Here is a 144,179-nt window from a genome sequence, read left to right on the forward strand (position 1 = left end):
TCATCAGCATTCAAAAAATTCAAAATAAATACAATATTATATAGGATCCAGACTCCCTGTGAATTTCCTATGTTTAAGCAGCTTGTTTCTTTTATATTACTTTTACTCTCTCTTTAAAGACTTTACTTATTTTTTAAACAATTTATTTTTTTTCTATGACTATACCTTTTCTGTTTTTTATTCTTAATCCTATGCTCATTGTAAAACACACTGCAACCTACTTAGAGGTTTTTTCCTGTCTAGACCTCCTTTACTGCATATCTTTTAGCTTTTATTGTCTTATTGATTGTTAGCTTATGAAAATAAGCAATTGTTCTAAAACACAACATTGTTAAAATACCATCTTGAGTATGTAGACCACCAAACAAAAATCACAAGGGCTAATGATTGATTTGCATCATCAATGAATAAGCATGTTGACCTAAATGTAACACTAAACAGGAGAGCACAAGGTTTTAGTTCATCTTTGACTATAGACAGGTCAGTTATTAATGCCCCAGTTTCATTAATGTTGCTCTGTACAATACCTGTTGGAAGGGAATGGCCATTGTGAGATTTTGCCAGATGCCACACCAAGAAAGGAACTGTATCTTCTGGGCCACACTGGAACTGTCCAACAGACTGGTTACATCTGTTTAAGACTATTGCTTTTAAAAGCAAGGGAAACCAGTTCCAATGCCCTATTCATTGAATGTCCTGAAAACTGGTGAAAGACCTGGATAAATCCAGACCCCCGCCCCCCAGCAGGAAGAGAAGAATTAAAAATCTAGGATTAGCCGGTTCAGTGGCTGTGTTTCAGGAACTAGCTGAAGATAAAGTTAGATTGTAATCTTGAGAAACAGGGAGTCCCCCCCCCCCCCCCCCCCCCCCCCCGTGATTATCATTGTACTGTTTTAGGAACTAGCTGATTATGACCTTGGGAGTGGTCCTGAGAGGCAGGGAGTTGTCCCCTTGTGACCTTCACTGGATTTTCGGAATTTTCTACGACCCTTTTGGATTAGGTTTCTTCCCTTAAAAACTCCTTCTCCTGCTCCTGGTCACTCGGGGTCGAACTCTTCCCCTGAGTCGGTTATGAGTCTCGGCCCCAGTGCACTGGTTCCTGTCTCATCTCATCAATTAAAGCTTCCTGTGATTGCAGCAAGGACAGTCTCTCGTGAGTTACTGGGGTGGGGGGGGTCGTGTTATCCAGAGACTTGAGTGAGAGTCTCCCCAGCACTGGGGGTCTTTCACTGGGTTCTACACATTTGAAAGTGTTAGGGAGTTGGTTTCAGAGAGATTTTTCAGAGTCTACCTCTAATTCAAAGGCATGCTTTATGAAGCAGCTTTCAAAGTTGAAAGAATTCTGCTAACTTTCCAAAATGAGAAATACTGTAATTTTAAAATGCCCATTGAGTTATCATTTCATCTCACATATGGAAGTAAGAGTCTATTATCCTGCAAGCACATTGATTTACTAGAATAGCTTTGTGGGGGGTTGTTTATTTGCTGTTTTGATTTTCATCTTTCTCTTCTAGTGTCTAGTTGGTGACATGAAATTAAAAGTGAGATCTTTTTTTAAAATTATTTATTTATTATGTATACAATATTCTGTGTGTGTGTGTGTGTGTGTGTGTGTGTGTGTGTGTGTGTCTGTCTGCAGGCCAGAAGAGGCCACCAAACCTCATTACAGATTGTTGTGGGCCACCATGTGGTTGCTGGGAATTGAACTCAGGACCTTTGCAAGAGCAGGCAACACTCTTAACCACTGAGCCATCTCTCCAGCCCCCTAAAAGTGAGATCTTGAGTGTAGCATCAATCACTTGAAATTTAGTTCCCTCATCTTATTTCAACCTTTCATGGAACAAAAGTTAGAAACGGAGGTTTTTAGTCCCTTCTAAATTTTATTTAGGTCTTGGTCCTTGAAAGTGCATGTAGGCTGTACAGCATGCTTATTTCTTCAGTTAACTATTGTCAAGGACCATGAATGGACTGATCAATGGAGATGAAGTGTTACTTTTAAAACTGGCAGCCTTGTGTTGGTATCAAATGGATGTAGTAGGGGGAATGTCTTAGTTACTTTCCTATTGCTGTGAAGACACATCATGACTAAGGCAACCTATAAAAGAAAGTTTTTAATCAGGGCCTTGCTTTTGATTTCAGAGAATAAATAAAGTCCATAACCATCATGATAGGGAGCATGGCGGTAGGCAGGTCAGCATGATGCTGGAGAAGTAGCTGAAACTTACTTATTGGGGGGTGGGGAAGGGAGAAAGAGGGAGAGAGACAGAGAGACAGAGAGAGACAGAAACAGAGAGAGACAGAGAGACAGAGAGAGAGACAGAAACAGAGAGAGACAGAGAGAGAGACAGAAACAGAGAGAGACAGAGAGAGAGAGAGACAGAGAGAGAGAGAGAGAGAGAGAGAGAGAGAGAGAGAGCCCTTGCTGAAAACAGGTGTTTTGAGAACCTGCTCCCAGTAACAAGCCTTCTCCAATCCAACAAGGCCACACCCTCTAATCTTTTCCAAATAGTTCCACCAACTAGAAAACAAGCATTCAAATGTATGAGCATATGGGAGCTATTCTTGTTTAAATCGCCAGAGGGAGAGAACCACAGTGAGGGGATCTCTGCTCTCAGAATGCTCCTCTAGATAGACCACTTCTCCAAAGACTGCTGCATCCGTTTGTTATGCATATGGCTTTATTTGCAGTGATACACTCAACCTGAAAACAGTATTGTCTGTGACAAAGTCTTAGCTCTCAGGCAAGGCACTGGCACTATAATCAATGTCCAGTCCTAGCTGCTGGTCCTGTGTAGCATTATGAATCTACCAGGAAACATTCCCTCCTCTGTGAATGAACAGACTTATTTGTTTATTCAGCTGATGTCTGTGCAATTTCTGTTGTGCCAGGAATTGAGGCAGCCAATAAAGACAGCTGGTGACATGTGGGATGTCATTGTCTATGCAAATAGCTGTCACAGCACTCTTCTGAGCCCCACACTTTGAAACAGCAGATAGAGCTTTGCTTTGTGAACTATGAAGTTACCATACAAATTCAAGAGGTTCTGACAGTCAAAGGCACTGAGTTAAGGCTAAGAGATGAAACTGCACGCATTTATTAGGTTGAATATGAGAAGAAAATAAAAGATAAGGGAAGTCAGCCCTTGATTATTCTCAGACTGGTTAAAGTTTATGATTATCAATGCCCTTTGATTCTCCTTCCCCTTCCAGCCACGACTATTGAATATTTCTCTGCTCATTAACACCTGTCTAGGAGTGGGAAGGTGAAATGCTAATCAGGCAATTTAGCTAATTGTTAGCTGCTGCTAGGATGCAGTTTTTATTTTTATTTTTTTCTTCCCAGTTCAGATAGGGAAATGCTGAAATCTTTTTCTAAAATGTTAGCAGTGGATTACTCAACTTTATGCTACCTTCTCATTCTTTCATTGATGAGATAAATTAAAATATTTTGTGTTCAGTGAGGTATTAGAATAAAACCCAGAGACATTATGCTTCTCAATGTTCTATTTTAATGTTATATTACATACTTCTTATTGACTAATATTTAGAAAATATCAGATGCCTACAACATGACTAGCTTAGAATAGTGGTCAGGATTTAATAATTTCAGTTTTAAATGCAGCCCCATATAAATGCACTTGCTAAGAGGATTTGGAGCAACCAGAAACCAACTCAGAAGATTACTTAAGTCTGTCCTCCACTCTGCCTGTGGTAGACATTACATGACCCTCCCCTAACCAAATAAGGGAGAGGGGAATGTTCTGGGGATTAGGGGCACTAAGAATAAATCTGAGCTATCTCGGATAAGATTACTTTCAACTCTTTATTTCATGTTTTCTGACACAGACCCCTGTAATTAACTCAGAGACAGTGCGGGGGCTTAGACAGTATTTTCTAGATACTTTGGTGTCTTTTTCTTCTTTTGTTTATTTCCTTGTTTATTTATTTATTTATTTATTGCCTGTCTCTTTAGGGCTGGAGAGCCAGTGTGTGTGGTGTGTGTGTTCCTGTAGAGTGCCAAAAAAAAAAAAAGTGTTGAACAGTCCTAGGGAGATGAGGCTATTTTTGTTTGAAGCTGATACTTCTAGCTGAGCCACAAGTACTGCTTGGAAAGGGCTGAGGTTGTTTCCAGGGGGAGAACTCTGCAGAGAAGAGGCAAAGTTCAACAGGACCACGGAAAGCAGCTGAAAACAGCCAGGAAAAACAAGAGCCCTCGCCTTCGCCCTCTCCCAGAGTTCTCTAATCCTCCGGAATTCTGCAAAGTACCACTTGACTGGAACTTTTTCACCTGATTGATTTCTACCTCCACCATGACTGAGATCACCACAGAAGGTACTGTAGCTTGGGGCCATTATGCAAATTGACAGCCACTGGGACTCCCCCATGCTTCTGTTTAAAAGGTTGTCTTTAGGTAGTCTTCTTGTGTGAGACTACACCGGATCTGGGAAAGGAATTTGTGAGCGGAGAGGTTGCCAGATAATGTATGTTGGGCTAGTAAGAAGAGGTTTCTCTGGAGTTTTGCATGTGGAAAGTCTTCTCTTCTGTGCTCGAGGCCCCTCTGCATTCTCAGTTATCACTCACACCTCTATAAATAACCTCAGGTCTGAACATAATGGCTGAGTTCTTATCAAGCAAAAATTATAAGGCCTGTGAGGATGGAGATAATTAAAATCAAAATATTAGGTGTGGGGCTTCAATTTGGAAATATGATTCAGAGCACTTTTGCTTTATAGTATTTAAAACTCAGATTCTTAATTTTTTTCCATTTCCAGCTAGAGCACACACAGATTACTTAATTGTTTTCCATTTCTAGCTAGAGCACACACAGATTACTTTGTGTGCATCTCAGATAAAAGTGTTCTGAAGGTTTCAATCCATTCTGCTTTTGATAGGTGCTCATAGACAAAGTTAGAAATCTCAAAAGTCAGCTCAGCCCAACTTTAAAAACAAAGCCTTTAATTCTTAGAATTCTAGTTATTTCACAAACTCTGTTCTTTTTTCTCTACAAATAGTGAATTCTATATTTATATTAAAATAAGTATTTCAATCCTTATAATAAAGTTATACATAGACCACAAGTATGAATGTAATTTTTATCATATAATCATGCTAGTAAAACAATTTAGATCAACACACACACACGCTAATAAAGAAATCCTTTAAATATAGCATAATATGGTCTAGTTGAGGTAAAACATTGAATGGTAGGCCTTCAATTTTCTCTGACAGCTGTAAAAAAAAAAAAAAAAACAAGGCAGGTGACACTGTTGGGCCCTAAAGCCCCACCAAGGAGGAGGTCGCCCAAGAGACACTCACAGCATGGTTGATGCAATAGCAAGAGGAATTTTTATTCTGCCACGACAGAGGTCCCTCAGCCTCGAGAGGAGAAGGACACTTGCTTTGTCTATTACAAGCTCTTTTAAAGGAAAAAAAAAAAAAACACAAAATCAGGGAGGGGGTAGTACAGAATCAAAGGGAAAGTCCAAAAATCATTTGTCAACTATTTTGATTAGTTCATACAATAGTCAGCTAACTCTACTTGAACAATGTTATGGCAGTTACAAGGAGGAACACCTGCAGGAAGTTTCATCCCAGTTCCAGGGTCCGGGTCTATTGAAGAAAGACTACAATGGGGATGGAAAGTACTCAAAGCTCCCGTGCACGCGTGGTTGGTTACCAGGGTCCTGGTTCCCAGGAAGGGGGGTGCAGTAGTGCTAAGGTGCCTCAAAGTCTTCCAACACTTTTGACAATTCCCAAGATAAATGCCATTTTCTTTTTAACCAGCTGTAAAATAGAAATCCGTGAATTTTGTCTCTTGGGTGAGTGGAAATCTATGTATCAAAAGTAATTTTCTCTGCAGATTTAGGTAATATCTGTGATTTCATAAAAGTACTCTTCTTTTATCACCTATAGAGATTATCTGGCACCCCAAAGAAATAGCAATCATTACTGAGGGGTCTCCACTTACAGGTTTTTTGTTGTTGCTCTTGTTGTTTAGAATTATATGCATATTTCCTTTCTGAGACCTCATGTAGTTCAACGAGGTAGCATCTCAGTTTCTATTTCACAAAAAGGAAACTGTTACTCAGAGATTCCATGACTTGCTTGTTACCAAACCAAGGTCTGGTATCAGACCCTTGATGCCTGCTTGTGTTTTTTCTTTTCCGTTAAAGGGTATCAGATTTACTGTTTGCCAGTTTTAGTTTAGAATATGTTAGCTGAATATAAATAGTAATTTTTTCTGTTCTTGAACATTCTGTGTCATTTATGTTGGTCTTTAAGAGATTGCTCTATATAATGTCTTGCTTATTCCTGCACAAGTGATTAGGAAACCACAGAGCATCCCTAACAGCTTCTACCCAGAGCTTGCGCTGTTCCTGATTCCACACATCAGCTGACCAATGATGTTCCCTGATTATAGAACACACTCTATACACATTTGCATTTGATCCCTATCACTTTCCATAAGAGAATAGTTGTTTTGAAAGAGAGTTATTATTTGTAACTGTACGGAGTTTAAAGACATTGTGAAGCACCTCTGGTAAAAGCAGCTGAGCAAGCTGAATATGAGCACAGAGTGTAATTTCTAGATAGCTTTCTGGAGAGTGCTCATTTCCCATGGTCTGGTCTTCACAGCTGACAGGGTCTGTATCATTTGGTCATCAGTGATGTACCTTTTTCTTTTCCAAAATGATGTTTATTTCTCAGGAGAAACTTAGACTGCCTTCATACCATAGTCATGCTTTATGGTTTTCCAAAGGATTTTATGCTTTTCATTTTACCTCATGATTCCACTCTTTGTTTCTTATCTACAACAACTTATTTGTTTATTTATATTTAACTAAGAAAACACTTTGTAAAAGTCTTGTTTCCGGTTGTTCTCTCAAACGTGATTTGTCTTTTCTTTCATGTACTATATTTCCCTTACAACTGTTCATGGGCTAATGACTGAGGTATAAGCACTGCCTTAGTAGTTCCATATATTTATCCTTTACCCTTTCTACTCACTGAATATGAAAAGCATGCATTCTGTAGATCAACATCAAATAAGACCTAGGGTAGTTCCTTGGAAGTTTGCTGTCACATTAATTCTATGTCTCTTCTTAATTAAGGAAGTTCACAGATTGGTGCATGCCGTATCCAACTCTAGTGCATGCCACGTTTACCACCCTTACAAAATCTTGCACATGTATTTTTTTTCTATTGATGTTACAAGTTGGGGAAGTTCATCCGATGGAAGAAAAGAGATCATGCACCATATACAACAGTGTTTCAGCACTAGATGAAATAGAACTCAAAAGTTGAACCCCAAAGGATTTCAGAAAAACATTCTTTTTTTCTAGCCACAATTGTTATCTTCTTTTTTAATTGTTGCTGCCTTAGTGTTAGAGCTATCCTAGTCAGCAACTACAACTTCACTGCTACGAGCAGTAGTTCTGTACCACAAGAAACACTGCCTGAGGAAGTGCTGTTTCCCTCTTTCAGGGCTACTGTTGGACCCTAGAGTCCAATCACTGAGGAGGAGTCACCCCAAGAGACCATCTCTCATACCACCGCTGATGTAAAAGCATGAGGATTTTATTAATTCTGTCATGACAGGGTCTTTCAGCATTAGAGGCCAGAAAGACCCAGAATAGCTGGTACAGGTTACTTTTAAAGCAATAAGCCACAAAAGGAAGGAGGGTGTCTAGGGTTGTTCTTTAACTATTATGATTGGCTTATTCAAAAGGGCTTTTACCAATAACTGGCTGGAGAGTGGTTGCCAGATCAGATGAGGTAAGGGAAAGCATCTGAGGGTCACTTTGCCCCTTTCCCAGGGCCTGAGTCAAAACATCAGTAACTGAGACAACACCTAAGGGTTACCTTGCCCCTATTCAGGGAGATGGAAGGTTCCCAACGTCTCAGTTCTTGCCTGTGTAGCTGTTAGGGCCTTGGTTCCCAATGGGGAGGGGAGGACTACCGCCGAGACTGAGAGGGCTCAGTATTGTCCTCAGAATTGTCTTAAAGTTTTACACTACAAAGGAAACTCATCTAAATCTCTGTTCCTCTAAAGAACTCAAGATTCAAAGGTTAAAGTAGAAACCTGCCCCCCAGAAAGGCTGGATAGCAAGCAACTCACCTAGCTCACTTCTTCCTGTCTCCCAAGCAGCTCTAGTACTGCTCCTTGCCCCTCCTTAAAAACCCTTCTCCACCTGGCTCCTCCCTACAACTTCTTGACAGCTAGTTGCTGACTCAGCCTCCAGACTGCACGTGAATTTTATTGAATCAAACAGGTATTTGCATCATTAAACAAATGTTCCAGAACATAAAAGTAGCACATCTTAAAATAATATTCTGCAACACGAGATAAAAAAAATAATTACAATGGCAATGATGATATCATTATCTCTTTTCTTTGTTTTCTGAGACAGGGTTTCTCAGTGTAGCCTTGGCTGTCCTGGCACTAGCTCTCTAGACTAGACTGGCCTTGAACTCATAGAGATTTACTTGTTTCTGCCTCCCGAGTTCTGAGATTAAAGACGTGGGACACCACTGGCTGGAACTATTACTATTATCAACATAGCTCAATATGTTCTGAAGAATTAAGATATCAGACCGGTCAAATGCTCATTTAACCCTCCCAGCATCCAGAGGGAGTAGTATTTATTGCTATTTATAAAGTATGATGCTAAAGTTTATGGGGTTAATAAATGTGCTTGGATGGAGTAGGTTCTAGCTTGGATTCAGGCTGAAGTGGATCTGCCCACTCAGTGTGTCAGACACAGAGCCAGTTTGACAGTGGGTGCTCATTGGGAGCTTACATTAGGAACACAGTATCACTGAGCAGGTGAGATGATGCCCAGACTGGAGCAGAATCAACCAGTACTCAAGTTAGAGACTTGAAACAGTACTCCCTCAACTTGCAGGAACCCAGAGATTCCCAGGCAAGTCGCTGCCCCCCTGTGTGATCCACATGAGTTCGTTTTAAGATGACTACTGAAAATCTAGTACTTTCAGAGAGATAGTGGGAAACTTAGAGATATCTGATCAAGCTGTATAAATAGAAATTGGATTTTTGTCCCTCATCCTACACTTAAAGACAACAGAAAAACAGAAAGATAAATGTCTAAAAGACAGGAAAAAGCTGATAGTAGGACAACCAGAGCTACACAGTGAAACAGTGAAACTCTGTCTCAAAAACAAAAAATAAAAAAATAAAAGAAAAAGAAAAGTAAATAAGAAAGAAAAAAAGAAAGGAAAAAAGAAAGAAAAAGACTAGGAAGATAGGAAGAAGGAGAAAAAAGAAGAATAAAAAAAACAGCCTCAACTATAGCATAAGTAGAAGAATGAGGATGACTTATAATTGAGGCCAATATGTACCCCCATAGTACAAACAAATAGAAAGTGATATTAAGGCGAGCAATACATTAAAACAAGGAGCAACCTATTACTACAGATGGCCTTACTGAACTATGAATCAGGCAATCTAAAAAAAACCTGCTGATGAAATTATTGGCTATTTGACAAACTAGCTATTAGATGAATCCAGGGAACTGCCCTTCTGTGCCAAATGAGATGAGCACAGAGGGGTTATGATTTTAAGCTATTATTATTTGGAGATACAGTATAAATTATATGTGAATAATGTGATATGGTATTTGTAGTTCCAAACAATATCCCATGAGGCAAAGTACTCAAGATCTGCATGTGTTAAAATAGAATTTGTGTCGAGTGATCTATCGAAAGGAATTTATCTTGAATGTTCAAATTCTGTGAACACTTGGTTATTTATAAAATAAAGAATTTATAAGAAGAGTTAATATGTTTAATAATGTAATTTTTTAATAAATCTTTACTTTCTCTTCTAAGAAAACAGAAGCGGACGAGGTTCAACAAACTGAAACTACTTTGTTGGAACAGTGAAGGGCCCAAACTTCTCCAAAGGGATGAATGTTGAATGCATTTAGATGGGCTGGGGGACATCTATTTATACATAGCTAGCTACCAGGAAATTGCAGCTATTTTCGGTGACTTGACCAACAGCAGGAGAGGCTGTTTGTGATACCCAGGTGTATTGTTTCTGTAGCTGGAGTAGACTGCAGAGCTAAGCTATTCCTTTATTTTAATGATGAAAGCTTGACTCATAGCTTAGACTTGTTCCTAACTAGCTCGTATACCTTAAATTGACCCATATTTTTAAATCTACATTCTTTTACAGGCTCTCATACCTTTACTTTGTAATGCCCATGCTGCTTGCTCTGCATCCAGAGACTCTGCCCCTTTTCTTATGACTAGGACCTATTATTGCTCAATAAAGCTTGGTTCAATTTCTAATGGCTTAAGGCCATTTACCCAACATCCCTTAAAATGGGAGGTCAGTGAATACACTGGCCACCAAATTTAAAGTCAAAATTACTCTTTTGATTGATTATTCTGTTGTTGTTATTCGAAACCAAATATTACTGTATTAGACACAGGGCTTGAAAAACACTTTGTTTTTTTCTCTTTTTTTTTTCTTTTTGGTTTTTTGAGACAGGGTTTCTCCATAGCTTTGGAGCCTGTCCTGGCAACTAGCTCTTGTAGACTAAGTTAGCATTAAACTCACAGAAATCTGCCTGCCTCTACCTCCCAAGTGCTTGGATTAAAAGTCTGCAGCACCACCAACAGCAGAAGAGGAAATAATAATTTAACTATATCCATTATTATATGATTATCTGGTGGCTAGCATCATCTCATTTATCAAAATCATAAGTGTGATTAATTACAGACATTAATTAGCAAAAGTTATCTTTTAATGTGTTTTGTGGAACAACCTGAGCAACAGTGTGATATAAGAAAATCTTCCTAAAAGGTGCCATACAGTGGACCCTTCTAAAACCAAAACCAACCAAACAGAAAAAATCATAAGTAGGAAGCTCTTGAATGGAAATCTTTTAACCGTAACGAAACAAAAAAAGGACAGTAATCATATATGATGGGTCTCAAACCTGGCACAAACGTTTCACTGAGATGTCCATTAACATATCAAAGCAGACCTAGCAACCAAATTCTCCCTGTATTCCTTAATCTCTGCCTGTGACAGGGCCTTGCTGGCTGGCATTTCCTGCCCCCTATGCAAAACTTTTCCTGCACAGAGACTGGGCTGCCCTTCCCTATATAATGCAACCATTTTGTTCCTTTGGCCTTTTGTCTGTTCTCTACACGCCTGGCTTCTTGGTTTTGAGTTCCCCTTCTGTCCCCTCTCTCCTTACACACGGCTCAGTGTCATGTCCACTCTGGACTCTCCTAGATGTCCTTGCCTCTGGCTATGTTCTCCCTTTTATCTACAGTAAACTTTCTCTTCCATCATAACTAGGAGTAGTCATGGTCTTTCATTTTTATTTCCTTTTTATTCATTCACCATAAACCCAATCTAGCTAACTAGTTGGCAAATTTTGTTTAAGCTTTTTTTAACCGAACAAAACACCTATTATACAAATTGCAAAATCTTTGGTAAAAGTAAGCAGAACACCTGTCTTTGTAGCACATCTAAAGCTGGGCCCAATAAGAAGGGTATCTAACTGTTAACAGGAATACCTTCCCTTGTAAGCTTACAGTTTCTTTGGAAACTATGCTGTCAGCTTAACTACTTCTTGTTTGGTTTTGATCATTATTGTGGTCATAGTTTCAAAATTATGCCCCCTTTACAATGAATTGAGGCTATTTTGGTTGGTACTGAAATAAAGGTCTTAGACATCCTTAGAGACTTGAAGTGTCCAATGTTGTTAATATCAATGCTTAATCAGTTAAAAGTATTTAATATTACAAAAACATAAGGCAGCAGATAAGCAAGTTTAAAATAGTCTGTCAGGGGTTCTCAACCTTACTAATGCTATAACCCTTTAAGTTCCCCATGTTGCGTGACCCCAACCATAGAATTATTTTGTTGCTACTTCATAACTGTAATCGTGCTTCTGCTAGGATTTGTAATGTAAATATGCAGAATATTCACGGGCTGCGAACCTCTGGGCTATGTTGCCTCGTGGGTTAGATATGTCAATTTGAAAGGAGGATGCTTAGATGGATATCATTTTTCAGTTGCTTTAGTGTTGTTCATAACTCTACTTAGAGTTTAAAGGTAGCATTAAAGAATTATCATTTTCTTTTTTCAGGGGGATAAATGAATAAAAAATGCATATTGCCTGATGTAACACATTTTAAAAGAACATTTTAGAGAAAAACCTTTATCTGGCTACTATACACTGATATCACAGAAACAATCTGAAGTTTGAATTTGGGCCCTGACTTCAAGTACTAGGAGGATCCATCAAAGCTGAGTTGATTTTGCTCTTCCTGGTTGCAGCTTGCTTTGGTTGCTATAATTGACATTCAGTTTCTGATAGGAAGGGCTTCGTTGCATCGCCCCAAGTGAGGGTTAAGCAGAGATAGGTGAAGTCACTGGTCCAGAAAGATAGCAATTTCCATCTTCAAAGGAAACTAAGATGAGTTTCTTGGCAAGTGCTTGATGAATGAATTCCTGTCCCCAGGATCTGAGCTGTTCTTGGTAAACATGAAACATCTCATTTCTGTGCCTGAGGTCAAGCTTCCAAAGACACAGAGCTTAGAGTTTTGAAAGACTCTTTGGTATGTAAATGACCTGTTTCCTCATAAACCGCAGAGCCCATTCACAATGTACTTTAAATATTACATTTACATCCATAGAGACTATAAATACCAAGGCTGTTAAATACTGACTTATTATCCGTTGTTACAGGCTCTGGTGAAGATACAATCTTTTAATTCATGAGAACAATGACAATTTGCATCTGGCAAACTGCTCTTTGTGGGAGAAATATGCTTTTATTCAGACAGCACTAGGCTTGAACCCCCCCCCCCCCCCCTTGATAAATCTGGCTTGGGTGCTTCTACACAGCAGCCTTTCCCTCTCTCTGGCATTTATTAATATAATGTGGAGAAAAATCCAAGAAAGGGCAAATATCTTCATATTTGAAACTTCATTTAACTAATGTCAAGGGTTTAGGTAAATTTATGGACAGTACTTTTTTTTTTTTTTTTGCCAAGTCTTCCCGGAAGTTATTGTTGCCTTAAAAATAAAAGCATCTTGTCCTTAGGGAGCATTTTGTTGGAGGTTAGACATATGATATGATGTGGAGGGGAGAGTCACATATAGAGTAGAACGTTGGCATTCATCATTATGGCTAATACTTTTGAAAGGATTCTTACTTAGCAAACACAATTGGCTGGGGCAACAGGAGTACATTACATCATCTGTAAGTGACTGGAGCTGGTGAACTGCCAATCTTGTGAATTTTTAGAACTACAAAGTGTTCAATGATACAACAAAACTTTAGACTCCACCGCATTATTAACGTGGATCCAACATTATAAAGTAGTATTTCATATCGCAGACTCATTTGCATACCAAATCTTAGTATCTTTTATTTTTCCCGGCTGAAAGCCAGGCAATGACTTAGTAACAGGGACAGAACTATGATTAATAAAAGGTCTTTGCTAATACACAACAACCTGAAATGAAAGCAAAAACTAGCAAAGCTAATGTTGAAAATGACAAAATGAGACTGGACAGCTTTGGAAACTTATGATCCAAATTTGGAAGAACTAATGTTGTGATTGTGTTGAATAATGTAGCTGTTCTAAAGTCAGGACACACATATCATAGTTCCGTGACACTTAGGGGCCGAGTAAAGGATGGTCTCTTCTGGACATTCATCATTTGCCTTGCTAAGAATGTTGCTAGAATGGTGAAATAGTTGACTGACCAAAGAGTAAATAAATCAAGAGCAGCTTTGATCCAAACAGAAGTGGGGGGAAAAGAGGCTGAAGTCAGATGAAACTCAGCCGCTGTGGGATGAAATGCTGAGATACATAAGGTCTAGAGTTAACCTGGCTAAGAGACCAATGAAGTACTATGTAATTGCTGCCATTCTGGGGGTCTCAGATTCCTCATTTATTTTCACTAGTTCTTTATTATGATCTCCATTTCCTCATTTTTGTCCATCTGAGTCTTCTGTCATTTTTCATACCTGTATTGTCATTAAAGCTATGTACAGGAACTACTTTAAGCTTAGTGGGTAAGTGTGCAGCTCCATCCATACCCAGTTCATGAAGAGATAATAAAATGAACTTACACCTTCAGACATAGAACCCCTAAATTAGTTTCTTTAACAGAACACTGAACTGCTGAAAATCAACTAACAAAAGACAATGGTTGATGTTGTAATGTTAGGACAACTCCTGCTTCGAGCCAGTACTTTTGTTTAAATGTTCCCTAAAGACAGTGGACCCTGTATTGAAAATGGCAATATGATTTCCCGGAGGCTTAGGAAAGACAATTATAGAATGAAGAGCCAGCGATCAGGGAAGGCTCAGGAAATGTGAGCAGAGAGTAGAATAAATTAATAGACTAAATCAATCAGTGTAGAACTTTTAGAAACTGTCTTTGTTCTGGCTGTGGATTATACTTGACGTAATACTTCTGACACTTATCAGAAATTCAGCTAAGTCTCGAACCAAGTATATTGTGTTAATCATTTCTGGGTTGTTTTGCTATGTTAGCAAAGTAACTCATATTGAGCTACTTGGTTTCTCTCCAGTCCCTCCAGATGGTTAATGCCTTGTAGTATTATCCAAACACTCACCCTGTAGAGTTTTTTGCTCTTGAGTGAGATGGATTCTCTATGCCCCAGTGCTTTAGAACATAGTATTTTAATGCCCTATCACTCTGTCATTTGCTTATACGTAGATAAGAACAAAGCTCCTGACATTGGAAAGACATTTAATCACCCAGACACTTATTTGTGTACTTCAATTACATTTGATAGTTCCTATTTTAAATCTGGAGAGAAATTGTTACATTCCAAAGGATGCATATGAATGGCTTCTAAGATCGTGTAAAATGTTAAAGTCCCCACAGGAAATACAGGAGAGATGATAAGCTAAAAAATGTGAAGTAGAATCCCCAATTTCTCATCATTCAAGTTAAAAAAATATACAACAATGTATACATTTGCACACGTGAAAGAATTAGGAAATGAATCAATATATAACTTGTTGTCAGACTTGACGATTAAAAACATCCAAAAAACAAAGAAAATTAGCCTACAAACCACAATCCCAGAGAATTTAGACAACAATGGGGATGCTAAAAGAGACTTACATAGATCAAATTCTACATGGGAAGTAGAGAAAGATCTGAGTAAATTGGGAGCATGGGGACCTTAAGGGAGGGTGGAAGGGCAGAGGGGAGAGGCAGGGAAGGGAGGAGAGAAAAATGTAGAGCTCAATAAAAATCAATTTAGAAAAAAAGAAAAATCCAAAAAACAAGATAAAACCCAAGTACTCAGATCAGGACCAGGGCCTGTACAAAAGGGAAGAATCTTACTTAAAACTTGATGTTTTTAGATGGAAAGATATAAATATAAATAAAAGAAATCAAAAAAGATTTAATGTCATCCCCAAATCCTAGACATTCTAAGAAAATACATTTAATTATGAGCTGAAATTTCTCATTGAATTACTATCGCGGTCACGAGTTTTATTTACAGCTAAAGGAGATACACTTTCTTTGACAGCTGAAGTAAGAGCATCTGTCCTAAGATATTCTGTCAAAGTTTCAGGATAAATACTGAGTCATAAACTTCACCATGAATTTGATTCCACAAAAATCCTTTTAAAGCAGTGATTCTCAACCTTTCAAATGTTGTGACCATTTAAAATAATTTCTTATGTGTGGTGCCCCCAAACCATAAAATTATTTTTCTGTTGTTACATCATAACTGTAATTTTGTTACTGTTGTGAATCATAATGCAAATATTTGTGGTTTCAGAAAGTCATAGGCAAGCCCTGTGAAAGGGTCATTCCATTTACAGATTGAGAACCACTGTTTTAAAGGAATGCGAAAGTACAGTATAGCCGTTAAGAAGAACATAATGTAAATATAGTTGCTAATAGCTTTCAGGAAACTTGGATCAAACTACTTAACTATGAAAACTGCAAGTTTTACTTCTTTCATTTTGTTTTTAGGTCATTCCAAAAGATTGGAATGTTGGGAATCTTACATAATATTATCAAAATCAAAGTTATTTTGCCAAGTACAAACATCTAATTCAAAGAATAGACAATTATTTGAAGTAGAATAAAGTTTTTCTTGAAATATAAATTATTTGTTGCCTTGATCTGCTATTGAAAATTCTATAGGAAGAAAAAACAGAAAATGCTAATCTTAAAGAAAGAAAGACAGGCAAAGAGATTCCCAGGCTAAAGGGAATGACACATTTTTTTTCCCTTGTGAAAAATCAGTGAAAGGTGATGACTTACCTTGTGTGCCCTTGAGCTAATGAGTGGAGTAGTGATAGCATAATTTGGAGAGACGCACATGTGGAAACAACTCTGTTGGGTAAACTGGAAGACAGCTCTATACAGGATTGTCAGCTATAGCTTTCTAGATGGTGACTAACACAACTGAGGGTGGATTACCTTTGGTTATGGTCTCCTATTGTACCCCGCTCAACTCTGAGAAGGTCTGGTGTTTCCTTGATCCATTGAAATGCAATCACTATAAGGATTGCATAGCAAAGCATGAAATTTATCTAAGTTAGACTTTAGGTGGCACCTTGTTAAAACTTATAATGGACTAACACTCAAGGATAAAAGAATTACAAAATGGTGGTGATTGTTGATAAGTATTTCCCACTTGGTTGTGAAGAAAAAGAAAAAGAACCTTTTTTTTTTTTTTTTTTGTCCCCTTTTGGTGCTTGTAGCACATTCTAAAGACATTTTCGATGCCGGCAGGTGAGAGCAAAGGTTACATACATCAGTGGATTTATCATTAGAAAGTCTTGATCTGTCACAGTTTGTGTTTGGTCCAAAGACAGCTTTGAAGAAATAGAGTTTATTCTTGGTTTCACATTACTACGATGGGCTATTTGGAGGCCACTACACTGCCTATTGGGAAAGGCAGGGAGGAGCAGTGGTTTATGTTGATGATCACGGGGTTTCTGACATCTCTGAGTCTTCCGTGATGCCTTCAAAAGCTTATGTCCTTTTTAATACTTCACTGGGACTGTGCACAACTGCTGTAGCCACATAAGGCAAGTAGGTTATGCTCAAGTTATCATTTCAAATGCTCAGCAGTTCATCTCTTACTATTAAGGATAGCTGCTGATGGCTCTGTAGAGGAATTCTGGAACACTGGGAGATGGGTTAGGAGCGCCAGATCATTCAGCTTAGTGCTGTGTAAAAACAATATCCTGACAACATGTAACAAATTGTCCAGTAAGCACCCTTAACAGGTGTCACTTACTATATTACTTTCAAACCATGGTGACCTTCATTTTCCAAAGTTTTGCCATAGTATTTTCTCATTTCTAGTGAGCTGTGTACACTGTGAAACCTCTAAAATGACTCAATGCTGATAGGAAAGCGTGTGTTCAGATTTCTTGCACTTTCCCACAGTAGGTCACTGTAGAGAGAGTAGCATGTCTAGCGAAGCCTAGAAACTAGACAGAGGATTCCTTTCAGCTTCTTTCTTCCTTCTTCTTTTGACCTCTTCTCACTAACTACAGTTGTTATGATTTATGGCTCCAGTGACCCTTGGTGACTCCCAAGGCTGGTGGGACGGGACTATGCTGTGGGTAAGGGACAGACAGACATAAGTCATGCAGAAAGAACTTGGGTATGGAGAGTTCATTTTGTGGGTGTTGAGAGGGTGGGGGGAAAGGGATGGGGGGCAGAGAGAGAGAAAAAGAAATAGAGGGTCAGAGAGAGACAGGGAAGAGGAGAGACAAGATGGGAGGAGGGAGGCAGCGAGATGCCTCTTCAGAAGAAGGGAGGGAGGAAGAGGGCCAAGAAGAGCTTGCCTTGTCAGGAAGGGGGAGAGATTGAGAGTGCAGAGCTTGTCTCTTAAAGGGACAGGCTACTCAGGTAATAATGCAGTCTAACATAATTATAATCACAACAGCAGTGATTTCTTTGGGAATGACAGGAAAAATATTTTTCTGTGGGCTTTGCCTGCTCAGTGAACTAAATGTTCATTATAAAATGAAGGAAACATAATTATTTTTTCCTTTCACATCTACATTAAAATCTTAAAGATAATAAAGGGTGCCTCTCATAAGTTCAGAGCTGAAAGAAATATTACTAGTATAGCTATATTTATTTCTTAATTTAAATTAAATATATTTTAAAGTTATGTACAGCCTGCAACACCCATATTAATTGTATAAAAAAGAAGTATTTAAATGCATGTATAACTGCTATTTCAGTCAATCTAAGAGTGTGTATCTCATTGTTTATCATTTTGGCACGGTGAAAATATTCAAAATCCTATTTTAATTAGTTTCTGAATGATAGAGACACTGAATTTTACATTAATCAAGTATGGTTATATATTACTCACTAAGCAATGTTGAGGCTGACATCCACACAGCCAGTAGCTCTGTCACAAAGCTATTTCTAGCACCTCTGAAATTGTATCCTTAGGTGTCTGAACACACATTGGCTCTCACCTTGGTGACACTTAGAAACCCGGGCTCTCTTTCTTTAATCCTCTCTTCATTCAAGGCTGGAAGTCGGAGTCAAATCCTTTGTGTGGAGCCGTAGTTAGTGTCACTCTCCTTGCTGATCAGCGTTCTACTGTATAAAGTTCATAATCCACCCATTGAGTGTGCATTTCAGGTGGCTATAACAGTTATCATGAACAATACTATTCTCTCCTTTTATATTTTTAGTTTCCCTGGATTCTTTCGTCAATATATATTTCTTTCATGGCAGTATGTCCTGAGATAAAAAGGTGCATTCAGCAGAAAAAAAATGACACTTTGCTCAATCAAGTCAGGTAGCCTGCCTACTGTCATTTAAATCTTATTGAAAAACACCAAAAATGGGGTGATTTAAGTGCTATCCACAAGAAGGCAGGGGAAAAAATAACCTAGTTCCATGGTATATACAAAAGTAGATGTTTGGAGAATCATGAAGAGAACAATATAATCTGAAGAAATTCTCAGAGAAAAAGAATCCTTTCTCATAACAATTTATCACAGAGACTTTGTAGACAGCAACGCAGTAATTGAAATGTAGAAGAAGGCAGAAAATAATAGCATTCAACAAACATTTAATGGTAGCCATGTTTATTATGGCCCAGCATTGTCCATGAAGTTGGGTTACTAACAGTGAAGGAAAATTCAGGGCCTTCCTGCTGCTTTTGGAACACACCCGTCTAAGGGTGAGAACATTCATTCTCACTGGCTTCTGCACCTGCTACCCTTCCTCGCCGATGACTGCAGCCACACATTCCCATGCTGTATTTCTTTGTCTTCACCTCTTATTCTTGATTTACCCACTAATTTTGAACAAGACTCATCGCTACTTACTTTGATTACGATATGGCCTTTGTTCACAGTCAAGGAACACTTACTCCGTTCACCACCACTCCTCTTGCTTTACGTCTCTGCTTCCAATTGCCAACCATTCAGAAGCTTTAGTCTGTGTTTTGGGTCACTTTTTAGTTTTAAATTTCGAAACAATTATCCTGTTTCTATGTTAAAGTAGGTTTCTTTGGGGCAAAATGGCCAACTGTGACTCATTGAGGAAGGGAGGCAAAAATGAGACATTATTATAAATTCAAATCACTTTTAAAAATATAAAAATAAATCAGACTGTGAAAAAACAGTGATGTGCCTAAAGATGAGAGTTTTTTGTGGTGGGACATTTAACTTATATTAAATTTTAAGAATGTGTGTATAACTTATGGTATAATAAAGCCATAAAGATATCACAAGTGAACTGTAATCTTCTTGATTAGAGATTCAAAGCATAACATCCAGGACAGCAATACCAGCAGCAATTACAGGAAGTAGGAACTTCATAGAAAAGTAAATTTATTTGACTCCAAATCAGCTGGTTCTAGGTGTGTGGATAAAGCCAAATGCAGTTGGAAGACATTTCAATAATAACTATATTAGTCCTGAATACACACAGAATAGTTTCCTTGTCATTACCGCCTTTAAAATAAGATAGCAAACATTTGCCTTGCATTTATACTTCATTAGGCAAAAGCAACTGATATATAATGAATTATATGGATGACATTTGCATGCTGAATGCCAACATTATGCCCTGTGCATCATCGATTTTGCTATACACAAAGTAGCTGGACAGGGTGGTTCTGGAACCAATTCCTACTGATAAGGAGAGGTAAGTATATTTTCAGTAAGCATTAAAATATTGCTTGTAGTATAGAAGCTTAAAATTCACATACAAAATTAATGAAAATGTTTACAATGAGTTATCATTATTTACAATAATGATTCTTTTCTTGAGTAGTGGGAATCTGAAGATAATCAATATGAGGTGTTAAATCAAAGATTGTCCCACAAGAGGACTAAGCAATACAACTGGAATCAGGGGCTGTCACTGCCTTTTTTATTGGACTTCGGGACCCTACTCTTCATACTGGGTTTCGTTGCCAGCCTAAATACATGGAAAAGTGCTTAGACTTACTGCAACTTGATATGCCATGTTTTGGTGGTACTCATTAGAAATCTCCCCTTTCCTAATCAGAAACAGAAGAGGAGTGGATTGAGAGTTGGGGGACAGAGGGTTGGGGTTGGCAGAGAGCCTGAGGGGAGAGAAGGGAGGAAAACTGCTACAGGGATGTAAAACAAACAAACAAATAACTAAAAACAAACAAACAAACAATGAAACAACAAAAACAAAGATTGCTATAATTATATTTTTTGGAAAAGGGGAAGGTACATGAAACCTGGTCTCAGCTACTTGTCTCCAGACCCCAAGTGGGCACACAAACACCCGAGCCCAGAAATACCATTGAAATGCTCCATAGCTGGAGTTTGTGCTGGCAGTATTGCCTAGGAAGCTACCTTTTTTAAAAAAAGGCATTTTTTTTTTTTTTCCTGTTACCAGTGAATTAGGAAAACCTCCCTTAAGGGAGCTGCAGCACGCTGCCAGCTGAAAAATAAAATGAGGCTAAACTTTGTTTTTCTGAGTCTAGATTCTTTTCAAGCTTTTTTAGGTTTTACGTGGATTTAGTCCACCACGTTAGCATGTCAAATGTAGTGGGAGAGAGTCGCTTGTTGGTTTCTGGCTGCCCAGCTAGCTTAGAACTGAAATAATCACACAAAAACTGTATTAATTAAATCACTGCTTTACCCATTAGCTCTAGCTTCTTATTGGATAACTCTTTCGTATTAATTTAACCCATTTCTATTAATCTGTGTATTTCCACGAGGCAGTGGCTTACAGGCGAAATTTTGGCATGTCTGACTCTGGCGCCGGCTCCATGGCATTTCTCTGACTCCACCCTTCTTTCTCCCAGCATTCAGCCTAGCTTTCCCCACCTAGTTCTGTTCTTCCCTGCCATAGGCTCAAAGCAGTTCTTTATTCATTAACCAATAAAAGCAACACACAGACAGAAGGACCTCCCACACCACTCATTCAGCCACCAAAGACTTTGGTAGAGCAAGAGATCAGGAACAAAAGGGAATAAGAAACTCTAGAAAGTTCTCTCTGTATGCTTTAGACTTATTAGTAGTGGTAAGAAACTAATACACTACTTAAATTTCATTCAAGTAAACCTGTATAGGTAAAATATGTGGTATATGAATCTTCCTTCAGCTAGCATGCTGAGAAAATGGACACTTAAGAGCAGTCCTCTTTTCAAGACTATAGGGTTCATCATTGGATAGTTAATGATAAAGTCTCGATGAATTAGGTTGATTCAGCAGAAATGTAGGCCTATTCTTTTTCTTCCAAGACATGGGATTATTCAGTAAATTACTTTGCATGGCAAAAATCAGTGAAAACAGCTCTCTCTCTCTCTCTTTCTCTCTCTCTCTCTCTCTCTCTCTCTCTCTCTGTGTGTGTGTGTGTGTGTGTGTATGCATTTATGTGTGTATGTGCTCTACTGACAAGCAGGCATTTGAACATGTAGAAAAAGCAGGTTGTAGCTTGTACATATTTATCTTTCTTTGTTAGCCTGAAATCCATTTGCTTTAATGAGATTTTCTGAAGTACATACTAAACCTTGTTCTATAACAAGTGATGTACAATATGTAACATGTCCTTTTCACCACAATGAGGAGATTACAAAGTGAACTCTTTTAGAAGGCTCCTAGTTCTCATACCAGGACACTTTGTTCTTCTTTTGAGTGAATATTCATCTCCTGCAGCTTCCACATATCAGGAGCTATGCACATTTTCCTTTTTGAGAAAAGTCTATCAATTGAAAGCTGACTCTGTTGCAGTTAAAAAAAATCAGGTCACAGATGAATTTCATGGAGCCCACAGTCATGTCAGCAAAATGCGATCTGTTTGAGGCAGGTGAGGGATGTGTGATCCCTCTGCTTGTTGTTCAACCCAAAATAAATATGCCTGTCTTTTATTTTCAAACTCCAAAACACTTACCCTTGTAGGATTTTCAAGTTATTCTTGTACAAATTTCCTACAGATTTTCACCTTTTAAGATAAATTCCTGTCTAGGTATCTTCTAAGTAAGAATAGAGAGATAGAAATAAAAAGATGATAAACTATGACACATGATTAATTGCAATTGTTAATGTAATAAGAATTAGAAAAATAAAACATTATAGTTAAATAAAAATAAAGCTGGATTTGAGGGAAAGAAAAATATCCTATTAATTTGATGTGAAAACATTGGATGTTTGTGGAAGAATGCTGAAAAAGGATTGTTGGTGGAAATTAAAAGTATAATATATAATATAAAAACACAAACAGATCAGAAAATGCACATGAAGAAAAATTATATACACAAATATATAAAATTTACTCTGCAAAACATTTATGTATATATAATGTAATATGAATATATTTCCTAAAAGTTGTATCAATACACAAAATGTCCTTCAGGCACATTGTGCTTTTCAAGGCCTGCTATAATAGTGTTTCTGGACTTTAGTAGAGACATATTGTCCTAGATGTTATTCATTATATTTTTAAGCTGTCTTCTAGGCATCTAGATTGAAAATTATTATATTCTATGTTTTAATATTTTGTCTTGAATTTGTTAAGTGGGTATTCTGTTCCTTGGTTTTTGTTGCTCTTTCATGATCTTAGGATCATGTGCTGGCTGTTGATTTTCTGATGAGAGTATTTCTGTGTTCTTCCAGGTGTGTCTGTGTGGGTTCCTGGTAGAACTTTTTTCTTGGTGTTGGGGATCTTAAGAAAGGAACGGGGATGGGCTAGATGTGTTGGCAACAATGAGAGAAGGTCCAAAGGAGGGAGGAAATCTGGGTCTGCTGCCAGTATTTGTAGATTCCCCAGGGAATGGAGAAGAGAAAAGACAGATTCCCTACAGGTCTTCTGTTACAGGTTTGGAGATGAACCTGGAAAACTGTAATTGGAGGACAGGAACTAGCATGAAGATTGCCTACTTCATTCCCTAGCCTGAAAGGGCAGTGGATTTCCAGGGAGTGTCTAGTATGTTGGCAGCTGAGCCAAATGGATGGGTAAGAAGAAAGGACATGGGATATGCTTAGTTTCCTGGGAGTAGGGGGTAGACTGGAAAGAGAGACCAGATCAGCTGGTCTGCTACAAATTTTGCCATAAAATTGGAGAATTGGGACTGGAAGATGAGAGGAAAGGGAAGGTAACCTACCTGTTTCCTTGGCTGGTGTGAGCCACAGGTTTCTAGGAGGAGATTCCACCTTAAAAGTTTCAGCAAACTTTAAGTAAATAAGCATTTGGCAGAACAGATTATTGGTTTCTTAATAACGCTGATGAGTGAGTAACATGGGAAATGATTATGCTTGTGTCTCGTTTTGCAAGATTGATGACAAATTTTGCAGTCCTGATAATCGAGAACCATAAATACTTTCAAATACATCCTTAAATGTATTTATTCACTAAGCAATTACTGAATATTTTAGGTAATTTGCATTGGAATAAGATCTGCTTTTGGTGTAAAATTATATGTCTGTTTTGTTTACAGAAAATTTAATATAACTCTAAATCACAAGTTTATTTTCAAATAATGATATTAGTTTTCCATATGCTCTACACCTTGGTACATGAAGAATGATGGAAATAAATGTTGTCCTTATTTTATAGTATTGAATCACATTATGTTCCATTTTCCATCAAATCCAGTGCATCTTGTTTTCCTTTATATTTTATCAAATTTTATATTTCTGTGATAAAGTGAAATCATATGATAAGTGAAACACTAGACAAGTAGAATTAGAACAGGTTCAAGTCATTTCAAGCAACTTCATGTTAAAATACAAAGTTGTTGAGTGTTATAAAATCTTATATCTAGAAAACACTCTTGTCTTTTATTGCTCCCACCCTATAAAGAAATATACTTAAAGTGTAAGAAATATCGATAAAAAAGAATACATTTCTTATGGCTAAATATTTCCAATCCAAGAGATCTTTTTTTTGGGGGGTGGGGGTTTCATGTCAGTATTTTTGATTGATTTTATTATTATTATTATTTTTTTATTAAAAAATATCCGCCTCCTCCCCGCCTCCCTTTTCCCTTCCCCTCCCCCCACTCCCCATGCCCCACTCCCCTCCGCCTCCATCTCCAGACCAAAGAGCAGTCAGGGTTCCCTGCCCTGTGGGCAGTCCAAGGTCCTCCCCGCTTCATCCAGGTATAGGAAGGTGAGTATCCAAACAGGCTAGGCTCTCACAAAGCCAGTGGATTTTTCATGGAGTAGGATCAAAACCCCGTGCCATTGTCCTTGGCTTCTCAACAGCCCTCATTATCCACCATATTCAGAGAGTAAGGTTTTATCCCATGCTTTTTCAGTCCCAGTCCAGCTGGCCTTCGTGAGCTCCCAATAGATCAGCCCCACTGTCTCAGTGGGTGGGTGCCCCCATCGCGGTCTTGACTTCCATGCTCATGTTCTCTCTCCTTCTGTTCCTCATTTGGACCTTGAGAGCTCAGTCCATTGCTCCAATATGGGTCTCTGTCTCTATCTCCATCCATTGCCAGATGAAGGTTCTATGGTGATATGCAAGATATTCATTAGTATGGTTATAGGATCGGGCCATTTCAGGCTCTCTCTCCTCAGCTGCCCAAGGACCTAGTTGGGACCCCTGAGAACCCCTCTAAAATCAAGGCTCTTGCCAACCCTAAAATGGCTCCCTTAATTAAGATATGTACTTCCCTACTCCCATATCCATCCTTCCATTATCTCAATCATCCCATGCCTCCAAGCTTTCCCCATCTTCCCCTTCTCACTTGTCTCTCTTCATCTCCCCTTTCTCCTATCCCACCCCACCCCCCAGTTCCCAATTTTTGCCCAGCAATCTTGTCTACTTCCAATATCCAGGAGGGTAACTATATGTTTTTCTTTGGGTTCCCCTTCTTATTTAGCTTCTCTAGGATCGCGAACAGAGCAGGGACATTCCCCAATCCAAGAGATCTTAAAGACTGCTTTCAAAGCTACTTGTGTTCAAGATGTCTTCACCCAGATCTCTCCAGTCAACCTTCAGTACTATTTTTATTTATGAGCTTCAAAATAATAGGATGCAATTTTATTTGTGGCCTCACCTATAATAAAAAGTTATAATAATAGTTTATATGGTATTTGATTAAATCACCAGCACTTGCTGAACCACATTAAGACAATATAAGAATTAATTTCTTTGCTTTTTTATTAAACATTCAGAGCTGGAAAAAATGATGGGTTTTGCAAGTTATAGTTAAATAATCAGTTCACCCATATATAATCAATAATGCAAAATTATTTGATTTTTATTTGCCCACTACTACAAATTATAATGTTACTCTGATTAAAGCTGAGTCACTGTAGTTTCACTGTTCTCCCCTTCCATGTTTCTGGTTGTTGTATATCTTTTGTTCTACCTAGTTTAGTTTAATCCTCTTGGTTACTCTAATGTTGTTAGCATTTTCACATAGAGTTTTTTTAATCTATGGTGAAACTTTTAGATATACTTAATTTGAATTTCATTCACATTTTAATTTCATTGCCTTATTTTTCAGCAATTATAAAATATTCAATAAATTAGTCCTTCCTTTCCATTCTGAAAACTAATACCTGTGACTAAGAGTAGAGTTTTCTCAAAGTTATTTTAGTTTAGAATGTCCTTTACTGTCTTTCTATTGCTATCCAGCAGCACAATAGCCAGCTTTTAAACTTATGTTAGCACCCACACATCTTCCAACTTTCTTTCAAAGAGAGGGAATACGGATATGGCTCTTCTACTTCGGAGTCACTCAAATCTGCATGCATTTTCAGGTTTTCATCCATTTCCTTGATGTATTTAAGTTTTAGATATCTTACATTAGTGCTCTTGTAAACTTAATACAATTTTTTCATTTTTTCAAATGTTATTAAAGCATTATGGGATGGACTCACTTAACTGTGTTTGAAGAGAAATCCTATGCTTTGCTTGAAAGGAGGAGATACTTGGCATTCTTGTCCCAAATAACAATCTTATGAAGGATGACTAATAATATCTGAGAGAGAGAAGTTAGAGTTGAACCTTAAGGTCAGAAAAGCAAAACAACCAGCCACTAGCTCTTACCCCTTCCTCAGTCCAAAATGGTGATCCTGCCTCCAAGAATCTCAGAATGAGACTGAGATTTAGTGCTATCTCCTCCCATTTTATATTCCTGTCAAGGGCTGGAATTAGAGGCAAGCACCACACAAGTGAACCCTAGCATGACTAGAATGATATTCTTCCTGTCTCCCATGAAAGAAATAAACTCTTTGTATATATTTTTGCTAAGCTTGCTACTCTTGTGATATTTCTGAGGTTAATCAAAGTTATTCAAAATTGTGTGTTTCAAAGATCATGTTTGGGTACTTCATGGGAACTAAGTTGTGTTAAGGAAGATGGATAATATTGCTCATATATCATTGTCTGTTAGTCCTCTGTGATAAATAGATTGGAGAAAGTAAAGGGAGCATGCCATTCATGAAACGTTTGAATCACATACGGCAATGTTGTCTCCTGATCTGGTGGACAAACGCAAAGTGAAACTCACCCAGTGGATGCTATTCATTGACACCTAGTTCTGATAATCTAATAGTGTGTACATTTTAACAGCCTCAGTATTTTCTCATGTAAGACTACTCTTGTTCCATAATGCAAACTAATAAGTAGAGATACATATTTTTCCAAAGTTATATAATTTATTAATCATTTTCATCATTAGCATATGAATTTCAATGCTCAAAGCACAGATTTTTTAATATCTCATTTTTATTTTTTGCAGAATACTGAACTGGGACTCACACTAATTAAAAGTCTGACAATCAATAATGATAATGACAAAAGTATTCTGAGAATACATACTGTGCTCATTAACTTGCAAGTTATCTCATTTAATCCCTGCAAAAATCTATAAGGATAATTCTTGTTTTCTATTATTTAAATAAAAATAATAAATTATTTTTAAATTAAATTAAATTTATCAATGATGAAAATCTGCACATTTTAATATTATGTTTAGCCAAACCTTCTTTATCAGTTTCACCATTTTCATTTTCAGTTAATAAAAGTTATCATTTATTGGCCCTAACCTCTTGGAGTAAAAACTATTTTTATGCTCATGAATGATTTTCTTGCATGTATGTCTTTGTGCCACATTCATGCCTAGTGCTTTCAAAGGGTGTCAGATCTTTCAGAAATGGAATTACAGACAGTTTGAGCTGCCATGTGGGTGCTGGGAATGAATGCAGGGTAGCCTGGAAGAGCAGCCAATGTTCTTAATCACTGAACCATCTCTCCATACACAAAGCTAATTTAAAAGCATAGGCCTAACAACTAAGGCATACTGAAACTGGAGAAAATAGCTTTCTCTGGGGAAGAATACATCATTTGATTATCTAATAACCAAAGGTCAGCCATTAAAAATACACACACACACACACATATATGTGTGTGTATGTATATATTTACATGCATATTTACACACACATGTATGCATGTAACGACAATTCATGAAAAAGAAGCCATAAATTGGAAAGAGAGCAATGAGGTGTTTGTAGGTAAGAAAGAGAAGGGAGAAATTTAATAATTATATCATAAATTCAAAATTTAAAGCAAAAGGTATAAGCCTGAATATATCATTAATTAACTCATACATCAAACAACAGGCTATAAAACCATGGCACAACCTTACCCTTAGAGTAGGCAAGAAATAGGCTTTAAATTTCTCTTAATGGAAATCTCAACAAGTTATAAAGTAGAACTGAAGATATTGGAATTTAAAAAATAAACATTATATTGTAACTTGCCCTATTTTTATATGAATACATCTACTTTAAGAAGTCTTTCTGAAACAGGACCTTCAATATATTTGTAACTGAGACACAATCCTCATGTAGAGACTGTAGGCTTTGCAGAGACCTCACATCTACACAGTAGAGTCACATGTGGTAAGCACAGCTTCCAGGAGTCTTGTTAGTAGTATAATTTCTTTATACAGAAAATAAATATGTATATGATCACAGTTTTCAAATTATTATCCTTGGGGTTCCTTCAGAGTTTCTGCATGAGCTTGCTTCAACATTCACATACAATTTTAGCTGGTATCCATATAGCAATGTTGTCCCTATTGTAAATCCTTGTTAGTATATAAGTCATATTTTCTTTGTATTTCCTGACTGGTATATTTAGAATATTTAAAGGCTGTATCTTATAACAGATGCAGAAATACATTGTGAAACAATGTATGAAAATGAATCAATAATTCAAATCCCATAATCCAACAGTACTGTAATTGAGTTTATTTTGTTTTTAAGAACAACTTTTGACATTTAAAAAAGATTTGCCACCTTTTCAAATTCCTTTTTAAAAGACCTCTAAGACCCTTTGATGCTAGGCAACCACTGAAGCACAGGAGCTCGCTCTACCATGTGGAGACTCCCAGTAGTGCCAAAGTGCCAAGAGATAATGCTGATGATGGGGTAATTTTCTATGTAAAACGATTGTGTGCCACATAAAATAGATTCTTCTATGGTAATAGATATATTTGAAGATTTACTAAAAGCAAAATTGCCAGCTAGTTTAATATATAATTTAAAAATATAATAAAGGGTATTTGTTTAAGCAATTACAAGTTTTATCGATTGGGGATATCTTGGTAGTAGAGCACGCCTAGCATGCATGAGGTTCAATCCCCCAATATCCCTGCTCCCACAAAATGTATAAGTTTCCATAGCTAGACAAAGCTGTATTTTGCAAGTAAATACATATAAACAATAACTTATGAGTGTCTTAATGTATTGCAAGTAATAAATTGATGCTTTAATACATCACAATAGGACAAACTCTTATTTAATAAATTTCATGGACTTCATAGTACATATAAAGAAAATACATGATATTTTCATAAATAACACTATCTTATAAAATATTACATTATATATAAACTATTTTATATGCATCTATATACATGAAAATAGCTATAAACACAGATGTAGAATGACATTTAAAAGGAGACTGACATAGGGTAATTTTAAGTAATGAGAAAGAATGGGTATCAGATAAAGGGACACATGAATTATTAAAGACGGCACGAAGAAAATTGTTTTTCTAGTTTCAACTGTGTTATAGTTTTTCTTATTTTGCAATGATATTAAGTAAGTTCATAATAATGTAGTTAATCTTGAGAGTGTAAAACCCTAAGAAAGGCTGTGTGGTAATGGCACACACCTTTAATCTCAATACTCGGGAGTCAGAGGCAGGAGAGTCTGAGTTCGATACCAGCCTGTCTACAAGAGCTAGTTCCAGGCTCGGCTCCAAAGCTACAGAGAAACCTTGTCTTTTTAAAAACAAAAAACAAACAAATAAAAACCTTAAGAAAAAGTTTATGGATTCAAAACTGCTGTTCTTACTGTCTGGACATTTGCTGTTATGCAAAGAGCTCAGGGCTGGATTTGTGTTTGATAGTTTGCTTAATTCAGCTGTATAATGTTTTATTTGTAAATATATAAAATAAAAATATTGTCTAGAAGAGTAGACATATACCATCCAAGAAAATGAATTTCCTAGAATGAAAAATATAGAATCTTAAAAAATGAACATTTACTTGTACAAGCATAACTATGAACTAACAAATGATACTATAAGGAAACAAAACAGGAAAATATGACAATGAAGGAAAAGCCCCATTGCATTCAGAAAAAAATGGTACTTGGTCAGACAGGTGCTGGAAATTATGATAAATTGATGTATGTTCATGAATGTATTACAGCATTAAAGTAAAATATTTTTATCAGACTTCAATAAAACTATATCCAATGCTTGGCTATGTTGGAAGTAATAAAGCTTATATTTAAGACATTGAATAATTTGTCTATATATATGTCTGTGTATTTTCATGTGTATGTTTTTGTGTGTGTAAGTGCTTGCGTTTCCATGTGTATTTTTATGTGAATGTATATGTATGTGTGTGTGTCTGTGTAGGTGCATGCACACATGTGTGCATGTGTACACATGTGTGTATGTATTTGCCTGTGTGTGAATTGATGCTTTGCATGTTTATGTGTGTTTGAGTATGTATGTGTATATGTGTGAACATTCATGCATGTGTGTGTGTAGACATGTGCATATGACATCAAATGGGTGGAGACCAGAGGACAACCTCAGGTGTTTGTCCTCACCTGTTACTTTGTTTTTAGGAAATAACTAACTGTTATCTTACCATGTTATCTGGTTAGTTAGTTTTCATGCCCCAGTTTCTACCTCATCTTTCCTGTTAGGGCACTATAGGATTACAGAAGTTGCACTATTTGTGTCTTACTTTTACATGTAATGTGGATAATCAGAATTGAGATCATCAAGTTTGATTCAAAGCACTTTATCCACTCAGTCATCTCCCTAGCTTGATTAAAAATTTTTGTAACTATCAAGTCTTCAATCCTATCAAAGACCTAAGAAGGAAAATAATATTACCTGAGTAAACAGGAAGTGTGAGCAAGTGACTTTCAAAAACCTAAAAGAAATGACAGAAACAGCTGGCTGCCTGGATAGTCACCCAAGGTCTCTCTGCATTGTTAGAGCATCCAACTTTGCCTATTGGTCTATAATAACTGACAGACCATTTTCAGAAACAAGAACATTTGAAAGATTGTCTTACCCTGCCTTTGCAAAGTTTTCCATTCACTTTTCTTTGTGTCCTGTTTGTCTGGATTAGACCCAGTGTTTACTGTCAACAGTTGAGGCAATATCAGTTTCTTGCTCAACAGGCCAGTTTTGCAAAAAAATAAAAAAATAAAAATAAACTCTATATGGAATCTCCTCAGTGCCCATTATCCTCTTAGAAATAGATCAGAGTTGCCATGAGCAGATGTACCTCACTTCAAAGAATTGTAGTTATAAAAATATTTAAATGTCATATTCTCTTTGTCTTTGAAGTATTTGAGGATTACCAATCTATTTGGAATATATTCTAAACAGAAGCATAAACATATATATAGTATAAGAAATCTTATATTAATATCAATATATTAAAGCATCTTAAATAAAAGTAGGAACATTATATAACATAACAAAAATAATTTTGAATTTGTATCAATATATAGAATATCTTTTTTTATTAAGAAAAGAAGAAAAAAAACATAAACAAAAAACAAGTTTTCACCTCCTCCCAGCCTCCCAATTCCCTCCCCCTCCTCCCACCCTTCTCCCCCTCCCCCCACTCCTATCCCCCTCCCTCTCCAGTCCACAGAGCAGTCCGGGTTCCCTGCCCTGTGGTAAGTCCTAGGTCCTTCCCCCTCCGTCCATATCTAGGAAGGTGAACATCCAAACTGGCTAGGCTTCCACAAAGCCAGCACATTAAGTAGGATCAAAACCCCGTGCCATTGTCCTTGCCGTCTCATCAGCCCTCATTGTTCGCCATGTTCAGAGAGTCCGGTTTTATCCCATGCTTTTTCGGTCACAGTCCAGCTGGCCTTGGTGAGCTCCCAGTAGATCAGCTCCACTGTCTCAGTGGGTGGGTGCACGCCTTGTGGTCCCGACTTCTTTGCTCATGTTCTCCCTCCTTCTGCTCCTCATTGGGACCTTGGGAGTTCAGTCCAGTGCTCATGTGTGGGTCTCTGTCTCTATCTCTATCCATCACCAGATGAAGGTTCTATGATGAACCTAAAGAAGCTAAGTAAGAAGGTGAACCCAAGGAAAAACATATAGTTATCCTCTTGGCTAAGGGAAGTAGACCAAATTGCCGGGGAGAAAATTAGGATCTTGGGGGTGGGGTGGGATGGGGGTAAGGGGAGATGGGGAGAGAAAAGGTAAAAGGGAAGGAGGGGGGACTTGGGGAATCAGGAGAATTGGGATAAAGGAAAGGTGGATAGGGGAGCACGGAACCACAATTCTTAGTTAAGGGAGCCACTTTAGGGTGGGCAAGAGATTTGACCCTAGAGGGGCTCCCAAGTGCCCAAGATGAGGTTCCCAGTTAGTTCCTTGGGCAGCTGAGGATTGGGAACCTGAAATGACCCTATCCTAGAGCAATACTGACGAATATCTTGAATATATAGAATATCTTAAACAGGAGTAGAACATATATGCAGTATAACAAAATAACTTTAAATATCTATTAATATATCCAATGTAAATTATATTTTGAGATTAATAGATTTTTTGATTAAAGTAGATTCAATAATCTACCCCTTTTTTCATTATAATAATCAACCCTTTCTCCACTATTTCTATATCACATCCCCTTTCTCTTTTAGAAAGAGCTTGACTATGTTCAATAACAATATACAACCAACCCACTTCAATGAAAAAAAAATACTAACAAATAATATTTTGAAAATTTGAGCATAGGTCTCTATACTATTTCCTGCTAATTGGAAATATTGGTAATCTTATGGGACCCTGAGAAAATTTAGAATTATGATCAAGTCCCATTTGGGGTATTTTGTGTGACTGGTACATCTCAGCCAGCAGCCTTAAATCTATTGTGGATGTTGAATCACCTGAGCCATCATTCCCATCAGGGACCCGTCAGGGAATCTTTCTCAATCAAACAATATTAACCTGGAAGGAATCCACAGCTTCTCATCTTCTATTGAAACAAAACAGAACCTCTTTACCAAAGCCACATATCCTTAGACCCAAATTTTGAAGTCAAAATATCGTTAAAATGTATATGTTGGTTTAATTTAGCAGTCCCTACAATCAAATGTCTCTTAGCAATAGCTCATAACCAGTAAAAAACTGAAAAATAAAGCCCAATAACATAATTCAAACTCTGTTTATTTTCCATCTTTATGTGGCATATTATAATCTTTTATTACTCAATTCCTTTTTCAAGGACCTACATCAATTTATTATCTTTAAATTATTCTTTCAACCTATGACTGTTTCTATCCTTTTTCCTTTGTCTCCCAAGCCTACACATATTTTTAATTACACTGTGACCTACTTAGATGTTTCTTTTGTCTGAATCTGTCCTTATCATGTATCTGTATTGGTTTTTGACTGCATGAGATGAAATCTTAAAACTGCTATGTTAGCCATCTGTACTACTCTGCTTTGTGAATGGTCGTAGCACATGGCAGTTGACTTCTCTTGCTTGGTTCTCTGAGTATCTACTCCCATGGGCAACGCACCAGTGAGAGTCATGATCACTGCCACAACAGTGGGAAGCAGTACTAAGTAGTGCACATCCTGCCACCTACAAACCCCATTCAAGTGTTCCATAGCAGGACCTCTGAAAACAGCCATCTGTGTTGCCAGCCCAGAGACAGGAATTCATCTCTTAAAGGAGCCGTGTATCTGTTCGGAGCCAGCAACCAGAGCCCACCTAGGAAAATGCGGCTACCAAGAACCCGTTTTTAACTCTGTTTTTGAGTGTCTAGTGTCTTCTTTTTTAAAAAAAAATATTTCTCCGGTTTTATGTGGAAATTTTTTCCCTACATTGGGTGTCATGTAAAGAGGGAAAGATCTCTGTGATTAAGACAAGTTTATTAAACATGTACAAAATATGAAGTGCGTTCATGACACAAAACAAGGTTGCAAAACTGCTGTTGTTTCAGCTGCTGAGTTTCCAAGGGCGATCTGGGAGGTCTGGGAAAGATTATCAAGCCACTAATGCCAGTGAACCTTCCACAGTCAAGAGAGAGACCCATGACCCTTCCCCTTTTGATTTTATCAGGTCATGTATCTCCAGAAAAGAAGATGCTCATTGGGCTAAGCTGCCCCCACACAATTCGCTATTGGACTGGATTCCCACAAGTATTTTTCCATTTTATTGAAATTATATTCTTTTCTCATACACTACATTTAAATTGCAGTGTCCTTTCTTTCTATTTATTCCAATTCCTATCCACCTCTTCTCCCATCCAGAATCATTCTATATCTCATTTACAAAGAACAGGCTTCTAAGAGATTACATTAAAACAGAACAAAATGAAGTGTAACAAGATCAAGCAAAACCCATCATATTGAAGTTGAACAATGAAAATCAACAGAAGGAAAAAGGCTTAAGAAATGACAAGAGAATCAGAGACCCAATTATTCACAAACCCAGGAATTCCATGTCTTGGAAATTTTTATTCACCGAAAATTAGGTAGCAGTCAATTTTTTCCCACACTGATGGACTGCAGACTTCAAGTGCCTAATTTGCTATAGTGCACTTTGGCTAGCTTTTCTGTTTGTTGGAGATAAGGAAGTCATTTCCTGTCCGTGCCACTAGAATTGAAAGCTGAAAGATTTACTCAGTGGTAGTACCCTTCAGAAATAAAAATAGGAGGCTTAACACTTTTAAAAGATTTGATTAGGATTTGGTTTTTCAAGGTAATAATTTCTGGATAATCCAACTTTCATAGAATGTTTCAATACAAACATTGAAGGAAATTTCTAGTTTCAGTTTTTACAAAAGGTTTAATATCGGTTAAAGAGAACAGTGTCACTCAAGATAATGTAAGAATCTTCAAATCTGTTTAAAAATTGGGGGAGATCGGGGTGCAGGTCCATTTTCCCATTCTTATGACATAGGAACATGCTTAGAATATAGTCAATGCTCAAGATGGATTTGATAATGTATGTACAAATGAAAAAGCCATGAATTTAAAAGGATACAATGAACCCAAAATGAATAAATTAATCAACTGAATTCACAATATATTAATCAATGTGATAAAATAACCAAATGTCATTGTAAAATCATTGAAAGTTTTTATGACCATAAAAACACTAAGTAAACAGGTACCCAGAAACGAAAACATTGGGAAGGGAGGGACTATAACCCAGGTCATTACTTATGGTCTTAAAGTTCAATTAAATATAAGTTCCACAATGACTTATCTTAGAAAGACAAAGTCAAGAGTTTACATTCTTGCTCATCACCTTGAAAATAAAAAATCAGGTTGTCCCTTTCTTCTTACAATTGTGTGCCTATGATTCTAGTTCTGGTTATGTTTATAATTCATTAGTACAGCATCACACAGAAGCATAAAGGCCTTCTTTTCCATAATGTTTTCCTAACTTCTTTTGTGCTGATTATATTAGAAGGCTACCATATGGAGTGAGTCCAAGAAAATAGTATTCTGGATGTGACTGGGTTTTGATATCTTCTTGATCTATCCAATTACTACACATTATTCTTAGAAGAATACATATCAGAGTATTAATAACTGGATTTAAATAAAAAGTGACTTCAAGAAAAACAACCCATCCAAAAATCAAAATTTGATTTAGAATTGTTGCATATTTTGTAAGTCTATATTGAGTAATTACTTTGAATATAGGCACTGTTCTTTGGCAAGAACAATAGCATAAAATCATTGTTATACGTGAGGAGCACAAACATGAGGTTGTTTTGCCTTGGATACCATTCTGAGCTATTGTCCTATGCTGTAGCTGTCATTCCAAAGCCATATGGAAATCTGATTTAATTTGAATGCTGAACCTTCCAAAGACTGACTCACTAACGGTACAAGGAAAGAGAAGTTCATTGAAAGCAACGTGATTTCTATTCCAATCAGACTCTTTGTGGCCTGTGATGCATTCATCCTCTTTTGTTTGGCAGTGCTATGATAAATGATAACTCATGGTGTCGGCAGAGTTAAAAAAATTAAAGGGAAAGTTCAAACCAAAACTCTTAACTTAAAAAAAAATCTTAAAAAAAGACTCAAATATAACTTGTCCTCTTGAGTGTGTAAGCCTCGAGGAAGCAGGAACAGAGGTCTGCTATGGCCTATGGACGGCTAGTATTCAGCAGACATTTTTGATTATTCTTTACCTCTAGAGTTTCTATAAGCTTTATCAGGGTCAACTATTATGCTGCTTAGAAAATATTGATTAATCATGGGCCCATATTGCTCAAAATTTCCCGTGGTAGACATTTTATTACTTAAAATTTAAGAAATTGTTTCTCTGCTGCATAGCTAGGAAAATATAAAACATTTAACATCTCATTTTTATTAAAAATTAGTATTTAAATTTCACTATAAATTATTTTAAGTTTGATCATGACACACCTCAAATATCTTTTCTTGGGCAGGCTTGAACATTTGATTTAAATAAACTGTTAGGTATGTTTTACAAAGAGAGGGAGACAAAAAGGGAAGGAGTTAGATGAATGGAGCACATTTTAAAAATTTAAAATATTCTACATTTGAAACTTTCCAAATAACATCAGTTATTCAACTAAATGCAATATAAATAATGAATTATTAGAATCTTTTCAAAATTGTAGGAAGAACTATAAATACAATACTTTCTTTAATTAAATTTGTGCTGAATTAAGATAGAATCTTACTTTCTAGAGCTAAACATAGAACACAAAACTGTGTGTCATAGTCATTCTTGTACTTATAATCATCTCCCAACACTATGTTTCCTATCTATGAAGAGTACATGTTGAATACTGTACTTCCTCACCCCTGTTGTTCTACATATAACTAGAGTTATATATTCTTTAATACAAAATTCAGAAAATTTCCCTAACCGCATGCCTCCACCAAGAGAAAACTTAAGAAATTGAATAATTGAGGAGAATTATCAGCACTTGTGTCTTTTCAAAGTATACACTATCTTTTTTAGTATGCACAATGCTTCTTGCCTTACTTATCAATGCCACTGAGAGCACTCACTCCTCATTCATTCCACATTGTCACCAACTAAGTTCTTCCCCTCTACAAACCCAGCTCAAGTACCTGTGTAGAAGAGTATTTCCTCATCTCTAATTCCTTGCTCCTTTTGGAGGTCTTATTATTCATTAATGATCTTTCTTTACAGGCTAGTATCTTCATTTACTGTGATTATTCATCCTGTGTGGTCATATACAAACAGTACTCTTGGAACGACGGCTCACCTCTAGTGAAGTGCACATTTTGATTAACTGCCAAACAAAAAGCATCACCAAATATTCACTATGAGGTGCCACACAGGACTTAGTACACATCAATAATATTTACTTGGTATTTATTGGACTACTGGAGAAAGTGTGTGTGTGTGTGTGTGTGTGTGTGTGTTTGTGTGTGTGTACAGGCAGAGAGATACAGTCATTTAGAAAACCCAGAAGACAGCTTCTACTTTCTCAGGCAATTACAACAGAATATGGTACAGCTGAGATCAGTGAGGAACCATTTCCTGGAAACATGTGGAGCAGACACTGAACTCCTCCCCAAGGCTATATCCAAGGGTTCCTGAAAGAGCTGAGATTTGAATTAGCAAAGGTCTATTATTCTTTATGTAGATAACATTCAAAAATGTTTAAAGGCATGAGAAAACTACAGCTTTATTTTTATTGCAATTCAGCAACATAATATTAGAAAGATTTTGATAGGCATACCGAGACCATAACCAATCTTCATAACATTCTTTAATTAAAATGGGGAAATACGTTTGTGTTCTGAATAAACACATTTCAAAAAAAAAAAACCTCTGGGATGTAATACCTGTTTATAATGAAGAATAGCACTAAATTGTAAAAAGAATTAACAGAACAGAACGGCAGTGCTGGGCTTTTATAATTGGTTGTGAATGCATTAAATCCCACTATGAGGTCTATATGAAAGAAAACAAACACATCTTTCCCATTAGACATTCCAAACATAGTTGGAGAAATTCGGTTTTAAATAGTCTATATCTACTAGCCTTATTTTAATGGTAGCTGTGAATGAGTTGAGCATTAGTTGTATATTTTACAATGTAAAGTCTGTTTAAAGAAATGAACCTTTAGGCCCCCAGGGCTTACATTCACAGCTATATAAGCCTAATTATCACTGGAAAGATGAAGAGGCCCAATCTCAATATTTCTGGATTCTAAGAACAGAGCAGTGTGATGAATGGATGGAGCAAAATGAATTTTCCCCTTAGAGAGACATTTTCAACAGCCATGTTTATATGGATGAATTTTTATTACAACTATCAATTAATAAATTGAAGTGGATTAGATTTGTAATAGATAGGAAGAGAGTTAAAACCTATTGCACCTGACACATCCCTGAATAGCTGATTCATTATAGTCACCCTATGGGGTAGACTTATTACTTTGGTTTTATCGATGAACATCAAGGTGCAGCTGTTACTAAGAAGCAAAGGTAAGACTTAAACTTAGCTTTGTCCCATCTGAACACTTTCATTCACCATACCATATGCCTGCCCTGTGTCTGATTAATAGTCAGAGAAATGCTAGCTTGAATTATTATTTCCCAATTGGAAAGCCATTTATATAATTTTTAGAGTGTCTACTGTGTCACTTACTCTTTTAGATTCAAGAGCAGGGAAGTGCCAAACAGTCAATATTTTGAGCTTGGGGAAATCACATGGCCTAAATGTCTGGTGTTTATCTTTATTACTTTAGCTTGCAAGCATAGACATTGGGCAAAAAATTATTCAAACTAGAGTGGTTATGGCTCCTTTCAATAAAACCTGACCCGGTAGAAGAGGAAAGATGAATTATCCCTGAGTTTCTTTGGGTCTTTTGGACTGCAGATTACCCACAGAGGAATGCAAGATTTCCAGGTTTAGAGATTTGAGAATTCTGAATATATGATTGGGAGAAATGAATGATGAGTGACAGGATTGCCTAACACATATGCCCCCAATTCTTTATACGGTTCTTTGTTTTATATTTTGTTCGATTTCAGTCTTGTTAGAGTACAGAGCTTCAAAGGCCAAGGCATTATTTGAATAATCTATTAATTACATGACTGAATATTTATTATACTTAAAATCATAGAGAATGAATTTCTTGTGTAGATGTTCTGAGCATCACTGTTTTCTTTGAAGGTTGTTTGCTCTCACTTTTAGCTTTTTGTGGTCATTGTGTGGCGGTGTCCCTAATTTACAGAAACTAACCAGGTTTTAGAGACTAATGAAGTTACATCCTTTGGGTCCCCAAATAACTATAATCCTAGCTCTCAATTTACTACTCCAACTCTGATATGTGTTATGGAACCATGGCACTTTACTATATGTGTGTGGATGCATGTGTGCTTTTGTGCTTTTGTGTGTTTATCTGTATACAAGTCAGAGGACAATTGCAGTTGGCTCTCTCCTTCCACCACATGGGTCTGGGGTTTTGAACTTAGGTGGACAGGTTTGGTGGCAAGTATTTTTAACCCATCGAACCACATTACCAGAGTTCTATCAGGCTACCTTAGACAAAAAAAAAAAAAAAGAATCATTTGATTATTTTGCGAATTGGAATTCTTCAAGATTTATTTCTTAACTGAGTAAACTTGATCTTTTACTATTAAAGACAAGTTATCTAAATAATACTAAAAAGTATTAAAATCTTTTTGTTAACTTCATGGTGTAAAGTGTCATTGGTAAAGGATTTCTGTATTATAAATTCTGAGACCAATTCATTTACTGCATTTTCATAGGGTCCATCCGCAAATATTACAGCAAAGGCTTCATTGCGTTTTATGATGGATTGTGGTATGGGAACTTCTTTCAAGATAGGGTCTTTATAGAGGCAATCAATTTAAAATAAGATAAGTGTGAATAAATCCAATATGGTTAATGTCCTGAGAAAGGATTCTCATCACATAGCTGTCATGGGGAACTCTATCGGCAACTCAGTTGCGTATGTGCAGTGAAGTCCTGTTGTAGCTCACTCAATTGGTGCTGTTTTGTTATGGCAGTCTTAGCGGACTGATACAGTCTTTACTTTCTGCCAAAAGACTGATCAGCCACTACCCATGATTAAGTTTTGATGGACTGTCTTTAAAGGGTGTTTAGGTTTTTTTGTTTGTTTGTTTTTTGTTTTTTTAATCTTTTTACTTTTTGGTTTTTCAAGACACAGGGTTTCTCTTTGTAACAGTCATGGCTCTCCCGGAATTTGCTCTTTAGACCAAGCTGGCCTCAAACTCACACAGCTCTGCCTGCTTCTGCTTCACGAGTGCCGGGAGTAAAGGTGTGTGCCACCACTGCTGGACGAGGGTGCTTCATTTATTTCACACATCCCACATACTCTTGTGGAGTCATTGTATCTTCTGAAATGAAGAGTAAATACACAGGGCATTAAGTACATTTCTAGATATCTGACGGGTGTGATTTTAATTTCCCTGGAGCAGGAAAGATGTATTAACCTAAACAATATAATTGTGATCAATTTGGAGGTTAGAATATTAACTGTTACGATTTGCTCTTGAAAAGTACCTGAGCAAACATACTTTTCTTCATCTGGATACTTTTATGATCTGTAGGCTATTATAAGGAAGGCATACTCAAACAACAGTGTGATGTGGAGAAAAATCCATTCTATCTTTAAAGAGACTCCTTTAAAATTAAAGCAATAAATTTCATATCCAAATTTGAGTATTTAATGTTTATATTTTGTTATGAAATCAAAGGGAAAACTATTTTAATGCTCCCCACTCCAGATTTCTAATCTAACGATCTGTCTGTCTGTCTGTCTGTCTGTCGGTCTGTCTGTCTGTCTGTCTATCATTTATCTCTCCAAACTATCAAAAGACTCTGGTTGCCAAATACTTTCCAGAGCATAAACCTAGACCTGTATTTTTCTGGGTATGACTGCTTAATACTTTCTTCAAACACATGCTGTAAGGCAACCCAGATTTCTAAAGCTTGTTTTTCTGGAGTTAGCTATGGCTTTGTAATAATAAAACAGTTTAATGCTTGAATAGGCTTAATCAAACAAAGCTTATAAAAATTCACATCTCATAGAGACAACTGGTCTGAGTAATTTAAATGTCAGAAGTATGAGTTTGCCATTCTTTTCCTTCATCAAAACCTATTCAATGCTATTTGAAATGATATAAGATGTCACCGTGCCACACAGTTTGTACCAGAGTCACAAACTGACCATGAATTGAATCTGGGGAGCTTATCTTTCTCCCAGTCTCTAACAATAAAAGAATTCCTATCGCTAGTCTACCTGATAGAAAATAAATGCTACTGTTTATAAAAGACATGTACCTATCTTTTCTTTTAGTTTTACATCATTGTTGTGCAAACATGTATATTTCCTAGAGTACTCAAGAAAATAACTGCCTAGACAAAGCTGAAATTCTACAAAGAATGCGGGGGACAGACGAAAAAAGTTAATCATTTCTCAGTGGACTTATACCATTGCTTTTTATTAAAAATTTGTTCTACATCAACAGCTATAATTGCTCTATGAAATGCTTATTTTTAATTGAGAAGGAGTTACATATTTTCCTCACATAGAACTTCTGAGCAATTTTAGGTCTATTTGAATAAACAGAAGATAGCGATGTTGGAGACTAAGTATCATGCAACACTTTCAAAGCTCAAATGATGAGAGGATCTTAGAAAATTGTTTAAGCAGTGTTTCAGTTTCCTGCCACAAGGAAACTACACGCCCTTCTCCAAATGTGTGCAGCTTTTGCAGTGTGCTTCCCACTGTGACAGCTCCTAGAGGAAGCTCATACGGAGCAGTATCTATTCTTACCCAGTTGTTTGCTTTATTGAAATATGGGCGTGTGCATCTTCCTTGTCTTTCAGAGATGCATAATGGAATTCCAAGCTGATTCAGAGTTCCCTGAAAGGCAGAGGAAGCTCTTTTCTCTGTAGATGAAATAATTATAACATACACGTGCGCGCACACACACAGAGACATACATTCACAGGAAATCTCTTTAATTAGTGTTACATTTGCTTCATTGAATCAAGAACAAACTCTAGACTGAGGCTATGCTTTTAGAAATAATTTGATGAAGGTTTAGGTTCCAGTTTAACTGAATATGTGAAGAATATGCTATTGCAATGGTACTCAATAACAGACATATTTCCCTCAAAAATATGTACTTCATCTGTTACTTAAAAATTTTATAGTTTTGCTTTCATTCCCAAGAGGGAAATAGAATTAGTTGTAGACTAACAGTAGGAAGTGTCATTTATGCTACTCATAGTAAATTTTATATTATAAATAATTAAAGATGCATAAAAAAGTTTTGCTATAATTGTTTTTCAAAAGCCCCTGAGAAAATCAACTTTGTCATGCCATTACCAAAGAGTTACACACTCTAACCTTTTCCCAAATATATATAATATGGAAAAATTCAACTTTAAATTGCCATGCTTTTCTGAGAGCTTATGGAAATTCCCTTATAATCAGGAAGCATGGCTATGCATTTATTTATATTTGAATATATAAAGAAAATTCTTTCTCATTTCAACTCCAGAAAGCAAATGCTTACAAGTACTTTTTGCATTTCCTTAAGTTTCTGAAAATTATACAGCAATCGGTAGAAGTCACCATGTCACCTTTTCCTACAAATACAATTTGAGATCGAAGTTTCAGGAAGACTGCTGGTGAACAATAAATTAATAAGAAAAAGAGTGTAATGTTACACATGCTTTGAGGGGCAGCATCCTCACCCTGGATGTAAAGAACACCTGTTATGATATCTCAATATTATGTGACTCCACTGGCCTAAAGGCGGCAAGGTATGCTAAATTCCTTAGCAAGAGTGTCTTCCTATGAAAATACCTTTAGGAAAAATAAAGTAAAAACACACATGAGGATAAAAAGGAACACAGAAAGCTAATGGCCTTGAAATCTTTAGCTTGGATTTATTTCTAAATGAAATCAAATTACTTAAGGATTTTTTTAAAATTTTGTTTTGTTGCTGTGGGTTTGCAATTCAACAACAATGGACAATTTAGTGAGATAACTGCTGGGATTCTGTGCAGCAACTCATTTGTGCAAATTTGGCTAAGAGAAAAAGGTGTCAAAAGAAAGTGCTAGAAAATTAATTCATCAAGGAAAATGATTATGCATTTATACTATTCAAACGAATTTGATAACAATAACAACAAATCTGCTACTGACCCTTAAGTGAAATCCATGGCATTTAGAAAACTTTTTGTAGATTCCCAAAGATCTGACATACACTGCAATACTCACCTTTTCGTCTGAGACTTCAGGATTCATAGCTCAACTGCCTAAAATGAACTTGATTTGCATGTGTTGGTATCTGATAGGTCATATTCATTAATTTCCAATTCCCTAGTGTGTCATTACATTTAGTGTTGACTAACAGTTTGATTTTGAGCCTCACTGGCAAAGGGGTACCGTCATCATTTCTCATATTTTAATATGTAAGATAGAGTTCTATTCAAATCTATGCTTATTACTCTTAAAATATTTTAGTAGTTTTAACAACATTTAAAAAAATCAAAGTGAAGGATTCATCTTATGTACCGAACTGTGTCTTTCCCCCGATTTAATCAGAGTTTCAAGTCCTAATCTCCAACTGCTGTTATTAGAATGAGGGAATCGGATGGTTGGGAGGTAGCCAGGTTTAGAAAAAGTAATTAGGATGGAAAATTGAAGAGTGTAACTATTGTTTTTGCAGTAACAGATACTTAGAGGTATTGTTCTTCTCTGTTATTTGAAGATGCATTGGGAAGTCAGAGAGCTGCCAGTAAGGCATGGAATCCTTACTGTAGTCCTACCATGCCATCAACACACCAACCTCCAGAAGAAAGGGAAAATGTAGTGTGCAAGTCTGTGGTTCTAATCACTTCATCCAGAGTCGACTAAGACACTGAACCCTCACAGTTTTGTAAATTCATCATTAATGCATTCATTTTTTAGTGCACATACTCTGCCCCATCTGGTTTTAGGAAACTCTTCTACCCATAACCCCTTTGAAGGCTGAAAAACATTAATGGCACCTGAGTTATCAGTTCTCACTGTTGCTTTGGAAATAAATGCTACTGCTTAATAATAATGTATGCTTCATAGCCAATGACTTTGTCCATATTAGTTTTAAAATCTTATTAGATTAGCTCAAGTTCAAACAAAAGGACTTGCATATCATTGATGAACAATTTATCACCGATCTACATAGCCTTACAGTCCCCAACTAGCTTATATCACAACCAGACTTAGATTGACCACCTAAAATTCTCAGCTCTTACAAGACAGAGCAGAATAGACATTTTCTTTTCATTTTTATCCGTAGCCTATCTTTCATTTCAACATTTTCTCATATCAGAAAAATGTCTCATTTGTTGCTTCATGTAAGAAGATATCATGAACAGCATATCCTCCTAGATGTAGAAATGTTGAGGTTAATATGGCATTTTAATAATTTCTTTGATCAACCATTACAGTACTGGTTTTATCTAAGTATGTATTTAAGGCTTGTTGTATAAAAAGCATTGCACCTTCTAATATGAAATTTCAGTTATCATGTTCCTAATAGATCATAACTTTACCTTTCTCATTATATTTGTCTATGAGCACTTTAATATTCCAGATTAAAATTACATTCATTTTAAAAGATTATAAGACACAAAACACAAGGAACTGAGCTTTATGGTCCAAAACACTGAATTATATACTCATCATTGATTTTTAAGAAAAACTAAACTTCCAATAATGAGCTACCACTAAAATGAAAATAAGAATCTCAAAAGATAGGGAAAACTGGGTTTCAACTGCTAAAACAGAGGAATACCTACCATATTCCAGAATAAGCACACTGAATAATTACACTGATGAATATGCTCAAATGCGGGTTACAAACATCCTCCTCACAGGTCGAAGAATCGTCCTGCTTTTTTAGGGACAGCTGCCATTTCATTCCAAGCTCACTTGCTACGATGAATGGGTCTCTTTTCTAAAGTACATCTTCCACTCATAACTTGACTAGGTCCCTTATCCTGAAACAGCCACCTTGGGATCAGAGATTTTAGGTTATATTCTGGGGTACCCACACTTTCAGACCAAAGTAACACAGCTGAGACTGTCTCTCCCTTGATCAGATGTCAAGTGAGATGTTTCTAAGTGTTTCTAGAAGCATCTCAAATACAGATATTGATTTTGCAACCCTCCAGAAAAATTCTTTTCACTTTAGTACCATGACATTTCAGCCACTTGAGAAACAAAACTGAAATCAAATATTTCCTTTGAAATGTAAAAGTCATTTATGTAAAAGTTTTTGGGATTCAGAATGTTCTGACTGATGAGTTATCATGGTACAACCAGATGAAGAAGAACCTTATATCCCTAACAGAGGCAAGCAGAAACAGCAAAATAAAACTAGAGTCATCAGTATACACGCCTGTGTCTAGAAAGGTCAGGCACGTGTCTGAATCTAGAATAACTTGATCCATTGGTTGATCTCCAGATCCTGAGTATCCATCTTTTTTGAGTATATCTCTACGGTGGACTTGAGAGCCATTACAGGTTCTACTCACAACTTTGAAGCAGAAAAGTAATGTCTTATGACTCTTTCACAGAAAAAAAAAATGAGTCATGGGATGTTTATACCACCTCTCATAGTCATGAACTACTATCTGAGTGGACAAACTTGGTTTTAAAGTTTGTTCTCACAGTTGGTGATGCAGAACTGGCCTTCATTTTCCCATCAGCATTAGAGGAAAAAACACTCACCCAATAGAAGAAATGTAGGGATATTGAGGAATTGGGATCATACTCTCTTTGTTTTGTTTTTTAGAGAAAGAAAGAGAGAGAAATAACATGAAGTTGTGTAAATAGGGAGAGAGTTCTGGAGGCTCTGAAAGTAGTTTAGAGAAGGCCAAGAGTATGATCAAAATATATTTATGAAATAAGATTAAATATAACTACCTATGTATTTCTACCTCACTAGATAGTTACCAAAATGTCTTCTATAATTTCTTTATAATTATCATCCCCTCCTAAAAGTCATAGAAAATGGTATTAATGTAAATATGAGACTTTAATTGAATTTGGAAGAGAATCAGGTTCTAGTTTGTTATAAAAGTAATTCTCTCTCCAAAAAGGATTAGTGATTTTGTATTTTACTCTAATATCTAGACTTTGTGTTTTAAAAATACTTGTTTTCTTATGTGTCAGAAATTATTAATATATTGATGAGGATATATAACTATTTTAACATAGGTCATTATTGACTGTTTCCATAAATTGAATTTCTCATTAGTGTCTTTTAGTTTTTATATACTTACAGAAAATTATAATTAACTCATGCCAATTCTCTATATGATAAATATACATTCTACAAATGCTACTTACATTGTTAAAAGACAGATATTTATAACCTTTTCAACTGTACCTGTAAAATGACTCTTTCAAGAGATTCTTCTAAAAAAATTCTTACTTAAGTTTTATAGTCAAACAGAGAAAACTCATTCTAATAGGAGATTGTGAATTATGGTTTCAGTTTATTTTAGGAAGGCATATAATACCTCTCTCCATTGATCTCCAAATTTTAAAGAAATATATTGTGTTTCATAAATCACATCTCATGCAGAAATGCAAAGTTCATAATGCTTTTATATAATGAAAAATGTAGTGCTTTGCTGATACCAATCTGTAACCTGGGCGTATCTCCCTGAGATTCTTGCCAAGCTTTCTATTACTGGTCCTGCACAGGAACAAAAAGGGGCAAGTGCAACTGGCAGTCTCTTCAAGTGGTCAATAAGGCATAGAGAGGTTAAGTGACTCCCACCAGAAGGTTTCTGATTTATTTTCCCATGTGCAGTTTGATTGCAGCCATTTTTGGGACCCATGTATAAGGTACTTCATATTCTGTTTTACCACACAGAGCCACATTGGTTCTGCAGTTAGACTTGCTTCTTTTGAACAAGATTCCTTATAGCAATCAAAATAATCCAAACAGCTACAATTTTAAAGTAGGCAAGAACAACAGCCTGACTTCTCTGCTCCAAGTCTGAAGTGCCAAGTTTCCGGACATGAAGCCCGTGACAAGCTGCTCGGTCACATTTACCTCTCATTCTTTCCAGAACGTCAATAACTTGCTCATGACATCTTTAAAGTGCTTCTCAAACATGAACTAATCTCAGATTACACAAGCCGATCTTTGAATTTATCTTGACCAGCTGTCAAGGAGGGCAATTTTGTGTCCACTCTATTTTCTGCCTCTTGGCTTTGTGTAGCTCCTGTAGCAAATCTGAATAGAAAATGAAAAGTACAGTTTAGGGTGCTTTCTGACAAAGGTGAGTAACTTGTTTTTGGCCAGATAACCATCTGAGGACTGTCAGATTGTTGTTTTCTAGTTGGACACGTGGCATAAATTTCCATAACACTTTGAGCTTTGCTTAATTTTTATATGGAAAATTTGATAATGTGAATGTGAAAAATTAAAAAGGATAATGAAATTAGTAAAGTAGTGTTCACTTTATCATTTTAATCTGTTTGAAAATTCTACCATAGCTTTATTATCAGAATTAGAAAGTGAATTAAAGTTCAGAACTTCTACTAATTCTTAAAAACTGTGAAAAATTCATATTTCCATTGTGAACTCACGTTGCTTTTTGGACTTGTATTTCCTTCTTTGTTCTTATTAAAAAGGAAAATTTATGTTTTATTTAAATTTTCTACATTTTAAACATGTGATGTGAAGAATCTAGAAATTGGAGCCAAATCTCTTTAAACTTACACATGCTTTGGGAAGAAGCCACGCAGGTTGCTGCAGCATTGTCTGCAGCTGCTCTTCTCGCACTCCCCGACTTGCTCAAGTGCGGCTGAAGTGCAGAAGCAGTTCTGTGGGAGTCACAGAAAGCTTTCCAGAGGTTAAAATACTGGAGATTAGCAACATATCAACTTTCAGGTAGGCTTCTCCTAAACACTCATAATTCATTTACTCTCCTGAAAATCATTATTCTGAAGGTTTGATTCACTTGTGGCCTCACTTGTGTCTTAAATCTCATTTCAAAGCACTCCAATCATTCATCCATTTCAGAACTACCATTAGGAGTGATGGGAATTTGGCACAAAAATCAATGAGAGGATATGATGTGAATTCTTTCAAATTTTTTCTTCTTTGAGTACACTTCAAATACAGCTTATGAAATCTGTTTTTAAAGGTAGTAGTCCATCTTGCTATCATTTCCACTAAATTGAGTTCATGAACTTGAAGCATGTAACTCCATAGTTTCCCCTATTTAAAAGGAAGTCTGGCAATATGATTGCTAATATATATCAAAAGCCATTTTGAAAATCTTATTTAAATCATCTCACCAAGGGTGCCCTTGATTAACATTTTAACCTTTTGAAAATCTAAAACGTAATTGACCATTTTGTCATAAAAAATTCCTTACTCCTTGTGCAATTGTGCCCTATTTGAGCAATATACTGCTATGCATTTTTGACCATACTTTGGTCATATTTTTGACCAACACTTAAAAATATTTTATGAACTAAAATTGTACCATAATCATCACTGCGTACACATCTGTTTCAAGAGCCCATACTTTATTTTCTAGTATAAAAAATTATTATACTGAAGTATTTATACCACTTATTCTATATTGATTAGCTAAAACCAAATGAAAGTATGATTATAACTTCTTACAAACAAATAACCATATTTACACAAAGAGAAAATTAGAAAAAAAAAGAACATTTTAACATTGAATGGTGAGGTTTAAAATGATACATTTGACTTTTGCTTATAACTTTGCTATCTTATATATTTTGTGTATTGTGATATGAGTTATAAATTCTTAAAATCAAGTTAATTGATATTCTAAGATCTCCCAACATTACTTTTAGTTCTGCGTACTTACCAGAAATATAGTGATGTCATTGAGGACAAGTTAGTCAATTAAGCAGGATATCAATAAAAATTTCATCCATTTGAATTACTTTATCACTAATTTTTATTCTCTCCTTAAGAGGACTTTTTTCACTTGCTTTCTAAACTTCAAGGGAACGCAAATCAAAGGTCATAGTAATAAAAGCATCTTAGCCCCCAAACTCACAGTTGCTTCTAATAGTGAGAATGGAAAATGGCAGTGAAGATGAAGACCGCTGACCACTTAAGCCCCCAGATTTCAGGATAAAATGCTGAAAGTGGGGTAATGTGATGATGGGCTGTGGATTATTATCTTGCATTACACAATATGTTCTGCTATAGAAAATAGCATCAAGAGTTTAATAGTCTGTGTTACTTACTTTCTTATATTTGTTTTCTGGGTGCGTGACTAGGAAATGCATCTACAACTACAACTGTGATAGACAACAAAAATGGGTCTCTGCCCAAGTCCCCTGGAAAGGTGCTGAAGAGGACTGTCACCGAAGACATCGTGACCACCTTCAGCTCCCCTGCAGCCTGGCTTCTGGTCATCGCTCTGATAATCACATGGTCAGCTGTGGCAATTGTCATGTTTGACTTAGTGGATTACAAAAACTTTTCAGGTAAGAAGCATTGCATTTGGACTTTAAATCAAGGGAAAAAAGGTTCTACTAATGTGTGGCATCGTTTCTCTCCAGCCCAATGTAGTATGAAAATTTAAACACATGCTGATGTCTGGGCATCACTGGAGTCAGTTTTTTCTATTCCCTTTCTTGGTCTATTGTGTTCACTGATTAGAAAATGCAATCAATGTCCTCATCTTTAAAGCTTCTTGGAGGCTAAATGCTGCAGCTTCATAAAAAAACGATGATTAAAAAGCCTGGTTGTGATTTGTCTTTGAAGCTGATTTAATCAACTATTAAGGAAGAATAACTTAGGGGTTTAACACTTGACAAAATAAAGACTATATTAAATAACTTTGGATTAGCAAGATCTTGGGAAATATTTCTAAGGCTCACTGACACGTGCTCTCAAGTTTCTTTTCAGATGTACTCTCTCCTCCTACTAAGGTGCCTATTTTCAGTCTCCGAAAGTGAAGAAGGTAAAGAGGATTTTATCAGAGTTGCCCATAATGAGTAACTACATCTTCATTGTCCACATGTCCCGTATGTGTTTGGAGCAGAGCAGGAATAATACAAGTGATAAAAGATAGATTTTTATTGTGGACATTCAGTCTTATGATTCTTTGTTCATCTCTTTGTTCGCAGGTATCTTATATTTTGAAATTGTATATATCTACCTCCACATCTGACACGGATCTTAAATTCTCTGATGATTCGTATTTCCTGGTAGAGAGAAATTATTTGTATATATTCCATGAGTATATATTTCAGGAGTAGGTGAATGGATTTATGCCCATTACTGTTTACCACTAGCGAAGATATTTCAGGATCATCTTAATGTGCTCTTCATACACATTCTCTCCTCCCTGCTTTCTCTTTGATTCCATTGTCAGTAGGGCCTTTAGCATCTGGACACAGACAATTGGCGTCACTGTGTTCATGATTTCTCACCTCATGAAATTTTAGTCATTCAGTAATTACTTAGCAAGAACCTACTCTTTGTACCTGACAATTGATATGCTAGGAAAGACAAAACTGCAATATAAATAATATAACATCATAGATGTCTATTATCTGAGTTTATGGAAACAGAGGCATTACTGACATGATTTCTGTCAGGTATATCTATGGTAGTTGGACTATGTTTGGCATCATTTACCAGAGATATAAAACCAAAGTACCAGCCACACAGAGCCATAGGTTTCTGCTCTAATAGGTAATGCATTTATTGTATTTTTTCCTATTTTTAAAGAAAATGAAGTTGTATTCTCTGTAATTTAAAATGACAGATTTTACGTGAAAAATACTGGTTATAATATTCCAGAAAACTGACTTTCACTAAGTCTAAATGGACTGTAGCATTTTATATATCTTTTCCATTCAAACATAATTTCATTTACTTTAACCTCAAAACCAAATATGACCATAAAACATACATAACTCATTTTATAGAATATATTTTGAAGAGCTTTAGTTCAATCTAATATCTATAAGTTAATTTCATAAGCAGACACAAAAATTTATTCCATAAAATACAAAGCTACCTTAAATTAAGTTTTCAGACTAGATAACACAAATGTTGGAAATATTTTCTATGGAGCTACAGTCATCAAGTGTTATGAATGGTTACCTGTTATAGGTTTCCTTATCTGATGGTTAATGAATGCTTCAGTAAGTCTTCAATATGAAGCACAGCTGCTCTATGAAGTTTCTTTCTTATGATGCCTACATTTGTTAAAGACAAAACCAGCCATTCCCACAAGAAGACCCTGAGAATCCTTCACAGCCTATGCTTTCTCTGTAAACACAAATGACTTTTAAATGTGAGCTTTTATATCAGTGACACCTTATCTATATTATATTTCACACTTACTTCTATTTTCAGAGAACTTAGGAAATTTTATACCATCCTCATCAGTCCCTACCCATTCGTAAATCCCTAAAGACATCTTCATTATGTGAACATCTGAAAAAGCCATGTTTTCACTGTTGCCTAAGCACAGCAGAGACCTTGTATGAAATTCAAGCCCTTATCTTAGCTCTTCATTTTGATCTTGTAATTTAGTGCACGTATCCAATTTCTCAACCATATTTATTTCTTACCTGCTCGACCTAGGCAAACACAAACTTTTCTTTCTTGCTGTCCATGTACAATGAAGTTTTCCCAGCTCCCAACTCGTGTAGAACTATCATGATGGCTAATAGTTAAGAATGAGGATTCTGGTGCCTCATTTATTTGCTTTCATAGAACATGCTACTTGATAACTCTTTGATAATGGGAAAAGATAACCACTCTTGGCCTCAGTTTTTACAGCTATAAAGTGGGGATTGTGAAAATATCTAAATTATAGGGTTATATGAAATAGTTCTTCAAAAGAAGGTAGAAAGAACCAATTTGTCATAAATATTCCATTCTATGAGTGGAGATTTTTTTCACTTTTATCTCGAAAATGTTTATTCATGCTTCATGACATATTCCTTCTTTTATGATGGACCCTGTAATGTGATAAGAATAACATACTATATTTCCTTTCTTCTGGTACTATATGGATCCATTTGTCTAAATGAATTAGTACAATGTACTAGAAATATCAGTTGACGTGAATGTATCATCCAGAAACCTAAACTTTTTCAAGAAAAAGATTGTTTTGTTCCTGTGTGAATGTCAATCACATAGGAGGTCTTTTGAAGCATATTACTTAAGGAAATACATAATTCTGATGTTTTGAGATTGAAACTACATTTTACATGATGAAGAAATGTACATATATAATTTTATTTCATTTAGTTGAAACTTTTGAGCCTGACCTTGGGAATTAGGGCATTAACAAAGTTAGAGAATTCCACTGCCTTTAGAAAAGACAGTTATTCATGAGTAACAAATTGCTTCAAAAGTAAAAGCCTTAATAAAGTCATACAAATTTATTGTCTGTGGGTCAGAAATTTGGAAGCGGTTTATATAGGTGACTGTGTCCTAAGTTCTATCCTGAGACTGCAGTAAAAATATTGGCAGAGAAGGCACTTGATGAAAGATTGATGTGAATGGTGCTATTTGCAATATGCCTCACGCATTAGACTGCTGGCAATGGTGTCTCCGCATCAAGGTAGACGGTGCTACAGAGACAGCAAAGAGCAGAGCAGGAGTCACAGTCTCCTTGTGTTCTAGTTTTAGAAATATGATTTTTCATTTCTGCAAAATTCTTTTAGTTTCATAGGATGACTTTACTGTGTGTTTTTCCTAGGTGTCTGGACTGTCCATCCTCTGGACCTGGCCCTCCAGTCAGTATCAGCTGTGGGCTCCCTCTTATGCCATGGGTCTTAGGTTAGACCAGTCATTGGTTAGCCACTCCCACAATTTCTTTGTCACCTTCACCCCAGCACATCCTGTAGGTAGGGCAAATTATAGGTCAAAGGTTATGTGCCTGGGTTGCTGTCCCTGTCCCTCCACTGGAAGTCTTGCCTGGTTCTAAGGTATGGGCTGTTCAGGCCACATATCCCCTATTGCTGGAAGTCTTTGCTGGGGTCACTTTCATAGATTCCTGGGAGTTTCCATTATACTAGGTTTCTACCTCTCCCAGAAATGCTCCCCCTAATTCCAATTGTCTCTCCCTCCATTCTCAATCTGATCCCTCCTGTTCCTCTTCCACCTGCCCCCACTCTACCAACAATATCTATTCTATTTCACTTTTGCAGTGAGATCCCAGGGCCTATCTTGTTACTTAGCGTCTCTGGATCTGAGGCATGGTTGTGCTTTACTTTACAGCTAATAGTCACTTATAAGTGATTACCTACCATGTTTGTCTTTTTGTTCAATCCATTTGCAAATTTCATTATGTCTATTTTTAAATAGCTAAGAAATACTCCATTGTGTCCATTCTTTGGGTGAGGGATATCTAAGTTGTTTCCAGGTTCTAGCTATTACAAATAATGTAGCTATGAACATAGTTGAAAGAGTGTCTTTGTGGTGTGATTGGGCATATTTTGGGTATATGCCCAAGAGTGGTATAGGTGGGTCTTGGGATAGATTGATTTATAATTATCTGTGAAACTGCCGTAATGTTTTCCAAAGTGGCTGTACAAGTTTGCATTCCCATCATAAATGAAGAAGTGTTCCCTTTGCTCCACATCCTCTCCAACATTCCATCTTCTACCTGTCAAAATGGCTAAGATCATTCACCCAGTTCTTAAAAGTCTTTTACTGATTGATCACAAGAAAAAAATTACTTCAATAAGATATTTAAAGAATAAAAACTACCTTATAATTTCAGTAATGCTTTTAATTGATATAATTTAAACATTTATGAGCAAGTCGTATGTATGTATCCATGATGAGTCTTTGTACTACCCTAATACACTTTGAATATGTAATTATTAATATTTTCTGAACATGACTAGCAGCAGAAGGAAGCATATTGCTGTTTATATTAAAGGCCGGATGTCAGTGACTGTATCAAGTTACTCTCGGGATTTTTAAGTATTGATAAATACTGTGAGACCATTAGAATGGGTTCAAAGAGAAAGAAAAATTTATTTCCATTAAATAGATACTGTGCTGACTTAAGGGGAAGAATTTTCAACCAGCAACTTTCCTAACTTCTCATTTTCAGAATTTGATCCAATTTGCCCATGGAACACAAGCAAATAACCTTTACACTAATATGAGTAGGAAGTTCCTTTTCCTTATCTGAGATAAAGTATCTCACTTTCTTTTCTTCAAAATGTATTATTTTGATTATTCACTATAATGAAGTCAAATTTTAGGACACAGAATATAAACAGATTGGAAAAGTATTTCAGCTCTCCTTGATTTCTAGCTAAAATAAATTCTGATTAACTCTGGGTGTCTGTATGTGTTGGAAGCAGCAGAAACCCTTTACCTGGTACAGAACAGGGATTATAATAGTATAGTTTATGACTTACTGAGAGCTGGCTAAGCATGTTATAGAATGCTGTTGATCTTGTCTGCTGTAGAGTGGAAAGTCAGCATGCTGAGAGGTGAAAGGTCAGATGGAAACAAAGTAGAAAAGAGTAAGGACAGATTGTAACCTTCATTTCTTTCTCACCAGTTCAAGTGGAAATGATTTAGGTGAGTTATTGGTCTTGAAACGCTGTGCCATGCTTAAGAGATATGTGAAGGAGACATCCCAGCAGGAACTATAGACCAGGCATGGTTTTGCTACATAGGGCTGGCCAAGAAACTAGGGAAACTGAAAAGATACAACCAGTACCAACCTTCAGAGGGCAAACAACAGCTACACATTACCTCTTACATTTGCCTTCTTTTTTCCAACTCCCAAGAGTTACCAGGAAATTTCTACCTAGGGAAATTTGAGGAAATGTACTTCTAATTTATTTTCCACACCTGAGATATCTATATAGCTTAACAATCCAAAACAGAATGCTCTTGAAAGAGAAATGGAGACCTATTAATAGTTACAAGAGGAGAAAAGCCAGCATTCAAGATGTAGGATCACCCTGCTGTCATGCTCATTGCCTTTACATCTCCCCTGGAAAAAGAATGCTGACAGAAACTGCTGAGGAATAAAAGGAATTTGTTCTCTTAGTGATAAAGGCTGGATTCTCAGGAAGGTTGCTGCAAGTCTGACTCAAGCTTCTGCCGACGAAATCAATAAGCCCTTAAAAAAGCAGGCTTAGCTGATAATTTGCAGTTCTACGAGGACTAAAATTACTGCACTTGATTGAAATTTCTTACAAATACCTTCTGTTATTAATGATGGAATAGGTTTCTTTAAATAATAACAAATGTAAACAAATAATGTTTGTTAAGACATTGCTTATGATGTTCCACTGGCTCGGAGTATGTAGGGAAGATTATGTTGTTGGTAATTTTAGATATTTTACTCTTTTGGCTTTTGGTGGAGTCTACCAACCTGCTCTCAAATAAATTACACATGGAAGCTTATTCTTAGTTATGAATGCCCAGCCTTTGGTTGGATTGTTTCTTGTAGGCTTTCCTTAAATTATCCCATCTATATTGCCTCAGGGCTTTTATCTTCTCTATTTTAGTATACCTTTTCCTTCCCTCTTACTACATGTATGGCTGTGTAGCTGGGTGGCTGGGTAGCTGGCCCTTGACCTCCTCCTCCTTCCCCTCTTGTTGCCAGATTCATTTCTCCAGACTTCTTCTCATATTTATCCTCTTTACCGGACAGTCCTGCCTGTTTCTCTCTCCTGCCTCGCTATTGGCCATTGAGCTTTTTATTTAGACCATTAGGTGTTTTAGACAGGCAAAGTAACACAGCTTCACAGAGTTAAACAAAAGCAAAATAAACAAAAGTGACACACCTTAAAATAATATTCTACAACAAGCTTATATTTTAGCATTTCTTGCACAAAAACAAAGGTCATAATCTACTATCCTTACCACAGTAGGGAAAAATCATCATACACTGGATCAAGGTGTCTATTACTATTCAGAAAAGTTCCCAAATGCCCCATGAAACATTCATTTCAAAACACAGACTGGTAATTAGAAGAAAATGATGTACATGAAGAATGTATGCCTGCACAAAGGAGGCAATCACTCTTAAAACATAATGTGAATTTGAACCCTGTTAGGAGGAAATAAGATCAGTAATCTGAGAAGAAAGATGGCAATGATGTGATGATATAAGCATCAATTTATTATGAAAGTCTTGCAGACACCCCTCAAATGTGCCTTTTAAATAGATTTTCTAATGAGGTATGCCATTTATCTATTGCTCTGGAAATTAATTCCCCTGAAGTTTTCCCTTTTCTTGGCACTTATCCCAGTTAAGCAGGTGCACTGCTTGTTAGGATGGGAGTTTAACAGAGTGAAATTATTTTGGGGGAACTCTCCAATTTAGTCCCAAAGTACAAGAGTACAAGTTTAACTTATATTTCCCTGTCTACCAATCATCTCTCTCTCTCTCTCTCTCTCTCTCTCTCTCTCTCTCAATGAAGCTCCAGATGCCCTGGAACTCACTTTGTAGACCATACTAGCATCAGATTCATAGATATCCACCTGCTTCTGCCTTTCAAGAGCTGGAATTAAAGTCATGTGCCACCATGTCAAGTTCAAACATTAAGATTTTTAAATATAAATATTATTATACATCATACCATATACTGAAACTCATGTTTTTGAAAGTTTGGTTGTCATTCATCATTTAATGCTGTTTAGGGAAACCTTTCCATAACTTTAACACATATGTCCATTATTGATGTGGAATTCCATTCTGTATGCTGTAAATATGTTTATTACAATTGGCTAATAAAGCATCTGCTTTGGGCCTATGGCAGCACTATAGGGCAAGGTGCTAATTATAAGCAGAGATAGAAGAGAAAAGAAGGCAGAATCAGGGAGTGGCCATGTATCCACCAAAGGAGACAGATGCCTGGGAACCTTACTGGTAAACTAAGAGCCTTGTAGTAAAATATAAAATAATGGAAATGGGTTAATTTAAGATATAAGATCTATCAATATGTTTAAATGATTAGCCAAGTTGTATTGTAATTAATATAGTTTCTATGTGATTGTCCTGGGACGGATGCCTCGGAAAAGAAAGAACAGTCTCTTCCAACACATTATACTTTTTACATTTTATTTTTGTGTGTGTGTGTGTTTGTAAGAGTACACACAATGTATGCCATATCATGCAATATAGAAGTCAGAGGACACCTTGTATGAGTTTTTTTCTCTCCATGAAATATGTCCTAGAGAAGGAACATAGTTCTTGTCATGGCAGCCAGTGATCTTGCCCACTGATCCATGTCACTACTCATTGTTGCCATTTCCTTCTATGTTGTTTACTTTATGTTAAAATCAATTTTTGAAAATTTTATGTTTTGTTGTGTGTGATATAAAAAACACACATCTTCTCCATTAATCTTCTAGGACCCTTGAAGAGCCTCCATATTGATTTCTGTGTTGCTGCATTATATGATTTAATGTATACTACTAAACTGTGTACTACTATACTCCCATAGCAGTTATGAGGAATTCTTCATTTTTTCCATCTCTGTTTTTTTTTTGTAATTTTCATGATAGCTACCATATTTGGGTGAGCTGAAATGTCAGAATAGTTTTTAATTAAATACATTTGAATTTCTTTGATAGCTTAGAATTTTGAAACAATCATCACATATATATTTTGTCCATTTATATTTGGGGACTAATTTCATCTGCTCATTTATTGATGGAGTTTGATGGCCATTTTATGCTTCTTTTTGTATTGTAGCTACTAATTAAATGTATAGGTAAATAAATTTTCTTCCATTTTCTTTGCTGTCATTTCATTCACTGTTTCCTTTGTGCAAAATATTTTTTTTTAATTTCATGAAATCTCATTTATCAATTCTTGTTATTATCTTGAGGTGCTGCATGTCTTTTTATGTCTAGTTTTGCATGTTAATGTATTTTATTCTAGTGGTTTCAAAGTTTTAGGTTCTCTATTAATGCTTTTGTTTTATGCTTTATTTTTACTAAATTTTATATTTATTTTTGACATATAATATGCAAAGTAATAGGTTTTGTTACTGCATTTTTTGTGTGTGTATGTAGAGGCAGTGTGTGTGCATGTGTTTGTGTAGATGTATGCACAAGAACACATCTGTGTGAATTCCAGAGGTTGGTTTCAAACTACTTTAATTACATTCTGCCTTATTTGTGAGGCAAAGTCTCCTCTTAGATTTGGAGAACATTTATTTGTCTATGTTGGCTGACTAATACACTTCTAGGATTTTATCTGTCATCGCTTTTCCCCTGGACTGGGTTTTAAAACACAGGAATCCTTTTTTTTTTTTTTTGATTGTGGTATTCCAATTCAGGTCTTCAAGTATGAAGAATAAGGACTGTACCCAATCAGCCATTTCTCTAGTTATCCATATGGGTGCTATGCCATTTTGATTTTGTTATGTCTTTGTCACAAATAAGAAACCAGACATTTTGATACTTCTAGTGTCCTAGTTTTTGTTCAGAATATGTTGACTGTTGAAGTCATTTGTGCCCCCTAGATGAATTTTATGGTGGAAATACCTATTTATGTGAACATTTTCCTAAGAATTTTTAAGGGATTTTGTTAAGTCTATAGAATTTTTTTGATATATAGACATAATTTACAAAAATAATTCTACCGATTCATGACCATGGGAGATCTTACCATTTTTTGTTTTATTTTTCTATATTTTAGTGTTTTCAAATTTGCATGATAGAGCTTTTAATTCCATTTTTAGATTTATCCTTACAATATTTTCAGACTACTGTAAATTTTTTTAAATTATTTATTAACATGTCCATTATTGGTACACGAGAAGCTGTTGATTTTTATGCTGACTTTGTAGCTTACCACTTTGTTGAAGATGTTAATTAGAGCTAAGAGATTTTAAGGTGTTTTGATGGTCTTATAAGACCGTAGCCTCTGCAAGCAGAAATAATTCTGCTTCCTTGTTTGCTATTTATATCTCTTCAATTTTTTCTCTTGTTTCTTGCCCTAATTCTCAGGTTAGCCTGAAAATATAGTTAAATTCAGTAAGAGTGGAAGCAGGGATATCCATGTCTTATTCTTGATTTTACAAGAAATGTTTTCAGATTTTCCATATTTCACATGATGCTAGTCATAGGTTTATCACTTTATATAGCTTTTATTGCCTTGATTTTGTTCCTTCAAACTTTTTATTCTTGAAGGGGTGTGGAGCTTTATCAAAGACCAATTTTTCTCTTATTTAAATGATCATGTGATTTATTTCTTTGAGTATATTTATGTGCTGTACTGTGTATTGCATTGTGTATGTTAGAACACCCTGTATGCCTGAAAATAAGGCTGCTTTATCATGGCATATGATCTTTTAAATACATTCCTGCATTGGTATGCAGGAAGTTGAACATTTTAGTATCTATATGCATCATAATATTCTTTGTTTTACTTTTTAGTGTGTTTATGTACTTATTGCCAAGGTTATATTGATGTTATAAATGCTTTGCGGTAATATTTTGGTTTCTATTCTATAGACTAATTTGAAGAACATTAATGTTAGTTCATCTTTAAAATGTGGTAAAATTCATCTGTAAATCCATTCTATCCCATATTGTTTTTAGTTGGTAGTCTCTATTTCTTCAAGCTCATTGATACCTGTAGATATCTTTAGGTTGTTTATGTCATCTTAACTTGACTTTTATAGGTCATAATTTCCTATAAATATATTCATTTCTTTTACATTTTTCATTCTGTTGGAATGTAGACTTTAAAATTATACCATTAAAACCTCTGTATTTATTATAGCTGTTGTATTATTATTATATATTTAAATTTTTAATTTTATTAATTTATGGCCTCTTATGGTTAGCTTGGTTAGGTGTATAATTATATTAACGGTGGTAGGATTCACATTATAAAAATAATTTTAAAACCATCTTTGTGATTAGACCACAAAATCTCAATAATATATATTTTTGTTCATCTTAATGTTTTTATTCACATCTCTGTTTCCTGACACATTGTTCAATAAGTTTTCTATCTCTTAAACTGAAGTTGTTTGTTAATTTGTTTATTCATACTAAAGCAGTGTTATGGTTAGTACTGTCAATTTCACAGAATCTGGAATAACACTGAATATTTGTCTCTGGACATATTCATGCTGCTGGGAGATTGTCTGGATTTCATTAATTAAGAATTGTCTGGATTTCATTAATTAAGAATGGAAGATCCACCCACTGTGTGTCACTATTCCCTATTATAAACTATTTACAAGTTTGTTTAACTTGTAAAATCTAACTAAAGAAGCCATTTAAAATGAATGAATTTTAAAAATAATTTATTAGACATGTTAAATAAGACAAGTATATTGCAAGCATATGAAACACTGTGAACATACATATTCATATCAACCACCCTCTCTCTTTTCTCTTCTTTTCAATCCTCTTGTTCCTTTGGTTAGGCGTCTCCTTTCATGTTATAGGTAACTGTGTGATTTTATATTTCTATAAGGTCAAAGGGCCACAATTGAGAGCAATAATGACCTTTGTCTTTCTGAGACCAACTTAATTTCGGTTTCGTTGGAATGGTATTTTAGATCTTCTTTTCTTGAGGAAATTAACTTTGTTTCATGCTAGCTTGTGAACAAACATACAATAATCTATAAATCTACAAATACTTTTTATCATCCCTTATTATACATATGAGTCAAAAGATACTCCATTCTATGTGCAACACAGGTATGGAAAGAAAGTTATAATACCCTATTTCCCAACGTGATGGTTATAGTTGACATTTCTAAAATTAAAGGTAGTATCAGCATAAACAGAAGAAATTTACTTAAACAAAAATTGGTATGACCCAGGAACATTTAAATCTGATGACCCAAAGAATCATGAAAACTAAATCTTATGCTTGGGTTTGATGGCAAAAGGACAACCTTCTCAAAAGGTGTTTCGAAGGAATGGCACAAAGCCAACTGGAAAAGACTGGGAAAGGCTACAGGATAGAACTGCTTTATTTTTGTCTGGCTCACTGGTGTCATCATTCTTTCCCCTGAGATGATGAATGCTTTCTCTAATAAAAGTCTTATGACTTATCATCAGATAAGGTGAATTGTTTATAACCAGTGTTCATGCACATAAGCAGGGATATTATAATATTAATGGGATTCTTTGGGAGGGAGGAAGCTATTTTAGTGGAGTTTCTAGTATAAATGGTCCACCCTAGAGAGAGGGATTCTAGTTTGTAAAGTATCCTTTATGGGGCAAAACACAGCAGGAGAAAGAATAGCATGAATAACAATCCCAAAATATGATACTTTGGAGTATAATTTTTCTAAGTGCCAGTAGTTGTATTCTGCCTTGAAATTCCCCAGACGACGACCTGTAACCTATAATAGTAAGGCAAAACCTGCTTTTCTCCTGTAATGGAAAGATACATATTTTTCTATTTGTGAAAGTCTTGTATTTTTACATCCTTAGTTTTTAAAGCATAATATAATCCCTAGTGCTCATGACATAGGTAAAGGAACTAACAACCTTGTTTATGCCTTTATTTGAAATATGCAAAGTCCTTATTTTGAAATAGGTGTAGAGCTAGTAAGTGTGTCTACTAGACTTAAACATTTGCATCACAATTTGCTGGTATTGGGAAGCAGTGGTGAATTACACTGTGTAACATGGCGGGGGAGGGGGGGCAGGCCTGTTACAACAATGGAATACCCAGATTAACATTCCTGCAGTCTCAGGAACTCATAATTCTGGGAAGGATGTAATAAAGTACTATGCACAAAGGTCATCAGTCATTCAGGCTGTACAAGATCATAAACCAACTAACAAACCTTTAGAGGTACCAATAGCCCTACCTTTAAAATAGCTATCTGAAAACCCAATATGGGTTAAACAATGGTCTTTAGCTGAAGATAAATTGCAGGCTTTAGAACTATTGGTACAGGAACAATTAGATGCTCAACATATTGAGGAATCAACTTCCTCCTTCCCAGAATTCTCCTGTTCTAATTACATCATTTCTACTTCCTGTCTGGTTTTTCCACCTATATTTTTCCTGCCTGGCCAATCGGAGTTTATTTATGACATGATTGACAGAATACAGACAATTCTCCCGCACCACTGATATTTTTCACATATTCGTGTTCATCCTTACCTCAGGAGTAGCAAGTGAATGAAAACAGAGAGCAATCAGCTTCCATCTAAGCGTATATTGCTAACTGACTGATGTTAAGAGTGAAGGTGCATAGGAAATATTATACTAAGAGAGTATTAAAAGCAGAGATAAAATACCTATGCCTCCCATATTTAAAAAAACTTTGTTTATTGTACCTTTATTTAAAGCTACAGATCTCTTCCTATAACTATGAATGTGTATGTGGTAGAAATTAAAATGAATAGAGGAAGAGAACATAAGAGAACTGAACAGACCTAGAGCAATAATTTTTTTTTGTTTTTACTTTTGCCTTTTTTGGTTTTGTTTTGTCTTGTTTTAGGTTGTTATTTCATAGTGTGTACTTATGCAGTTTTAAAGTAATGGTCTTCCTTTTATAATTAAAAATATAGAAAGAAAATAATGGTCACTAATATTTGGAATCATAGTGAAATGAATTGATCTGCATCACATCATCATCATGAGTAAGCAATTGTTTTCAATGTTTTTGAGACACAACCCTGACCCTGTCTTTAGTAGACATAGTTCAAAGACAAGTAGAGTGAGCAAATACCCAAAAATTCTCTCAATCTTTCTATCATAAGTTGTAATTTTGATATTTTAGTTAAACTTGCAACTGAATACAGCAGAGAAGTAAAATTATATTGTTCTGCTCAAGGGTCAACATTTTAACATGAAAGAAAGAGCTGTGAACACTAAAAACAAAGATTACAAACCCCATGTTCTAAAATCTTATTTTGAAATAGTGCATGCAGCTTGTGGGCATTTGTTGATCTGTGGTTCCTTCTCTTCAAAAAGTTCAAGGTTATGGAAATTCCATGCAGGAAAGCCTTTGCTAAGTGTTTTAGTTTTGAAATATTATTTGCAATGGAAGTTAGACTAAGTAAGTGGCTAATTGCAGATAAACACAGAAAAAAATATAAGCTGTTTTGAACATTTTCCTTCTTGGCAAAAGAAACTCTCTGGATCTGGAGGAATGGATTAGTGGTTAAGATCACCTGTTCCTCTTACAGAGGACTCGAGTTTTGTTCTCAGTAACCATGTGATGTCCCACAACTATCCCATTAGGCATGCTAATTGGAGGGTGACTGACACCTCCCTTTGACCTCCAAGGATTCTAGGTATGCCAGTGGTGCACCTACAATACACATAGACAAAAATCTCATACACAAAATAAACAAAGCTTTCAAAAAAAGAGAGATATAGTAAAACATCCAAATGAAATACACATGTGTACTTATGGATAGAAGGATCTGGGGCAAGCCTCTACCTAGGGTATATATATGACCATTTGACACATTGGAACAGAATGACAGAGAATTTTCAAGTGAATATAAAGAATAACTAAAATTTGTAAATGTTTATGCTCACTGGAAAGCAGGACATTGATTTTCAGTTTTGTTACTATCACCAGGTTGAAATAGATTCTTAAAATTCTTTCTGTTACATAGTTTGGGCGTAGTGGAAGTGAGGAAGCTATTGACCTATCTGTAAATCAGGAGACAGGGGAGTGGACTGTTTGGCCTTTGAAGGGACCAATATAGTTGTTCACACATGTTATTAGTGATCTCCTGGCATCTATGCTTGGTTAGGGACAGCAGCTATGCCTGAAAAAGGACAGCTCTGCCAGATTTTCCATTGTCTTCTCCCACTTCTGAGTAAAGTGCATATTTAGCTCATGAAGAGGAACAGCAGCTTATGCTGAGAATTACCACTGCTACTGAGCATGGCGACTGAAGGTCACAGGAGTAAGGCAATTAGAATTTACGGTCATGAATTTCCTCTCATCCCTTGTGAGCTGTGATTGCCTTGCTCCCTCTACCATCTATCTTTCGTCTAGTTCTGATTTCAGACACCAATACAACATACAGATAGCTGAACTACTCATAGACTGCGAGTTATATAAAATCACATCCAAATTAGACATCCTGTATCTTTGATGCACAGTCATTTTGCTTTTGTACTCAAACCCTAAATGACACTCTGGGAGACAAAAGGGTTGTATGTAATATTCAATCTATTTGTGTCTAAAATTTCCTTATTTATCTTGGCATATAGGATTTCAATTCTATCCCCTTTTGACTCTAATATTTTATCTCCTTTCTTCCCTCTTTTATCATTATATTTTTAATTAATTATTTGCTCTCTGAGTCATGAATTTCTCTAATATACCCACAGTCCACTATTAATAGTCTGACTACCTGGTAACAAAATTAGAAGACTGAAGAAATCATAGTGTAAAATATATGAATATCCCTGTATTCTTCTTAATATCCTGGATATTGATATTGCCATTTTCCTAGTTAGGATTATTATTGCTGTTAGGAAACACCATGAACAAACGTTTGTTGGTGGGGAAAGAATTTATTTGTCTTACACTTCCACGTCTTAGTTCATCAGTGAAGGAATCAGGACAGTAACTCAGATAGAGTCAGAACCTACAAGCAGGAGATGCAAGGATTTTTGGATGGGTGCTGTTTGTTTGTTCATTCTTAATGGCTTGCTCAGCCTTCTTTCTTAGAGAACCCATCACCTACAAAGAGCTGGATCATTTCCCATCAGTTGCTAATTAGGAAAATACCCTACAGGCTGGCCCACAGCCTGATCTTATGGATGTATTTTCTCTATTGAGCTTTTCTCCTTTCTAATGACTCTAACTTGTGTCAAGTTGACACAAAACTAGCTAGCACAGTCATTTCTGTTAGCTAAGATTTCCCCTCAAGCAATGATTAAATTGCTCTGGCCTAGGCCCCAGTGAAAATTGTTAAAATTCTTTAGCTGGTTTTTAAGAGGCATATGAAATATTTAATTTTCTGTATTTTTCCAAGATTTATCATTTAAATCTGTTTATTTTCTTATCATAACTCTACCTCATTCTGTTTAATAATTATCTTGTTACATTTTTATTTTTTTAATTCATGAGTCCTGTAAGAGGAAAATACTGTCTTTATTTAATTCTCTTATTGTTCTTGAATAATTATTGAAATTGATAAACAAATAGAAAAATACTTTATATTCCTGTTTTCTCTGAGTAGACAAAAATATCATATGTCCATTAGGGCTTATATAAAATGAATCTTCTCAATAAGGTTAAAATTAGAAGAGTATTAATCAACTGTATTGAACTGTGTCCTAAGCAGTATTGTTTGGAAGTACAGATCACACAATCCATAGAATTTCAATCTATATACTAAGTTACTTTATAGACACTGAAATACTCAGAACTGTTCTAGGACAAGGAATCAAGCCAAAAACAGAATGAAAAGATGTATCATTTGCTATGTATTAGCCTGACCTTGTGATGATAGATGATAGAAATTAATATTGGAAATTAAGTAGAAAAGAAGAAAAGTATGATGTCATCACATTTCCTTGAATATATTGATCATTTTTCCAGTTTGAGCTTAATTTTCAATTTGAAAAGAAACAGACAATCAGAAATCTGTGGAAAAGGTGTTTGACTCTACTGTGGTAATGAAGATTAAGGGTAGTAATACCTCTTTGAAACCAACGAAAATACACAAGGCTAGTGGTCCATCATATGGGAAAGTGTGATAAAATTACTACACTTAATAAGCTTTTTCAACAGCATTTGACTGAATATCACACTGCTAAAGACACAATTTGACAGTGCATGTAAAAACAACACAACACCTACACTTAAAGCTCAGGAAACATTTTGGAAAATGTGGAGAAAAGGTTGTAAAAACAAAAAACAAAATAAACAAACAAAAAAATGTAAATTTTATACTTATTTCTTTTTAAATATCTAAGCACAATATTGTTGACACTAGAAATTCCACTGTCCAAAGTCTCACAGGACAAATGAATCCACAGGGAGGCTATTTAATTCCATTGCGTTTTGTTTAAGATGAGTTTTAATTATATTGAGAATCATACATGAGTACCATTGCTGCATCATTATCATGCCTTCCTTCTTCCTTCCAACTCTTCTGTACACCCACTTCCTCAACAATTCACAACCTCTTTGGTTGTTATTATATATACACACAAAATCACATTTACACTCACCTATATACGTACATACAAATACAGCTTATTAGTACGTTTAATGTTGCTTATATGTGTGTATGCTTATGACAGACCACATGCGATTTGAAAATCCACTAGGGGACATGTCCTAGTGAAGACTGATTTTCCATTCTCTGCCATCATCAGTTGCCTGTAGCTTTTCACCTAGATGTAGGACCTTGCAAAATTTTTCTGATCCTCCTTCGCATGTCAGCTTGTGATATCACTGGTCAGATCTCGTTTATGGAATAATACTCTTGAGATTTCATGGACTTGTATTTCCTGTCACAAATAGAAGGCACGATCCCATAGTAGCCAACCTGATCCTCTCTGTTTGTTTGTTTGTTTAAAACCTTTCCATCTCCTCTTTTCCAACCTGCTCTCTGAGCCTTATGTGTAGGTGCTGTATTACAAATTTATCAATTATGGCTGAGCACTGTATAGCCAGATGTTCCTTGAATTTTGATTATTTCTTGATTTCTGTAATAGTTTCTATCTAATGCAAAAAGAAGCTTCTTTGATGAGAAGTGGGAACTGCACTTCTTTGAGGCTATAAGAATAAATATTTAGAATTCAGTCGGGGTTACACTGGTTTGGGAAACTGGAAGTAGTAGGTTTCTCCTCTAAGTTCAAAAGCCTCACCAGGCACAGGAAATTGGCTCAACTATAGGGTCAGGCATGAATTTCCTCCTCTAGTTTATTGATTCAAATCCCACCTCTGTATTTTATGCCAGTCATAGATCTGAGCATTTTAGAATATCTTGCCCTTTTGGCCATTGTCATGGTTCCTTGGAGTTACAGTTGGACATAAATTCATAGTCCATTTTTAAACTGAGTCTTTTGTTCTGAGTCTTGATCCTTTTTTTTTTGAGTTTTTTCTATATTCTGTATATTAATCTTCTATCAGATGTATAGCTGGCAAGGATATTATGATCGGAGTGTGTCTATGATCTCTTTTATGATTTTTTTATCAATGTACCATAATTACAGTACATTTCTTTTATGTGCTGGTTCTTTTTTCAATTTTTAAAATATTATTTGCTTAAATATTTAGCTACTCTACACTATCTTCAATCACAGGTGCTCTATCTTCTCCTCGATCCCCCTACTAGTAAGCTTTCTGCCTGTTTTCTTCTCCACCTACTGAGTTTTCCAATTCTATCTTCATCTCAAGTTCCCTTCAATAGTTCTATCTGAAGTCAGTGTTCATACTCTGAATTGTCTTTGTCCTTTTATTTAGTCATGTATTTGTCTTTTTTTTTTTTTTTGTACATCCCCTGGTCATGTATTTCTATCATCTGTAGATGGTGGCACTGAACATCGTGACTTTAATACCATCCATCCTTTGGTGCTTTCAAGTTCCTAATTCAAATAGCACATATCTGTTATTGATCAGATAGAAGTAGCTACACCTACGCATCATGGCGGGTGTGTAAAAAGGCTAAATCTCAACCACTTCTCTACTTCATTCTCCCCACAACCTAGACCAAACAAAAAGAAGCTGACGGTATTTGCCTCCAAGCCTCCTCCATCACAAGAAGATGCCATTGCTCCACCTCCAGTGTCACTCACAAAAACTGTAAAATTACATAAGCAAGATGCATACTTGTTTTAACATATCGAATGCTACTTTCCATTCTGTCTCCATTTGTTCAATCAGTTTCTTTTTAAAGCCTAGGGTTCTTTCTCCCTCACATGCTAGGGCCAAAGTAGAAGCATTTACACATGTGCCCTGAGGTGCACCACTGAAGGACATCATGAGCTGCTGGCATGTTACAAGCACTTCTCCCTGTCTTCAATTCACCATGATCGCCCACCATCTAGATGATTTTGTTTGGCCTTTCACTGTCTGCTTGTTTGTAGCCTGAGATCATTTTCAGCCTCAGTACTAAATCTATTCAAACCTCCCATTGACTTCCTATCTTAATCAGAGTGAAAGCCTGATTTTGGAACACTTAACCTTTAGGTGATATGATACGTTCATTTATTTCTGATCTCTTAGATATATGAAAGGGAGAAGATTGTTTGAAAAACAAAACTTGTTTTTAAAATTCAGAAAAAAAAACCTCTAAAATTTAATTGCATATCAATGAAAGCCCAGGTGCAATTTACGCTGTATTTCTACATAATCACTCAAGCAGTTATTAGAAACTAGTTTTCCAACTTCAGAGAAATTTTTATATGATCAGAACAACTTTTATGAACCCCAGTGTTTGTTTATATTTTTCTTATTTAAGCTCTCAATTTATAAGTTTAAAAAAACTTTCAAGACACAATAATAGTATTATTTATAGGTTTCAGTTTTGTCTAATTCTTTTATTGAAGTTACTAGGAGATTAAGTTTAAAGAATTTATGTTTAAAGTTTTTTAAGGTACTAGAATTTAAAAAAAATTTAAATTTAATAAACTTTGCTTAATTTGACAAAGATCGCAAACTTGATAATGCCACGGCTTTTTCTAATAATTTAAAAATTATAAAACTAATATAAGAGAGGGAGAGAGAGAGAGAGAGAGAGAGAGAGAAGGAGAGAGAGAGGAAAAATCATCTTAAATCACCCATAACAAGTATAGACAAATTTCTAGGCCTTGTTTGAAGATTTACATGGTTATCTCATCCATGATGCAGTGTTTTGTGGATCAATGACTATTTCAATCTTCCTGAACAACTGTAACTTGATTTTTAATACTCGTGGAGTGAAAACACATTATTTATTTTAATATTTTTTCACCCCTTGATTTCATTTACTTTATAGTCATTACTAAAGTAATCTTCTTTTTGGTATTTCTATAATGCTTAGAACCAGATGTTTTATATTACTTTTCTTTGATATATATCAAATATACATGTGTATGCATATATACATATTTCTCTTATGTAATATGCATTTATATACTATTCTATTAATATACTATATCAGAATATGTTTTCCATTGTTGAACAAAAAAGTAGCCTAGAGATATTTATGAAAATCATCTTTTCCTAGGTTCCCTTGTTAATGATCTATGTTTTTCCTTTGTTTTCATGTCTTTTAGCAAGCTCTATTGCCAAGATTGGTTCAGATCCTCTAAAATTCGTAAATGATGTTGTGGATGAAACGACTGACTGGATCTATGGCTTTTTTGCTTTGCTGTCTGACATCATCTCATCTGAAGGTGATGAAGAAGACGAGGATGCAGACGAGGACATTGATAAAGGTACCCAAGGCACAGAGTTGCATCTAACAGCTATGAGTGGAAATTGGGCATACTTGGCATTGGCTGGGTGAGGACTTTGCCCAAATGAGCACTAGGGCAGGCTAAACTAAAATGGACACACTTCTGAGTACAAAAAGCACCCCAATAAGCTGCCAAATAGAGTAAATCACTCTCCATTTGGCTTTAATCTTATAGTTTATCTGCCATTATGGAACAGATATCAAAATTAAATGTTGCTATTAGAGTGGCATTATAGCTGGGAATCTTAATATAAATGACTATAAAACCACAATAGATTTTCCACTTACAAGTTTATTTGAGACAGAGTAGCTATTTTTCCAGTCCATGTCTAGGAGGATTGAAACAAAAATATTAAAACCAACAATCACGTCTTTTGTACTTATAAGTCACAGTAATATTCAAATGATGATAACCAATCTTAATAAAAGCCCAATAAAAACAGAAATTGATCGACTCAAATGGAGATCCAGAATGGAAAGATACATTTTAAATATTATACAAGTAAGCAACACACATACAATAAACAAAGTAAATGGAAGAGCAGGCTGTATATAAGGTGGCATTTAGAGGATTTACAAAGAGGAAGTACATTGATCCAGTCTGTTAAATGACATTCAAAAAAAAATGGTTACTCTTACTCATCCAAGATTATCTATTCAGTCATACCCAACAGGAAAATTATTGCTATTAGAAACCCTTTTATGACTTTGTCTGAATTTATTTCTGTTTTGGCCCTGTGAGAAGTGACAATAAATAGAGAAAATTGAAATTAATATGATGCATGAGCTATAATGCAGTAACTTGAAGCACTGCCGTAATTTCATTGAACCCATAAAGTGAAGCCATCTTAAGTGAATACATATAAACAAAGCAGGTACTTTGGAATTTAGGTAGCAAAGTCTGCAAGAATCATGACTATTGAAAGCAATATCTTGCAAAAAATGTGTAAATAGAAAAACATGTGTAAATAGCAAATTCCTGCTACCAGTTATGCTAATTTTCTATTTTTCTTGATTTAGGAGAAATAGAAGGACCTCCCTTAAAAAGAAAAGGTTAGTTTTGTTCATTTTTCCACATTTTCTTTCTTTTTATATATAATATTGATTTCTAGCATAACATAGATGCTCCTCACTTGTATTGTTACTTAACATGTTTCTTATATGCAGGTTCGCTTAACAGCAAGAGTGTGTAAAGCTCATAGTTAGTAAGAGCTGCTGAACCCCCAGTGAGCTCATTCAAATATTTTTGAGTTGCATTTTTAGTGGAGGGCTTTGTCAGGGTGCTTGTCTACCTCTGTCTGTATACAGATCAATGTAGGTTGAGATTTCTTCAATGACAGAGAATTCTGTTGTGAAAATGGTCTAGAAACAGATAGTGCCCTTATCTACTTTTATTATAATCAGCTTTGCTGAGTTTAAATATTTATGCTCTTTGCTTTTCTTAATTTACTGTCAACATTTTGTATCTCAAGTAGTGACAAGAGTATATACTAGCCATCAGAGTATGGACTATATGATCTTGGGGGACAAAGTCATATCAGTAAATGTACACATTGGTCATTACCAAGGGAAGAAGTTGCTTGGTGTGTGTGGAAATGATATGTCATTTCCTTGTATGGAAAACTAGGGTTTCTATGACTGAACTTAGTTGGGAGCAAGGACGTTTCCAACCAATAATAGGAAACATCCCTGGAAATGGTGGTGAAAACCAAGGTTATTGAGGTGAAAACCTCAGTACACTTGTTGTGAGTAAAAACTAGTCACTGCTTGATTCTACTAGAGTTGTTAAGTTGCCAGTGCACATACATATTTGAATACCGTTGAATTATCTAGCCAGTATAAGTTACTCTCCAAAGACCACCATGGGTTCAACAGGGGTACTGAATGTAGTCCATATGTCCAGTCCAGACTGACATGTGAGTGAGCAGGCAGAGCAGGGGGTCAACACCATACTACTTGGAGGGAAATCAGAGTCTTTGATTTCCACCACCGTGAAAGGAACTGAACCAGTGAGGTTCCAGTGAGGCAAAGCCATCCTGAAACAAATTTGATTTTGAAGCGCTAGAAGGAGAAAGGACATTATTCTCACCTCAAAATTTGGAGGAGAATTTCAAAATTCAGGTCAAAATTATGTTACCAAGTTCAGGGTTTGAAAATCTAGATTGATTTGTAAACTTTGTGAGGACCTAAAGAGGGTCTTTCCAAGGCTGCTGATACTTAATAGCTGCTTACTAGGCCATAGTCAGATTTCTGGCTAATGAACTATGAGTAAATGATAAGTAATGCACGTATCTGTTTTACTTGTATGCAGAGAGAGAAAATAAAGTGGAAATTTTTTCCTTACTTATAAATTGAATTACCAATTGTATCTTAAAGTCATATTCTACCCCTATATAAAAATATATACTCTTTAGTAAAATTTCTCTCCTTTCTGATTTGACTTTCCCATTGTGATTACTTTAAAAAATAACTTTTGAGAAAGTATCAGCATATAGGAAAGATGCACAAAGTTGTTTAAAGATTTTTCCTGCCATCAGTGCCTTGATTCCCCAAATCAACACCAACAATCTACCCAGTAATTTTTAGTCAGGAAAATCTAAGGGATTTATATATCCTAATAATTTGAAGTATTCCATATTCAAAAGTAGGAACATAATTGACTTTAAGTTCAGAAGTCATTTTTTTTTTTTGGTAGCCTAGGATGATAATCTCCTGACATGAACCAATTGATTTCTATCCATATAATGACTGCATTAACATGATTTCCAACTCATATATATTCACTGTTTAACCATTATTCTACTTAACCCAGACCATGGTGTATTTTCTTTGATTTCCCTGTGTCTTCCTAAAACATCTTATTTAAATAACTTAAAAGTGTATTTCTATTTGCCCTTATATTTATGTTCTTACCAAAATAAAAAGAATTCTATCACCTTGTCATTTATGGGTGAATCTTGCAATTCTAATTTGATTCAGAATAATGGTCCAGTCAGCTAATCTGAAGGTTACAGAAATTGATTATTAAGCAGGTCATTAAAATGGATGAAACTTTTGGATGCTATTCCATGACTTGTGTTGCTATGTATAAATATACCTTAGGGCATGTCATGTAGCACCTAGTGTCTTTATATGCTAGATACATATTTATTTTCAACTGTCCAAATTTAAAATATTTTGCTGTTTTACAAAACATTACATAATGAGCATTTAAGTTACTAATTCATGAGAAAAGTATTTTTATTATGTAGTTCTGCAAAATAATTACCTATGTAAGTCAAATATTATATAAAGTTACATTTTGTATCCTTTGGTTGTCTAATACCATCTTGCTGAACATCTTATACAGGAGTGTGAACTGTGGCTATGTTCATTCACATCACTTTGCTTTCTAAGAACAGGCAATTGTAGAGAGCTGTAAGTGAAATAAGTACCATGCACATGCTTTGTTAAAACTTGTCTGCCTAAAAATATACTAATATTTATAATAGCAGTAGATCAGTTTTGCAAAATAAAGTGTTATCTTTTGGTGTATTTCCAATTTTCAAGAACGTCAACCAAAAAACATTAAAGTTGAGGGCCTCTAGCACTGTGTAATGTGTCAATTGGGTACATGAGAGCTTAGTTCTTATATAATTTGATGTTCCGGAGTCAGTGACCTAGTAGAGTCATGTGGCAGACGCAATGACTTTTCATTTATTTTTAAGAATCAGAGTCTTCTAAATTTGAATTTCAAAAATTTTATTTTTCAGTTATTTTCAATATTTATTTTTAGAAAATCATGAAATATATGCACTTTGAAACAATCAAAGCAGGGGAGTTTAGTGACATGAATCATATCCTAGGTAAATGGGAAGTTTTTAAGGACAGCCCAACTTTAAAATAGATATTGAAGAAGGAGGGGAAGGGAGAAAAACAAACAAACCAAAGGTATATATTAAATAAATCTATGAAGGTCACATTTCTTTAATTTCTACAGATTAGTTCTTAGATTCCTATAGATCTGTTCAAAATAAAATAAACCTTACCTCATTAAATTTTATTATGAAATACTTTATCTAATTATGAGGAAAACCTCCTTTCAATTCATATAAAGTATCATTGTTCTTATTGTCATTGGAATAATGACAAAATAATTATACATTATATGTGAGAACAGCATTATGTGTACATATGAATATGTAACTTTACTATTATATATCTTATTTTTATTACTTATGAGTTTATTCCCCTAGTCAAAACTTATAAAATTATATGTTGTCAGACAGATAAATAAACTGTATCCAAATTTATCATGGTAATTAACAAAAATATTTTAACTGTCTGTTTTTCTACTTAGACATGTATAATTAATTCCCAAAGTAAGATATCAAGGTTTGATATTCTTTATATATATTACAGAAATTTATACAATGTATGTATGTAGATAAGTATGTATATATATGTGTGTATTGAGACAGAGTCTCACTTTGGAGGCCTGGATGGCTTGAAACTCACAGAAACCTTCCTGCCTCAGCCTCCCAGATGATTAGAGTAAGATGTGCACCACTATGCCCATTTGCTAACTTTCAACATCTTACATTTATCTTCATAAATAACTAAAAGTGATCATGACTTACGAAATTTATTGTTTTGTCATTTCTCTCAAATTTTGAACAAAAATTTATGAATAAAAATAAAGTTAAATTATATATGTGTGTAATTTTTGCAAAAACAAAAAATTGATCTCAACAACATTTTTCAACACAAAATTAGTTTTGTCTATTAGCTAACATGGGTAATATTTCTAATAAATGAGCATCAACTCCAAAAATAAGGCTAAATATGATCAAGAAAGCATATAAAATTACATAGGAGAACACAAAATAGTGTTAAATTTTACAATACATTTATTTCCATTTCTGAGCTTATTATAAAAGGGTCAATTGTGTGAAAGCAGTAGACATAATGATAGTTAAATGAAGAGGTGGACAAAGTTGCCCTGTTTTCAATTATTCACAAAATAAGTAATTCTGGAGGCAAAGTCATAAATATTTTTAAAATTATATGGAGTTTTGGTTTATTTCAACATAAATTTAGTTGTACATAAAGATTTTTAACATTCATATTATTAAAAGTAAAGACAAAAGACTAAATTTATTGATAAGTCATATTTCATTCAAGCCCCAAATTACATTTATCTAAAGACTCATGAGCTAATTTAAAAAATTTCTCTAAAATAGTTTCATTAATTAGTTCATTTAATTTATTTTATTGTTTAAAATTTAGTGTGCACATTTGTGCATGTATGTATGTATGTATGTGTGTGTACATGTGAATGTGTATGCCCTCAGAATCCAGATGAGGGTTTTTTATCTACTGGAGTTGGAGTAACAAGTATTATGGGATGCCTGGCATAGGTAATGGAAACTGAATCAGAACCCTATGTTAAACACAGTTAATATTCACTAACTGCTAAGTAATCTTTCTAGCTGCTTATGGTCTAATTTTAAAGCCCCATTAATCTAAAAAAGAAATGACATTTGATATAATTTCATTTTTGATAGAAAATTGTGAAGACTTATAACATATTCTTATATCTTGAGGTTAATATAAGATTTATGATAAAATATGAAAAGAAATTTAAAATTGTTATTATATATAATTTCTTCTAAATCATATGATAGAATTTTTTAAAATTCCAAGAATAAAATTATGCTCACATTAAATTAAACTTTTGTGTGAGTAGAATTAAAAATTAACTGTGAAAAAATTTCAAAGTGTTAAAAACTGATTCTAAAATACATATACACATTAAAAAATAATTAACATTTGGAGACTAACAACTAAATTTTAAAGGTAGTACAGTATTTTATTTTATTTCATTTACATTTTAAGTTTTGGAAATTTCTGAGACAAGTTCTCATTTAGCTCAGTCTGTCTTTCAATTCACTGTGTGGTTGAGGATGACGTCATTGGATTTAGTAATGGATGTAGTAATTGGATGGGGTGTTCCCAGCACCCCGGCCGCCTGCACGGCTAGCTTATGCCCCGAAATAACAACACACAAACTGTATTCATTTAAACACTGCTTGGCCCATTCTCTTCTAGCCTAATTCTCACATATTAATTTAGCCCATTTCTAATCATCTGTGTGTAGCACCCCAAGGTGCGCTTACCAGGAAGATTCTAGCCTATGTCCATCCTGGGTCGGAGCTTCATCCTGGGAGCAGGGCATGGCGTCTCTCTCAGGCGTCTGCTCCAGAGAGGAGAGCTGTCGAGACTCTGCTCACTTCCTCTTCCTCCCAGCGTTCGGTTCTGTTAACTCCTCCCACCTATCCTCTAACCAATAAAATGGGCCAAGGCAATTCCTTTATTAGCCAATGACCTTCCTCCATCATTTCCCCTTTTTCTGTTTAAACAAAAAAAAGCTTTAACTTTAACATAGCAAAATTACATATAACAAAACAGTTATCAAGTAAAAGTTACAATAATCTTTATCATAACTAAGGAAAACTATAACTAACTATTCTTAACTCCATCAAAGACTCCAGAAAGATACAATACTACCTAAGCAAACAAGAAAAAAGCAACTTTTAAAACTCTAGAAATGACAGAGACATCTCGCTGCCTGGACAGTCACCCAAAGTTCCTCTGTACCGTTGGGGCATCCATTTTCACCCTTCAGGCCCATGCTATCCAGCAGAAATTTCCATAAAGCAGCAAAATTCAAAGTCAGTTCAGTCACTATCTGTTGTGTCATGCAGAATGTCTCGCAGACTCTTTCATGAATCAGGAACCCCGAAAGATCATCTCACCTTAGGCAAGTTCAGTAGTCCTCTCTCTGCGGGTTCTCTGTGTCCAGTTTATGCAATAGTCCAGGCAAGAGCAGTTTCTTGCCCAAATGGCTATCAAATTCCATAAGGATCCTCTTCGTTGCCCATCTTCCTCTTGAAGTAGATTGGTGCTGCCAGGAGCAGAGTGTCTCATTGTCATGAAAAGTCCTCAGTTATTAAAACATTAAATGTCCTATTCTGTAATCTTTGAAAGACATGAAGAATGTCTATCTAAAATATATCTACGCACATCTAGAAAATATTAACTAACATGACTACAAGCTTTACTATTATCGATGATTATCCATTAACAACCTATATTTCTTAATTATACAGTATATATTTAAATGAACTACACAATCACAATACCTTAATCAAAATCAGAAACACTTATATATATAACAAAATTGACCTTAAATCTCTATCAATAAAGCAAAATCTATACTAATGCAAATTATTCATATCTATATCATATCCCCCTTTAAATGTAAAAGAACATTTATAAACAATATGTGGGAACATGGGCGCAGTTTTTTCTCTCCAAACTGCTTCCTGCTGAATGGGGGCGTCATTAATTAGGTCTTTCATGGTATAACCTGTGTGCTAGTTTCATCTCAGTTGGCATTTGAGCAAAGCAATTTTCTGAAGATGTTCACAACAACACTTCAGGAGGGCGTGGTCCATCATACCAAATCGAATAGAAGAAATGAACAGCGTCTCATCCTCTGTGAAAACAAAATAAGAAACTCCTTTCCAAAGTATCATATCCTTAGATCCAAATTCAAAATATCTATGTTGGATTAGTTCAGCAGCATTTATAAATATATATCTTTTAGCATCTGTTGCTCCTTCCTCAGCATTCAAATAATTCAAAGAGAGCATAGTAGCATACAGTATCAAGATTCTCTGTGTATTTTCCATCTTTGTGCAGCTTTGTTTTAACCTCTATTTTGTTTATTTTTACTTTTAACTGTTTGCTTTTTGAGATAGGTTCTCTGTATCTTTGACCTGAAGTAACTCTGTAGAACAGGCTGTCTTTGAACTCTCAGAGATCCGCCTGTCTCTGCCTCCCAGGCATTGGGATTAAAGGTGTACACTACTACACCTTGAACTCACAGAGATCTGTTTGTCTCTGCCTTCTAGGCACTGGGATTAAAGGCGTGTGCTACCACACACAACAACTCTCTTCCTTTTTTTTTGTTAGTTTAAGAACTTTCAATTTTAGTCTGCATATATTTTTAACACACTTCAAACCATTTAGAAATTTTCTTTGTCTTTGAATCTCTCTTTACTGTATATCTCTCTTTTTCTGACTACATGAGTCTTTAATTTACCAAGCAATATCAGTAGGACTAAAGCCATGGCTTTGCCAGCTAGATCCAGTCCATTCCTTAGCTTTCCAGCCTCATGGCTGAGGTACTGGCTGTAGCCATGTTTACTGCTATAACTGTATGGCATTTCAAGGTCCCTGCCAGCAAGTGAGCTACAACAGACAACACTCAAGTCCTCTCTCTCGGTAGCCGGCCCTCCTGCCTCAAACAGTCAGAGCTTGCCCTGGAAGGATGGCCCAGAAAGCCGGCATTTTTAAATGGCACAGCTTTTTTCCTGCTATGGCTGAAAACCGAAAAGCATGCGTTCAGCTTTTTGTCAACACCATTTAAGTGTTTCGTGGCAGGAACTCTTAATGAGCTGCAGGGTTTTGCAGCTAAAGCTGAGTCAGGAAGCTTCTCTTAGAAGAAAGTGCATGCTTGCCTCTAACAAGCAGAGCGGACCCGAGAACACAGTGAGTCTAGTTGCCATCAATCAAATCGTAGCACTTTACTCCAAATGCTCTATTCAAAAGCTCTGTCTCCCGCAGGTGCCAGACAGAGATTGCAGTGGCGGCACAGCCCCAGGAAGTTGCGCTTTAAAATGACACAGCGTTTTTTCTGCTACTGTTGCCAAATCAGGAAATCTCTCTACAGCACGCCACCAACAAACAGCAAAAATCTGTGTTAAACTCTCTCTCCCTTATTTTTAAACCTTCTCAGGTTTTTTAAGTGGGTTTAGTCCATCACGTGGAGCGCCAACTGTAGTAATAAGGGCGGCGGTGCTGCGTTCCCAGCACCCCGGCCGCCTGCCCGGCTAGCTTTTGCCCTGAAATAATTACACGGACACTGTATTCTTTTAAACAATGCTTGGCCCTTTAGCTCTAGCACTTACAGGCTAATTCTCACATCCCGATCAACCCATCTCTAATAATCTGTGAGAACCGGTCTTACCGGGAAGATTCTAGCCTATGTCCATCCTGGGTCGGAGCTTCATGGCGCATGTCTGCCCAGGAGCAGGGCATGGGGCATGGTGTCTCTCTCAGGCGTCTGCTCCAGAGAGGAGAGCTGTTGAGACTCTGCTCACTTCCTCTTCCTCCCAGCGTTCTGTTCTGTTTACTCCTCCCACCTATCCTCTAACCAATAAAATGGGCCAAGGCAGTTCCTTTATTAGCCAATGACCTTCCTCCATCAATTGGATACTTCCATGATGTTTCTATTGTAGGCATGCGCCAACACCTTCTAATGGGGATTTTATTGTTTATTTCAACAATTTCAATAATCTTTAAGTTACAATACATAACTTTTTTAACTTATGAAGAATTTGGATAGTGTCTTCTAAATATTGGAAGCAATGTTGTTTTTAAAAGTATTCAAAAATTTGAAAGGAAAAATAAAAGAGATGATCATGGAGGCATGTGGGTATTCAGCTTCCTGGATGATCCTAGAGTCTAAGAGTTAGAAAATCACAGAGGCTTCCTTCTGTACCATGCTGTTCTGTCTCCTTCTCGACAGTCAGTATAACAGAGCATTGACATCCTTGCTGTGACTAAGCTAGTCATCCAATTAAAGTTTAAATTTTGGGTTTTTTTTTCCTTCAGGTGTTTTTAATATTCCAAGCATTGTGCTAGGTGGAATAAAGCATTTGTAGTCTTGCTTACAATATCTTCAAAAGTTGGTGTGGAAAACTTCTTCAATTTTTCAATAACTACAGTGAAATTATATGTGTTGTTACAAGTAGATGAGTGTGACTTACAAATAAATGGGATCTCCTGAACCAGAGAAGATTCTGTAAAGCAAAGGGCACAGTCAATAAGACAAAAAAGAAGCATACTCAACTGGAAAAGGCCTTCACCAACTCCACATCAGACAAAAGACTGATCTACAAAATAAATAAAAGACATAAGAAATTAGACATCAAAATTTCAAATAACCCAATTAAAAAATGGGGTACAGAACTAAACAGAATTCTCTACAGAAGAATTTCAAATGGCTGAAAGACACTTAAGCAAATGTTCAACATCCTTGCAATCAGGAAAATGCAAATCAAAACAACTCTGAGATACCATTTTACATCCGTCAGAATGGCTAAGATCAAAAACACCAATGATTGTTTATGCTGGAGAGGATGTGGAGTAAAAAAAAAAAAAACAAAAAACAAAACAAAACAAAAAACACTCCTCCGTTGCTGGTGGGAATGCTAACTTGTAGAATCACTTTGGAAATTAGTATGGCAGTTTTTCAGAAAATTGGGAATCAACCTATCTCAGGATCCAGCAATACCCAAAAGATGTTCAATCTTTCTACAAAGACATTTCTTTAACTATGTTCATAGCAGCATTAATAGTAATAGCCACAACCTAGAAACAACCTAGATGCCACTCAACCAAAGAATGGATAAAGAAAATGTGGAACATTTACACATTAGAGTACTACTCAGTGATAAAAAACAAACAAACAAACAAACAACAATGTCACCTTGAAATTTGCATGCAAATGGATGGAATTAGCAAACATTATTCTGAGTGAGGTAACCCAGACTCAAAAAAAAAAATGATTATAGTGTGTACTCACTCATAAGTGCATACTAGTTATTTGCAAAGGATATTGAGCCTATAGTTCATGAACCTAGAGAAGCCAAGTAACAAGGTGCACCCTAAGAAAAACATATATAGATCCACCTTGGAAGTCAAAATAGACAAGATTTCATGATGAAATTGGGAGCATGGGAGTGGGAGGAGAAGGGAGGCTGGAAGGGAAAGAGAAGGAGAGAAGGTGAGGGGGTGAGGAGAACTTGAGGGAAAAAGATAGATGAGATGGAGGAAAGCCAGAGATGAGAGCAAGGAAAGAGATATCTTGATACAGGGAGCCACGATGGGGTTAGCAAGAAACCTGGCTCTAAAGAAATTCCCAGGAATCCACAAGGATAACCTCAGCTAACCAGCTAAAACCCTAAGCAATAAAGAAGAGGGTACCTGAACTGGCCTTGCCCGGTAGTCAGACTGATGAATATCTTAAATATCACCATAGAACCTTCATCCAGCAACTGATGGAAACAGAAGCAGAGTCCAACATTAGAGCACTGTCCTGAGCTTCCAAAGTTCAGATGAAGAAAGAGAGGAATGAAAATTGGAGCAAAGAGGTCAAGACCAGGATGTGTATACCCACTAAAACAATTTACCCGAGCTAATGGGGGCACTCCAACTCCAACCAGACAGCGAAGGAAGTAGCATAGGTCCAAACTAGTCCTGTGAATTTTGTTGACAGTTGTATGCCTGGGGCAGACTTAGGGGCCACTGGCAGTGGCACCCTACTGCTTGTACTGGTATTTTGGGAACCTATTAGTTTTGGAGGGATACCTTTCTCATCCTGGATATAGTGGGGGGGGGGTTGGGTTTTCCCCAACGCAATGAGCCTTATTCTCTCTGTGGGGTGGGTGAAGTGGGGAGTAAGTGGAGGGAATAGGAAGAGGAGAGGGAACCTGGATTGGAATGTATAATGAAAAAAGATAGTTTGTCTACAAATCACAGTTCCAGAAAACTTAGAAAACAATGAGGACACTAAGAGAGACATACATAGGTCTAATCTACATGGGAAATGGAAAAAGACAAGATCTCCTGAGTAATTGGGAGCATGGGGACCTTGGGGGAATGTTGAAGGGAATGGGAGAGGCATGGAGAGGAGCAGAGAAAAATGTAGAGCTCAATAAAAATAAAAAATAATAAAATAACAACACCAAAAAAATAACTAGACCAATAAAACACAGTGTACCACATTAAATGAGTCACACGAAACTATCACTTACTGTTAACATACTGTCAAATGGCCATCTGAAGAGATTAATGATTAAATGGGCAAAATAGATTACAACTGAGATAATACATTTAAAGTATTACAGGTTGGCATTGATTAGGTGAAGGATGTATCTTATTGGAATATTTTAGACAGCTAAATTTTAATCCTTCAATTATTCAGAAATTCTCTAAGACCTAACAAAATTCATTCCCAGTGACAAAGACACAGGGTGGGGTGAAAGGAGGAAGAAGAAGAGAGATCCAGTCGTCATAAGGCATAGGCCTGTGAGTAATCTCTGTATTTTTCCAAAGTGAAGTATTGGCTCATAGCTAACTTATAGGATTTTCTCATATTCCCATACTAATATTTAAGGTTTCACTGACTAGATTAAGGAAAGTCACAAAATATATTTCTTTAGCATGTTTATTTTTAAATTTTGTACTAACACTTCTAAGTGCAATATAATGGAAATATTCATCTCCCTTTTTAAGTTCATTCCTACTAAAGCGTTGTCTATAATAAGTCTGTACAGAAGAGTGATCATTATAGCATTTATGTCCTTTCAAATATGTAATTTTAGAAGATAATGATAGTCTTTTAACAAGAAGTCATGTTTTATAACGCCTTTTCCTGACATCTAGCTTTAGTGTTAGAAAGGATAATTGTAGTCTTTCAGAACTAAGCACATTCAGAGTTCTGGAAGGGAAAAACTGGTCTTCACTTTTAGGAGCACAGTGACCTTATGGATTGCATACTTATTTCTTGCATTCAGAGAAAGCACCAGCAGCCCTCAGAATTATACATAATTTCCCTGCTCCCTGCATTGTTTACTTTTCTCACTACAGTAACCAAATACCTGTCAAGAGTCAGCTGAACGAAGGAAGGATTTATTTTGATTAAAATTGAAAGTGATGCAGTCCATCAGTAAGTAGGAAAGACACAATGCCAGTAATGTGAGGTGGCTGGTCACACCGTACCAGGAGTGAGGAAGCATAAAGAGACCTTTGTGTTTCGAGGAGTAAATTATATCTTCTTTAGAGTTGTGAATTGTCCTATAGCTCCTCAGATTGAACAGAGTTATCCAATAAGCTAAAATTTAATTTATTCCCTGTATTTTTTTCTTATTTTATTGATATCCACAATAGTTCTTTTCACTCAAATTATATAAGAAGGATCCAGAAAATGCCAGCACTATACACAGGCAAGGCATTTTGATTAGACTATCTAGAAGACTGTATCACAATGTTGGTAGTAAGACAGACAAACAAGTTAACATGCCAGAACTTTTATTGTGTCAATCTTTGTTGAAATATTCTGAGTTTATACTAGATTGAACATTAAATTGCTCTTCGAGCAGATGAGGGAGGGGGACTTGATCAGGGGAGGGGGAGGGAAATGGGAAGCGGTTGTGGGGACGAGGCAGAAATCCTTAATAAATAAATAAATTAAAAAAAAATCAGCCACCTCGAAAAAAAAATTAATAAACCAAAAAGAAGGTAGAATTACAAGGTGACTACACTAGTTAAAATCATGATCTCAGAATATTGTTCTAGGTATGCCCTTAGTAACATTATGAAATAGATACTGGTAAATCAAAGCTTAACTGTGTAAGTACGTCATGGTTTTCTTCACAATGTGTCTAGAACTTAATGCAGTGTTTGCCTTCTTTCTTCTGTACACTGATGAGATCTGTAATCATATGAGAACAAAGTCAAGAAAACTGATAGCAGGTTACAAATGGAAGAGGGGAAAAGGGTAGGAAATTCGAAGCAAGAGAAACAGTGATGAGTACCAGCATTATTTTTCCAGGCACTTGTAGATGTACTAAATGTGACTGTCGGAATTATAGAGTGTGTTAATTATTTTGTGGGTAACAAATCTAAATTCCAGCTCAAACTGACTTGAAGAAAAACTTGCAAGTTGTGAGGCTGAGGTAACTTCTAGAATGGTATGGGACATGTATTGTAATAAGGAAATCTGTCTCCAAAAAATCCCTCTCTTCATGCTTAGTGTAGTTAGTGGTCATGCAGGCTTTTTCCCCTTATGCAATTCTGGACATCAGAAGGTTGAGGTCCAGATCATTTTACCTAGTGACTCAAGAGGAGAACCTTTTTTTTATTTTTTCTCAAATATTTTTTGTAAGAAACTTCCATGAACTCTCATTGATTTGGATGGAGTAACACATTTTTGTTGGATCTGATCAGTTGAAAATAAAAAGGAGAGACAAAAGAGCAATAGCAATAGATATGCAACACCTATTCTCTGGAAGCCTGGGATCACCTTCCATAGGTATAAGACAGGGTAACACTGGCAGAACCACCTGTAGGCAGATGGGAATTCTGTGGAAACAGTGGTTTCCCCAGAAATGACAGCTGTCCACACATGTTCACTAATTATCTCAAACTTCCTCCTACAATGGATTTATGACATCAAAATCCCAATGCAGAGTCTTAAACAGATTACCTAGGGAGTGGGAGAGAAAATACATGGAATCAAGGAATTAAAATAAACTGATAAGTCTATAGTTTTCAAGATGCCCTAAATTGACTACAATTATACTTATAGAAAACAACCTGAACTCAGTAGGTTTTTTCTTTTAAATGTGCATATTGAATAATATATAAATTATATACCTTGATAAATGTAATTTTTAAAATGTAATATAAATAATTATGTATATATATATATATATATATATATATCTTCAATGAAAGAATTTAAATATTTTCAAACATGTTTCTGAGTCCTCTGTAGTGTAAAACCCCTACAGTCTAACAGGTCATTCTGTAGACAAGACACTTTGTGACTGTTGTAGACAATGAGGGGAAGAACTGAGGATAAGTGCTTTGTTTATATATTGTAAGAACTGTGTATAAACTTACTGAGGGAGGAAAAACCAAAACAAATTAATAGTAACATAGAAGCTAAATTAATACTGATGTCACATTGGCTGTGTCCACTGAAATTAATGATAGTGAACTCCTTGATTGAGCATTTCCAAAGTTTAAACATGATGGGAATAAACTCCATTGAACAGAACTAGTGTTATAAATAGAATATCTGTGTACTTTACATGCTATAGTTAAGTCATGTAACCCTAGTGAGTCTCAGTTTTCAGATCTGTGAGATAAAGTTGGTAGAATTACTGATAATCATTTCCATTCCGTTCCAGCAATGATGTTTTCTGACTCTGATTGAATCATTATGTCATACATTAATGACTTTATCAATAATTTCTTCCAGAACAAATTCTTACACTGCAAAGTATGGTCCATGACCAACAATTTGAGCATCATCTGGAAGCTACTGAGAAATCTGCATACATCTAGGTTGACTGAGTGAGAATCTGAATTTTAAGAAGATCCTCAGACAGTTCCTATTAAGGGCATTAAGATTTGAGAAACATTGATCTGGACAATAGTTCCCACTACTAATAGTGGTTCTCAAGTTTCCTGAGAGCTTATTTAAATTGTAGATTCCCCATGTTTCCTCACTGTGGAAAATGAACTGATTCAATTTAGGCTGTAACTCAAGAATGTGTTTTAAAATCTCCCCAGATGATTCTTATATACAGTCACATTGATCTGGTGATGGGTATCATCAATTTTATGAAGCACATATACCAAACCAGCCATAACCTCATCCATATCCCTCAACTCCACCAGTGCTTATCTAATAAAAGGTAATATTTGTAATCACTTCCGTATGTCGGGTTTGTTGCATGTGGGGAATGTTATTTCATTTTATGGAAGAATAAAATAAACCCTACAGTGGAAAATGTGTTATCCTCATATTATAGATTTTATGAGGAATAAATGTGTTTAACGGTGTAGTATTTCAATACAGATAATTTGAAATTGTGTGTAAAAACCATTAGTATGCAATGGTGAGGCATTTTTTTTTCTGAAAAATTTTAACTTAACTTACAAAGTAATAAAGTATAACAAAATAAGACCCAAACAATTTTATATTCACAAGTTTGAAAATCCTTGAAGAATATTCTCTAGGATATCTGTCTACTACTATTTCTAGTATCTGCCCATTTAATGACAGATGATGGTGATTTAATGATGAGATATGATCCTTTTACGTTCATTATTATTATATAAATATATAATTATATATTATTTAACATATATATTGTTTTTTTTCTGAAAATATTCTTAATGCAGCTAAAACAATATCACTATAATAGATACCTACACACAATTTGCTTTATTTGTTATAAATATTGAGATTTCAGAAAAATAGTTCCCCTTAGAATTAATCAATTGGCATTACATATATAACTAGATTTGCTTAGTCACTTACCAAAATTAATCCTTGGTGTCCTAATAAAAATATTACATGTAGTCAGTCTATGTTCCCATGAATAAGTAGTTTAGTAGTAAATGGAAAGAAAGTTTAAGATAGTAGTTTTTTTTTCTGTTCTAATTATTGAGTGATATCATGAAAACAAATATAAGAACATTCTTTGAATGTTTCAATCTTCAAAACAATTTAATAAATTTTTCTCATCTTGATTCAAAGTTTGGTAATAGATTATCCTTTCAAGTTTGAGTCTGTCTTAAGAAATCTTGAAATGTTTTCATTTGAATTTATTGGCAGTGTGTCAATATCACAGATAAAGAATGCATATTTTAATATGGCCACATAAGAATCAGACAAGATTGACACATAGGACCCCAAAAATCTTTGTTATGGTCATAAATAGGTAAAAATAATTCATCATGGAAAATATATAAAACATGAGAGAATAACTTAGAAAATGGACTTTAAATATGATAGTTTTCAAGTACAATTTACTACAAACCATTTTCACTAACAGTGGTTCTGTTCATTGTCAACTTTATCACTTTTGGGACCCATGGCCTCAGTTCCCAACTTCTAAGATTAAAAACCTTAGAAAAAGTTACTGGCCTGATGATTGCCATTGGCATTGAGTTCATATAGGTTTGTTAAAGGTCAACAAAACATCTTGAACAGGCAAGATGACCATGTCAAAAAAGTGGATTGTTACTTCAAATCTATGGAACTCCAAAAATTCTAACTATTGATTAATTTGATATTTCAACGGGACATGCAGCATACATCATGAGAAGCTGCAAGTCATTCCTGAAATTCACACCTTAAACCACCCACAGGTCCACTAAAATCTATTCTTACATCTTAGATGAATAGTATAAATACATTTACCAAATGCAGGAATTTTACAATCCATACATAAAAACACTTTTTATTATTAAAAATGAAATATTATTATATCATGTAAATATTAGGTCAATGAGAAGGTAGAGGTACTGAAATGTTTTAATCAACTTTAGGACATATTAATAAACACACACTAGTAAAAATATTAGAGCACAAAAGGAATACAGATTTTGGAAGTGGTTGAAATCTAGCATTCATTCAAGTTTGGTGAATAGACATACCTCATTTAAGTCTTTTTTTTTTTTTATTGAGAAAAGGAAAAAAAAGTATCCGCCTCCTCCCAGCCTCCCATTTCCCTCCCCATCCTCCCATCCTTCTCCCCCTCCCTCTTCAGTCCATAAAGCAGTCAGGGTTCCCTGCTCTGTGGAAAGTCCAAGGTCCGCCCCCCCCCCCTCCGTCTATGTCTAGGAAGGTGAACATCCAAACTGGCTAGGCTCCCACAAAGCCAGAACATGAAGTAGGGTCAAAACCCCGTGCCATTGTCCTTGGCTTCTCATCAGCCCTCATTGTTCGCCATATTCAGAGAGTCCGGTTTTATCCCATGCTTTTTCACAGTCCAGCTGGCCTTGGTGAGCTCCCAATAGATCAGCCCCCTTGTCTCAGTGGGTGGGTGCACCCCTCGTGGTCCCGACTTCCTTGCTCATGTTCTCTCTCCTTCTGCTCTTCATTGGGACCTTGGGAGCTCAGACCAGCGCTCCAGTGTGGGTCTCTGTCTCCATCTCCATCCATCACCAGATGAAGGTTCTATGGTGGTATGCAAGATATTCGTCAGTATTGCTATAGGATAGGGTCATTTCAGGTTGCCTATTCTCAGCTGCCCAAGGAACTAACTGGGGACATCTCCATGGGCTCCTGGGAGGCACTCTAGGGTCAAGTCTCTTGCCAACCCTAAAGTTAAAAATTTAACTAAAAATTAAACTAAATTAAAATTAAATTAAATTAAATTAAAATTAAACTAAAAATTGTGGTTCCGCGCTCCCCTGTCCAACTTTCCTTTATCCCAATCCTCCTTTTTCCCCAAGTTCCCCCCCTCCTTCCCTTCTAACTTTTCTCTCCCATTCTCCCCTTACCCCCATCCCACCCCACCCCCAAGATCTCAATTTTCTCCCCGGCAATTTTGTCTACTTCCCATAGCCAAGAGGATAACTGTATGTTTTTCCTTGGGTTCACCTTCTTATTTAGTTTCTTTAGGTTCACCAATTGTAGTCTCCGTGACCCTTATTTATGGCTAGAAACCAATTATGAGTGAGTACATCCCATGTACATCTTTTTGGGTCTGGGTTACCTCACTCAGGATAGTGTTTTCTATTTCCATCCATTTGCATGCAAAATTCGAGAAGTCATTGTTTTTTACTGCAGCGTAGTACTCTAATGTGTCTCTGTTTTTTTTACTGTTTCTTTATTGTTGAAGTAGACAGAATGTTTGATTTCTAACACTTTATGGTAGATAATTAATTTATATAAATTTACTGTAACTATAGTATTACATAAAAAATATACCCTTGATTTTATTAACATTGACCTATTCAATGTTATGCTAAAAATGTTAAAACTCTATACTTTAGGAAAAACCTTTGAAAAAGTACTTACGTCTACTTTCAGTTACTTTATTTTATGTTTGTACACAGTAAAATTATGTAAGAGCTCTCATCATTTGAAATATATATAATAAATACATATTTTTATATTCTATTGATGTGGTATTCCCTTTTATACGCTGTGAATAAATTGATTAATTAATAAAGAAAACTGGCTTGGCCTGATAGGGCAAAAGAATAGAGGTAGAAAGGGAAAACTAAACTGAATGCTGGGAGAAAGAAAAATGGAGTTAGGGAGAAGCCATGGAGCCGCTGCCAGAGTCAGACATACTAAAACTTTGCTTGTAAGACACTGCCATGTGGCGATACACAGATTAATGGAGATGACTTAAATTAATATGCAAGAGTTAGCCAATAAGAAGCTAGAGCTAATGGGTTAAGCAATGTTTTAATACAGTTTCTGTGTGATTATTTTGGGCATAAGCAGTTGGTAACCAAAACGTGGCCCTCCTCTACCTACATTCTATAACTTTTCTCAGCTTTATAATATTTTAATATAATACATATGCATCTATTACAAATGCTAAAAAAGTTACAGAATACACACACATGTACACACACATATACACAAACATTGAATTGTGGCTCTAACCAAGCACTACATCAACAAGGTACATCCTCAATCTAAACACCTATTTTGAAAAGCTAGTTTGCTTTCTCTAGAAAATGTTCAAGTTTAATTAGTTGTTAAATTGCTTTAGAATTTATCATAAATAAGTAAGCTATTATCTATTACTCTTTTGCTGCCTTCATAGATTTCATAGATTAAATTTTTAACATAGTATATGTATCTATCAAGTTATTAGTTACTATAAGGTACTCACCCTGTTAGTTATTGCAATTATAATGTGGAACAAAATAGATATAATTGTGCCATCATCAAACATACTACTTAATAAGAAACAAAGACAATAATATTAGGATCATGATGATCATTTATTGTCAGATGATATCCTTTAAATTTTGACTTGTTTTAATGCTCAAGGAAGTCTGTGAGGTATGTTTTTGCTATTTTATTATTTCATTGGTGAGGAAATAAAATTCACAGAGCAGTGATCAGAATCAGATTTTAATTGTGCATGTTGACTCCAGTGTTAATTATCTTAGGCAGGTAGCTTTATTTAATAAATGCCAGAAATTAAAATATTTTATGGAGATTCTTTTAATAGATTACTATGTCTACATTTTCTTATCAAAATGCATTTTAAAATTACATTAGAATACCAAAGACTTATGATATCTTTCATATGAAGATTATTATCTTTAGATTATTGCAATCATGAAGTAATAAGTAATCTAAAGCCAAGACTAATTTGTATTTATTCTCAGCACTCTAATAAATTATTGTGTCTGCGTATCTGTTTTCTGTCAGTTTGAAATCTCTCATCATGTTTGACATTATTCAATACAAAAATTCTAATTGAGGAGAGTACATTTTATTATTTCCATTAAATAATATGATACCCAACCTAGAGTCTAAATAATTAGATCTCCTTAATTAAATTCATTAAAAAGTGAAGATCATTATGCTTTTTATAATTTATGCAGAGTGAGAGTATGCGCAGGAATGTAAGGCAAACAATGGCTCTTTTCTTCCTTCTTCCTTGTAGCTTGCTCTTCACCCTGAAAAGTCAGGAAAGAATTTGAGAATAATCAGAAGGAGTAAAGGGATTAGGTACACAGGAACCTCACTCTATAAACTTACCCTGCCTTTCTCTGACAGCATTTCAGACACAGGGAAAGATTCATGGAAGCCACTTGTCAGCATTATCAGTGACCTAGTGGAACAAAAGGTCATGTTTCATTGCTTCTTAGTCTATTGAGATAATGGTCATTCTTTTTGCATTGGATCTTATTTTATTCTACAGCATTATCAAAATTGGACAGTCATACACCTGGGTTGAAATAACCTTTTTAACCTATTAGACCGCAAAGCCTAGGATTCCCCAGTTACAAAGGAGGATTATGATTTGACCCTGTGCTGGATGTGAACACCTTTTCAAAGGTATTTGATATTTAGCTAATCCTAAACCCCTTAAATTTGGAGGGGAATCATGTCTTCCCCAACTTTCCTCTCTGTTCCTTATGTACTCATTATAAAGTGTTCTTGAAAGAATGTCTTGATTTTGAATACAAATTTGAGCAATTGTGCATCAATATCATGACACACAAGGGAGAGGCCTTGACATATATGCAGAAATTGATAGATAACTAAATGGGAGCCTTAATAACATAGACAGTTTTTCTTCCTTGAAGAAGAAAACTGGAAGTTGTAGGGCATCAAATTCCTCCATGTAATACCTTAAATTTTTTAAATTGAAGTTTCCGGTATTTGACAAATAGTTCATGGCTGGGAAGTGCTGTATGAGGCCGTGTATCTGGCATCACCTGTGAGAAAGACGTGCTTGAGAAACCGAAATCGGTAATGCATTATTACTCAATAAACAACAATCTGCATGACCATCCTTTCCTGGCTAAAGTGTAAGCAGATGAACTGGCACACTCTGCTGAGACGTCAGTGGATCTCCTGACAGCTGATAGCCACCGGCAGTAGGTACTAGTGTTGTGACCCATTCCCCGAGGAGAATGCAGCACCGCAATGTAGATGATTTAGATTCTCCTTAAGTTGGAATCATGATATACCCATCTTCGTCCTTTGTGACCAAAGAAACATAGGCACAGGTAGGCCAGTACTAACTTAGTTGTACTGGGTGGGGATGCCTTTAAACATATGCTAGCAGGTTTAATTGAAATTGAAGTCCCAAATTTAGCTGACGATGTTCTACAAAAGGAAAGAGAAAATTTCACCAAGAAAGTCATTGCTATCCATCTTTACACCTAGCTGTCGTGATTATATCACACAGCATGCATTTTATCTGCATATTCTGGGAGGATCTGCCATATCCATGAGTTTTTTTTTTTCATTTGTGTGAGACCAAGGTACAGAATTAAAAAGATATGGAGCATGTATTCTGAACTAGGCAATTAGGATTTGTCTTCTCTCTTTGTCAGAGGAAAATAAAAAGCTAGACTACATTTTTTGAAATATTGCCAAATTTTCCTCTCAGAATTATACTTCAAATTTATTTACTTTCGTGTTTTGTTAAGCAAGTCAAGTACATCAACAAGCAAGTCCATACTTTCTGTTTTAGAGTTAACTCCTTACAGAAGTTTGCAGGGTGCATTTGCACTCATGCCTTCTTGATCCTTGAGTGGTATTCTTTTAAGAAAAGAATTAACATGTCTTAATGGAGCTCAGTGTATTATTTTCATGCATGCATGCATGCAGCAAACATAAATTGCATACATCCATTTTCTCCTTATCCTAACACTATTCTAAATTCTTAATAATATCTACCCTACTCAGATTAAAGTTTAATTTCACAGACGTGAGAATGTAGGACAATACTCAGCCTACTTGAACCAACTTATTTCACCTAACACAGTACCTTTCTGTTTCACTCATTTTGCTGCAAATAATGGGGCTTCATTTCTCTTTATGAATGTGTACTACTCCTCTCCTGTCTTAAAAAGACTTAAATGCAAAATACCAAATAGACCTTATTTCCTGTCAGTGGGCGCTGAATGGTGTCTTTGATTCTAGTTTTTGACATTGGGCTCCGTAATTTTTCTCTATAATGGACTGTAGCTATTTCTCTATAGGTTGTAGTTTGATATTTTTAAGCCACATCTGACCAAAAACACAGAGCTCACAGGAGCCAGAGCAGTTTTGATACTGCTTCTTAGTCTGATCTGTGGTGGTCAAGCTTCTACCCACATTCTGGGGAAGTCTCTTATGAACTAGTGTGGAGTAACCAGACTTAGAAACCATCATTCCATGCAATATATGTACCCAAATTTGCCTTAGTCTAGGAATGTTGGGCACATTTATTCAGGCAGATGGCTTTTAGCACCAAAGCCTGCAGCTTCCATCATTTCCATGTAGGTTCCAGAATTTCTTCTTTATTCGTTTGCATGGTCTCCATTGGGAATGCCCACATGCACTCATCACATGATACACTCCTTTAAAGGGAAATAAAATATTGTCAATAATAACTTTCTATCATTGCCATATAAAAATAAGCAACCTAGCTCTAGAGAAATTCCCAGAAATCCACAAGGATGACCGCAGCTAAGACCTAAGCAATAGTGGAGAGGGGGCCCGATCTTGACTTGCCCTGTACTCAGACTGATGAATATCTTAAATATCACCATAGAACCTTTATCTGGAAACTGATGAAAACAGGCAGAGAATTGCATTGGAGCACTGGAATGAGATCCCAAAGTCCAGCTGAACAGTGGGAGGAATGAGAATATGAGTAAAGAGGTCAAGACCAGGATGGGTACACCCACTGAAACAGTCTACCTGAAGCCGGGCAATAGTGGCGCACGCCTTTAATCCCAGCACTCGGGAGGCAGAGGCAGGCGGATCTCTGTGAGTTCGAGACCAGCCTGGTCTACAGAGCTAGTTCCAGGACAGGCTCCAAAGCCGCAGAGAAACCCTGTCTCGAAAAACAAAAAAAACCAAAACAAAACAGTCTACCTGAGCTAATGGGAGTTCACTAGCTCTAGTCAGACTGGGAAGGAACAAACATTGGACCAAACTAGTCCCTCTGAATGTGGTAGAAAGTTACATGTCTAGGACAGACTGAGGGACCCCTGGAAGTGGCAGCAGGATTTGCCCTACTACATACACTGGCTTGTTGGGAATCTGTTTTCTTTGAGTGGATATCTTGCTTAGCCTAGACACAGTGGGGAGGGCCTTGGGCCTTCCCCAAAGCAATGTGCCTTTCCCTCTCTGAGGATTGCACTGGGATAGGGTGGAAGGGTATGTGAAGAGAATAGGAGGAGGGGAGAGAGTGGGAACTTGGATTGGTATGTATAATGAAAAAAGTTTGTTTTCTTTTGTAAAAAATAAATAAATAAGCAAAAATTAAAAGGAGAAAAAAACGAGCATAACTAATATAGTTTTTAATTTTAAAAGTTTCATTCTATCTTCCTTTCATACTAATACCTTAGGAGTAATAAACATCTCTTGAAATGACTTTTCTAAATCTATATGAAGACTATTTCAAACACTTGGCATTTTGCTTGTTTTAGTGACTTGAGTTATACCAAGTTCCAATCTTCTGCATAGCTTCTGTGGAAATGGCTAAGACAAAGGGAGTAGGAAGTTGGCCATGAAGAAGATCAAATTTGTTTTTAATCAGCTCATTTGAAAGGTTTTACCTCTGTGGTTGTTCTAACATTTAAAACTGAATATTCGATGCCCTAAGGACCTGTGAAGCGTGATCTTATGTGGCTGTAAATGACCCACATGTATCCTTTTAACCCTACTACCTAGCCAAATTCTAAAAGTAAGAAGGGAAATCTTCAAATTAATTTTTCTAGAATTTAATTCATTATCTCATTCAGAGCTCAAATAAAGAAACCCATGAGAAGATTATGAAGACTCATTTATATGTTAAGAGATTTCTTCTCAGGGGTCTTCTTGTGTTTGTAGAGAATAAGGAAGAAAAGGCACAGGCAGGATTTTGCCCTTTCCAGGAAAAGTAAGATTTCTTTCCAGAATTCTCCAGTGGACATGGAGAAATCAATCAAACTACACAGATTGATGCTTTTAATAACATTTATTACAACTTCCAACTACTCCTAGATACTCCTTTTTTCACATAATTTTGTACAATAATCTACCTAAATTGGCCCATTAATATGACCACGGGTGGTAGACCCCAAATAACATTGCTGTAAAATGTGATTAATATAAATATCTTTAGAGAGCTACTTTATCTTCTAAATTGAGTCCTCATCCACTTTATTCTTTAAAAAATATGAATTTGAACTTGCCACATAAGTGAATATGCACAGATATGTATCAATGAAATTGGGACAGTGATGATGTATCTGATATATTTGTATTTGATACTGCTTATACTGTATATTTACAGTAGTGATTCTCCAGTATAGTAAGGAAGTCACTAGTTACTTCCCGGCTGCTTAGCCCTGAAATAATCACACAGAAACTATATTATTTATGTCACTGCTTGGCCCGTTAGCTTGTTGACTAACTCTTACATCTTATTTTAACATGTTATTTAATCATGAATATATGCATCACCACGAGGTCATGGCCTACCAGCAAAGTTTCAGTGCATCTGTCTCTGGCGGCAGCTCTATGACTTCTCTCTGACTCTGCTTCCTTTCTTCCAGCATTCAGTTTAGTTTTCCACACCTATCTAAGTTCTGCCCTGCTATAGGTCCAAAGAAGTCCTTTATTAACCAATGGTATCCACAGCTTACAGAAGGGAATTCCACATCACCCAAGGAAGTTCATTTTGTGTGACAGGAAACGTCAAGACAGTTTTCATTGTCACAACTAAATGATGTATATGACACTGTGAGTATCAATTAGGTAGATCCAGGGATGCTGCTAAACAAATACCTTTGAATGCACAGAATAGCCCCACAATATGACCAGAACATATTCAACAAATCTAAGAAGATCAACCATGCTAAACTGAGAAACATTTCTGTGGAGTTGAAGATGGAGGCATTGAGGAAATGAACAGTATTGGGAAAGCCAGGCAGAAAGAAATCCTCCGTGATTTGTCCTTGTGCCTTGCAGACTTTTGTTTTAAAGAGATATGAATGAACTCATAGTCTTATTAGCACTGTCTGACAATGTACACCATCACAATTAGATGATAGTAGACAAATGCAGCTATGCATATTAAAAGGATTGATTAATGGTAGAAATTGAGGTAAGACCTTCACAGTTGTACATGTCTGCTTAAAAGAGGAATAGACATCATTACCTGTCTTTTCACAGCATATTGAGAATATTTGAATGGCTTACCTATGTATAGAAGTCTTCAAAAATATAACAAAGAAAAATGCAAGTTAACAGATGAGAATTTTAAATATGTACAGTAATTATTGTCGTAACTGACTAGCTGCCCAATAAGCGAGTTAAACACACAAACATCACTGACCTTTTTAAAGAAAGCACATGATATTTAAGAATGAGTAACCTTTGGAAATAACAATAACAGTTTTCAAATCCTCATTTCAAACTTACTTTTCTCCAAATTAACTGCAAATTCAGAATTTACTTCATTTTCCAAGGCTTGGCAATATATATAATAATTATGATGAAGTTATCGGCAGTTTGAATAAACCTGTGAAAATCTGGTATTTAGCGAAAAATTCAGCTAACTATGAAATGTACTATATATGGTTGGCATAATTGTTGCTTAAATACAATGCCAGATGTCACTTATGAATGTATTTTGGTGTCAATAATTCTAGGCTGTACTTCCTGTGAGTGGTTACAGTTCACTTCATAAATTCTTAATTAAATATGAAAAAGCTCAATCTTTCTTAAAAATCTAAATAAAATTTATACTAAAGGTTTTCAGTTTGTATTGAGAAGAATTAAAGTTAAGCATAACCAGAGTTCCTGATCATTTTCTGGAAATGCTGACAGGCATCTCTGTCAGTGTAAATTCTCACTTTTGAAATGGCTGATTTTGAGACCACTCAAGTTTTCCTATATTTCCATAAAGAAGTTATGCAGTAATTATTAAGAAGCCTCTTTCAAACCTCACCAAGTGATGGATCAGCCTGACTCCATCTTGGGCTTGAAAGTCATCTTACGGAAAAGACAAACTAAGCTCATTCTTGTTTTTGATTAAACCTCTGTTTCTCAAGGATTGGGCCACGCCCCACCTGTAACCTTAATTAGAAATGCTTCTCTACTGCCTGTGGTAGGAAATGACAATCATGCCTTTGTTACAAAGCCTCCTGTCACCCCTGCCTTTGTTCCAAAAGGTTTTTATGACCATCTCTTTTTATGACTACCTTATGACCACCTTGCAACCATGTCTTCGTTTCAAGAGGTATTATGACTAACTTGTATGCTTATGTTCTGCTCCTGTAGCTCTGGCTATTTTGCCTGTCAAATCTCTTCTTTAGAAACTCCCTATCACTGAACTATAAAAAGTATGTTATCTTCACTTCCAATACTGGCCTTTTGAACCTCTCCTTAAGGGGAGACAGCCATGTACATGAATTTAAAAAGCTTGCTCTAATTAATCTGTCCATGATGACTTGGGTCATTGATCTTTCTTTTCCCTTCTTTGGGACTACCTCAAACATATTAGAAAATTTTGTACTTTGTTATAGAATTTTGAAGTTTAGGTCCCAGGTATGGTTTAAATTTTATACTTTTTTAATTTTTAACCTATACATTCTATGTTTCTGCAGAAATGCACAAAGAAAAGGCTGAAAAGCAGGAGAAACCTGAGAAGAAAATGCAGACTAAAGGTACAAGTTCCATTTCATGCTGGTACTGCTGCTGCTCCTGTTTCTCCTCCTCATATTCCTTCTCCTGGTATTTCTCTTCTTTTTTTCCTCCTTCTCTTCCTTTCTTCCTTCCCTTTCTCCTTCTCCCCCATCTCCTCCTCATTCTTCTCCTCCCCCTATTCCTCTTCACTTTTCTTTTGAAAAGATACACATCTTTGTTGAAGTATCCATATGGAAGAAGAATTATTTCATGATTAACTATGTTTACTTTTAAGTTTTTGGTATCATTTTAATCAGTTCTTTCTTCACCAATTAAATTCCAGGTATGAGTGTCTGTCTGAGTAAGAGTCAATGATAGAAATCAAAGCAACTTCAGCATTGGTGAAAATCTTTACTTATAATAGTTTCTCTTTAATAAATAGCATTGTAATATTTTACTTAACATTCTTCTCTTTATCATTTTGTCTAACGATTCAGAGTTTACATTTTAGACATGAACTTGGAATACCATGGAATGCCTTGATGATCACTAGTTCAGACACGTAGAAACATTAGATTACATCATTGGGAATGCCCTAGCCCCATGCTCTCTTCACAGCTTCAAGGGATAGACTGGGACAGTAAGGTAATTAAAAGCACTGTAGTTCTTTTTGCTAGTTTGATTCCAGGAACTATGATCATGTGATAGAAGCATTTCAATAATACTTCCTTGCTAATCTGACAAGTGCTACTTTTCTGTGGGAGATCCATGAAGCCATGATATGTTAAACCTAGAGCAAACAATGACATTCAAAAGGAACAAATTTCTAAGCAATACAAGGTTTTGAAAATAGGCAGTTAAACATAATTTTGTATGCTCCGGGGGGCAAAATATTTCTCATAGTTATCATAGCTATGGGATACAGAGAAAAATAATAAAATAATTTCCCTGGAATAAAAAGTTAGTTTTGGAAAAGCTGAGTACATTGTCAAATAAATGAATGATTCAATCTCATGTGCAAAAGTCTGAGTTTAATTACCAAAGCCTTCCATATGCAAAATTAAACAAAGCAAATGTAATTATATATTTATTATATTTAAAACTAGCTAATGTAAAAATTAACGCTTACAGGTAGCACAGTTGAAAATATTACGTTTTCAAGTACTAGAAGCCTCTATTAGCTTACAATTACTCTCTTAACTATGTTGAGATGTCTGAGTTTATCTAAATTGGGATTTGTTTATAAATATACTTTATGTCTTAATCTCCCTATGAGACTGGGGGGGGGGGGCAATTACATTAAAACTGCCACAAATTACTCCCTGGTCCACTAAACTTGTAACAATATCATAATGCAAAATGCATTTAGTCTAACTTCAAAAGTCCTGATTGTCTATCACAGTCTCAACAATGTGTAAAAGTCCAAAGTTTCATGCAGCCTCTTAACTATAATCCCCTGTAAAATCAAAATAAAAAAGCAGATAACATACTTCCAAAACATAATGGCACAGGATATACAGAACCATTCTAAAATGTAGGAAAGGGGGCAGAGTAAGGAAATACTGGACCAAAAGAAGACCAAAACCTGATGGGCAAACTCCAAACTACAACTTCACATCTGATGTCAAAATGTTTTTCAGATCTCCAACTCTGTTCAGCTTTGCTGACTGAAGATTTTCTTTTTTCCTGAGCTAGTTCCAGTTCCTGTGAGCATCTCTTTCGCAGATATCCTATGCCTCTGGAATCTTTAAACTCTTAGGGTCTCCAAGGCATTTTATTCTTCAACTTCACAGCTTCATGAAAGGGCCCCTTTAGGCCTCCATTCAGGGACACTGATGACACTTGTCTGGCCTCAGCAGCTTTCCTTAGCCATGGAGGGAAATTCAACTCTCTAACCTATTTCTTCTATACTTAACTCTAAAAGTTAGAACCATGTAGTGAAAGCTGCATGCTGGGTCTAAGATATGACCCCTTCATTCAATTTTCTGTTTAATTGTTGCTCTCACTGCCTAAACTTGACTATAACTTGAACTTGCTCTATAGACCAGATTGGTCTCAAATTCAGGAGTATAGCAGACTCTGCCTTCTCATTGCTGGGATTGTACCACTATACCCAGCTCTAAGATTTTCCTCCCCCGAGGTTAACACTCTACTACTAAAGCCTTTTATCTCCTTGAACACAGGTCTCAGTTCCATTTCACTTTGTCGTGCCTCTTTTCTCCCCAAATATTTTCCTGGCCTAGCTTGTTCTTTTTCATTATAAGTCTAAAGCAGAGTTAAGTAATAACCACAAAGCAGAGTCTATACAATGCTCTTTTAAGATTTCCTCTGCCAACAGAATTAATCCAAAACTCTCCACTTTAGTCTGAGGCTTTTTCTCTGGGCAAGGGCAAAAAGCAGTTACATTTTTTACCAAAATATTACACGATCAGTTTCTAAACCACACACTAACATTCTTCTCCTCTGAAACTACTTGATTGCTGCAGTTCATCAAATCACATTCAACACCACTGTTTTCCATGCTCCTACTAGTATGGCCCATTAAGCAGTGCTTAAAGTATTCCACTGCTTTTCCTAATGCAAACTCCCAAAGTCCATCTTACTCCAAGCAACAACATGGTCAGGTCTAACACAGCAGTTCCCCACTCCTGGTACCAACTTCTTTCTCAGTTAGGATTTTTATTCTTGTGAAGAGACACCATGACCAATACAACTCTTATAAATAAAAACATTTAGTCAGGGTGATTTGCTTACAATTTCAGCGGTTCAGTCCATTATCATGACAGGGAGCATGGCATTGTTTAGGAAGACATGGTGCTAGAGAGGTTCTGAGAGTCCTACATTTTTCAAACAACAGTAATTTGACTGCAACATTGGGTGGTATCCTGAGCATAGTAGACCTCAAAGTCCACCCCTACAGTGACATACTTCTACTAACAAGGCCATACATACTCCAGCAAAACTAAACCTCCTAATAATGACAGTCTTTATGAAATTATAGGAGCCAATTACATTGAAACTAGAACACTTCATTTACCTATCTTTTTTGATGAACCCAGATAATCCTTTAGATATTAAACATGTTGTCATAATGCTTGAATTCCAGATTGATCAACCCATACTTAAGCAAAACACTGACACCCACTCACCTGAGATTCGTCTATGCTTGTATTTAGGGGCTAATGTCTTATTGAATATGTTCATTTTTGTGTTGTTAACCCTTTTGACCTAGAAAATTGGACACTGTTTCAGGGACAGGATTGATTAAGAGAACCATGACTGAACTGGCTACTTCTCTCTGCCTGAACCGAAAGGCAAATTTAACTGGTTCCACTTGATCAAGGTCTCCACAACTTCATTCTGCAGACTCCATAGTAACTTAGCAGCAAGATAGCTGGAGTGAGTATGGTGACGTTGATGAAAACATTTGCATTTTCAGCATAGCTCTCAGAATCCTGCTGTCAAAGTCTTTAAGCAGTGGGCTGTGGAGTGGGTTTATTAAACCAGCGAGTCTCCTGTAATAAAAAGTAGTGAGCTTGGCTGAAGTCTAAAATAAATTTCTCAAAGTCTGTGCAGGAGATTAGTCACCTGAATATATTTCTTGAATAGACCAACTATATCTGAGTAAAATAAATAATTCTGAGAGAGAAAGATACAGATGATAGATAAATAGATATATAGATAGATATAGATAGATAATCTATAGGTAGGCAGGTAGGTATGTAGAAAGACATAAATATATATATTTGTATATATATAATTAGCTAGTTAGATAAAACATACATAAACAAATATATATATGTGTGTGTGGGTAGGTAGATGAATGGATAGATAGATGATAGATAAATAGATACATAAATGCATAAATACATAGGTAGATACATAGATAAATGACATAGATAAATTGAGCTGAGTTTAAATGTTGTGACCGAGAAAGGTCAGTCTTGACAAGAGCAGTGATGGCGGGCTTATGCCAACTCAGATGCCAAGCCACAGAGCCACTCCAACTGGTGGATTCCATTTGCTCTTAATTATGAACCTACCAAAAGGTCTTTTGTTTCATGTAAATAATAGTGGCAAACCAAATAAGCTCTAACAGGTGCAAAAGCTTGTTTTGCCCTGGGTTAAAAGTACCTTTACCAAGATATGGCTTGCCAGTCTAGGTTGGTGGAAAGAGGCAGCTATTGTTTTCCATATGGGCGACAGGGTGGTTCTTAGCAGAACTGTATCGGCAAAGTTAGAGACTGTCGTTACTGTAACATAACATTTTTTATTTCACAGCAATTATTAAACTGGTGACTGACTGTTGCATTGCTGGATCTGAAGTCATTTCAATGCTTGGCATTTGCGCACACTCTTGCCAAAGTGTGAAGCTTCAGTCCAAACAGCTTTGGTGGCTTTCTGCCATTTGAACCTCTCCCTAGAGACCACGGGTCCAGCTGTTTCAGTAAGCTGTGTTGTGGAGCTAATTCTGAAGGGGGATAATGAAATTCCAGTATGTACCACTGTGTCAGTAAATCAAAAATTTTGATTGAAGGAACCAGCTTTTTCCCCTGGGTAACGAGAATGAGGAGTTAATATGCTAATTTGAGTTTGAATTCAGCTCCTTTGCTCTTCCGATTTTGTATTAATTCGCCCGTTTATGCCTGTGCACATGTCAATCTGGAAATCTGCTCTTGGTATGGACAGCCAGCTGCCTGAGGTGCAGAGGCAGAGCCACAGATTAGGTGTTCCCTAGGGGGGCTTTTTAGTCAGGGCTCTGAACACACAGCTTATCTCTCCTAAACTTGGTTCCCCCTAGAGAAACTTTAAAAGAGGCTTTGTTTTTGCCAAGAATTTCTTTTTGGATGTCAGCTTAATTAACAATGATCCAAAGAAAGAAAAATGAGGTGTGTTTTTTTTTTGTTGTTGTTGTTGTTTTTTTTTTTTTTTTTGGTGTTCTCTGTAAGTCCTGTTTTCCTACCCTTATTTTGTGAGATTTGTTTTAATTGAAACTAGTTTCTCAGAAGCAACTAAAATAACTATTAATTGTGAGGGGAAAATAATTTCAGTGCTTAGACATTCCAAGGTAAATTCCCCCTTCCTGTTTCTAGGTTATATTTAAGAAATTTTAATCAGCTACAAAGGTTTCCAGAGATTGAAAGCAAACAGAGCTTGAAAGAAAAAAAAGATATTAGTATCTTATAAAATATTGAAATTTCATATATTTCAAAATATTATTAGCAGTGTACTGTATGACAGATATTGATTTTAACTGAGTCTACAAAGGTGTAATATGCCTTTGTAATCTTCTCTTCAATGATTTCACCTGCTGAGCAGTCACATAAAAACATGGCACCATTATTGCTTATTAATATATGTTCATAGATAGTGCAATTGCTCTAGTAAATAAGTATAGATAGAATAGAAATTTACAGAGGAAACACTTGAACCAAGCCTCAAGATCCTTTCATGGAGCAGGGGATAAAAAATGAGTACATGTGGTTTTGGGAATTCACGATGAAAGACACAAACAAGCAGAGAGAACAGTGTCAGACAGGGAACACTGGTGTTCGGTGACACTACATAAACTCTATTAAGACTGAATGTAAAGTTTAAGGTAAATTCCTGACAGATGAGAGTGGATAGTAATCAAATGTCAAATCAATGAATTGTTTCTAAGTATGTGATAGTTCCTACTTGTGACAGATACCATGCTTAGATCTGTTACCCACACATGCTTTCTTGAAAAAAGTTTCACAAGCCTCAGACAAGATATTATTGTATTACGGGGCACAGTAATGTCATGCCCACAGCAGATACTGCTCAGATATTCTGAAATGGTCTATTTCTTCTTGCTCTCTGCCTATGTTCATTTCCTAGAGGTTTTTCACATCCTTCAATGTCACATCTACCAAGGGGCCTTCTCCAAATATGTAGTTGAGATTAGGTCCCCATTGTCCACACTGACATGCCATCCTGTTCATGTTCTCTGCAGCAATTACATTAAATGCAATTAACTACCTCTGCAATTATTTGTTTAGCATTCGTCATCCATTTGCGTGTTGACATCCCATTGAAAGGGAAGGAATTTGTCTTGCCAAAGATAATCTTCAGCTTTTGACAAATGTTCTCTGTACATTCCTGTGTAAATACAGGCTAGATGGGGAATAAAAGAGCAACAAAAATCTTAGGTTGAAGGAGCTTACAGAATGAATAAAGTTAAGAATTGCAAGAGAGAGAATGATGTAGAGAGAATGATGTCTGGTTCAAATTCTATATTTTTAGCTTGCTAATTAATAAGCACTATGAATAAATAATAAGGTAGGGTTTGAATCATCTTGGAATAAATAACTGGATCACAGCTAGCTAAATTAAGTTTTGTTTCCTTTGGAAAGGTGTGATATCATTATGGTCTCATTTTGATTATTTTAAAAACATTTAGTATGGACTCTTTTTGTAAAGTATTAACACATGAAGTTTATAGTCATTGATCTTTGTTTTAGGTTCAGGAGACTTTCATTTTTGTCTTGATAATTCTGTCATTCATCCAATATCAAAAACAGACTTCTTTAACATATAGCATTTGTGTGTGTGTGTGTGTGTGTGTGTGTTGTGTGAGTGTGTGAGAGAGAGACAGAGAGAGAGAGAAAGAGAGATCTAATTTAGAGACATTCTTTGCTGTCGGATCTACTTTTGTACTGCTTATGCTTGGATGTGCAATAAAATTATGGATCAAAAAAGGAAATCTATAATTATTTTTGAAGTTTAATCTAAGTATATAAACCTTTATGGCAGCAAAAAGGTGATGTCTACACATAATTTATAAGCTAATCTGTCATCGAATTATCTCTCAATCTATTCCACTGATTTATTTTTTTTGTTTTGTTTTTCCATTTTTTTATTGAAAAAAGGAGAAAAAAAAACAAGTTTCCACCTCCTCCCAGCCTCCCATTTCCCTCCCCCTCCTCCCACCCTTCTCCCCTCCTCCCACCCTTCTCCCCCTCCCCCCATTCCTCTCCCTCTCCAGTCCAAAGAGCAGTCAGGGTTCCCTGCCCTGTGGTAAGTCCTAGGTCCTCCCCTCTCCGTCCATTTCTAGGAAGGTGAACATCCAAACTGGCTAGGCTCCCACAAAGCCAGAACATGAAGTAGGGTCAAAACCCCGTGCCATTGTCCTTGGCTTCTCATCAGCCCTCATTGTTCGCCATGCTCAGAGAGTCCAGTTTTATCCCATGTGTGTGTGTGTGTGTGTGTGTGTGTGTATGTAAGTTTATAAGTACAAGCTGCTCTAACCAAGGAAGTGAAAGATCTATTTGACAAGAACTTTAAGGCATTGAAGAAAGAAACTGAGGAGTATACCAGAAAATGGAAGGACCTCCCTTGCTCTTGGATTGGGAGGATCAACATAGTAAAAATGGCAATTCTACCAAAGGCAATTTATAGATTCAATGTATTCCACTGATTTAAATTGAAGGTATTATCTGCTTCTTTCCAGTTTCACCCAGAGAAAAGGAAAAAGGAAAAGAAAAAATGAAAGACGGAGAAAAACCCGAGAAGAAAGGTATGTAGCTGTTCTTTTTACTACCTCAACATTTAAGATTTTTCCTTTGGCATTTCTCTTACTTACGTTTAGACCTTAGAGAATATTTTTTCTTCTAATATTTTTATTACATTTATTTTCATAGACAAGAACCTAGGTGGAATTTCAAGACTAGGGGCAATAAAGTATGTTAGTCTTAGGAAATACTTCAGCCTTTCATTGCGTAGCTGTGAGCTTGTTAGAGAATATTACCTAAGAGCATATTGGTCAGTTCTACAGGGGAAAGTTAATTCTTGTTATTTTGATTCAATTTCCTATTATATTACCATATTTGTTTGTTATGGCTTATTTATTGAGAAAGGATAGGTAAGCCAACTTTCTTTGAATCATGAAGATGCCCTGTGGAAACCACCCCACACTGCTCTGAGTTCACATTTTAAATTCCATCTCAACCCATGTACTGACACAGCCACTTGTGTGAAGTTTTGTGAAGCTCTAAAAGCTTCATTAACAATATGTATACAACATTTATATAATTAATTTTTAATGCTGTATTATAATATTAGTAGTTTATATTATTGTTCTCCTATAAAATCTAGCATGTCTTCTATTCTGACTTTCCAAAATTCAAAAATACATCCTAGAAAATTCACCACACCTGCACATATTTTCTTCATTCTTTTTACAAAGCTTCATAGTATTTAAAAGAGAATATCTTGTGTCATATAGTTTATTTTTATTTGTGGAATCAACCTTAACATAATTTTAGTAATGTAGATTTCTTCCTGTGTGACAGTTCATATTTCTTGCCCATTCATCCCCTAATGTGTGTGTGTGTGTGTGTGTGTGTGTGTGTGTAGATTCATTTTCCTATAGTATTTCTAATTTGGGATTTTCATTGGGACCTTTATTTGGGATTAATTTTGTAGTAATAGTTTCCTTAAGTATTTTTTGATGTTTCATGGGTTTACATTTTTCTTTGATCCACCCCACTCTGCGTCGTTGCTTTCTGTGAAAGAAGATAACGGTGTGACTTTTGCTATTGTTTGACTGTGTTGCATCTGCAGTATCAGAGCCGCCCAACTCTTGTGGTTTGTGAAATACTGCAGCTTAGATAGAAATATGTAGAATGGATGTGATATGAACCAGAGCGGAAGAGACACGTTTCAATATTACTTATTACATAATCATACTTGAATATTAGAATTGAATAGTTACTCCTTTATTAATATTTACTTAGCAGCAATTCCTTTGAATTTTAAAGCACCTACCTTCTTTGTCTGTCTCAGACCTGTTTGCTCATTTCTCATCTGCTGGTGACATACCGAATTATGAACATAAGATTCTATATCCTGACAGAAATCAAATACTATTGTGTTTCTTATCAATTTTCAGGATTCAATAGCGCTAAATGTTTTCTTTAAATAATTAAAAAGTTGCCCTCAAATTATAAATGTAGAAAATTCACTCAAATTGAAATTTCAGAGATAAAATGCCATCTGTAAGTGTTACTCTGTTTCCTATATGCCAGTTAAAGATGTTTATGTTTTTGGCTACATTATGTGGAAATGTTGGCATCTTCCGTGAGTGAACTGTCTATTAGAAATATAAGACTGTGCTGCACATGCTACTGGACTCTTGGGTTATCTTAACCGCAACGCTTAGACCTTAGGTTTTCTTAGTACATACAGAACAAAGACACGCTATATAAATTAGCATTGATGAATTACGTTACTAAATACAAAAGGGAAGATATATTTCAGGTATCATATAGGACATTATTAAAATAAAATCTTTATTATTTTAATAATCATTTTAAATTATCTTATATAGTACTGTTGACTCTCAGAGACGAATATTACTCATTAGGGATATGATTGGCCTGTGAAAATGACATTGATGTACAGCAATTGGTAAGCAGGCACTAGGGAGGCTCAGCATCTTTGCAATGTTTAAAGCAGCCCCTTTTCTTGGGGAACAGCTCTTTCCCAAGTGCCAGTTTTGCTCCTGTTGAGGAACACTTTGGTTAATCAGTCTTCAGTCATGCTGATATCTCTTGTTGTTAATGCTAAAACTAATTATTTTCACAATGTGTATATTGTATTTGTTATATAATTGTACTTTTGTAGGGGTTCTCGCCTGAAAACATTATATACTTTGAGTAGAAACCTGTAAAAGAAAGATATCAGATGTAGCTTTCAACATACTATTTGTTTGTATTGACCAGAGTCTCACTATTAGGCCTGCCTGTTCTGGAACCCACAGTGTAGACCAGGCTAGTCTCGAACCCATGGTGTTCTGCCTACCTTTGGCTCTTGAACACTTTATTTATAGAGTTTGTCACTATAATTAGCTACTCTCTAATTCATAAAGTCAAATTTTATAATGTATTGTCTGCGACTATTACCCACTGGTTACTATATTCCTAAGATGGGTTCCTCAGTATGATAAGCCCCCAGTTATTCTATGATTTGGATGCCTATAAACCACTGTAGTCAGAAAACAATTGACTTTGAAATCTATTAAAAGTATAAAGAATTTGTAATTTTCTAATGTTAATTTTTTGTTTAAGCAACCCACAAGGAGAAACTTGAGAAAAAAGAAAAAGAGAGAAAGACAATGGCAAAAGGTAACTTTTACTTTTATAACTTCATTCTTTAAGTCTTTTGACGATGAGGGTGTACAATTTGACTGAAACATGAATGTTTGTAGTCCTTCCTCCATCATAGTCCTTTTCCAATTCAATTAAATACAGTGATTTAAAATGGAATGTCTAAAGAATAACAAAACCGAATACACCAAAAAGATAGTCTCAAAACATTGAAGGAAAATAATATGTTCTCACATGTGACTGGCAGAATTTTGGTCTCTATGATCTGTATCCCATGGTATCATTCTCATTGCACTTTTGCAGAGGTAGTCAAGTTTCATCTAAAACTAGAAAAATGACCCCATGTAACCACTTACACACAATAAACATCTTCAATGTATTTAAAATCAGAGAATATGATCATGTTAGGTCTGTCTCTGGGCCAGAGCTTCAAAACCCAGAGTCTTTCTGGGATCTGCAGGGTGTGCCTTGGGTAACATGGTCTCCTGTGAGCCACTTGCTGTCAGAGGCTTGGGAAGTAGTAGTGTGCTGGCTAGTTTATGTCAGTTTAACATAAGCTAGAGTTATCTGAGAAGAGGGAGCCTCACTGAGGAGACAACCTCACTGGACTGGCCTGCGGACAAGTCTGTGGTCCACTTCCTTTACTGGTGAATGATGTGGCAGGGCCCAGTTCATTGTGGGCAGTGCCACCTCTGGGCTCGTGGTCCTGGGTTAGATAAGAAAGCTGACCATGGGGAACAAACCAGTAAGCGATGTTCCTCTATGGCTCTTCCTTTAGTTCTCCCTCAAGGTTCTTGCCCTGACTTCTCTTGGTGACGTTACCCGGAAATTAACATGAAATAAACCTTTCCACCCCCCCCAAAAAAAAATAAAATCAGAGAATTTTTACAGAATGCAAAGTCAGTTTTGAAGTATGGTCTTAGCCTCCTTGAGTACCATGATAATTATGGGGGGATATAGGAGAACCATAAACAACAGCAGAAAGCAAACTGCATTCATGTTGAATAAGCATGGAAGCCAGTTTTTCCTATCGAAACTCCACTAAAGAGATTGGTGACTTCATTTTGGGATTTTGAATCCTGTGAGGAAAACAGCAAACACAAAAAGCACTGTGATAATATGCTTCAAGTTCATCAAGTTCAAAAAAACCATTTTCTTATTTTGGAAGTTTAATTAAGCTGTATTTTTCTCTATCCTAAGTTGGGCTACCAAATGTTTTAATTACTTAAAAAATATGCATTTTAACTAATAATGCAATTGCAACTCCTCCATGTAAATGTTTTCCTTATAAGTTTAAAATGTGCTTGCTATAAATAATATACTGGACAATCTTATTCTAGCACCATCAAGTAACTAACTAGTTAAGTATAGGAAATAATGTATCTCCATCAAAAAATGTTTATATTATTTAAGAATAATTGAATATACAGAAAATATTCTAAAGCCAAACTTTGTGATAATTTATTGTTCTTTTAATAAGATACAGACATATCTTTTGCACATATGATTCGCTACTGAGGCTTCCTATTTACATGTTAATCTTGATAGATAGATGTAGACAAATCATATAAATTTTACACATATATAATATCCTCACATGTGTTTTCATTTTATTTAAGCTATATATGTAGGTTATATTAGGACTAGAAAATTCATACATAATCTTTCTATGCTATGTGGGAAACATGATATTTTCTAGGGAAATAGGAGGCTAAAAAAGCATAAACAGGTGACATTTGAAATAGAAATAAAAGTGAACTTCTTTAGGATGCTGTGGAAGGTGTTGAAACTAATAACTTCTTCTGGCCCTTTCCTAGGAAACGGTGTGGTTTTTTTCTTGTCTGTTTAAACTCCAGTCTATCAAGGGCAGGAATTTTCCAGACCATCCTAGTAATTCTTCCTGAAAGAACATGCACAATTCATTGTCACCCGGTGCTTCATGGAGCTAGTAACGCCTATATGCTTGGTGCCTATATTGAACAGATATGTACATTCACGTATATTTTGCTTGCTAGTACTCTTGTCTAGGACATTTAAGGTTTCACAAACCCTTAGAAATATTGACTATAACTTAGGTTAGTAGGAGTGCATATCTGTTTCTCTACTGTCAGGCTTCGCAATCCCAGTCCTTAGCAATATCCACCTCTCTGCTGTTCTCTAGTATGTTTCATTATTCTAATTTTATTATTCAGTATCTTGTAGGTAATTTTTCATTTGTAGCCCTTGCATTTATCTTCTGAAATAATTGTATTAGAATTACTTTTTTGAGTAAGGATGAAGATTTTATAGTTAAGGAGCAAAGTGATCACATTCTTTTAAAAGGAAATTTTTCAATTGGGTGCTTTAGGGTGAACATTTTTCTCACTGAAGAAGCTCAGGGCACAACCTCTGCATTTGACAAATGATTCCTTGTGGACCACTTATGCTTTTGATTACAAAACCCAACACAAACAAGCAATAACAACAGTGGTAAGAAAAATCCAAATCAGTCTTTTCAGGTGCAAATTAAGAAAGAGACTCACATTGACTTTATAGGACTCGGGTAACTGTCCACAGTATTTGCACCAAGGACACTCATTTTCCATTGATTTTCTTGCTTGTCTTTTAAAATGGTACTTGAGGAAATATCATAGTTGAAGAATAACTTTCTTAACTCTTTGCAGAGGACAAGAAAGTTAAGACTAAGGAAAAGACCGAAGAAAAGACGAAGAAGGAAATGAAAGTTGGGAAACAAGAGAAAGGGAAGCCAGCAGCTGCCAAAGTAAAAGAAGCTCCTCCGAAATCCCCACCAAAGGACAGGGAGAGGGATGACAAAGAGACCACAGCTGTGCCTGGGCATGAACAGAAAGGTAAACATTCCGAGGAGGCCACAGCTGAAGGTTCTAAAAGAATCTTGGGCAAGAAGCAGATGCAGTCAAGTTAAAAGCTGAAAAAGAATAAAATTAAACCTCAGATGGGGTAAAAAGACAGAGCCAAGCTGATATGCCTGAAACGAAGCACAGCAAATTGGGTATTAACATACTAATAAATACATGAAAATGTGTTCAAATAGCTAGATGCATCTTCAAGTATTTGAAAGGGTGTTGAGTGAGCACCTGGAGTTATTTAAGTGCGAGGAGGAGAGAAGGCATATTGAGCATTTCAATCAGGAGTTGGAATAACAATTGAACAATTGTATGTGTCAGACTCTGGGGAAAGGTGGTTTTAAAAATTGACAGCCACCCTCAAGGAATTGCTCAAAAAGTCAATGCACAAATCATACTGATGAAAAAATGTCATGAAAATATTATTTTTATTTTTTGGTTTTTTGAGACAGGTTTTCTCTGTGTAACAGCTCTGTCCTGGAACTAGCTCTTGTAGATTAGGCTGGCCTTGAACTCTAAGAAATCTGCTTGCCTCTTGTCCTGAGTGCTGGGATTAAAGCATGTGCCACCACTACCTGGCTGAAAACATTACTTTTTTGATATTTCTGCAATGATACCATTCAAGATATGTGCATTAAATCAATGATACATTTAATTGTTTCAGAAACCTATTGTAAGAAATGGAAGTGTCAGGTGCCTTTTCAGTCCTCTTAGAAAATCTCTAGGAAGCTTTTCATAGGACAGGTGTGCTCTTTTTCAAGTAGGACACATCTATTGACTTCCCAGTAACATCCCAATTAAATAGAGAAGCCATTCTTAACAGAAAGTGCAGTGTAAATATAAAATTGTTATTAAGGGCCTCTTTGTCCCACAATTAGGGTCCTTCATAGTTCTCCATCCCAAATTCATTCCTCAGTGCAGGTTGCCACACATCCATACTTTCCTATTCAGAACACAGGGGATGCTCAGTGGGAACTATTTGTGAGAATGATCTGTCTTTTCTTATGAAAGTTAGAAAATAAACTTCATTTGATCCAGTAGCAATTGAATAATTTTATTCAAAAACTAAAGTGAACTGATTTGTATCTATACTACTTTACTGTTACTTTAAAACTTTATTATTAGGAAGGCTATGCTGTCTGTAGAACTAGAAATGTTTTTTTTTCTTAATATAAGGTACACAATATGAATTACAAACTCTGTATTTTCATCTTATCTTTCCAACTTCACACTGTTTATTAACTTTAATACAGAAATAGTGCGTGTAAACATAGATTTATATTACAAAAGTTTTTCTTTTAGTGGTTCAAAAACTTTAGATAGTGTGAACCTATTGTTCTTGAGATGATTATAGGATCTTGAAAATTGAAAATCTAAAATGTTACCTTTGTAAATAATGCCATGTATGAATGTGTGTGCTATAAAAGAATGCAATAAAAATTAAATGGGTATCTTACTCTAGTAAAAATCAGGAAATTTAATCTTTTGGTTCACTCAACAAACAGTTAGATACCTTGCATTCCAAATTTCCCTTTAAAAGAAGAGAAGAGTAAGAAGAAACCAATTAAAGCATATTAATATATTTTAGTCTATAATTTCATTTTATAAAACCTATGCCACTTAGACTGAATATCAAAATACTTCCTTAGTAACTAGGCACTAACGCTCAGTTTGAGAGGTTTACTTTTAGTGTCTCCCAGGGTTGGGGAACCATAGTTCAATGACAACTGATTGCACCAAGATAATTTCAAAGGGTGTTTTTCAGGTCATAAACATTATATTTTGTCATATCATTAATACACTTATTAAAGATATAAATCTACCCCAATTTGATTTAATGTACTCTTTTTGTGTTTATGTAAAGAGCTAGTTATCCATTAAAATGAATTCCAAATATCGCTTCCAGTCAAAAAAAAAGAGGCATCAAAAGAATTCTAACCCTAAGTAAACAATAGGTTAAGGCGTGGCCCCTACTGAGAACTGCTTCTACCAGTTAAATAATTGTATGAGTAGGTAGAATATAAAAAACTTAACTTAGAATGGCTTCTTAAAGACAAGGCTAGTTTTTCCTTCCTTCTTTTCTTCGTCCCTCCCTTTTTTAATCCCTCCCTCCCTCCCTCTCTCCTTCCATCCTTCCCACCTTCCCTCTCTCCATTACTTCCTTCCTTTATAACTAAGCTGATATTTAAGAGCATTTGTTTTTAAAATGCTGGTCACATGACATGAAGGGAATAGTTTAAACAAAAGGAAGAAAAGGCATTTTTATTTTTTGAAATAGAAGTAGCTTTGATTTTTAAATTCATAAATTTAAAATTGAGTTATTCTTTTCCGGACAAAATTAGGTTTATTTGCTTTGTTGAACTATGTCTAACAAGAGTGGATATGTATGTATGCACACACACACACACACACACACACACACATATATATATATATATTAATTTGAAATTTTTATTTTCAAATTAATGCTGTGCATATACGTCTATGTGTGGGTTTGTGCTGAAAAATACAGGTGCCCTCCAAGGCCAGAAGAGGGCATCAGATTCCCAGGAACTGGTTCTAGAAGATGAATTCGCCTCTTCTCCAAGAGCAGGAAGCACTCTTAATAATTGGATGGGTTCTCCAGTTCCTCACCCAGATTTTTTTTTTTTAATCCCTTTAAACACCCAATGCCCTTGGTTCCTTTGGAAACAGTTTTATCTTGGATAGACATTTGCCAGTAAAATTTGCTTCTAGAGCAAAAGTATCAATAAACACCACATTTGGTTACTTTCAACATTTACTTTTGCAATATATAAACAATGTACATATACTTAAAGCATTCAAAATGCTTACCATAAAGTTACCCATCATATTATCGGTTTTTTATAGAACATCTCATATTCATTCAAGGTAAGATGACAAACTTGATATGATTTGACATTTCTCCCTGGTTTCTGCTGCTTTCTGCCAAGTCTGTGAGGAAATAAAAATCTCACAGCTGTTATATATTATGCTCATTCTTTTGTTATTTTCATTATGTTTTTCTAACAATGATTCAAGTATCGGTGGCTGCCAGAGAAAGTATAGCTAATGAGAACCCGCCATAGAGCATCAGACCACAAGCACCTTATCCTCATTAGAGGTTCTTCTTTGAAAGCCTTTTTTTGCTCATTCTCTGTGCCCAGAATGCATTTTCTTTTGACTGGTACTCCTCAGGGAGCATCGTCTGGGCATCAGCACCTGAGTGTCATGGCCAGTGCTCCCTGGAGAGCCACAAGGCAGGAATGGACAACATAAAATTAATTCTAGCAGAATGTTATTTTTTTGCAAAACATCTTCAAAGTGACAAAATAGAAAATTACCTTATAGAAGTTACTGCACCATAACTATAAATGCCAGACAGGCATGATACTTCAGATTTTTTTCCTCCCTCCCTCCCTCCCTTCCTCCCTCCCTCCCTTCCTCCCTCCCTCCCTCCCTCCCTCCCTCCCTCCCTCCCTCCCTCCCTTTCTCTGTCCCTCCCTCCTTCTCTCCCTCTTTCTTTCTTTCTTTCTTTCTGTCTTTCTTTCTTTCTCTTTCTTTCTTTTTAAAACAATCTTATTTTACATACCAATCCCCGTTCCCTCTCTCTCCTGTTCTCTCATTTACCCCACCTACTTCTCACCCCACCTGCATCCTCTACTCAGAGAAGATGAGACTTCCCGTGGGAAGTCAACAAGTCTGTCATATCACTTGAGGCAGGACCAAGGCCCATCCCCCCTCTATCTAGGCTGAGCAAGGTATACCTCCATAGAGAATGGGCTCCAAAGAGCCAGGTCATGAACTAGAGGTAAATACTGGTTCCACTCCTAGTGGCCCCACAGACTGCCCAAGCCACAGAACTGTCATGCAAATTTAGAAGGCCTGGTTTGTTCATGCGCAGATTTTCCCGATGTCAGTCCAGAGTCAGTGAACTGCCACTTTCTCCAGTCAGCTGTCCTTGTGGGTTTACCCATTGTGGTCTTGGCCACTTTGCTTATAATATTGCTCCTCCTTCTCTATGGCTGGACTTCAGGAGTTCAGGCCAGTGCTTAGCTGTGGATCTCTGCATCTGCTTCCATCAACAGACCTTCTTTAAGAATAGTTTCCTTGGGCTGGAAAGATGGCTCAGAAGTTAAGAGCACTGGGTGCTCTTCCAAAGGTCCTGAGTTCAAGTCCCAGCAACCATGTTCACAACCCAGCTCACAACCATCTGTAGTGAGATCTAGTGTCATCTTCTGGCCTGCAGGTGTACATGCAGGCAGAACACTGTATACATAATAAATAAATAAATCTTAAAAAAAAAGAGTAGTTTCCTTCTGTGTTCTAGAGAAGTATTACTGTAAAAGGAATATCCTAGAACTTGACTATGTTCTGTTCTCAGGCAGGGGAAGACCAACAACAGCTTCTTAGAATTTTCACAGATTGTTAAAGTCAACCCTGAGGACAGGTGGAATTCAGGATTATAACAAAAAATACTCTAAAGCATACATAAATATTCTTCTTAACTTCCTTTGATCTGTTGAAGTCGTTAGAATGCAAAGTCACACACCATTTGCATGTAGCAGTTACTTTTAAAGTCTAAGTAATATTCTAGATAAAAAACAAACAAATAAAATATAAAACCTGACCGCCACCACCAAGAAACAAAACCTTTTTGAATCCACAAAAGATTTTCCATTTCATATTAAACTCTTACTGAACTATCCAAACATTTAAGTTAATGAATGACTTTTGGAACCAGGAGTCATGGGCATAATAAATATTACTGATTGATACCACGTTGAAAGGTTTCATTGCACTGTAAACAATCAATTCATGAGGAAAACTAGAGGGTGCTTTTAGTTAACTCACAGAAACATCCAGCATATGATCGCACTAGGGAACAGAAAACAGTATTTAATTTTTGGAGAGTGTTATACCCCAAAAATAGCAAGGAGAAAGGCCAAATCCATGACTGTCCATCTGAAACAAGCTTTATTAAATACTGGCCAGGTCCATATCTGGGATTTGCAGAGAATGACTCTGAATTAAGTCAGTCAGGTGCCTGTAAAGGCCAAAAGCACAAGATAAAATTCTTCCTACCTGTATCCAATGGGGGCAAGCAAACATCCTGGAGTACTTCTTACCCACCTACCTCTTACCTATGTGTGATCAAGCACATTCTATGTGGTTGGAGCAACCAATGTATTTACTGAAGTGAAAACACAGATCTTGTTGTCTTACATGAACAATAGCCCCCAGAATTCCAGGAAGTTATCTGTCCTTGGGAAGGTGGGGCTTACAGGTTAACTCTAGCCTGTACATGAGGCATACAAACCCTTTCATATCATAAATAGTCTGCACCTTATGAATTTTGGACATATGTAACAAATAATAGGGAAAATTGCTACTCCAGAGGGTTAAATTACACATAGTGAATTTTTAAAAATGTAAATGAAGGAAAAATAAATAGGGAAAAAGAAATGAAAGGTTGAAGATAGTAATTCAGTGTGTGGCATTGTTACTGTCTAGGGATCTTGATTAAGTGGAATTTATTTGCCAGCTAAAGAATTAAAATTTAGAAAAATCTGGAGTATAACAGGTAACAGCAGGCAAAATATCAGACAGAATAATTGGCGAGAGAAACGGTTTTGTTAAGGGTGAGAAAGCAAGGTCCCTGATAAGAAGAAAGATCTTCTGTAGAGCAGAATGGGCATACGGAAAGCCCAAGCCCCATGCCACCTGGAGTGTGGTTGTTTTAAAGTCTTCATCTCCAAATTTAAGATAAATCAGTTTGAAGAAAGGCAAAGAGAGGGATGGGCTTACGGTTTTTAAGCAAACATCCTGCTGAGGCATGGAACCAGAAGACTGATACACCCACAGGGAGCCCTAGTGGAGGAAGGAAAAGGATGCCAAGCCTGATTTTGAACTGTTCTAGATGTGGACGACGCCATCTTCATTATGTATCGGAGACTCCTGTCCCGGTCTAGCTATCAGCAATCCAACTCTGAGTCTGTCAGTATAATTAGACAATGTTGGGGCTACTAGCAAGGCATACTTGTAACAAACACGCGGTGTTGCAGATTGGCGGGTAACAGATCCCATACATCTACATTTTTGCATATCCTATTTTGTAAAAAACACGCCAGAATCATAGGAAGGAAAAGAGGAAGAAGCAGTTAGACAAGGTCCTAAACAAAGGGAAAGATGAGCATTTCACACTGCTCCAAATCCACATATTCCATTAAAAAAAAAAAAGATTATTGGCTTTATAGCAAAATTATCTGTTCATCAAGAAAGGAAAATATTGTGAAGAAGGATGCCTAAAAGAAATCCCACACTAGCTCAGAGTTGAGTATAATAGAGGTTTATTTATTTAGGAGTAGACTCACAGGTCACAATCCTCTGCTGGAACAGGGAAAGCCACCTAATCAAGCAGCTGGAAAAGAGGCCTAATGCGCTTTATCAGCATATATGGTATAAGAGGCCACGCCCAAGTGGGCGGGTAAGTTTAAGGCTACTGTCTGCAGGAATTCCTACAGCAAAAATGTGTCCAGAGAAGAGAAAAAAAGACAAAAGAGGGAAAAAAAGAGAAAAATAAAAAAAAAAAACCTATTTTAATGTGCTTTGCCTAACACCCCAGGATTTCCAGAGCCTGAAATGTGACAAAAAATTACCCTTGAAGGTGCTTCAGTGAACAAGTAGATTTGTGGGCCAGTCTGAAAACCAGCCTTTTCCTACTCCTCCCTTCATCTCAGCAACCCGAGTCAACATAAGCTTTGATGCCCTAATGTCTGGATTAAAGAAAAGAATACTAATTTTTAGATCTTTTGCAGTAGCTTCATTTACAATTTTAAAGACATAAGTAGAACTTCATTATGTAATCATTTTCAATTGATGTTAGCACTATGAAAAATGAGGTTTTACAAATATTCTTGGGTATGTACTTATATAGAAATATAGTTATTGTCTGTTTTATAAAAATAATTTTGAAGAATTAAAAACTTGTCATATTATAAAATTCAATAAACTTTCTTGGTGTTAAGGTGTCGTTTACTTTTGGTGGGTTAATAAAATACCTAATACAAAGGCACTAAAATGTAAATCATTAAATACAAGATTAATAATATGTAAAAGTTTCGAAGATGTTATGGCAAGGTTTATGAAAACTTTTAAAGATCTTTTATAGTGGCAATTAGAGTTAGACTGACCACTGGGGAATACGAAGTTTGCAAAACTATAGATAGTCATGAAATATATGTCATTAAGAGGTGAAAGCAAAAAATCCAACTCCTGAAGCCACTGTGGACTGTGCCTGTATCCAACATCTGTTTACTTTGTTGGTTTTATTTTTATGGTCTACAGACTAGTCAAGAGTATGAAATGATCTCATATTATTTCTCAGTTAATTAACTTGGTAGTTCTATTTTTTGGTCTTATGAGTGATTCTTCAGATTAGCTTTCTAATAAAGAGAATTTCCATGAACAGGAGCTGGACAGGTTACAATGGGCTCATCCTCAAGAAACAATCTACAGCTTCACTTGTACAGCTAGCAGAGGGTCTTGGGTCTAGCCGTTGGTAAACATTCCCAGCTGGAGGGAATGCTGTTTTGTAGAGTTCATTCTTCCTTCTCAAAAATCTCTTAAATACAAGTGAGAATAATTGTTTTAATGCTAGGAAATGGTTTTGAATTTTCAAGTACTTCCCACCCTAATGTAACCATAAACAAGTTTGTTTCCATATTTAAGGGTTTGTAGGGAATAGGTGAAATATTATGTTTATCATGTATTTGTCTCCATATGTTCATAGTATCCCAATTTATTTATTCACAGAAATAAACATGAGCTAAAATAGACTTTCCCTCTTTTGTTTGTTTTGATGCACCTTGTCTCCATATAAAATAGACAGATGGTGATGACATGTTTTCATTGCTTCTTTTTTCTCTCTATTCTGTCAGATCAGTATGCATTCTGTCGATATATGATTGACATGTTTGTCCATGGGGATTTAAAACCAGGTATTCCAAACAATTCTTATTGTTGTCTGTTTTAATAGGCTTTGTTTCTAAAATTGTCAGCTTTTCTGTACTAAGCTATGTTTTCATCTACAAACCTGCATAATGCATGTGCAGACATTGAATAAAGATGATAAAATGCAGGAATAATATTTGGTACTGGGACCTTTAATTTTGCTTGCATCTGTTGCATGGCATGTTGCACATGAAGTCATCTGAAAGCTCAAATACTAATATCTTCATATATAAAAGTATAAATATCTTTAATAATATCTTGGAATGAAGCAATGAGTTACTTGATTTGATTCTTGGTAAGTTTAGGTGAAATGATTTATAACAAGGAAGACAACAAAAAAAATTTCTATTGATAGTGAACAAAATCATAATAAGATCCATCCCTTCTCCAATACTAAGTCTTTTCTTTCCAAAACATTCAGAATTTCTTTCATATGGTATCTGGTGATTCCATAGAGTTAATCTTCGTTAATATTACTACAACAAAGAAATGCTTTTATTTACAGTGAAAAGACTCTACTCTCTCATATCTTTCATTGTTATTCTAGCTATGTTAAGGAAATCTTAATTAAGATGGATGACTTTATTCCTTGTACTATATCTTTAAATATATATTTTCTGAGAGAATGGATACTTGGAATGGGAGCTGACAGTTTCAAGCAAACTATACTTTGTTATTTTAACTGTTTATATGGAAGTCTTTCTAAATGCTACTTATAATGTGTGCATGCATTGACAATCAAGGGTATCGTTCCTGAGAACGCATGTAATACGTTTAGTTCCTATGTATTTAAGAGCAAATGAGAATCTAATCTCTCTAGGATATTAAGCAATCCCAGCAACTGATTTTCTCCGATAGTTTTCGCTTCTTCCTTCTCCTCTCCTATTCTTTCTCTGTCCCCCATTCTTCTATTTTATTTCTCCATGTTTATATGACTTAGAAAGTGTGGTGAAGAAGCATGAGAAATTATAATACCTTATTGATAAAAGTAGTCTTTGCCGGCATTTGTATGTGCTCACCTAGCAGAAGTTGGTAGACACATTGAGGAAGGTAGTGTGATCATTGGGGGAAAAAAGTGTTTTGAACAAAAATATACTTAATTCTTTTCTAGCAAGGGACTTTGAACTAGTTCATAAACACCTGTTCCTCAATGTTCCTACATTTAAAATGGAATTTACAGTATTGACGCTGTACTATTTGCAAAGCATCCAATGGATGCACAGCAAAATGTTATGTTGCCTCAAATTTAATATTTTTAAATTATTTTATCACAACCTCTGCATGAGCACTTCACAGAAAGGCATCACCTCAAGTCTTGATGTGCACAAACAACAAATAAATTTTCCTACAATATTCGTGACCAACATCGTTCAGCCATGGTGTTTGGAGAAAGTCTTACTCTAGCTCGATGATGACACAGCTCTGTTATCTAGGACTCCACGGGTGAGGCAAGAGAAAAGAAAGTTCCTGTTTGGCCTAAACTTCAGAGAATGCACTATTGAACAGCAAAACAAAACAAACAAAAAACAAAAACAAAAACAAACAAACAAAAAAGAAACAAAAAAACCCAAAACAAACAAACAAAAAAAAAACAGAAAGGAAGAAAATCATACTTTATATATGCTTTGCTTTATAGAACCAACTATGCATAAGATGAATCATATTGTTGATATGCATGGATGGAAAAATGACTAAAAATGAATAATATATGTTGTTTTCTTGTTTGTTCCATTATTTCTAAATTTCAGTGTTTTATTAAAAAACAAGCCATTGTTTTGCTACTTCATCTATTTATATTATCTGCTAATTGGTCACAGGATGTTTTATAAGAAAGTCACATGACAAAGTGAACCATGCAATGCCAAAAGCAGTAGAGAATGCTGGCATTTTAGCTGTCAAAATAGTAATCAACTCTATGAAATCTGACAACAGCTGAAGGTCAGAAGGAATAATAAAGGAATCTCTGTGGGAGTAAAGGGTATTTTGCTAACGAATGCACAGAAAGGGTCCTTCATAGAGCACAGGTGATGATACTCCAAAAATCATAGATTTAAATCTGCAGCAGTGTATACTAGTCTAACTCTGAGAATCACTCCTGAAATGTGGAAGTATAAATCTCTGCATTCTACACATTACCTTAATATTTGCTCTGGTTTGTTTCATCTACCTACACTTACTGTTTTGAAAGTCTAATATGTGAAGATATTTTAGATTAGTATTTCTTAGCCAGACACATTAAAATAGAAGAAGAAGAAAAAGGGAAGTAAAGGTTCACAAACTACTTGGTTTTTCAAAAGTGAAACAAAAGGGGATTACACTTTCCTATCCTTGTCAAGGTTTTAGTGCCAAAAAAAAAAAAAAAAAGAAAGAAAAAAAGGAATGATAGAACACAAAATGTAATGAGCAATTTTAAATGTAAGGAATGAAAAAATGATTTATGAGGTCAAATGGATTTGGGAAAAAGCTGATGATGTGATACTTATTCTGGGTTTCAATCAGAGAATGAAATGATTCCTGCCAAGCTTATCGTCCAGTATATATCTAGTATTTATAAAACACTCCTGCTTCCATCTGCTTCTGTTTGGAATCCTGGAACACCTGCTATTGTTTAGCTGGAGTTCATTATTAATTATTGGTAATGAGTTTTTAAAACTATCATTTGAATTTTCCCTCTGGAATTCAGTAATCCCTTGTAGATAGCTGTTTTACTCTCAAAAGTAACCCTTTTGTAGTGCAAATAAAAAGGATCCTTTCTGGTGGCAATGTAACATCAGGTACCAAGTTTTGCCTTTATATCTCATCAAACAAAAATACTTCTGAGATGTCTTTAAAAGTTTAAACTGGCATTTCAACAATATGACAACACAAATTAAAAGTGCCTTTCTACTCCGCAGTGAGCGGTGGGTATACAGTTCTCTATGATAATGATAATCCATACCTCAGTTACAGAGACCAGAAGCAAATGACCGAGTAAACTGGGAAGACTGCACCAGTTTGTTGTATGTGATTAACATTCCCGTATACTCATTCACTTTATCTTTAATTTGAGAAATAAGAAGGAAATGCTTTATAAATCTGTAAAGGGAATAATTAATTTATTTCAATTTAAGAAATATTTTGAACACTGTAGATATTCCTTTGGGAAAAGTAAACTATTATATTATCTCAGCCTTTAATAATCCAACAACCAAGAAATAAGTTAACTGTATATGTTTGCAGTGTTTCAGCCTGTATTTTTCAGTATTGTTTGTGTAGAGAGGGGGAGGGAGGTAGAGAAAGATATAGTCCTTTGGTCCTGTGCAGTCTTGAAATTGATGATCTAATTTCACCTAGGATTTACATGATTCATTTGTCCACTGTCTTATGAGACAACTACAAAAACTAGACAATGCAGACATTATTTGCAATCCCAACATTCAATTTATTCTGGTTATTTTGTATTTTGTTGTATTTAGAAATCATCTGTACGGATGATCAAAATAAAACTTTCAGTTCATTTACACTGACCTTTTGTAATTCCCATTTTGTATTCAATGTCTTGTGGCTAAGGGTATTTTTCCTTAAATAACATTTAAACCCCTAACTTTATTATTTTAGTAGTTTGAAAAGAAGCATCTAAATTCTTCTTGTCATACTCTCTGTTTGTGAACTTCACTTAGGTATGATGAACTTATCTGGATTTCTTGGCAGAGTCATTCAGGCTTAAGTAGAAAAATCTTAGGGCACACAGACATCTTGATATTCAGTGTAGATGAATAAATCAAGGTCAGTATTTAGTATAGACACCAGGACTGGTGTGCTTTGTGTTGGTAATTGTAGCACACTTCCCCTTTGTTCCTCACCTGTATAGCTATTATGATTAAATTTTTACTGTAACTTGAAGTGCATCCCCCAGAAGTTGTCCTATGATTACAATTCTCACAATTATATGATGTACCAGGACTTTCTTTGGATCACCAACTCCCAAATAATGACACGGAGACTTACTAATTATGAAAGCTCAATCTGAGCTTAGGCTTGTCCCAACTAGCTCTTATTACTTAAGGCAATCTGTTTATATCAACCTACATTCTTCCACGTGGTTTGTTACCTCTTCTCTGTACTGTATAGACATTTCCTCAGCATCTCATTGAAATCCTCTGCCTCTCAGATCCCTATCCTACAGGAGTTCTTCTCACTCCCTGGAAGTCCCACCTATTCTTTTTGCCTAGCTTTTGACAATTCTGCTCTTTGTTCTTTATTAAACCAATGAGAAATAATCTTAGGCAAGTGAAGTAAAACAGACAAATCTTCACAGTGTACAAAAGATTATTTCATGACAGTATGACCTTTGCTGAGTCAATAACTTATGTCAAAGTATTTCATTTTGCTTTTTCGTCTTTTATATTCCTAAAATGAGGGAAGATATTTACCTTACCAAATTTCTATCTGGATGGAAATAAGTTATTCTTGTATATCCTATATTCTAAGTTATGGACTTTAAAGTCAAACCTCTCATTTTATTATAATCCTTTTCTTGGACTTTAATGATTTTTTAATTTATTTTTTATTGAAAATAAAGATTTCATACAAAATATTTTGATCATGGTTTCTCTTCCATCATCTCCTCCCAGATTCTCTCTACCTCCCACTCTTTCAACTCCACACCTCTCTCTTTCTTAAAAAATCAAACAAGCAAGAAGAAAACAGAGACATAAAAATTAAACTAACAAAAAAGAAACTAAGAGGTTCAAGAAACACACACACATGCACACACATATTCACATACATAAACACACATGCACACCGCCCCCAAAAAACATAAAAATATATATCAAGGTTTTAATAAAGATACAAGTAATATAAGACAAAATTCTCCAAAAATATCTACAAGTTTATTTTTGTTGGCTGTGTATTGTCGGGTAAGGGATCTACCCTTAAGTGTGGTGTGTATACCCAGTGAAAAATCCCTTTAAGAAACTGTTTTCCTTTGTAAGCAGGTATTAGTTAGAAATACCTTCTTGATTGAGGGTAGAAGTTTGTGTTCAAGCCCATGGAAGCCATGTGCATGATTCCACAATATCAGTGTGTTTATATATGTACCAATCCTTTTGTGTCTAGAAGACACTGTTTTCTTGGCTTCCCTTCTGGCTTCAAAAATCTTTCTTCCTCCTCTTGTGTATAGATTCCTCAGCCCTGAGGGAGAGATTTAATGGAGATATTTTATACAAGACTGAGCGTTTCAGGGTCTCTCTTTCTCTGCACATTTTCCAATTATGGGTCTCTGTATTTGTTTCCATCTTGTTGGGGAACCTCATTCAGCCAATGGCCTTTGAGATGCTGGACCAGCTCGGTCATGGCCTTAGGTACCAAAAGTCTGCGTTTCCCCAAGCCTGTTTTCTCCTTCCTCTCTCACCTGGCTTCTGGATTCGGTTCCTGTTCTTATTTGTGTTCTTCTACACCATCTACTGCAAGTAAAGACTGCTCTGGTGGCATCTGTGCAATATCTGACTTATGAGTATATTATAGAGAGTTTATTGCTACGTTCCTTTAGCTGAATTATAGTGTTTGGTTTTCCCCTAGGCCCTTGCCCAATCTAGTCTCAGATTCTTGACCATACAAAATGGAATGGATTTCATCTCAGACACTGGTTGGTTACTCCCCTTACCTTTGTGCCACTATTGCACTAGCACAATTTGCGTGCATGTCACCATTGTAGACTGAAGTATTTGTAGCTGAGTTGGTGTTTATCCTCTCGTATCATCCAGAATACTATCTAGTACCACGAACACAGTCAGTAGGAGTGTAGGCTCTCTATCAGCTTGAATTCTCCCTTTTCAATGAGATATATACTTGTCTTCAGTGGGACTTCACCATCATTTTTTTTTTGTGGAGAATAACCAATGACTTGGTAATAATAACCTGAGTTGTTTGAAGGTGTCCATGGGGCCCATTTGGCAAACAACTCAAGTAGGTATAACCTATTTCTGACATTGTAGGTTTCATTTGGTGGTGAGAGATATCTAGTTGGGTCTTTGTCTCCTCTGTTATCTGTTATTTCATTTGGATTTCTTTCATATATATATATATATATATATATATATATATATATAATCTGTATATATATCTTAAAAGCTTGCAGTGTAGTAGGTTTCTGTCTGACACTTCAGACAGCCTTCAGTGTTGTATATTCCTCTCCATATAACCTCTTTATCCTGTTTCCCTCACTCTCTCCTTGTGATTCTGCCACTCCAGTCTCTCCCAGCCCTGTTTATCTCTAACTATATATTCTATTTCTATTTCCTTAGAGGATCCTTCCCTCCCCCTAGTTACTTTATACCTAGCCTCTCTAGTTAGTTACATAGTCACACACCTATCTACAGTATAAATGCTAACATCCACATATAACCAAATATATATAAAATATTTGTCTTTTGGCATCAGAGTTCTCTCACTCAGGGTGATTTTTTTTCTAGATACAACCAGTTACCTATGGATTTCAGCATTTTTAAACAGCTAATTAACTTACCATGGTGTAAATATATCACAATTTTTCTGATATATTCATCTGTTGTTGGACATCTAGGCTTATTCTAATTTCTGTCCATTATAAACAGAGCAGCAATGAACATCGTTTAGCCGATCTCTAGAATAGGATGAAGCATTCTTTGGAATATGCACAATTGTAGTATAGGTGGATATTAGGTAGTTCTATTTCCAGTTTCTTGAGAAACAGTCACACTGATTTCACAGCAACTGTACATTTTTTTCTCTCCCTCCAGTAGTGGATGAGTGTTTCCCTTACCCTATGTTCTCATGACTACAAACTGTCATATGTTTTATAGGTCATGACCATTCTGACAGCTGTAAGACAAAAATCTCAAAAGTAGTTTTGATTTGTATTTCCATGAGGACTAAGACTGTTAAACATTTCCTTGTTTCTCAGTCCTTTGTATTTGTATTTTATCATTTGTGAGCTCTCTAATTCTGTACCCTATTTTATAATTGAATTACTTGTTTATGTCAAGGGATTCTTTATTTTTATACATTCTGAATATTAGTTCTCTATCAGATTTGAAGTTGGTAAAGTTCTTTCCCCATTCTGTAGCCTGTCAATTTACTTGCATAGATGATCTTCTTTGCCATATAGAAGATTTTTTTTTAGTTTCATATGGTTCCATTTATTAATCGTTGGTCTTAGTGCCTGTGCATTGCCAAGAGTACCAAAAATATTAGTATTAGCTGTATTGTTATTTCCTGATTTTAGTTGGGTAGAATTTTATAATCAGAAGCTTATCATATTGCCTTACCCTATCCACTTTGAAATGGATGAGTAGAGACACTCAAGGGTTACTATGGCAGTGTCTAGTTTCAGAAATTTGAAATACTTCAGACAATTTTTTCTCGTGTCAATCACTCAAAACTATTCTCAACTTTGTCTTCTATCAGATTTAGGGTATCTTACCTTATATTGAATTTCTTTTTTCCTTCCTTTCTTTCTCCTTTCTTTCTTTCATTTTTTTTTTCTGTAACTTTGGAGCGTTTTCTGGAACTAGCTCTTGTAGACCAGGCTGGCTTCAAACTCACAGAGATCTGCCTGCCTCTGCCTCCTGAGTGCTGGAATTAAAGGCATGGACCACCACTGCCCTACTCTATTGAGTTTCTTGATCAATGTGGAGCTCAGTTTAGTTAAAGGTGATAAATACCTATCTATTTGCACCTTCTACATACAGACATCTAGTATGACCAGCACTATTTCTTGAAGGTGCTATATGTTTTCCAGTGTGTACTTCAAGCTTCATTGTGAAAAATCAGGTGTCCATAGGTGTATGGAATTATGACTGAGTTTTCAAATTATGACTGAATTTGACTTCATTGGCCAATATGTCTGTTTATGTCAATACAATGGTCTTCTTATTACTATAGCTTTGTAGAACAACTTGAGAGTGAGGAATATGCTATCTCCAGTAGTTCTTTCTTTATGCAGGATTGCTTTAGCTCTCCTAGAATTTTTTTATTTCCATATGAAGCAGAAAATTGTCCTTCAAATTTCTGTGAACAATTGTGTTGGAATTTTGACTTTATTTATTTTAATCTGTAGCTTCTTTTTTGGTATGAGGGTCATTTCCACTATACTAATCCTGTTGATCCATGAACATGAGCAATCTTTCCATCTTCTGATATCTTCTTAAGCTTCTTTCTTCAAGGGCCAAAAGTTTTTACTGTATAAGTCTCTTACTTGCTTGGTTAGAGTTACCCCCAAATACTTTGCATTGTATTTGAGGCTATTATGAGAATTTCTCAGATGTTTTTCTTGATCTGTCATTTGTATATGGGAAGGCTACTGATTTTTATGTGGTAATTTTGTATCCTGCAACTTTGCTGAAAATGTTTATCAACTGTAGAAGTTTTTTCTTAGTCTTTAGAAGCATTTATTTATACAAACATATCATCTGCAAGTATATGTACTTTAACTTATTACTTGCAGTCTCTTCAGTTGTCTTATTGCTCTGTCTAAGACTTCAAGTACTAACAATATTAACTAGATATGAAATAAGTGGACAATCTTCTCTTATTCTGATTTTAGTGGAAATGCTTTGAGTTTTCTTCATTTACATTTATGTTAACTGTAGCCTTGCTGGAAATCTCTTATATTGTGTTTATATATAGCCACTGTATTCCCAATCTATCCAGAAATTTTATCATGAAGAAATACTGAATTTTTTCAAAGGCCTTTTTTTTGCATTTAAGGTGCTTTTTGTCTTTCAATTTCTTTATATATTGGGTTATATTTATTGTTTTACGTAAGTTGATTTACAAATGCACCTCTCTATCAAGGTGGATAATCTTTTCTGATGTGTTCTTATGTTTGGTTGCAATTAATTTATTAAGAAATTTTGCCTCTTTGTTTGTATGATAAATTGGTCTTTAATTTTGTTTGTTGGATCTCTCTCTGTATAGTTTTGATATCAGAGTAAATTTGGCCTCATAAAAAGAATTAGGCAATATTTCTTCTGTTTCTTTTTAAAGCATAATTTGAAGAGTATTAAACAACTTTGAAAATCTAGTAGAATTCTTGGACTTTTTCTGGTTAAAGGACTTTTAAATACTGTTTTTATATGTCTGTTTAAGTTGCTTATGTGATCTTGACTTAATATTGGTAGCTCGTATATGCCAAGAAATTTATCCATTTTCTTTAGGTTTTCCAGTTTAGTGAAATACTGATTGGTTATTGTGTCCTGATGATTCTCTGGATTTCATCAATGTCTGTCCTGATATCTTCCTTTTCCTCTCTAATTTTGTTATTTTGAATCTTCTCTCTGTGTCTTTTAGTTAGTTTTGCTAATCAACTTTATGGATCATTATCAAAAAATAATTCTTTATTTTATTTTTCTTTGTGCTATTTGTTATTATATTGATTTCAGCCCTGACCTTACTTTGTTTATTGCCCTTTGAGTGTGATTTTTTATTTTTGGTCTAGAATTTTTAAATGTGCTCTTGTTAGTGGAAGATATCTTTGCTTTTTTCATATAGCCACTTAGTGTTATGAACTTGCCTGTTGGGACTACCTTCATTGTATACCACAGGTTTGGGTATGTAGTGTTTTAATTTTCATTGGGAATTTGGAAGGATCTTGAAATAGTTTGGAAAGAGCACACCATAATTAGAATATACTATATTAAAAATATTAAAAATAAGTGTAAATTTTTAAAAAGTAACAATTGTAAATTCTTCATAATACCTGTCTTGATCTATTTTTCATTCATCAGTTAGTTGTACGTTTGAGGAGTTTGTGAGCTTTCTGTTTCTGATATCTAGTTTTAATCCACAGCAGTCAGATAGGGTGCATAGCTTTATTTCAATTTTTGTGTATATCTTGAGAAATACTTCGTTTTCTGGCATGTGGTCAGTTTTGGAGAAAGTTTCATGAGCTGCTTTAAAGGTAAATTCTTTTGTGTTTGGTTGAAATGTTTTGTAAATATCTACTAGATTGATTTGACTTATGATGTTGTCTAATGGCAGCATTTCTAGGCACTTCTGTCACTTTGTCATTTAGTTATTATTGCTGTTTTATATATTATTGAAATAATATGATTAGTGATGAAATAACTATTAAGCTGATAAGGTAAAATGAAGGCTAGATTCAGTATCTTGAAATTGCCTAGGGGTAATTATAAGATGATTATTCCAAAATACAGTGGATTTTTTGTTTGTTTTAGAAGCATAAATAAGCTTTCACAGCTGTCCTCAGAAGACCTATAAGGAAACAAAGTTAAAAAAATTAGCATTGAAATAAGTAAATGATAGTATAAAAATAAAGAAATTTACTCAGTAGTATACTAAGACTTACTTCAGAAAACAGACTGGCAGGCTGCACAAATCAGGTTTTAAACCTTCAATTTCTTGTATTTTGGAAACTCGATTTCTTTATAAAACTTCCTTTCTAAGTTCACAAATGAACTTGTGGCATAGTCACACATGTTTATATACCTAGAAATCATGGGATTGTTGCAAGAGGAACATGAGTTCAAGGTCAACATGAGATAGCAACCAGAACCTACCACAGATACAATGATTAAAATTATTCAATAATCCACGTACATATTCTTCTCCCTCTCCTTTTCCTATTCTCTCTTCTTGAGCGGTAGCTTATTGGGTAGTGATAGAGTTAGAATGATTAGACAACATGGTAAATAATACATAGAACCTCAAATGTGTGCTGAGTCGTCACTTTGGCCTGTTTTTGTCAAATTAAAGTGAAAGATATACAGAACTACAAAAGCACTGAGTCCAAGTCTTACAAAATCTTAAAATGTCTTCTCTTTGTTAGATATTTTGATCATTTACTATGTTGGGTTTCTTAAATACCTTAAATATATATTATCATTCTTGTCACAAGACTGAAAGTATAGACTTCAAACTATTTGTTAAAATCACACACACACACACACACACACACACACAGACACACACACACACACACACACACACAGTGAGGGGCAGACCAGGAATGGACCTTTTGCTAGATCCCTGGATTAGTACCAGATCTGTTTTCCTGACTGAAATAATGAGCTGCATTGGCACCTTATGCATGAGCCTTGAAGCCTAAAATAGGAAATGCAACAAAATCAATGTGCTGGATACTTTAAAGAAAATGAAATAGTCAGGAGGCCCAAGCAAGGGGGAAAAATTCTGTTTTAAAGAGCAACTGAGGAAAATGGAGATTTTTTTCAGGAAACTCACAGAGAATAATTGGTGGGGGGGCTTTATTTGTCAAAGGAGAAGTTATTAATGTCTACTGAGAAATTATTGGTCTGGAAACCCAATTACATCCTGGAGTAAGCTTATTCTGAAGTGTGAGACATCTCAGTTCACTGTTGTATATAAATTTAGAGAAGAATAAACTCACCTACTCTCCAGTAGTTGTATCTGTTAGCATAGAGAAGACATGAAGATGACAATCCATACTAACCTGTTTAGCCCTGCTCAAATTACAAAGACCATTTTGTACATTTACACATAGTGTATATAATTTATTTTCATACTTAATTTTCACATCAATAAGCAGTTAACTATGGGGGTAATATAAGAAATAGAATTTTTATGACAATTAATAGAATAATTCATAATAGAAAATGTTGACTATTTTGGTTAGTTCACTAATCTTAGACTAAACGCAACTAAGGGTTTAGGAATAGTAAAGGAAGAGCTGAAAACAAAGCTCCGTTGACGAAAGTGTCTGATGTGAAACCTAACCATTTTGATTCCTGAGACTCACATCACACAAGAACAGAACCAATTCTTGCATTTTGACTTTTAACATTCACAGATAAAACCTTCAAAAATGTAATATAAAATACAGTAAAAGTCCACACTCATCTTTAACAAGTGGAATAGAAAGAGTAAATAAACAAGTAAATAATAGAAAAGTTCAATCTTTGAGTTAATTTATGTAGCACAGATTCTAAACCTCACAAATCCAGATGAGAGGCATCTCTTCCTCCTGCTGTCAAAAAGATAATGTGGATCTGAGGAAATTGAAGGAACAGTGAGACATTTGATTAAATGCTGATGAATACATACTGGTAACTTTGGTTGTACATGAATAAAAGAGACAATAAACAAGGCCATGACCCTGACCGTGAATTTAATAATATCATACCAAAAAGCTGATGATTCAAGATTGAAAAGCATCCAAAGTAATGGATACATTTTGATGACAAAATGTAGGTCAATTGTCTAATCATGTAGAGCTGATAATTGATGTGATATTATTCAAAGATTTCAATAGAAATGTAATGGGAAAGTGAAACTGCATACAGCAAGATCTGCCAGTACCTTTTGTTATATGATTGGGTTGTGGGAATTGCAAAATATTGACAAAGCCAGTGCATCTATTTGCAAAGATAAAGCACAAAGTTTAGGGAGTCATTGCTGCAGTGTTAATGAGCTTTACATCTTATACACATGTGACTTGGAAAGTAATACTGTAAAACCCAAACACTACATACCATCACCACCCATGGAAGAGGTATCACTGACATCCAGATTTAAGCGACATATGAAAGATGAGGCTCTAAAACAGCACAGCCAAAATGTGCTAAATTATATCCTCTCATAATTTAATTAAGAAGCATGTTTCTTCCTTCCTCTGGGTAGCTTTTTGTGGTATTTGATTTTCTCCTATTTGTACTATTTGAAGAGTCATTTAATGCCCCAAAGTTGGTAGCAAAGTAGAACACATATGCTTAAATCCAGGCTCCCATAGTTACCTCAAACACAACTTGTCAAATATCTTGATTTGATAGGTCTGTATTTCCTCCTCTGTTGTACTAGACTGATAAAGGGATCAGTGTGGAATTAATGACAGATAAGAAAGTACACTTCATTTGTGTAGCATTCCTAGTCACGACTCTTATTTATTATTGAATATATAGGTATAGATTATTACAAGTGGACTTCTGTTGAATGAGCGGCAGGGCTACTTTCCGCCGCCTGGCCTACAGCGAGCTTTACCCAAAATAATTACACGGAAACTGTATTCTTTTAAACACTGCCTGGCCCATTAGTTCCAGCCTCTTATTGGCTAGCTCTTACATATTGATCTAACCCATTTCTAATAATCTGTGTAGCCCACGAGATGGCTTACCAGGGAAGATCTTAACCCTCGTCTGTCCAAAGTGGGAGAACCATGGCAACTGCCTGACTCGGCTTCTTTCTCCCAGCATTCTATTCTGTCTACTCTGCCTACCTAATTTTCTGTCCTATCAGGCCAAGCAGTTTTCTTTATTAGTTAACCAATGAAAGCAACAGATGAGATACAAGACCCACCTCCATCAGACTTCTGGTAAATAGAAGAAAAACGCTATTTTCAGAATCATGCCAGCAAACACCATAGCAGTTCAAAGCTGACCATCGTATATCTTCTAGATTTTATATATTATGTATCTGATATTAATTGTAATGTTACCCAAGGATCACACATAACACAGAGTAAATACTTATGATGTAGTTTAAGTGTCTCCGAGTTGTGAGAAAAAGCTAGATTCTAAATATAAGATCAATAAATAAAATATTAATGTATGGAAATCTACTTCATGAGGTTTTGATGGACTTTATGTAAAGCATATTTCTAACCATCAGACACATAGATATACTTAGAAAATTCAGTTCCCATTCTACTGAAAAAGAAACATAATGTGATCAATACCTACAGTTGTAGTTCAACTTATGTTTTATTAATGTTAAGTAATTATCTTTATGAAAGATTATGATAATAAAATGCATTGTGTGGTTATACATACTTGAATATCATTTTGTAATAGTATAAAATGATACTGCATGTACAAAGTACTGCAAGTACTGTTTATAATATTAACTTATTATAGCTGATGGGAAAGAAGAATATATAAAACATGTTTCATGTATTGAATCATAATAATCAGTGAATATGATTATATAATATAATGAATTTTCACTAGTTATAAAAAATAGATTACATGATTTTTTATTTAAAATTTATAATTTATGGTTAACATTGTACAAACTTATCAATGTTTGTACATTATAAAAATTTAAAATAAGTGTAATTATTCTCCTCAAACATTCATCATTTCTTTGTGTTGAAAACATTAGAAATCTTTTCTTCCAGCTCTTTCAAAAATCACCATTATTTAAAGACACAACAGTGCAGTACAACAGCACAGATCTCCCTTCTCCCATGGAACTCCTGCATAATTGACACTCAGTGCATCAACTGATGAGTGTGTTTAGTTTTTTAAAAATAAGGTGAGACCACAGTGAAATAATAATAATCAGATTGCTTTGTTTTGTTTTGTTTGTTTTTTGAGACAAGGTTTCTCTGTAGCTTTTGGAGCTTGTCCTGGAACTAGCTCTTGTAGACCAGGCTAGATTTTTATGTGTATAAAATGCATTATGTCTTCAAACTGAAAGAGAAATTCCAATTAGCCTACCTTGAATAATACAACACACAACAGTGGTGAAGCAACAAATCTCAGTCAAAAGAGTGAAAAATGTCCAGAGATGTTTAGAGACATATGAATTATCCAAAAGTGAAAGCTTGCAGACATGATTCTGCTTCATTCCTTGTAGTTTATGTCACTAAACTACATTAAGTCTCATGTTCTACTTCTACTTGCATTTCCCATCCATTTAACAGGAGGAATCCTAAACTCTTCTCCAACTTTCTGGAATCTAAGACGGAAAGCTTCTTAATCCACTATGAAACAAAGATGGGGACTTGAGATTCCTCAGTTAGTTAAAACGCACAATTTATTAATAAATCAAAATCTACAGAGAGAACAACAGAAGGATTTCAGAAGAGGACTCCTCCCTCCCAACCTTTTCCCCATCACCGTGAACTGTGTAGGAGTGGAAAGAAACTAATAGAAGAATTGCCAAAAAGAATGCACTATTTACAGGACAATCCCTGTTAATATAGGATACAGGTTACTTGTTCTCTGAGCATGCTTTCTCACCTATAAATCTGAATACAGTTCTGTGACATGGCTCAGGACAGGTACCTACACTTCAGCCTGAAAAACCAGTCACTGTAAAAACACTACACTTCCAGCAACTCAGAGCTTCCTTCTCCTTCTTTTATCTTTCTGATTTAGTTATCCTGCTATTACCATTTTCCCTTAGAAAATCCTTTCTGTTTAAACTGCCTTTTGTACACCTTGGAAAACGATTTGCCTTTAAATCCTCCCTACCGCATACCTAGTCAGGAATGTCATACGTTTTCTGAATTGAGTTCTTGATTTACACTATTTATCTCAATGAAAAAATGTGTATCCCAAAGCGGTCCTTTTAATACATCTGAAGAAATAATCTTGTTATTTAAAAATATGATAGGTTTCTAAGCTCTGTAAATTGGCTTCCGTAAAGATTTCTTGAGGAGTTATTGTTGGTCCCTCTAGAGACAGAAGCTCAGAATTAAAAGACTGACCCAATCAATGCATCTATCAGCAAACTGCAGTCAGCCGACCAAGGTAGACTGAAATGAAGGAAAAGACTGTAGAGTGTTCATGCGTAATTATGACGCTGGTTTTCTCATACCAGCAAGAGTCTGACTTTGTTTTGAATTAGATTGTTTTATCTGGATCCATTGAAGGTTTGAGGCATTGTGGGTTGCTGGGGTGCACACAAACAAATAGCTAACTGGGCTGGTACAGTTGCATTGGTGCTCCTACATCATACTGTCATCTTCGTCAGCACTGGGGCAGGCTAGGATTTACTGAGGTTTCTTTCCCGTTGGTTTTTTTCCATCGGTAACTTGGAGAAAAAAGCCATCTCAAAGCTGTATCTCTTAGACTTTTTTAAAATTCATCTGCTTCAACAGGAATCCCCTTGCCTTAAGGCAGTGGTTCTCAACCTTGGGGCTGCAATCCCTTTCACAGGGGTCACCTAAGACCATCGGAAAACAGATTTTTACATCACAATTCATAAGTAACAAAATTACAGTTATGAACTAGCAGTGAAAATAACTTTATGATGGGAGGGGGGTCACCACACCATGAGGAACTACTTTAAGGGGTCAAAACATTAACTAGGCTGAAAACCAATACCTTAAGAGAAGTTTTCAACAAAACATGTGGATAGACACAGATTAATGATATAGATATAGATGGCATAGATAGATATAGGTAAGGATATGGATATAGATGTAGACATCGATACAGATAGATATCTGTCAGCCTTGCTACTACTATTCATGCCATGTGCCTAACAGATAAAAATACATTTCCCAGGTAACCTACTAAGACTATTCAAAGCCTGTTCTAAAATTCTGTGAAAAGGAGCAAATAATGCAGAGTAATTTGAATTACTGTGTGAGAAGCAAGGAAAATTAAGGCTTAATCAAGGATTTATCAAGCTAGCTAGCTAGATGTTATGTATCAACATGACATATCTTTTAATAGTTTCATCTTTCTGCTAGTGTGTGAGAGAGGTTTAAGGAAGAACCCTAGTATTTTATAAGGAAAGCTTCCACCAGCACCATTTTTGAGGTTCGTTTGATTGGCTTTAGTTATAGTGGGCAGTAAGAGACTCCAGGGCTCCTTGTGGCCCCTCACATAGCTTATTTTGTGTCTCGTCTTGCCCTAGCAGACCTTAACTTATGTGTAGAAGCAGCGAAAGATCTGCTGCACTAGCTCTTTTCAGTGACAAATGCATGATAAGCAAATTTAATCCCCTATGAAGGATTTTCATTGGTTTGTATAACTTGAAGATCATGCAGTGTTCTAGGAGCAAAAGCAGTATTACTGATTGTTCATGCTTAGTATTTTATTTATTATTATTATTATTTTTTTTTTTTGTTTTTTCGAGACAGGGTTTCTCTGTGGTTTTGGAGCCTGTCCTGGAACTAGCTCTTGTAGACCAGGCTGGTCTCGAACTCACAGAGATCCGCCTGCCTCTGCCTCCCGAGTGCTGGGATTAAAGGCGTGCGACACCACCGCCCGGCTATTTATTATTATTATTATTAAAAATTTCCACTTCCTCCCCTCCTCCCATCCCCCCCCCTCATTTCCCCTTCCTCTCCCTCTCCAGTTCAAAAAGCAGTCAGGGTTCCCTGCCCTGTGGGAAGTCCAAGGTCCTCCCCACTCCAACCAGGTCTAGGATGGTGAGCATCCAAACAGACTAGGTTCCCACAAAGTCAGTACCTGAAGTAGAATCAAAACCCAGTGCCATTGTCCTTGGCTTCTCAGTTAGCCCTCCTTGTCAGCCACATTCAGAGAGTCTGGTTTGATCACATGCTCCATCAGTCCCAGTCCTGAGTGAGGTAACCCAGACCCAAAAAGATGAATATGGTATGTACTCATGCTCAGTATTTTTTACACAGTTCTATACTTTTCATTTAATATTAGTCCATTTTACATTCTAGCCTTCTGCACTATTTTAAGGCAATGTAATACTATTACACCAACATTGGAGTAATGTGAATTTTGAGGCAATAGTTTGTCTTTTTATACCCCCATCATCACTAGGGGTATATGTTCCAAATCATTCTACTTGTCCGTTTCAGGACAGCTATTGAAGCTGTCGTACAAACTCTATACTTGTGCATACTGATGCATTGAGGCTGTTTTTGATTCTCTACACTGGTTCAGAATTTATTCTTATTTTCTTGATTTGTCTTGAATCCCAAAAGACAAAATACAGTGGGAAACTACTAGTTTATATTTTTGGGTGGAGTTCTTTGAGCCAGGGTCTTTCTGCACAGCTCAGGCAGACTTGGCACATACTACACAGCCTCAAACTCACAACAATCCTGCTGTGTCAGTCTTTCCTCCCATGTGTTGGAATTACAAGTTTGGGGCACGATATTTGGTTTCGGAATAAATTTTCAAATTAATTGTGAAAAGTGAACTAAGTAACAAAAACTAAACCAAACCAACCTATGTGGGCAGAATGGGTGGCCATATTCCCTTCTGAATTAGACTGTGTTCTATTTCAGCACCTGCCTTTTGTCTTCACACTGAATTGTTCATAATCATTTATACTCCCATTTGGAAATGCTCATCAATATAATATCCTCAGTATCTGTTTGACGATTGATATGTTGTTTGCAGGAATGAAAATAAAATGTACCCAACAAACTCATTTTTATTAACAACATCCAGTGTCTATTTAATGAACATTTATGTAGCAGAGAAAGTCATGACAGTTGGTCTTTCCTATAAAAAGTGGGCAATAGGGCAATGAAGAGGCAGCAATAACACCAGATTGCCATATTGAAACATCCTTAGAGACGCACACTGACTCAATGTTCTCCTGTGTCATAGTCACACAACAACCTAAACCTGTTCCATGTTGTATAAATCTAAAACTGATCATATAAATCATGCAATTTCCCATAGAACCACGATATTTCATGTTATTATAAGCAGGGTCCTAAAAGATACTGCATAAATTATGTATATTATTTTAAGTCATAAAATAACGTCAATTATACACAATTTAAAACAGGAAGAAAGATTGGCTGGGTGCCAAATGTGCCATTCATCTGTGAATGTAATTGTGTAATTAATTGCAGCATGGAGCCTATTAAATAACCATTATTAACATACTCCACTTCATCCTTTATCTGTGAAACATTTAAATTTCAGCTTTGTGCCTGGTCTTAAACAGATATAGAAGTGCATCGTTTTTTAGTTCAGCATCGTGTAAAAACACACTTTTATAAAGTTTCTTTCTCTTCTTAAAATAAACTCTAAATCCAGAGATTAATTTTTAATTGTTCCTTTAGGTTTTTCTAGTTCATTTATTTTGCTTAGAAACTGAATAATTTTATGTGTCAGAGAGGAAATTCGAAAGAGATTTTTGTTTTAATCATAGGTAGAGGCAAATATTAGAAAGGGCAGCCCCCAAAATCCTTCATTTTGCCAAAGTTCTGGTAGGGTCAGAATTGGTTAACATTGTTTTAAAAAGTAACAATGACTTCATTTTATATGAGCCATTACTTGCATAATATAGAAGCAACTCTCTTTTGAAATACCATATAATTGCTAAGAAAATTCTCCTATTTGAGGTAAGCATAGGAGTTTTGAATCTCAGAACTTGCACAAAGTCCACATGGGTGTGGTGGCTACCTGTAATCCCGTCACTCAAAAGGAAGTTGCATGGGGATGCCTCAGTGAGAAGCAAGTTAACTTGGTCAACTCCAAGTTCAGGGAAAGCCTTTGCATCAATAAAGTTGAAAACCACTGTGGAAGACACATTTTAGGCTTTCTTGTGTCTATATAGACAAAAGAATATACAGGCATGCCAAAGAAATTCTCACATTGTCATTGAGAATGAAGTGACAGAAAGCCAACTAAGAACTTTGCTATGTTAGGTAGAATTGCATTTGAGGGAAAGGCCAGGTAACTGCTCCTTTAGAACTGTGAGGACCTTGAAAAGTGATACTAAGAAGAGGACAGGGATGAGAAGGTAACATTTTTTTTTTTTTTGGTGATAGTGGTATGCATGGATCATTTCATTCAATTCTCACAAAACTTTGCAAGTTATCTTGTTACTTGCCCTCAGACATGTGAACACTGAGCTGAGAGGGAGCTATAGATGGTTGTATATTCTCTCTAGGACTCGGGCAGAATTACACACCTATTTTTGAACGAATGCCATAGTCTTCCTCTTTATTCAATTAGTTTTCTAAGTGATATAATTTATAGCAAATGCACAATTCTTGTTTACCATAATTAAAATTTCATGTGTGCTTTTAAATTTTACCAATGTAGTTAATAGAGAAAATGCATACTTTGCCAGTAGCTCGTGTTTGCCTTGTAATTTGGCTAAGGAATGAGGTACAGAAACTGCAAGGCTGACTCCACGCACAATATCTTACATTTCGAGTATGCAGAAAGCCAGCAATGAGGTCTGATAAAAAGATCGTGCACCATGGTTAGATATTTAAACTTTGTCTTGAAGCTACTGGGAATGAAATCTAGTAATTGTAGTAGTCTTGAAATTGGCACAGCAATCAACGGTGCCATCTGGTCTTTGTCAATAATTTCCTTGGTAGAATTAATAAGGAGAAACAACCCAACGTGTTAGCAAAATGAGGAAGCATTTATTTTTCAGGTTTTGATACTTTATAAGAATATCAAACCTCCTCCATCTTATGAAGTAAATTTGCTATTCTTCCAGTGAATCATTTAACAATGTATTTTCTAAATGTAATGACTTTGCCTTTGGGAAACAGTATTCTCTTATTTTCTCATCTTATTGGTCACCACTTGTGTTATTATGATTAATATTTAAACAGAACTGGTGTTTGATTATGAGTACATCACTAAATTATGCTGGACGTCTGAAATGTAGCACTGAATGTAAAATAAGAAATATTACATTTGACCTTGAACTATTATAGTTTTGATTGTGAGGTATATACATTAATTTTTACCAATATTTAGTTATTCCTTGTTAGAATTACTTGATTAGTAAATAATCATATTGTAATTAATTTTTCATTATTAATAACATTGATCAATTTAATAAAATGAAAAACAGTGTAATAGCTTTTAATCAATATGGTAGCCTTGATGAGAAGAGGTATACAACATATATAAATAAAATCTGACATTTTAACTCAAGTTTGCATTGTGGTATAGTTTTCTTTGAAACAATGTATGTGAAACTCAATGTAATTGTGTACTTAATTTCATATGAACCTGTTATATTTCATTTCATGTGAAATGTTAAATATTTTCCAGGCAGAAATCTTATCCTATAACCACCCCTATTATTTGATATCATAGAGTGTAGGCACCTTTAATCTGATGAAGAACGACAGGTGGTTTTACACTGAAAGGGTATTAGAGTTTTAATTTGAATTTACTATCTTTGGATAATTATTGCAACCTATAGTTAAAATATGTGATATTTGTAATTTAAATCACCTTTTATGGGGAATAGAATGTAAAATGTCCATTAATAATATCATCTTATTATAATATGGCATATAGCATGTAAAATATGTTTTTTAAAATTGCTATGAAAGAATGTGAGTCATATTTCTCCAACATAATTGCACATTACTGTCCTATAATATATATCTTCCTTCAATGAAAAACTCTTAGAACAATAGCAAACTTTAGCTCTCTTTTAAGTTTATTTTAATAACTTCCAATACTTTATTTACTTTCTATCCCTTTAGCCCTTTTTAAATAATCTTATGCACAAATATAAGTCCCCCTGCTCCTTTGATTTCCAGTGTTTCAGTGAAACTCGAGGTATCTTCCAGCACTCTGTCTTATTTAGATTATACGCGTGGAAGTGCAAAGCTTTAGATTCAAACACAACAATCATATCCTCTTACCACTTCGGAGAAAATATTAGATATTTAGGAAATATTTCAAGTGGTATATTATGAGTGAATTGTTTTATGACATACCTCTATTAATTTTTATCTTTAGCTTAGTTTTATTCACAAATTACAGGCTAACTTTTAATACTTCACTGAAATACTGGGTATTATTGTCTTAAAAATAATTAAGGTTTCTCAAAAGTAATGAACACTTTAGAGTTACACGTTATTGAAGCAAATGCTTTCTTGTATGTTTTGGGAAATATTTCCCATTATACTAAGATGGGAAAACCTAAAATTCAACCTATGTCGATTAAAATTTTCTAAGTACAATTTGCTAACTTGGCAGTTGTCAACATTCATTCATTCAGTCCTTCATTTAACCATTCGTTTCATCTAGAAATTATTTTCCTTTTGTTAGTAGTTATTGAAGATTAAAATAGGTATAGTATATTAGAGACTAAAAATAACTTGGAAATGAATAAATTCATCGATGCCTGGGGAATCATGGAGTAAATCACAACTTGATGTTAAGGGTTGTCAAGTATTGTGATAAGTGTATTGAAATGGAATTTAAAAAGTTATAAACAGAGTAACCATTGAATAATGGTTGGAATTATGTATGTTATAATCCTTCAGATATAAAATAATGTATTGAATTTTTACAATTTTTACAGAGTAAATGTGACATGAAGGAGTTATTATTGAATCAGTTTATTTTTGGTGTATGTTTAAATAGTATTCACTGTGTTGCCCAAACTGGATTCGAACTCCAGGGTTCAAATGACCCATTCTCAGTGTATCAAGTTTTGTATAACACCTGGTTGTTGTCATTGTCTTTTAATTGAGACAGAAATCAGTCTAATTTGGCGGACTCATACCTCTGCTTACCGTCTATATTTGGCCTTAATACTGAAAGTATTTCTCCTCAGATTGGGAACAAAGCTGAGTTTAATCCATGGCTTCCGCATGAACATGTTCACATCTACACACACATACATATACCGAGACACTCCCTGCCAATTCCCTCACCCCGCCCTAAACACACACACACAATGAAAATACATAATCCTGAAAAACTTGAGAACAACCTGGTCGACTTCCTCTGGCTGTGGAAATGGAGTCAGGTCATGCGGAGATCACTTGAAGAAGCTGCTGAGCCTCCTCAGTGGTTCACTACCAACTTATATCTAATGTTAACCGAAAGAAAACAGGTACAGACCCTTCAGGAAAAATGAGTTACACATGGCAGCAAGATAGTTGTCACTTATTCCGACTTTCTGAGTCAAATGTTAAGTAAACAGAAAAGTAACATGAAGTAGAAATTGACTTTAATGTAAAATCAGGTTTGAACTCAATGTATGCCCTTGGTTTAGGTAATTATGCTTCCAGAGACCACATCTAACTATCTTGAGATCTATGGTATGAGATGGCTAACTTCAAAGTCTTCTTTACATTCTGAGGTTCCACAATTATGAGTCTCAGCATCTGTTTCTATTACATCTGAACATCAGAAATACTGACGTTAACAAGGCATAAATTGAATGGAACAATGATAAAATCTGGACTCAATCTCATTTCTGTTCATTAGTTAGCTGTTCCACGGGAAGTTATTTCTACTTCATATATTTGATATGAGAAAGAAAAAACCATTAATATTACCTTTATAATTTTTAATCAAAAGAAGATATGAAATATGTATCTGGCTCCCATTTCTTCCTTTTCATCAAAGTGAATATGCAAATATAAAATAACACATGGATATACAGGAGACGATTTTTATTAAGTGTCAAAGAAACAGTCCCAGAAACATTATGGCTTAGGGGATGCTCTTTTATGTAAGAAGTTGAAGGTTTCTGTGTTTTACATACTTGGAAATAGAGTTGGATAACCAATTTAGGATTAATACTGATTGTCTGAAAGAAAAAAATTAAAAGTATGAAAAAAAACAAAGTTTGAGAATGAAATAACTCATAAGCTGTGTCATTGAGATATCTCAATAAATTTTATCTGGATCTACCTTGAATAAACCACTTTGCACACACACTGGCAAGAGCAAGTCAAGGGATATAAATGACTAGACCATTTATTAATAAAACAAGTAGCTTGGCAAACAAAAAATCTGCTCCTCTTACACTGCCACTACCTAATTTGCTCTCAGGTGCTCTTGTGAATTTCATTTCCTTATTTTCTCACTTATCACATTACATTAGTGGATAGAACCACCAGGTTTATTAGGATATTACTATCCACTTTTTTACAACTTGTTTTCCATTCATCATATGCAAGGCTATCAACCCATTAAAATATTTGAGCTGAATGACATTTGAATAACTGAATAACTTTTCCTATAACCATTCCATGGTGAGTTTTAGAATAGGACAGTTATTTGCATTTTTGGTATTAAATTGTATTTTTCTCTACTTAGCTAGTATCTCAACTCTATGACCTTGGAATATATTTGTCTATAATGTTCAGTGCTATAGTTTTGTTTAATGAAATTATTGGTGAATGCAGGCACTAAATAAGTATTTTGTGCATGAGTGTGTGCCCCTCCACAGGTGCCCACCCACTCCCTTTAGCATTATATCAGACCCGGCTCACGTCAATATCATCCATCTCCCTTATTATTTCTTTAAAAAACAGCCTATTTTTCTTCTTGCAGAATTGAGTTGCCTTTCTTTCTAAGGAAGCCAACTATGATGACAAGCTTTAACAGAACTTCGTATTGTAGAACGGTCTCTCAATGCTGCCCATGGTTTGTCTAATCTGTGTACAACTCCATGCAGGTTACCAAGACTGTTTAGTGGTCACACCAAGCTTCTGTATTCAACTTTCTTTTAACTACTCCTCTGCAGCTCTCAGCCTCAACAATCTTACGCTGATTGTCATCTACTTATAAGATATGAATTGTTGTTTTGCTTGTTGATCACCACCAGCCTTACTCTAAGATCAAAATAAATTTCATGATGACAGGGATTTCTAACTCAGTGGTTGTGTTCAGAGGTTCTTTTTAAACTGATATTGTCTTCACAAAAGATCACAAAAATCTAAGTGGACTTCATATTGCATTCACAATACTTTAAAATATATTAATTTGCCTATCACTAAGGGAAATTTTTCTAGTTTTGCCTAGCTTCCATAAGAAGTCTCTTCCAGGCAATTCTAGACATTTCATTAATGAGTGGATCTCGGTTTTAACTTATCTGGACCAGGCCGGCATCACTATTCTGGGTTCTCTATCTCAATATATTCAAGTCTTGTGCACTATAACTATCACTGACAAGGCAGTGCAAACCCTATGTGTGGTAACTGAATCACACAGCAAAGACTCATGAATGAATGGGAATGTGTTCACAACAGCTGAAATACCAAACCTTCAAACTACTCAATAGATTAGGTTCAAAGTGAGTTTTAGGGCTTACATAGCAAGCTTTGAAATTAATTTCTAATACTAAGAATATTTTCCCGAAGAATGGACTGAAGAAGTAAATTATTGCTAAAATATGAACCCAAGATATCTGTGTAAATAAATTTGAAATTCACCATTCTGAAAGAGGACAGAGAAGAGGTTAAATTAGTGAGAGCAGCTTTACTTTTCTCCGAATATTATTCTCCTTCTTATTTTCCCATCGAATCTGTCTCTGTGTCTCCTCTGCCCTTTTGCTTTGTAGCTTCCACATGTTTTAGCTTTCTTTCTTATTGCTTTTCCCCTGTCTTTTTTCCCTCTGCACCTCTGTTCCTCTCTGGTTTACTTCCACACATCCTGTCCTGTGGGTGTCATTATACCTATATGCTCTGAGGATCATAGGGTTACCACCTCTGGGACTGAAAGGTAGTAAAGCAAGAAGTGGTTGCCAATACATACTGTACAGTAGCTTCCCTTCCTTTCATAAACAAGTGCTGTGAAGATTCAATGTAGAGGATTGAGATACTCAGTACAGAAACCTGAAAGTCAAGAAGAGACTGTGGTCATGTATAATTAGTATAACCATATGTTCTAGCTGAAAATATAGCCCACGATCCAGTTAATTTTATTAATTTTACTTGAAAAACTGCAGGACCACTCTTATAAACTAGAAATCTAGGTACCTTATGCAAATTTGCAATATTTATTTGTTTATAAAATAAATGGTTAGCCTGGCGGTAGTGGCGCATCCTTTTATTTCCAGCACTCGGGAGGCAGAGGCAGGTGGATCTTTGTGAGTTCAAGGGCAGTTTAGTCTACAATAAATAGAGCCAGGGCAGCTAGGGCTGTTACATAGAAAATCCCTATCTCAAGAAACCAATAAATAAATAAATAGTTATAATTTTCTTATATATTTGTATATTTTAATTTGTTTAAGTTATAAATTCACAAATGTCTTCAGTAAATAAAAATATAACAGATTTGGGTGGGATTTTATAATATAAGCCTTTGTATTTTTAAAACATGTAAATACAATTTAACTCAATGATCACGTACCAGTGATTGTTAGGGTTTCCCGTCCAGAATTCATAGCCATCCACAGTTTGTAAAACTGAAAGTATTATCAAAATGTTCATGATCATCTAATTTAACACTCAATACATCCAGGAAAATTCAGTAGAAGCCTACAACACACAGTATCTTTGAGACATTAGAGGGATATATGTATTCTTTTACCTTTCTTACAATATGCACAGAATTGGCTTCTGTTCTCTAGAAATGGTTTTTAACCATGGACTAGACAGATTAAATTTTCAGATAGGGCATTGTGTTTTCCTTCCTACAATCTGAATTCAGCTCCTATCTTCCTGCTTTACTTGAGACACCGAGTTATCATTGTCATTATTTTAACAAAGAAAATGTTCGTCACTTAAATGACTACCACCAGTATACTATTGCCTGTAGAATCTGATTAATTCCAAAACTACCGAATTGATTTGTGTGAGAAAAAGAAACAAAAACAACAACAAAAAAAACTGACCCTAAAATACATCTTATAGATAGACTATTAATGTCTTATGGAAATAATCATTCAAGGATTTGAATAGAGTTAACTCAACATGTTTAAGTGCCAGGACTTTTCAGGTAACACCTTGCAAATGAAGGGCACCTTTCCAGTGACAATGATCCTTTTAAGACCTAAGTCTTTCCTTCAGAGAGCAGCAATTCTCAGGAGCTCCAAAGGAATACATACCAAATAAAAGTATAAGCCTTTTTTCCTATATATGGATTCCAGTATCTGTTATGTCCAATATTAACTTTGTTTTTATTTTCTTACTTCAAAATATAACTTCAAATCCTCTTGTGCAATTAATGGGATTTAAATTGTAAATATGTTATGGGAGGAAAAAAAGTAACGTTTTGAGTATCTTGTATGTATTAGGTCCTTCATCATTTAATCCTCTTAACACCCTTAAAATTATT

General features: G+C 35.6%; 1 protein-coding gene across 1 annotated transcript; it reads left to right on the plus strand.

The window, feature by feature from the left end:
• The first annotated feature begins 4,013 nt into the window (after positions 1 to 4,013).
• LOC121449229 (triadin-like) lies at positions 4,014 to 117,628 on the plus strand. Its single transcript, XM_041653532.1, has 9 exons — positions 4,014 to 4,332; positions 49,372 to 49,581; positions 69,285 to 69,446; positions 70,487 to 70,519; positions 96,458 to 96,517; positions 103,951 to 104,016; positions 106,568 to 106,624; positions 109,270 to 109,455; positions 117,411 to 117,628. Exons 1-9 carry the CDS (start codon positions 4,311 to 4,313, stop codon positions 117,503 to 117,505), a joined length of 891 nt encoding a protein of 296 aa, XP_041509466.1. The 5' UTR covers positions 4,014 to 4,310; the 3' UTR covers positions 117,506 to 117,628.
• The last annotated feature ends 26,551 nt before the right edge of the window (positions 117,629 to 144,179 follow it).

This window comes from Microtus oregoni, unplaced genomic scaffold (genome assembly GCF_018167655.1).
Source record: "Microtus oregoni isolate MIOR12 unplaced genomic scaffold, Mior012 000006F_ref0000085, whole genome shotgun sequence".
NCBI classification, from domain to species: Eukaryota; Metazoa; Chordata; class Mammalia; order Rodentia; family Cricetidae; genus Microtus; species Microtus oregoni.

Excerpts from the sequence above, each read along its gene's own strand:
- LOC121449229 (XM_041653532.1), top strand. The coding sequence starts at position 4,311 with ATGACTGAGATCACCACAGAAG. Across the intron at positions 69,447-70,486 it reads AGACGAGGACATTGATAAAG|GAGAAATAGAAGGACCTCCC; the intron begins GTACCCAAGGCA and ends TTCTTGATTTAG. Across the intron at positions 96,518-103,950 it reads GAAGAAAATGCAGACTAAAG|TTTCACCCAGAGAAAAGGAA; the intron begins GTACAAGTTCCA and ends GCTTCTTTCCAG.